Source organism: Martes martes, assembly GCF_963455335.1.
Source record: "Martes martes genome assembly, chromosome: 16".
Lineage (NCBI taxonomy): Eukaryota > Metazoa > Chordata > Mammalia > Carnivora > Mustelidae > Martes > Martes martes.
Window position 1 is genome coordinate 11019190 of NC_137904.1, and position 129736 is coordinate 11148925.

The 129736-nt window shown below is 46.9% G+C and overlaps 2 protein-coding genes across 2 annotated transcripts; both read left to right on the plus strand.

Annotated features, from left to right (window-relative positions):
* The first annotated feature begins 2012 nt into the window (after window positions 1-2012).
* On the plus strand, window positions 2013-55460 carry LOC308357369 (multidrug and toxin extrusion protein 1-like). Its single transcript, XM_080826892.1, has 17 exons — window positions 2013-2076; window positions 26008-26109; window positions 26753-26821; window positions 27718-27866; window positions 28733-28775; window positions 29855-29899; window positions 32996-33093; window positions 33418-33515; window positions 33624-33737; window positions 33822-33889; window positions 37893-38001; window positions 38125-38200; window positions 41355-41424; window positions 41905-42037; window positions 51009-51103; window positions 51809-51878; window positions 54222-55460. The coding sequence occupies exons 2-17, from the start codon at window positions 26023-26025 to the stop codon at window positions 54446-54448; spliced, it is 1551 nt and encodes a 516-aa protein (XP_080683018.1). The 5' UTR covers window positions 2013-2076; window positions 26008-26022; the 3' UTR covers window positions 54449-55460.
* Window positions 54676-113890, plus strand: LOC308357114 (multidrug and toxin extrusion protein 2-like; the record flags this gene model as incomplete). The annotated part of the gene is made up of 18 exons (XM_080826603.1): window positions 54676-54735; window positions 56723-57001; window positions 57138-57239; window positions 63890-63958; window positions 67146-67294; window positions 68019-68061; window positions 68843-68887; window positions 70219-70316; window positions 72679-72776; window positions 89484-89597; window positions 90725-90792; window positions 99050-99158; window positions 99699-99774; window positions 107976-108045; window positions 109342-109474; window positions 111441-111535; window positions 112942-112996; window positions 113290-113890. The coding sequence occupies 18 exons, from the start codon at window positions 54676-54678 to the stop codon at window positions 113526-113528; spliced, it is 1902 nt and encodes a 633-aa protein (XP_080682729.1). The 3' UTR covers window positions 113529-113890.
* Window positions 113891-129736: the final 15846 nt, after the last annotated feature.

Consider the following 129736-nt stretch of genomic DNA (forward strand, 5'->3'; position numbering starts at 1 on the left):
GGCAGGGTGTCGGGCAGGCATACAGAGGGACCCGGGACAGCTAAAAGGTCAGGCAGAGAGCAGGTGCCTAGAACAAAATCTCTGACCTCAACATCCAAGAGCTCTGGGATGGGATGCCCCTGGCGGTGGCTTATGTGGGGGTGGATGGAGTAAACAGGGGCTCCCTTGCAGGCCCCCTATGACCACATGAGTGAATTCTGTATGTCACCTGCGTGACCCACTTGTCCTAATGTGACTTCTCTCGTGGGTGCCCCAGTTTTTTGGGGTTTTTTTTTAAAGATTTTATTTATTTATTTGACAGACAGAGATCACAAGTAGGCAGAGAGGCAGGCAGAGAGAGAGAGGAGGAAGCAGGCTCCCCGCTGAGCAGAGAGCCCGATGCGGGGCTCGATCCCAGGACCCTGGGATCATGACCTGAGCCGAAGGCAGAGGCTTTAACCCTGGGATCATGACCTGAGCCGAAGGCAGAGGCTTTAACCCACTGAGCCACCCAGGCGCCCCCCGCCCTTTTTTTTTTCTTAAATAATCTCTGTGTCCAACATGAGGCTCGAACTCACAACCCTAAACTCAAGAGTTGCGTGCTCTACTGAATGAGCCAGCCAGGCGCCCTTGGAGTTCTACTTTGATATACAGCCTGGCATCGTCCATTCCTATATTCAGTCTCTCAAAGGCTGTTTATCCCGCAGCTGCTTCCCTACGGGGTCACTGCAACCTGTGACCTCAGTGGAGGTTCACAGATCCCATTAGGTGGCCTCTCTGCAGGGTCCCCTGGGTCCCCAAGTGCAGGTAAGCACCGCCTCCCCTCAGGTCCGTAGACCCCAGGCTCAGAGACCCTGGTGGGACTCTCCAAGGGACTCATGAGTACATCCTGTCGACCTTGGTTCCAGAGAGATGGAATATGCTTGGGCGTCAGAATCTGCTCCTTCAGGAGACAGAGCACAATCACAACCAAAGCTCTGAGAATTCAGCAATGAGCCTGGTTTCTGTTTCCTTCCCATGTCTCATTTGAACTTGGTGCTTCAGAGGAGGGCAGGGGTCCTCAGCCCAGGGGCACACAGCAACATATGGAGGGGTCCCTTCCACCACATTCCCCTGAGCTGCCCTTACAGGGGAAAATTCTAGAAGCTGAATGTCAGAAAGAAACAGAGCGACGTCTGCCACCTTTATCTTCAGGGGATGCGCAAAACAGACAGTGGCAAAGAATAGAGACACAAGTGACCGAGGGAAACCTGGATGTATTTTGAAGTGTCCTGAGCACATTCTAGAAATAGAAGGTCTCTCGTGTATCAAACAGAATGATAGACCCACACACTCACACACAGGACTGGAAAGGAACATGCTTTAAAACACTAGCCAGTGATTATCCCTGGGTGGTGAGATGACAGATTTTTATTTTGTCTTTGTGCCCATGTTTCTCATTTTTCCACAACGAATGGTAAAGAATGGTGGCCAAGTGTGCCAAATGGGGTGGGTCTGGGGAGCTGCTTGCCTCCACACCCTGGCTTTGTCTCTGATCAGTTGTGTGACGTGGGCGATTTATTTTATTTCTTTTTCACTGCTCAGTGCCCAAAACCCTCCTCTGGAGAATGGGAACAATAAAGGTTCCTACCTCATAGGGTTCAGTGAGTGAATTTATGGAGAGTGCTTCCAACAGCGACGGACAGGCACATAGTAAACACCATAGACTGTGGTGCTGGGTATTATTATCATTATTATTTCAACACTATTACTATTTCCAAGGCCAGAAACTTCTGGTTAAATCAGTCGGTAAGGGAAGGTCACGTCAGTCCGGCACTTGGACGTGAGAGCATTCCGCTGCCTGTCTGACCGCGTGATTCCGTGCTGGGAAGGGATCATGCAAATCCACATGGGTCTGGCCACAGTGGCAACCACAGGCAGCCCGACTCTGTTTAGGGCCTCCCCACCAACTGCGTGATCTTGACCCTAGCTGGGAATGCAGAGAACAGAAAGACGGCGCTGCCCTCTTAGAGACGCGGCTCACCAGCAGAGGGCGCAAGCGGCAAACCCAGGAAAAGTCCGGCCTTGGAACTTGGAAAATCTTTTTCCTCTGACACAGTGAGTACTTTCGAGATTGTCTGTTTGAGTACCTCTTAAAGACTTTCTGGAAATCGATGTAACCTTTGCATATTTTGTAGTAGGCACCTAACACTTTTTGTGAAAATTAAAAATCGTTGCAAGACCTGGCATGTTATAAATAGTAATATGTTAAAATCTGCAGTTACATCATTTTCTAAATATAGCCCGTGAAGTGTAAACACCGCCACGATCTGATACTTTGATGCATTTTAAAAAGACAAGAACAAACTCCTATGTACTGGTTAGAAATTTTGCATGGTTCCTTTTTCTCTTTGTACGTCCATGTTCCTCCCTCCACAAATTCAGGATAATATACACTTTCACGATGGGTGATTTTTTATTTTACCCCCCGTCATACTTCTCTCCACAAAAATGCAAATATAAGTTGAAAATTAAAATGCCTATTTCCTGAGACTTTAGAGGTGGAAGCGTTAACAACTTTTCTTTGGGATGGAATTATCACTGCTTCGTATTAGCGCAGTGCTCAGACAAACAGCACAAATGTATTATGAGTTTTGGTAACAGAGCTTGAAATGGTCAGATTGCAAGTTTTTACACCCTGGGGCAATGCACCCTAGGGAGAAGGTGGCTTTTCTGGTGACAAAGACCAAACAGAGAAAGGGCAAACCAAAGGGAACACTCAACCCGCAGTGTGCTTTTCTCAGGCAGGGTGCTTGTAACAAGGAAATGGAGAGTCTGGAAAATCAGTTCCTTAAAACTGAACTTGTCACAGATTCCCTCGGGAAGTCTTCCTGCGTCCTGGGGTGTGTTGTCCAAACCTATTATTTAGAAAATAGAAAAGCCAAATAAGTACATTGGCCACTGGACTGGGGGTGGGGGGTCTGTGTTCGCCCAGCTGAGTGGATAAAGTAAGAGAGAGATAAAGTAAGGGAGAGCACATTGCAACATGCTTTCATTATAATGAAATGTCTGTGGCCCACGGGGTGGCTGGATCAGAAATCGCTGATTGGGGGGCGGTGCCTGGGTGGCTCAGCCGGTAAAGGTGGCTCTGCCTTCAGCTCAGGTCATGATGCCAGGGTTCTGCGGTCGAGCCCCAAGTCAGGCTCCCTGCTGGGGCGGAGCGGGGCGGGGGAGGTTTGCTTCTCCCTCTCCCTCTGCTGCTCCCTCTGCTTCTGCTCTCCCTCTGTGTCAAATACATAAATAAATAAAATCTTAAAAAAAAAAAATCACTGATGAAAGTCAACCCAGAGGAAGCTTCAGGACCAACTCACAGACGGAATCTGTGCAAAGGGATGAAAAGAAAATTCTCCTAGTGACATCATTCTTTTACTACAGGGAATGGCAGCACAGCCAGCCGGAGCTATGTCTGTTTTAAATGTTTTACGTTATTTTTAAGAGTTTATACTACATACTATAAGCATCGCATGCGTCTATAGTCTATCTAATGGCCTTACTTTGCTCACTGAAATAGTTTACAGCTCTTCAAATTCCGTTTCTAGCAAGTCCTATAAATAGAATCTGAACGTGAGAAAATGAACATATTTGTAACTCACCTGTTTGTTTTAATTTGTAAAAATAGGGGTAGTTTGTGATTGAATGGAGCTTCAGTCCCTTGCTTTTTTGATCACACATGATGTCTGGTCTCTGAGATTTAAAAATAGATGAAATGCGTGTTTCTTAGTGGAAAGGATACATTTTGATGTTTGACATATTTACATTCGAATCCTAGTTAGGCCTGTAAGGGCCTATTTAGCCAGAGCGCTGGACACCCCCCTCCCCCCGCCCCCATCAGGGAACTTACTTCAAAGCAAGTCCGGGAAACCAGTCCCAGGTAACAAAGCCCAAATACAAGGGTGGGTCAGGCCAGGTGGAGGTTTCCAATCAGTGGGGGCGCATACTGTCTCCCTAGCTACCAAGGAGTGTGGGTCCCGCCTTTTGGGAGCCAATTCTCACCAAGGTGATAGACTAGTTGAAATATCTACTATAGGGTAAATTGTAATTCAATTGGCCACCCATGTGTGACCTAGCATGTAGCTTTCTCTGTGTGTTACAATCTCATTGGCCACCTGTGTGTGGCCAGGCCCAACCACATGGCCTTTGCTCTATAAGTTAGTCTGTAAGGCAGGGAGGGGTCGCCGCTTTGTAAGAGATGTCCCCGGTCAGTCGGTTTGATTCTCCATGCTTGGTGCGAAATAAAGCTTTGCTTGACCTTCACTTTGTATCAGTCTCGCTCCTTTGATTACGAAGCTAACAAGGCCAATTGCTTTTTTTTTTTTTAAGATTTTATTTATTTGACAGAGAGAGAGATCACAAGTAGGCAGAGAGGCAGGCAGAGAGAGAGGAGGAGGCTCCCCACTGAGCAGAGAGTCCAATGCAGGGCTCGATCCCAGGACCCTGAGATCATGACCTGAGCCGAGGCAGAGGCCCAACCCACTGAACCACCCAGGCACCTTGCCAACTACTTTTTTATGAGCTTTAGTTTTCTTTCTTTCTTTCTTTTTTAAAAAATTTTTAAAAGATTTTATTTATTTATTTGACAGAGTGATACCACAAGTAGGCAGAGCAGCAGGCAGAGAGAGAGGGGAAAGCAGGCTCCCTGCTGAGCAGAGAGCCCGATGCGGGGCTCGATCCCAGGACCCCGAGACCATGACCTGAGCCTAAGGCAGAGGCCCAACCCGCTGAGCCACCCAGGCTCCCCTCTTTCTTTCTTTTTAAGATTTTATGTATTTATTTGACAGAGAGTGAGTGAGAACACAAGCAGGGGAAGGTGTAGAGGGAGGGGGGACCTGCCCCACCCCCCCGATGTAGGGCTTGATCCCAGGACCCTGGGATCATGACCTGAGCCATAATCAAGACACTTAACAGACTGAGCCATCCTGGTGCCCCTGTCCTATGTGTTGAATTCGAGGATTTTACTGGCAACTAGTTACAACCCTTCCAGCATTAATACTCTCTACTCATGGGTCTCTCAAATTTCCCTGCTCTCGTGTGGTCCTCTGACCTAGATTAAATAGATTTGAGGCACTTTAGAGAACAAAACTGCTGGAATCAATATAAATGTAGAAATTTCATAGTCTCTTGGGTCGAGCCTGCTCCTGACAATATGGAGATGTTGGGTGTCTTTTCTGAACCCCCACATCTGAAAATATGGGATTTCTTCGTTTTTGTCACTGTGTGCCTGGGGACAGCAGGCTCACACAATGCATTTGCTGGGGATTCCTGTCTCTCAATGATCAGATATTAAATTATGACCTTTTATTTTCCCGCTGTCTCTGGAATCAGGCAGAAGTCATTTCCAGTCCCCTTTCTGCACTAGTCATCACTTACCCTGGGGCAAGTTACTTAGCCATTTGAACCTGAAAGGAGGCCATTTGAAGAAGCTAAGAACAGCTCCAGGATTGCTGTGAAGATTAGGAGATTATGGATGAAAGCACTGAGCATAGCCCCGGAATATGTGGCTAATGCTATTACAAAAAAAGAAAATGTCATTATGCCAAATTATGGGTAATGACATGACATTTTTATGGTTGTTGCATTAGTCAGCTTGGGCTGCCATAACAAAATACCATAGCCTGGGAGCCCTAAACAACAGAAATTTATTTTCTCTTGGTTCTGGATGCTGGAAGTCCTAGATCAAGGTGCCGGGTGGCTCACTTCCTGCTGGGGACCTGCCTTGCCACTCTTTGATGGCCACCATCTTGCTCCGTCTTCGCATGGCCTTTTCTCTAATGCATGCCGTCTTTTTATAAGGGCACGAGTCCTACCGGATTAGGACCCCACCTTTCAGACCTCATTTAACTTCAGTTACATCCTAAAAGCCCTACCTCCAAATATAGTCACCCTGGGGGTTAGAGCATCGACATGGGAATCAGGGAGAGGACACAATTCAGTCATTGTTATTAATATTCTTGGGGTCAGGGGTGCCTGGGTGGCTCAGTTGTTGAAGCATCTGCCTTTGACTCAGGTCATGATCCTAGGGTCCTGGGATGGAGCCCCATATCGGGCTTCCTGCTCTGCGGGAAGTCTGCTTCTCCCTCTGCCCACTGCTCCCCCTGCTTGTGCTCGTTCTCTCTAACAAGTAAATAAAATCTTTGAATCTTTTTTTTTTTTAAGATGCTCAAATGGCCAAAAAATATGTGAAAAGAGAACAGATCTCATTAGTCCTTAGGGGAATGGAATCAAAAGCAAAATGTTCTATACACACCCACACGTGCGTGCACGCACACACACACACACACACACACACAAGCACACCGGGATGACCAAAATGAGAAGATTGCACACCTTGGTGAGGAAGTACAGCAAATAGAAATGTCCTGCCCTGCCTCGGGCATTTTCTGACAGTGGATTAGCACAGAGTCATGAGAACGAGCCAACTTCCACCACGCACCTGAGCAGGGATAACCCTCAGCGCTGAGAGAGAACACTGGATGAGAGAAGTCACACACAAAACATGCGCCCTCGCTAACTTCTTTTTACGTCAGTAGAAAACAGAGCGAAGCTGAGCTTGTATTCATTTCCCAGGGTTGCCATAACCGGTCGATCTCTACACACTCGATGACTTTCAACAAGAGGAATTCATTCTCTCACAGCCAGGAACCCGGAAGTCCAAAGTCAAGATGTTGGCTTTGTTCCCTCCAGAGGCTCCAGGGGAGAACCCATGGTTACCCCTTCCGGCTCCTGGCGGCTGTAGGAACAGCTTGCCTGACCCCATCATGGTGGTCTCCCTCTCTGTCTTCTCCTTCTCTGTCTTCCCATGTCCTTCCCCATGCGGGTCTTTTCTCTTCTGCCTCTTGTAAGGACACTTGTCATAAGAGCCAGGGCCCATCCAGGTAATCCAGGATGATCTCTTCTCCAGATGGTTAATTTAATAACATGAGAGGATCTTTTTTCCAAATAAGGTCACATTTGTGGGTTCTAGGGATTATATTTTTGCAGAGTGAGGGGGAGGCACAGTACAATCCACTAGAACGCAGGATAGTGGGTTCATTTGGGGAGATTAGTGACTAGAAGGCCACAAGGGGGCTTTGGAAGGCTCGATAATGTTCTGTCTTTAATCCGGCTACTGGTTACGGAGGTGTATTCACTTTGTGAAAATTCACCAAGCCGGACACCCATGATCTGGGTGCATTTATTTATGTATGTTGAGATATGGTGATTCTTTCTTTTCCAAAGAATGCATCAAAGGGGTAGGTAAAGATTGTCTGCTCTTTGCCGATCTTCCCAGCTTCCTAATGAAGGGAGTTTGGGGTTCTCTGAACAGACCAACCTTTAGGATGACATCTCAACTTTTGTCGGATGTGGAGGCTTCAGTAGAAAGAGGGTCAATGACAGATCACACACCCCAGAAGAAACTACAGATTTTTTTTTTTTTTACCAAAAAAATACAGAAGAAACCACATCCTTGGCTCAGATCATTCCAGAACTATCATGTGGGAAGCAGAGAAGTCACACATCATGCAAGAGCAGAATTAGGACTGGCCGGTGGGAATTTTATATTATGTCTCGACGTAATGAAGAGCCTCCCCCTTCTGGGGTACGTTAAGCAGAAGAGAGGCTCCCAACCATGTCCATGCCTTAATCCCCAGACTCTGTGAGTATGTTAGATCCCACGGCAAAGGGGAATTAAGGATGGAGGTGGAGACGGATGTGATTTGACAAGGATTCCATCTGTGTTGCTAGCTTTGAAGATGGAGGAAGAAGCCAAGAGCCCAAGGAACACAGACAGCTCGCTTCCTGAAGCTAGGAAGGGCGAGGGAATGGACTCTCTCCTGGGGATTCCCAAGAGGAGTGGAGCCTGGCCAACACCTTGACTGTAGTCCAGCGAGACCTACTTTGGATCTCTGACCTCCAGAACTGTGAGATAATACATTGGTGTTGTTTAAACCACTAGGTTTGTGGCAACTGGTTCCAGCAGCCCCAGGAAACTGGTAGAAATCATGAGACCCATCACTGAAGGTGTTCAAAGAAAGACTAGACGATTTGCTGTGATGGTCATAGAGCACACACAGAGCTAGCTAGAGATTCTGTAAGACCCCTTGTATCTTGGAGAGGAGGAAGGCTCCTGTTTGCGTCATTCAGTAGAGTTCGTGGTGTGCTTTTATACACATTTTATCCTTTGAGCCTCTCAGTAAGTTTATGGAAATAGAGGGGCACCTGACTGGCTCAGTCGGTAGAGCCTACGGCGCTTGATCTTGGAGGTCGTGAGTTCGAGCCCCACATTGGGGAGTATAGATGACATTAAAAAAAAAAAAGTTCATGGGGATAGACCGAGTAGGAATTATTCTTATCATTTAGTGGCAAGAATGTTGAAATTCAAGGTGCGGTGGCTTGCCTGCAGTCATGCAGCCAGGAAATGGCAGAAGCAAGGCCAGAACCCTGGTCTCCTGATTTACCGGTGGGTGGCTCTTTCTTTTTTTTTTTCTTTTTTAAAAAGATTTTAAAATTTTATTTATTTGACAGACAGAGACCACAAGTAGGCAGAGAGAGAGAGAGAGAGAGAGAGAGGAGGAAGCAGGCTCCCTGCTGAGCAGAGAGCCCGATGCGGGGCTTGATCCCAGGACTCCGGGATCATGACCCGAGCTGAAGGCAGAGGCTTTAACCCACTGAGCCACCCAGGCACCCCTGGTGGCTCTTCCCACTCAATGATGCTGCTGCTTTCAGAAACTAAAGGTCTCCATTGGTGGGGAACCAAATGGGCTTATTTCACACTGTCCCAGAGAAAGAGCTAGGGTGTCTCCTTTTAGCCTCCAAATCCAACCTCCGTCCAGCTCTGCCCTGCACCCTTCCCCTGCCGTCCGCCCCGGGGGCAGTGCTGAGTCAGTGAGCTCCTGACTGGTTTGGGGTATTGAGCTCCCTCAGGGCAGAGCAAGGCCTGGCCTCCGAGCGGCCAGCATCCTGAGCTCACTGAGGCAGCAGCTGGTGCTGGTGTTAACCTCTGGCCTTGCCTGGAGTTTGTTTATCTTGATCGTAAGGAATGGCAGCCACACCTCTGTACACTGGCTGGCTGGGCCTAAAAATCTCAGGGTGCGACATCAGGTCACAGCAAGGTGTGAGCTGGGCGGGGCCAGCAGGCATTCCCTTGCCAGGTGTACGTGGGTGTACCTGCTTCGGGGGATGCAGAGCTCCAAGCCCAAGGGGAGTAGAGATCCGCCCTCTCCTCTCTCTGGGGCAGGAACACTGGCTTTCGCTGAGCACTTCCAACCAGAAGACACTCGCCTCTGGTTGTCTGCTCTGCACCTGTTCCTCCCCCATTCTATGCCAGAGGAACCACACAGTGCTTTTAAGGGATCATTTCCCACCCCTCTTTCTCGACCACGGCCTGAACTCCATCCCGTTTGAAGAGGTCGCCCCTTGGATGCATCATGAAGGCTTAAGACACAAAGCTCGGACACACAGAACAGCACCCAGATTCGCTAAAGAGTGTGTTAGCCTAAATCAGTCACCAAGTCTGGTTCTCCCAGCTTACCACAAAGGCCTTTCTGAGGACCCTGTTGGGGAGGGCGACAGTTTCCCACTCTAGGCAAGATCAGGTTCTACCACTTAAATTTTACTTTTCAGGTGATAGGGGCGACTGGGTGGCTCAGTCGGTTAAGCGTCTGCCTTCAGCTCAGGTCATGATCTCAGGGTCCTGGGATCAAGCCCCACAACAGGCTCCCTGCTCAGCGGGGACTCTGCTTGTCCCTCTCCCTCTGCCCCTCCCCTCCCACTCTCTTTCTCAAATAAATAAATAAAGTCTAAAAAAAAAAAAAAAGAAAAGATGACAGGGTGCCCTCAGCAGGTTGGACCATTTGGGGACATCCAAGTTGCTAGAGTTGCGTGTACACATGGACTGGAATTATCTTGATTCTGCCACTTTGCGGAGTTCACAGTTGTCCCTTCTGTAAGTGCTGATCCATATGAGCACCCCCGTGGGGTAAGATACCTTCAAAGCTATTTCGATGCATTATGGATCCTTAAGGCACAAAGCGCAGACACACAAAACAGCACCCCGATTTGCTAAAGAGTGTGTTTGCCTTTACAAAACCCACTGGGAAGCGGTGAGGGGACATTGGCAAAAACACAAGAGATCTGGATTCAGAGGCCTCAGAGTTTGTAAGAATTTGGGCCAAGCTACTCTGTCGGTGGTGTTTCCTAATCAGTGAGGACCATTTGGCACTGAGCTAAGGAAGCTTGTGAATGAAGGGCACGACAAAGTCAGGAGCAATTGAGGGAGGACCTGATCTCAGACAAATCCTAGTGAAATATCGAAATTCCAAAGATAAAGTCAAGATTGGCCATATAAGGAAGAAGAAGAAGAAAAAAGCCGTCTTTTATTTATCTATTTATTTATGAGAGAGAAAGAGCGGGGGGGTGGGTGGGCAGAAGGGGAGAGGGAGAAGCAGACTCCCTGATGAGCAGGGAGCCTGATGCGGAACTCGATCCCAGGACCCGGAGATCATGACCTGAGCTGAAGGCAGACACCCAACTGACTGAGCCACCTAGGCGCCCCAGAAAAATGCTTTCTGTATCAGTTAGGCTGTTTTCCTCAGTGTGATAGATACAGTTGTCCAAACTGGACCAGAGTTAGAGACACGGAGGAGCCCGAGGGAAGGAAGGCTCAGGCATACCGGTCAAAGCTTCTAGAGTTTATGTTCTTTGGGGAAGCAACTCTGAATGCTGAATTGCTGACACTTTGCTAACACGGTGAATGGGTGCTTATGTACGTGTCCCAGGCAGGAGCAAAACCAAAGCAAACACTTTTTACCATGAGCTAAGCCAAACCAAACCCCAAACCCACTCTGTCAAGTTCTGGTTTCCCAAATTAATGAGATCTGAGTCCTATAACTTGTTTCCTCCGACCTAAAACCCTTCTCCTCAACTTTTGCAATGCTGACATCTGATGACATGTGGCCAATTTTATGGATATGATTTTCATGTGAAAAAAAAATGTGTGTGTGTGTGTGTGTGTGTCATGGACAGACTTGGTAACCTTGGAGATCTTGACTTTTTCTCCTCTTCAGATGTTTTCTTATTTGGCAATCCATTCTCTCACGGCTGACCTTGGAACAGTTTTGCAGACAACGTTCTTCTCTTGGCTAAAACGCATCTGTTTCCAGGTCTCCCTGTCACCGAGGAAGGGTACACTGGGGCAGCCTGGAATGTTCACCCACTAGAGCTAAGGAAGCAGCACTTCCGAGTGTAGAGTATCCTGACTGGGTGGGGGCCGGTGGCGAAGGTGGCCTGGGTGGCTCAGTGAGTTAAGCCTCTGTCTTCGGCTCAGGTCATGATCCCAAGATCCTGGGATCAAGCCCCACATCGGGCTCTCTGCTCAGCGGGGAGCCTGCTTCCTCCTCTCTCTCTGCCTGCCTCTCTGCCTACTTGTGCTGTCACTGTCAAATAAATAAATAAAATCTTAAAAAGAAAAAAAAGAATTCACTCAAGGCAGAACAAAAGAGAAGTTTCTTGAACACACCGCAAGCGAGCTGTAGGCAGGACAGCAAAGGAGAGAGTGTCTACCCCAAGGCGGTGGTGACGGGTATATTTACAGGATGGAGTGACGGAGTATGGGAACGTAGGGAATTTTTCCTTTTTTGGTAATTTTAAGAACTGTGCCAGTTGTAATTGGTCCGTTAGGGTCTGTGACCAATTCGAGGTGGGTCTTTTAAGGAGCCTGTTTGCATTCAGCTCGGTGGTCACTGCGGCGCTATTGCCTTGTTCAAGTTCACTTTGCTCAAGCCTGTTGCCTAAATGCAGCCTCTCCGTGGCGGTTTGCCCTGGCCTGGCCCACCATGAATCTCATGAAACGATAAAGCTTGGGTCTCACTGACCCTGTGTTTTCTATGTGTCCTTTGGCTCTGTTTCTGTCCCAGGTTATATCTGCGTCTTGGCCAAGTCTGGTTTTGGTCTGGTTCTTACCCTCGTACAGTGACCCTATGGCGGGGGGTGGGGTCTGGGGGGTGGGATTTATGGTTGGACTGTTTGGTGAGCAGTGTCAGATGTCCGTATTTCTGGTCATTAGTTTATTTCTTCCTTTATCTTGGGGATTCTGGTATCTCGACTGGGAAGCCTAGTTTTATTTTTTTGTTCCTATGCCAGTATGAGCTCAAATCACTTAAATAGGAAATGTAGATTTTTCCTCCCTGGGACGGAGAGAAGCTTGACAGTAGCTGTAGTTCTGCCATCCAGTAATTGTTACAGTTCTGTGTTTTACTTACTGACCTGTGGGTTCTATCTCTCTGTGTGGTTACGCTTGTAAGAAGCATTCTGTACCGAATTCCAATGTGTGTGTGTGTGTGTGTGTGTGTGTGTGCATGCACGCGTGCGTGCGCAGGTGCCGTTTCCCTACACCACCGAACAATCCTTAGACACTAGCAGGGTATCCTACAAGTCAAGTCAATTTTTATACCATCTACCTGGACATAGGGTCAGATCCCACAAGTAAAGAGCTGTCCTATAAGGCCACCCTCACCCTCCAGTCTTCCCACTTTAGAAACACAAGTCCAGATTGGCCCCTATACTTTTGACCAACAGGCCAGAGACTGGAGGTACCCATGACCCCCACCTTAGATTCAATTAACTTTCTAGAGCAGCTCACAGAACTCAGAGAAACAGTTTACTTACTAGATGATGGGTTTGTTATAAGAGAATATAACTCAGGAACGGCCTGATGGAAGAGATGCGCAGGGCAAGGTATGTGGGAAGGGCCGGAAACTTCCATGTTCTCCAAGGGCCACTGTCCCCAAATAGCCACCTGCTCACCAACCCAGCAGCTCTCTGAACCCCATCCTTTTGGGTTTTTATGGAGGATTCATTAAGTAGGCATGATGAATTAAGTCATTACCATTGGTGATTGAACTCCACCTAGACCCAAGCCTTCTCCTCTTCCCGGAGGGTGGGGGTAAACCCAAAAGGCTCCAACCCTCTAATCACACAGTGGGCTCAACTAGCAAACCGTCCTCACCCTTGTGAGGCCCAGGAGTCAACCATGAACAGAACAAAAGGCATCTTGATTGCTCTTCTTACTTGAGAAATTCCAATGGTTTGGGAAGCTCTGTGCCAGAAATGGGATGAAGAACCCAATACAGTGTCCATTTTTTTTTAATTTTAAAAAGATTTTATTTATTTATTTGATAGACAGAGATCACAAGTAGGCAGCGAGGCAGGCAGAGAGAGAGGGGGGGAGGCAGGCTCCCCGCTGAGCAGAGAACCTGATGTGGGGCTTGATCCCAGGACCCTGGGATCATGACCTGAGCCGAAAGCAGAGGCTTAACCCACTGAGCCACAATTTTAAATTGTGATGTGGTTTATAATAAAACTTTCCCTTTCTTGCAAATGAGAGTAACTTACCTTTCACAATAATCTATTTACAATCTCTCTGGAGCTAGAGCCCTTTCTCTCTGAGTCTTTTGAATCTGTGACTCCCTTGACAGTACCCTTTTCTAGTTTTGGTTTCATCCTTGGGCTGGCAGCATGACGGGATGGCTGGACTTTTAGGGATCACGCCTAGATATAGCAACACCTGAAGGGGAAAATAAGGGCTTTTCCCTTCCAGGACTCTTTCTTAGAAACAAGGCTGTCTTTGCCAGAGATGTGCATCAGATTTGCTGTCGTGTTTCATGGCCATGATTGAGGCACATGTGTCCATTCCAACATGGAGCCCTGACGAGGAAAATGAGATTACCATGACTAGCCAAGACGAATCACTTGGAATGAAAAGAATATTGGAAAATTAGGGGCACCTGGGTGGCTCAGTGGGTTAAAGCCTCTGCCTTCGGCTCAGGTCATGATCCCAGGGTGCTGGGATCGAGCCCCGCATCGGGCTCTCTGCTCAGCGGGAAGCCTGCTTCTCCCTCTCTCTCTCTCTGCCTGCCTCTCTGCCTACTTGTGATCTCTGTCTGTCAAATGAATAAATAAAATCTTAAAAAAAAAAAGAATATTGGAAAATTAGCCACAGTGATCACCATGGTTCCTTACAATAAAAAGAATCTGAGCGGCTTTGGATTTTTCATCTGTAACACACAATGCTAGAAACAAAGTGATGAAGTTCTAGAACCTAGGAGAGGTTCGGTGGGGGTGAGGTCCGGAGCTGATGACCAAGAAAGAATTCTTGAGACATCTTTGGTGCAAAATGGTGGTTTATTAAAGCACGGGGACAGGACCCGTGGGCAGGAAGAGCTGCTGCCCCGGGGATGTGAGGAGTGGCTGGTTATATACACAGGAGTTGGGTAGGTGAGGACAAAGCGGGTGATGTTAGTCTCTAAGGAATTTTGGAAGCAAGGTCTCCAGGACCCTAAGGGACTAGCTATTGTTGGGAGAAAATTTATTTATTACTAGTAGTAAAAATCTTCTTGTGAGACCCTTTAGATGTGTATCAGTGGGCCATATGCTTGGAAATGATTCTCGACACTATCTTGGAGATCTAGAGAAAAAATTTCACATTTCTCCTATCAAATGTCCTTGTTAGTGAGATTTGGGTTTAGAAGAAATTTAACTTTATTTAGGGCTTGAGGAACTGAGTTACTTGCCTCTGGAAATTGTGCTATTGTTAAGATAGCTTCTTTGTTGTAAATCTCTAGGACATTGGTAAACCAAGGGAGACTCCTGTCTTGCAGGATTGTGATCTCTGCAAGTTAACTATTTGTTTCTTGTTTATGGCAGTCAGGGGTGCTGAGGAATGTCACACATAATACGGAGGGGAGTGGGTGGAGAGGGGGTGCAAGGTGCCAGCTTTTGCTTTGTCCTCAGCCAGCCTCCTGCTCCCTCATCAAAAGGATACCTTGCATATCCTTTCTAAAACGTGGCGACTTGAGAAAATACCCCCTATATAATGAAGAGTTCATCAGAATAAATAATCCAGGAAAACCAGAGACATGTTGAGAATACGGTGAGTGTGAGATGAAGAATAGTGTTCCCCAGAGACGGCCACACCCTAACCCCTGCGACCTCTGAGCGTTGCCTTTTGCCTGGCAAAGGGATTTTGTGAACGGGCTTAATTTAAGGGTCCTGCATGCAAAGATCATCCTGGATTATCAAATATAATATATAATATATAATATAATATATAATTATAAATAATGATTATAAATCAATAATTTATAATAAAATTATAATTATATATAAATTTATATATGACATATGATATAAATTTATAATAAAATTATAAATTTATATTATAATATTATATATTATATTATAATATTATATATATAATTATATAATATATAATATAATCTCAGAGGTCCTAACAAGAGGAGAGCAAAAGGGTCAAAATCAGGAAAAGGCAATGTAGTGCTGAAGCAGAGGTTGGAGCAATGAACTTCAAAGATGGAGGAAGGAGGGGTGCCTGGGTGGCTCAGTGGGCTAAAGCCTCTGCCTTCAGCTCGGGTCATGATCTCAGGGTCCTGGGATCGAGCCAGCATCGGGCTCTCTGCTCGGCGGGGAGCCTGCTTCCCCCCACCTCTCTCTCTGCCTACTTGTGATCGCCGTCTGTCGAGTAAATAAATAAAATCTTAAAAAAAAAAAAAAAAAGATGGAGGAAGGAGCCATGAGCCAAGAGGTGCGGGCAGCCTAGAAATGCTGGAAAAGGAAGGAAGATGGATTTCCCCCTAGAGCCTCCAGCAGCATCGCAGCCCTGCTCACATCTTGATCTTACCCCACGAAACCCATTTCAGACTTATGACCGCTGCAAAATGAAGTTTTTGAAAGAGGACTCCACCAATCTCCATGTTGACCTCAACATTCTAACTGATTAAGTTCTTCTTTCCAGCTTATCTCTTACCTCAGGCAAAAGACCCTGTGGGCAAGTCACCTGGGCTGGGGACAGAACTATCCACCCAGTCAAGCCATCAGCAACAGCCCGGAGCCAGCGGGACCCCTCCCGCAGGTGACTGACTCCAAGACAATGATGGACCAGGTCTTTACTGCCCACCTGTGGGGACCCACCGACCCTCGCCCCTTATGTAAACCTGGAAGTATTTCCAGGACTTTGGAGACAGTCTCTGAAACTGTTCACTGTCTTCCCCAGTACTGGCCTCACTGAAGTAAATTCCTGTCTGTTTCACCACCACTGTCTCTCCACCTTTGGATTTTGTCAGCAGTAAGTGGTTCAACCTGGTCTGGGAACCCCCGGAGCCTGGTGCTCTCGAACCCTCGGACCCCACCTGCATTCTCTTGTTTCAAGCCACTAAGTTTGCGGTCATCTGTTACAGCCGTAATCCACGAACATTTATCACTGGCCAAAACCGATTCAAGAAGAGGTAGAAAATCGGAATACACAAGCAACCTCGTAAGAAACAGCAACTTGTGGGGCGCCTGGGTCGCTCAGTGGGTTAAAGCCTCTGCCTTCGGCTCAGGTCATGATCCCAGGGTCCTGGGATCGAGCCCCACATTGGGTTCTCTGCTCAGCAGGGAGCCTGCTTCCCCCTCTCTCTCTGCCTGCCTCTCTGCCTGCTTGTGATCTCTGTCTGTCAAATAAATAAATAAAATCTTAAAAAAAAAATAGCAACTTGCTCCCTTTTCCTTTTTTTCTTATGTTCAAACAAAATATAGCCCCTAAAAGGATGAGCCAGTCGTCTAGACGAACGCCTTCAAAACTTCGAAGAACAGATAATTCTTTTAATTAATTAATCAATTTATTTGACAGAAAGAAAGCATGGGCACAGGCAGGGGGAGCGGCAGGCAGAGGGAGAGGGAGAAGCAGGCTCCCCGCTGAGCAGGGAGCCGGGCGCGGGGCTCGATCCTAGGACCCTGGGATCATGACCTGAGCTGAAAAGGCAGACACTTAATGACTGAGCCACCCAGGCGCCCCAAGAACAGATAATTCTTAAGATATTTTAATACAGAGCATAAAAACAGAACTGATTCTACAAGGTTATAGCCTACGTTGGACAAAGACGGGAATACAGATACAAAAAGAGTCTAACCTATGCACGCAGATAAAAAAAAATCCTGAATAAAACACTTGTAATGAATTTACCACCATGCACCAATGATACTACGTCATAATAAAAGGAAACTGATTCCAGGAACCAGTGATGGTTTATCATTAGGGAAGCTAGGATGAACTTACATTAAAATCCTAAAAGAAGAGGGATACCTGGGTGGCTCAGTCAGTAAAGCATTTGTCTTCTGCTTTAGGTCATGGTCTTGTGGACGTGGGATCGAATCCCGCATCCAGCTCTTTGCTCCACAGAGAGCCGGTTTCTTTCTCTCCCTCTGCCTGCTGCTCCCCCTGCTGTGTTCTCTCTCTCCTAAAAGAAGAGAACGTGATTTCTTTGGTGAATAAGGGGACAAAAAGGAGCAGGTGTCCCCCAAGCTCCCAATTTGCCTGCCTTTGAGAGTCAAATCTATTTATTCTGTCCGATTTTATCTAAACAATAACTTTCAGGAGCTGAACTGATAGGATATATTATTACTAACTGAAGCCCATACTTCACTCCAATTTCCTTGGTTCTTCCTGATTTTCTTTTTCTGTTCCATGATTCCACTCGGGATACTACCTGACATTTCGTTGTCCTGTCTCCTTAGGTTCCTCCTGGCTGTGACAGTTTTTCAGAGGGTCCTTGTTTTTTGTTGACCTTGACCATTTTGAAGAGTGTTAGGTGTTTCATAGCATATCTTTCAACTGGGATTTGTCTGATGTTTTTCTGATGTTTAGACTTGAAGTGGGGAGGTTGTGGGTTTTGGTGAGAAGACCAGAGATTAAGTTCCGTTTTCATCCCATCACATCAAAGGTACTATGCTTGGTTAAATAGCATCATCTGCCCCAAAGGCCTGTCTACTTGGACTTTCAGAATGCGACCTTAGGGACACCTGGGTGACTCAGTTAAGCGTCTGCTTTCAGCTCAGGTCATGATCCCAGGGTCCTGGGATCAAGTTCCGCACCAAGCTCCTTGATCAGCGGTGAGCCTGCTTCTCCCTCTGCCTGCTGCTCCCCCTGTTTTTGCTCTCTGACAAATAAATAAATAAAATAATAAATAAATAAAATCTTTAGAAAAAGAACATGACCTTATTTGAAAAGAGGGTCTTTGCAGATGTGATGAAGTTAAGATTGAGGTCGTGATTAGAATGAGTCCTGATCCCATGACTGGTGTCCTTACAAGAAAACAGAGACATAGAGGTAGACACACAGGGAATGCCATGTGGTGACAGAGAGAGAGATTGGAATTACGTTGTCACAAAACAAGGAATGCCAAAGATTGCAGGCAGCCCCCAGAAGCTAGGAGGGAAGCGTGGAAGAGATTCTCCCTTAAGCCCCCAGGAGGGAATCAACCCTGCCGAGTTGTTGATTTTATTTTATTTTAAAATTTATTTATTTATTTGAGAGAGAGAGGAAGCGGGGAGAGGGGCAGAAGGAGAGAGACTCTCAAGCGGACTCTGTGCTGAGCATGGAACCTGACATGGGACTCGATCCTCGGACCCTGAAGTCAAGAGTAGAATGTTTAACGGACTGAGCCACCCAGGCACCCCCTAAGTCCTTGAGTTTAGACATCCTTCCGCCATTAAGTTTGTGGTAACCTGTCACAGCAGCCAAAGGGTCCTAAGACAATTGCATCTATCAATATGATTTTTTTTTAAAGACTTTATTTATTTATTTGACAGAGATCACAAGTAGGCAGGCAGGCAGGCAGGCAGGCAGGCAGAGAGAGAGGAGGAAGCAGGCTCCCTGCTGAGCAGAGAGCCCGAGGCGGGACTCGATCCCAGGACCCTGGGATCATGACCTGAGCCGAAAGCAGAGGCTTTAACCCACTGAGCCACCCAGGTTCCCTATCAATACGATTTTGATAATGACCTTGATCATCTGGCTGAGACCGTATTTGGCAGTTTTCTCCACTCTGAAGTTACAATTTTTCCCCCTTTGCATACTGCGCTCCTTGGAAGGAAGTCACTGTACATAGCCCCTCTAAGGAGGGGATTCTGTTCTACATCACAAGGTACTACTACTTTGAGATTTCTTCTTCCAATATTTTCATATTTGATGTTACCAATTTTAAAAGACTGATATTATCTGTTAAGAACTTGCATGTAGCAACTTGTTAAACCTTGTTACTTACTCTGTTGGCTTTCTTTCCCATTTGGATTTTTTTATTTATTGGGATTGTGTGTAATTGTAATTGCAAGCTCTTTTCTCTCTTTCCTAATATTTATATATTACATTTGTTATATGTCTAATTGCATTGGCCAGAACTCCAGAAGGCTGTTCCAGTTAAGAATAGCAATGATTGGAGATCTAGCGCCCAGCCTAGGACTTTTGTCTGGTGGGGACTCACGCCTCCTCCTCCACTCCCTACATGAAATTCTGGTGGATCTACTAGCAGTCACAGTGGTGACATTTGGAAGCTTTTGGGTTTGTGAGTGAACAGCTAAGAGAGAATTCTTGAGATGTTTTTGATGCAAAAAGGTGATTGTATTATAGCATGGGGACAGGACCCGTGGACAGAAAGAGTGGCACTGGTTTTGTGAAGTGTTAAAAAATACTTTTTAATTAGTGGGGCTTAGGGATAGTATAAGTTTCTAATGAATTGGAAAGCAAGGCTGTCGGGACCTTGAAGGGCTAGCTGCTGTTAAGATAAAGTCACTTTTAGTTTTTAATAAAACAGAAACCTTAAGGCAGGAAGGCAGCCATGAATTCCTTGAGGAAGGTCACACTCTGTAAATTTCAGGTATTTATCGGTGGGATGTAAGCTGGAAGGAGATTTAATTTAAGCTACATTTGTCTTGCCTTTGCTTCCCTCATCAATAGCACCCAGCCCTTTTGGGACAGAGCTGAATGCAGGGTGCCCTCCAGCCAAACATTCCACCCTATTCCCCTGCCCAGGATGATTGTTTCAAAGTGCGCAAGAAACCTACATATGAAACCCACAAACATAAGTTTCTTCTCTGTTTTTTTTTTTTTTTTTGTCTGTTTGTTTCCATCTAGAAAAGGGAGGGTCTTATTACCTGGCGTAGGGGGTGGGAAAGAAAGGGGTGAGTGTTGCTGAAGGTCACCCTGCCCCCTCCAGGGAAAGAAAGGGTGCCTACAGAGAAAAATATGAAACCGGGGAGACAATCAAAAAAGGAGGGGAGGATGAGGAGAGCGGAAGGGGGGGGCGAGGGAGAACACTAAAGATCTTATTTTAAAATCCCCGAATCCAAGCTTTCTGGTTATGGGAGCCCCCAAAGTTGAATCACTTATTACAACCGAAGGCATTTCGACTATTAGGGAAGTCATCCTGTCCTGGGGACTAACGTCTGCTAGCCGATTACTGTTTAGCTGGCTGAAAGCCAAGGGGTCCACTTTCACAAGCTCACTGAGTCCTCACCCAAACCAGTGATGGAGAGGCCATTTCAGTTTTACAGAGGAGGGAACTGAGGCTCTGGGAGGCAAGCAAGTGGCTCTGCTCTCCAGGTGTCTCCCGAGTCCGAGTTTGTTAACGCTCACAAACTTTTGTTCCCCCACTTCAGGCTGATGGGTAAATAAACAAAGACGCCGGAGGTACCCGCATAGTTCTATTTGGAAAACGTGGGCTTGTTGCTCTATTTTAGTAGATACTAAGTTTTTCAATACAGTTGGTGGGCGAGGAGGAGTACGCATGTCCCGAACGCAGCCTCAAAAAGCGCGTGCTGAGCGCCCTGCGCGGAGCGAGTCCCGCCAAAGCTCAGGTGCCCGCGATGCAGGAGGGCGCCCAGCCCGCGCCCCTGGCCGACCGCCCGGGAGGAGTGAGAACTCCAGGCTCTTCTTTGCCACACGTTTCACAACCTGAAGCCCTCGGCGCAAGGCCCAAGACACGGGCAAGCCGTGGCGTCCGAGGCTCGGAGGCTCCAGGCGCCCAGAACGCTTTCCGTGTGGTCCCAGACCTTGTGCAACCTCTTGGCTTCCCAGTCCGGGAGTCCGTGGACCTCTGCGAGACGCGCGGGCGTCCACGCTCGTGCGGAGATGCAAGGGATGCGCCCAAGGTCGCGGCCGGACAGGCGGCACGCGCGGCTGGGCCCTGGGCTGCTGGCGGGCTCGCGACGCTAGGCAGGCGGCCCGGGGCGGGGACTGGGGCGGGGGCGGCCCTTCGTCCTCCCAGAGGCCGCCTCTGCGCTCCCCAAACGCAGAGCGCAGAGGTGGTCCTGTGCCCTTTCACAGGCCCCTTCTGCGCTCCCCAAACGCAGAACGCCAGGAGTATGGAGGCTGTAGAGGAGCCCCGGCCGGGAGGCCAGGGGGCCGGTCTGGGAGGTCAGGGGCCCGGGCCGGGAGGCCAGGGGCCCGGGCCGGGAGGTCAGGGGGCCGGCCTGGGAGGCCAGGGGGCCGGCCCCGAGAGCCCCGGGCCGGGAGGCCATGAGGCCGACCCCGAGAGCCCCGGGCCGCGCTGCCCGCTGCTGTCCGGCTTCAGAGAGGAGCTGCGAGCGCTCCTGCTTCTGGCGGGCCCCGCGGTGAGTAAGGCGGCGTCGGTGGGAGGTCGGCCCCGCGGGTGGGGGATCCGGGACGCGCGTGTGGCCCCGGGTGACCGGGGAGTGGGGGGGAGGGAGCGAGCGAGTTGGCGGCCGGCGGGCGGGCGCCGGGGGACGCGGTGCCCAGAGAGAGCCCGGCGGGCGCGCGTCCGGGTGCCGGGTGCCTCCGCGTGCGTCCCGGGCCGCGCTCTGCACCCTCGCCGGGGCGGACCGCCGGGCGCGGCTGGCACACCTGGCACAGCGCGCGCCGCTGGCATCCGCCCGGGCGTGGGGAGCCCCCAGGGAGCGGCCACCTGCTCGCCTCCAGGCTCTCCCGGGCGCATTCTCGGGGTGCGGACTCCATCAGGCAGACAAGTTCGCCGAACCGTTTGACGGTGTTTGAAAACTAGCTGTGGAGTTGGGACTTCGGGTAGCTAAATTACCCTAAGACAGGGTAATTAAGTTAGCCATTTAGTAATTAGTAATTAAACTACATTAGTAATTTAGTAATTAGGCTAAATTATCCTCCGCGAGGCAGGGAGGAAGGGGGTGAAATTGTCCCGGATCAAGATCTCCAAAACCTTCAGAGTTACTCGGACTCTGCAGGAGGAAACAAACCAGAGGCATCCTCTTCTGCCCCACACTCTCCTCCCGTTAGTGAGTTTATTTTTTAAAAATGTCTTTATGTGGTTCTCTTTGAAGTTGAGGTTTCTTCCAATCATTTGGTTAGGGTTTTTTCGACTTTATCTAGTTGAAAGTTATGTGGGTTTTAAAAACCACAAGAAATAGAATCCCGTCCCTGTTTTCCTGACAGTTGGGTGGTTTTGAGTCAGTGGAGTGAGTCATTTCATTGGACAAGAAGAATCCGTTGTGGTTTTAAGAGATAAGTTTTGGGCGTCTGCGTAGATATTCTGCACCTGAGAAGGTTAAGGTGGGCCGGTGCGTGTTCCTGGCGCGGTGGCGACGCTGTTGGTGGGATCGTGTGATACCTGCTGTGCTGTGCAGGGGCCAAGAGTAACGCCAGGGAGAAAGCCAGGAAACGAAAATCCATCCACCAAAAAGGTGTTTGTGAAGCTCTCTTGCAAAATGGAAAGAATGCGTGGTTTGGAATCTCCATTCTTCATATCTGGGGCCCAGTTCCCTGCTTTGATCTCAGAAGGAAGGTTAGGAAACAGCTGTGTGACCTTGAGTAATTCCCTGTCCCTACCCTCTTCTAGCCTCTGCTTTTCCATCCATAAACTGAGGCTCATAATCCGTGCCCAGATTTCCCTCACAGAGCCTCTGTGAGAAAGCTCTCTCCATAAGACTGTTACTGATGTCGTAATACAACAAACACCACAAGGCAGCTTCCTGAGATCCAGCCTCTCCGGGGACCAGTCCTTTGTCTCTGCAGGTCCCCGAAGTAACCCTTGATGCAGGAGACCTTCTAGGTCTCCAAGGACGAGAACCAGCCTGACATGCTTGGTCCTTTATGTTCGCGCGTATACAGCGTAAAGATGTATGGGGCTGTGTTGGTTATGAGTGTAATTAACATTTGTCCTTGCAGGAAAAAAAAACAACCAGAAAACCAAGGCAACCAAAGGAAAACACCACTGAGATAATTTGGGAATGCTTTTTCCTTCCAGTCCTTTGTGTGTGGGTTTGTATGTGATGGCTTTACCTAGTGATGTCTTAAGAGTTCTGGCACCTGGTCAGTTTATTGTGAATTATATATGGAGCCCCTCTTGGTCTTTCTACAGCTGTTTCCATCTGCTGTGAGCGTTCCATTTCCTGAGGGGCTTGGAGGGGGAGGAGATAGATGCCTCCTCCTCCTGTGCTCAGTGTCCCATACTCTGCTCTCCCAAGGATCTACCATCAATTAGGTGGGATGCCTGGTCTGAATTTCCTGTTTCTGATTTTGTCTCCGCCATTCACGATCTGCCTTCCAGGCCTCTCCTGTGAACGTGGACCCTTGAGGATCTGAGATAGGCTTTAGGCTCAGGTGCTTGGACTTCCCTTACCCCTCTCCCACCGCGCTTTCGGTGAGTCCTGTAGAGAGAATATTCCTAACACAAGGGAAAGTGGTGCATATCAGAACGCATGTCACTACGTGTTCTAATTGTCGTGCAGAAAATGTATTTGCGTGGGAGAGAGACATAGCTGGTAGTACCTAGTCTTGGGCATTTCAGTCATGCTTCCTTCTGGTCATTAGGATTGTAACTTTTTTTTTTTTAAGATTTTATTTATTTGACAGACAGAGATCACAAGCAGGCAGAGAGGCAGGCAGAGAAGGGGGGGAAGCAGGCTCCCTTCTGAGCAGAGAGCCTAATGTGGGGCTCCATCCCAGGACCCTGAGATCATGACCTGAGCCGAAGGCAGAGGCTTGAATCCACTGAGCCACCCAGGCACCCCCCTCCTTTTTTTTTTTTTTTTTTAAAGTATTTTACCTTTATGGCCAGGCTAGGTCAGAGTCCTGAAAATAATCCCAGAGAGGGATGGCACTCCGTCCAGGAGCACGGGTTGTGCGCTGCGTTGCCGAGGATAGAAACAGAGTGGAATAGCTTGGGTCCAAAGTGAGGGAGTTCGTTTCCATCCGTGTGCAGAAAGGACTGCCTGAGAGGGAGCCGGAGAGCCTTCCAGGGCTGCAGGGCAGGAGGACCAGAGCCGGCCCCGCAGGGTGAGGGGTGGCTGGATGGACGGGCCAGACTAAACACAAGGCATGCAGGCTAATGGCTTGATTTTTATCCTAGAGGCAGTGGGGAAAGTCCTTGGTGACATACGTAGGGCTCAGCAGAAGCAAGCTGCCTGCGTCAGGCACAAGATGATCTAGGCCAAAGTGGTAAAGGTCTCCAAGAAGCGAGGCATTTCAAAGGCTGATGGGTGCGGGGGCAGGTGGGCGGGGGAGGCCTGGGGGTCCTCACCTCCCCTCTGCCATCCATGCTCCGAGCCTGGACCACGGCAGCCTCCCTCCGGCCTCTCCCCTCTTTAGCTCGCCGCCCTAAATGCCCCACGTGGAGCCAGCCACCAAAGTCCTCTTCGGAGGGGATGTGCATGTGAGCTTGTCACCCCCTTTTGTTGGTCTCGTGAGGTCCTCTGGGGTTTGGCTTCTGCCAGGAGTTTCTCTGGTTCCCGGTGGTCCTTCCCCCTCAGCCTTGCCTCAGACCCCACATCCTCCTGCTGCTGTTTCCTCTGCCTGGAACGTTCTGCCCGGATGGTCAGCCCACCTTCACCTGCCTGTTCACCATTCAGGTGTCTGTGGAGCTTCATTTCTTCCAGAACCTTCTCTGACTCCCAGGTTGTGCTCTTAGAGCTCCTGTCATCTTTGCAGTGCCCATCTCCTGGGTAACTGGCTGTATTATCCCATGTCGAGCCCCTTTCCCTGCTCTAGGATGGGTCCCATGAAGATAGGAATGGAGCGACAGCATTCCTCGTGCTTCTGTCCATGTCCGCAGTGCTTGGCGTGTGGTTTGTGCTCCAAAGATGTTGACCCCACAAGTCGAGTGACTTGGGTCCCAGTTGTCCCTCCGTGATGAACCAGCTGTGTGACTTGGGGCTGCCTGGGTTTTCTCCTGTGTCAACGATGAGGCTGTACCCCATGACCTTGCGGCTCCTTCCAGTGTTAACCTTTCAATACCAGGAGTGAACTTTCAGGCATCCACGGGAGGGGGCGAGACCAGGGCTTCCGGCACGGTGCTCACATAGCGAGCACGCTGGGCAGGCTTCTAGCCATTGCCTCTGTGGCGTCCGGCCCTGGGGAGCTCCTTTCCAAAGCCTGCAGGTGGCAAGACTTTTGGTTCTACAGCCAGGGTAAAAACACGAGTGGGGCCTCAGTGGCAGGAAGAAACAGAGGCACGGTCTCAGTCTGATGATTTCGCTTGTGCATTTGACTACAACTAGCCCGTGCCAGTCAGGCTGTTGCTGAGACAGCCATCCATGAGGCACGCGGGGGGAACAGAATTGCCTAATTCCTCAGGCACGGCAGTGGGCCCCGTGCTGGGTCTCATCCTTGACTGGGTGTGTGGATGCAGTGGGCGTGGGGGTGTTGAAAGGCAGATCCCACCGCCCCAAAGACGTCTGGGATGTCTCTCTTTTTTTTTTTTTAAGATTTTATTTATTTATTTGACAGACAGAAATCACAAGTAGGCAGAGAGGCAGGCAGAGAGGGAGAGGAGGAAGCAGGCTCCCCGCCATGCGGGGCTCGATCCCAGGACCCTGAGATCATGACCTGAGCCAAAGGCAGAGGCTTTAACCCACTGAGCTACCCAGGAGCCCCTACTTTTTTTTTTTTTTAAGATTTATTTATTTACTTGAGAGAGAGCAAGCACTAGTGGGAGGGACAGAGGGAGAGTGAGAATCATGAGCAGACTCTGTACTAAGCACAGAGCCCGACTCGGGACTCAATCTCACGACCCTGAGATCACAACCTGAGCCGAAACCAAGAACCGGACGCTTAACCAGCTGCACCACCCAGGCACCCCCTGTTTCTTTACTTCTGACTAGAGTTGATTTTGGGGGGGCTCCTTGCATGCACCTCAAGCCCTTCTCCCACTGTGATGGTTGGGACTTGCCTGCAGCTCCTTTTCTGTCTCTTCCAAGTTCTTGGCACAGTTGATGGTGTTTCTGATCAGTTTCATAAGCTCCGTGTTCTGTGGCCACCTGGGGAAGCTGGAGCTGGACGCGGTCACCCTCGCCATCGCGGTATGTATGGGACTTACTAACACGCCTTTCTGAAAGCTGTCCTTACGGGTTTCCTCTTGCTGCTTCCCATCCTTTAATGGCTTAAACCAGCACAGTTCATTATCTTATGGTCCTGGAGGTCAGATGTCTCAAATGGGCTTGGCTGGGCTGTCCCCTTTTTTCCGTCTGCAACTCTAATTCTCCTTTGCCATGTAACCTCACGTTTTCCCAGGATCCGGGGGTTAAGACCGGACATCTCTGGAGGGCCGTTATTCATTCTCTCAGATCAGTGAATTTGTAATCCGTGGAGCTCTGGCTCCTGTCCCCACTTCCATCTCCATGATACAGAACTGGAAGGTGAAATCCTGGTGTCCAAACCTAAAACTGGGAGGAACCCCAAATTGGGGATCAAAATGCCCAGGACTTACAGAAGGAAAGGACTTGGTAATCACCTCTGGCTGAGACTTTTTCTTCTCTCTCCAAACTTGTGCCTATCCTTTAGTGGGCCCGGTGGATTTGTGCAAGGGCTCCAGGGGAGGGACAGGGCTGGCTCAGCTGACTTGGGAGGGTTGCTGGAGGCACACAGCAGCCTCTGATCCATGAGGACAGAGAAATCACCTTTCTGCCTCTTTCACTCTACATGGCCGTCTTCGTTTCTTTTCAGGTTATCAATGTTGCTGGTGTCTCCGTGGGTTTTGGCTTATCTTCTGCTTGTGACACCCTCATGTCCCAGGTAAACGGAAACTGCAGGTGACTCTCGCAAGTGACCCTGGACACATGGTGGGAGGGCCCCACTGGCAGGAAGGAAGGGTTTCGTGCACAGAGGGAGGGACTCCCGGACAGCAAGCCCTCCATTCCGCTTTCCACTGCCTGCTTTCTTGGAAATGTGGCCAGGTGCCTTGGGGGCTTGGGAAGCCATATTTATCCTTTTGACTGCAAAGGGGACACTTTGTAAAAGTCCCAGTACTTTCCATATCGCTGAGTTTGACACTGCCCCGCACTTCTCAAACTTAAGTGCCCACCTGAGCTACCTGGGAGTGGTGGTGGGGGCTTGTTAAAACAGGCCGGGGGCCTCCCACCAGTGGCCTGCTGGTAAATGTTGAATGTCCAGGTCTTGGGTGGGAGGAGGGAAATGTCCTGACCTGCATGGTTTGCTCGTTCCGGTGGCAGAAGGAGCTAGTTTGTCTGGAGCCGGTCTCAGGCTGCCACACAGACATCACTGAACATGGCCCTGGGAGAGACGTGCACAGTTTGGCTTCTGGAAGGCCACGGAAGCTCAGAGTTTCTGCTCTGAGCTTGGGGGATGGGCAGCAAGATACTGCATCTCTAAGAGGTTTCCAGCTGACCAATAGGTCATTGGGATCTCACAGGGAGCTTTCAAGAACGACTGCTCTCTGTGGCCCCACCTTGCAGCTATTAAATCCTGACTTGTCTTTGGTGGGACTGTGGCATCGGGGTTTTCAGAAGGCCCTCCAGGTGATTCCAATGGGCAGCCAAGTCTGAGAACCACGAAACCCTAAGGAGTGTGGCGAAGTCTTAGGACCATCTTTATGGATCCCAGTTGCAGGCCTTTGCGGGGCCAGGGGTGTGGCCCCTCTGCTAACGGGTTTGTTTTGACTGTGCCCCTAGACATACGGGAGCCAGAACCTGAAGCACGTGGGGGTCATCCTGCAAAGGGGGACCCTGGTGCTCCTTCTCTGCTGCTTCCCCTGCTGGGCCCTCTTCCTCAACACCGAGCAGATCCTGGTGCTCTTCCGGCAGGACCTGGCCGTGTCCAGGTCAGGCGGGCCCGCGCCGTGGTGGGGTTGGGTCCCTCTGGGCAGAAAAATGGACCCGTCCTAGTTTAGCCTCTGGGAATTACAAAGGCCACACACTTAGAGGGGGAGGTCCAAGGATTCCTCCAGCTGGCTTCTGCCAGGCCATGATGCTGTCCACACCTGGCACCCAAGGTCTACACTGGTCCTTATTGGAGTTGACTTCAGGGTGAAAAGTTCGGAGCAAAACAAGACTTGCAAACATTCTCCACTTGGCATAGTAGTTTGTGGCATTTGTTCATGGTTTTGTGGTTCTTGACCTTGGCTGATAATGCAAGTCACCTGGGTGTTTGAAAAACCCACCCATACCTGGTCCCCCTCCCCTTCTTAGCATTCTGTTTTAACCGGCCTGGGATGGGGGGCGCAGTGTGAGCATCAGTGTCTTTCAAAGTTCCCCTAGAGGATTCTAATCTGCTGCCAAGTTTGAGGTCTGCTGGTTTAGTTCAAATAAGTTCTTGTCCTCAACCAGTGGCTGTGAACCTGGGGACATTTGGCAATGTTGGGAGGTACTTCTGGTTGTCAGAACTGGTATGGGGAGAAGCCAGAGAGAATACAAAACCTCTTTCGAAGCACAGGGGAGAATTCTCTGGCCATCGTGCTGAGTTTGAAAAACCCTTTCCTAGGCTTAAAGATTTGGAAGAACCAAGAGAGGTCATCTGGGGTCTAAGTTGATAAGGTCTATGTGTCCATTACCCCATTCACACTAGCACGTTAAGCCCATTAATTCGGAAAGAGCCAAGAATGGGAAAGGCGGTGTTAGTTAGCTTAGCCTCCCTACCCTGGCCTTGAAACGGAGACCCCTGCCACCTTTTTCTCTTTTCATCATATAGGCTTACCCAGGACTACGTCATGACCTTCATTCCAGCTCTTCCTGTAAGTCTAAGGGTTACAAGGCCCCCTTCTTGAGGTTCACTGGTAGAAGGCAGCTGGGACACCTGGGAGCTCAGTGTGTTGGGTCAGTCTGGGTCAGTCCTAGGGGATTTGCACACGTGACTTTGGCTCCTTCAAGAAGCATGGCTTTAATTATGCCCCTGAAAGGCACGGACGTCTGTCCTTCAAGAAACACCTGGGTCAAAGCAAGTGCAAGGGGCCCTGTCCTGAACTCTTAAAGCCGGAAGGACCTTCTGGAATCTTCCACGGAAAGGAGTTCAGTTTTTTTTTTGTTTTTTTTTGGTGTGGTGGTAAATTCTTCCCCGTGTTGACCCCTCAGGGCCTCCTTCTAGACGTTGAGGCTTGTTTCCCTCACAGTGCATGATCACGCGGACCCCTCAGTGTGCGATCTTGTTGCACACAATAACGCATGGTCTGTGACAGTCAGAGTTCCTTTATTCAGCTGGGCGGTGTGGCTGTCTTTGGTTTGCCTGGGCGGTCATAAAACAGAACACAGGCTGGCTGGCTCCAACAGACATCGATTTTTCTCACGGGGGAGGGGGAGGCAGAAGCAGAGGGAGAAGCAGGCTTCCCACTGAGCAGGGAGCCCGATACGGGGCTCGATCCCAGGACTCTGGGATCATGACCTGAGCCAAAGGCAGAGGCTTTAATCCACTGAGCCACCCAGGCGCCCCTGTGGTCTTGAATTTATCCTGAAATCTTTAATGCTTAATATTCTTTAACTTCACCAAATAGGACTGTTGTCTCGTCTACATAAGAGGGGTACCTCCCCTAGAGTTTGCTCAGGGGTCTCCTTGACAGCCTACCACCCCCAGAAGAAGTGCCATGCACTCGAGGGAACCAGTCTCCCAGACCCTAGGGTCTCTTGGATTGTGTCCATCCATGAGAGATGTTTGGAACACCCTGGGCCCAGACACCCTGGCTGCCACCCCCATCCCCTCCTGTCATGGTGTGTCTCCGTGGCTCCATGTGGGAGCCGGGGGCAGCCAAGCCGTGGCTCCCAGCTCATGCCCTGCGTGGCAAGTCTAAAATGTTAACCTTCATTTCTTGTTCTCTCACAGGCAACCTTTCTTTATATGTTACAAGTGAAATATTTACTCAACCAGGTAATACAGACTCTCTTCTCTCTTTGGCGGGGGAGCTCATGAGAGTTCATGCCTTTGGGCAGTTGGGGAGGGGTGGCCCTAAAATATTCAGGAACCATCGAAGTCCATTTCCCTGTGTTGAAGGCGCAGGACTTTGGTGTGGAGAGGTTCATGAGGTGAAATCAAGGAAAGTACACGTTATTGTTGGCTCTGGAAAAAATCTTATCCGATTCCCCCGTGGAGATATTGCCATTGGCAGGATAGGGTTAGCACTGGAGCCGTCTTTGGCTCCCTAGAAGTGAGGGTGTGTGGCTGTGCGGCCTGCAGAGGGCACCTGTCGGGCTGCAGGGAGCCAACGTGGCAGCTCCGATCTGTCCAAAGGGCCCCACGCTCCTCTGTGGGGCGTGAAGGCCCACGTTGTAATTACACCTGACGTTGGTTAGACCTCCACATGTGACTAGCAGCAACAGCCAAAGACCCAGGACAGGAGGTACGGATTTGCGGTGCCTGGGTATGAGGGACCGTGGACTTGATTCCAGATAAATCCAGGTAAACGAAGGTACTGGCAGTGGGTCATGGCCACGGAAGCAGGCTCTCCAGGACGCATGGAGGGGCCAAGGCAGCGAAGAGAGTAGGGAGGTGGTTTTCCAACTGTTTAGTGTTCTTAAACGTAAGATCTCACCCTGTGAAGGAAACATTTCAAATCTTCATTAGTGTCTGTAAAGAGGCAGAAGACTCCATGTCTGGTGTCAGCCCGTAACCTTGTCCGAACCCACGTAGAGGCCTTGGCCTGCTCGGGACCTCCTCCCTGACCGACGGTCTCCCAGTAAATGCGGGGGCTTCTGACCACAGGCTCCAGCTTGGTCCAGTGAGCAGAGTGGGAGTGACGACCGCTCTCTCTGATCCTCGGAGGGACAGGGAAAGACCTAGAAGGAGGAGCCCGGAGCCGAGAAGGGCCAGGAGGCATTTACTGGGCTTTGGAGAACACGCGGGGCTCCCAAGGCATCCGAGTCACCGAGGGGTGGGAGTGCCGAGACCACGACCACGGTAGAGGGACACAGTGGAGGACAGAGCCAAGGAGGCGGGTCGGCCTGCGCTCAGCGTGTGGGGCTTTGTGTTTGTTCCCTGCTGAGGATATTTCAGTTGGTGGAAACCAGTGGATTGGGGGAGGAGGAGAGGGGAGTTACAGACAGGTCCAGACAAAAGATGCCGTGGGTCTCTGACAAGAAGGCATGTCCTGTGGAACCAACGGAAGTCCTATGTTGGGGTATTTCCTATAGAATGAAATGACTCTCGGCTGCAGGGACGGGCAGGAGAGCCAAGAGTTGGGTGTAACCCACCTTCCATCTTGGGGCAAAGCAGCTGGCCTGGGAACAACGTTAACACTGTTGGGGAGGCTGGGAAGAGCCCCAGATGAAACCAGGGGGCTGCTTAGACTTCCAGCACGGAGAGTTAGAGAAGGTGACCCCGCCGGCTTCTGCTGACCTTCTGTGGGAAGCTGTCTCTTGGATGTTCTCGGTTTCCATCTGTGTGTCCATAGGTCCCACATTTCCAGCTCAAACCACCAGTCTTGCCCGCTGCCCGTGGGAGGCCTGTGCACGTAGTGCCCTTGACTTTCTCATCCCCCAGGCCTGCCTCTCTGCTTACCTGCCTTCCCTCCCGGTTAGTGGCCTCCAGCATCTTTTCTTTGGGTAACCTGGCCTCACGTGGCACTCCATCCATCCTCTCCTTCATTCCCACAGCCCATCAGGGACGGTCCTGTAGGTCCTGCCTGTCCCCTCCTTACCCCCCCCCCCCACTTCAGTTCCTCTCTCGTTCTTCCTCTTCCTTCTGTGATCACTTCAGGAGCCTCTTACCAAGCCTCCCTGCTGCCACTCCTTCCCTGGGCCAACCCCATCCCATGCTACTTCCTTTACTTTCTACCTGAAAGGTAGGTGTGGTCACCTGCCTCCTTGGCTAAAAACTAAGCAGGTCACCTGATAAGTACGTGACCCATAGTCGTAGTTGGCCATGATCCTTGCCCTGGTCCCCGAGCCCAGGACTACTGAGACCACTAGAGACAAACACGCAGCAGGACAGAGTTGTGGCAGCCGCAGCGGAGGTCAGAGGAGTGTGGTTCTCACTCAACAGAGGGACAAGGGTGCTATGATTCCGTAGAGTGGAGTTCAGGAGCAATCCAAGGGAGGCCATGTTTTGGTGGGGTCCGAGCAAAGCAGGAAAGGGTCTGCCCTGCCAAGTGGACCCAAGTCCTCTCTTCCTCGGGGAGCTCAGCTGCAGATGGCCATGTCCAGAAACCCAGGAGAAGCCCACTCCCACTGAGATGGAAATCGAGGCTGCTCTTTGTGTGTGTGAGAGTGACTTCAGTCCCTCAGGCAGCTGAGGGATCTTTGAGGTCTACTGAGATGACTTCAAACAGCCAAATGTCCTGTGCTCTGGGATTTTTAGAGAGCCAGGTTTCTCAGAGAGAGAAAAAGCATTCCGAGAAGGGGCCTGGGTGACCTGTTTGCAGTCGGAGAAACAGCACCTCCTGTCATGGTCACCCCTGGCTTCCTGGTGTCTGTGGTTCTGTCCTGATGCTCGGCGGCCGGGTCTGTACGTCCCCAGCCTGTGTGTGTCGTTTTCCCCTTCTGCTGGAAGTCTTCAACTGAGATGCTGGACAGCCTGGAATTTTCTGCCCTGTACTTGCGGGCAGAGCAGGTGTGATGGAGTGCTTCCCACATTCTAGGTTTGGGAGGTCGTCCTAGGTTTTCTTACATCATCGAACTTCCATTTGGTCAAGAAAGCGCTGAGCTCTCACCCACCGTCCAGTGCGGAACGTGACTTGTTTATACTCCGTCCCTGTCAATCCTTGCGCTCTGGAAGGCCAACCAGTTTGTCTTCCTGCCTCGTTTTCACCCGCCTGCCTGCCAGTGGCCAGAGCTCCGTAACCCTCCGTAACCCTAACCCTGACCCTGGAAGGAAAAGGGTGTGGGAGGCAGGCAGGTAGGAGCAGCGAGGAAGGGCATCCAGTGAGGTCCTTGGGGCGTGCCTGGGGCAGCCCTCCGTGCCTGTGTGTTTGGGGACGAAGTGGCAGTCCCACTTCTTGGTCTCCAGCGTGGGGTGTGGTCTCTCTTTCAGGGAATCGTACTACCCCAGGTCCTAACCGGAGTAGCAGCCAACCTTGTCAATGCCCTCCTCAACTATCTTTTTCTTTATCAGCTGCATTTTGGGGTGATGTGAGTGCAACTGATTCTTGGGACGGGGGAAGGAATGACCTTGGGTTGGGGGGAGGGGTGACCTGGGGACTGGGGGAAGGAATGACCTTGGGATGGGAAAGGAATGACCATGTGGCTTTTCCAAGGCAGGATGGTGGGAGGGGTGGAAACCTAGACCTGGTCAACGTGTCTGTGTGTGGTCCCCTCCCTGGGCCACTCTGGAATACATTCTCCGGGATGGACAGTGAGGCTGCCCCCCAGAAAGAAGACGCATTCAGGGCTTACATAGGGGTCCCAGCAGCATGGAGGATGGGCACCTCCCCTCACTGGGAATGTTCTTTCCAGGGGGTCGGCACTGGCAAATACCATTTCCCAGTTCACCCTGGCACTCCTCCTTTTCTTCTATATCCTTGGGAGGAACCTGCACCAAGCTACCTGGGGAGGTAAAGACCGGCGTTTGTGTTCCAAGTTGGACGCGGGTTTTGCCTTGGGTTGAGGTCTGGCCCAGCCACCTGTGTGTCATTAATAGGTCTGTGTCCCTACTGTTACAGGGTGGTCCCGTGAGTGTCTGGAGGACTGGGCCTCCTTTTTCAGCCTGGCCATCCCCGGGATGCTCATGCTGTGCATGGAGTGGTGGGCCTATGAGATCGGGAGCTTACTGAGCGGTCAGTGTGGGGGCAGGTGGTAATGGCCGGTGTAAACGTGGGGCCCTGTCTGGAAGCGTGGTGTCAGCTGCCTCTCTCTGTCAGGTATCCTCGGCATGGTGGAGCTGGGAGCCCAGTCTGTCCTGTACGAACTGACCGTCATTTTGTACATGGTGAGTGTGTGGGAGCCGGTCATGGGGAGGTGCTAGATGTTTCCCTTGAACAAAGAGTCTGAAAAACAAGTATAGGCATTCCTCCCCTGAGTAATCTTTATTTATTTATTTATTTATTTATTCATTCATTCATTTGACAGAGAAAGATCTAGTGAGAGAGGGAACACAAGCAGGGGGAGTGGGAGAGGGAGAAGCAGGCTTCCTGCCGAGCAGGGAGCCTGATGGGGGCTCAATCCCAGGGCTCTGGGATCATGATCTGAGCCAAAGGCAGACGCGTAACGACTGAGCCACCCAGGCGCCCCACGGTAATTTATAGGCTGATTCAGGAAAGTAAAATTTCATCCCAGAGCCTGGGAGGGTCCATTTGCAACAATGGGGTCTTCCCTGGGAGCTCTGGGAAGTTGGGAAGAATGAGATGCTCAGGGCTGGTCAGGCATGTCCTTGATTGCCACACTTGCCAAACATGATGAATGTTTTCCAGTTGTCACTATTCAAATGCCCAGGGCGGGTACAGGTGGGAGACTGAAGGACAATGGCGCTAGGTGCATGGCAAGAAGGGCCTAGCTCCTGTGGGTCCCCGAGCTCCCCTGCTGCCTGGGTCTGAGGCTTCAGACCCCTCATGGGTTAGACCCTAAAGACATGAAAGCAGGGTCTCCAGCAGATAAGCCATGCCAAAGCCCCTAGCAGCATTGTTCACGATAGCCAAAATGTGGCACCAACCCAAGTGTCCATCAAGAGACGGACAGAGAAGCACACTGTGGTCGGTCCATACAATGGACTATTACTCAGCCTTGGAAAGGAAACATCTTCATGTGCTAGAGACGAATCCCAGTTATTAGAGGCTTTCCTTTGACTTTGTTTTAAAAAGGTTTTGTTTTAAAATTGAAAACAGCAACTGGAAATTCTGAAGGGCTTTCGTCTCTAGCCCAGTGTCCTTAGAAAGGGAAAATTATAATGTGGAAGGGACTGAAGACGGCCCACTAATGCTTAGCACCCCCACCCCGTGCCCCACCTTGGGTCTGGTTATGTTTAAAAATTATGTAAAGTATGTATTTACTATTTTTTTAAAGATCTATCTATTTGAGAGAGAGAGAGAGAGCGAGCACGTGCACTTGAGGGGGAGGGGCAGAGGGAGAGGAAGAGACTTTTTTTTTTAAAGATTTTATTTATTTATTTGACAGACAGAGATCACAAGTAGGCAGAGAGGCAGACAGAGAGAGAGGAGGAACTCCCTGCTGAGCAGAGAGCCCGATGTGGGGCTCGATTCCAGGACCCCGAGACCATGACCTGAGCCGAAAGCAGAGGCTTTAACCCACTGAGCCACCCAGGCACCCCAGGAAGAGACACTCTTAAGCAGACTCCGCATTGAGCACGGAGCAGGACGCGGGGCTTGATCTCACGACATTGGATCAGACCTGAGCCGAAACCAAGAGTCGGATGCCTCACTGACTGTGCCAGCCAGATGCCCCCGTATCTCCCATTTTTTTTTAAAGAATCAATCTCCCAAGGAACTCTGACTTTTGTTTCTGCTTTTATTCTATGTTTGGCGAAATTTCTAAACCTATATTCATCACTTCAACGCTTGATATTTTATATATATGTTTTTTAAATTCTAGTAAGTTCTGTAACTATATCCAAATCAAAATGCGTACCAGTGTCCCCTTATACATATAATTTTAAAATCCATCTCTTACTGCGAAATTAAATATTCCGTGCTTTAGGACAAAATATCTTTACGTCTTTCCTTAAAGTAAATTCCTAAAAGTGAAATTTAGTTACAGTTTTATGTCTTTTGCATATATTGCCATATGCTTTCCAAGGCTTATAAGAATTTACACTTGTATTTCTCTAAACGAAACAAGAGTTTGTATCCTTTACTCCTGTTCCCCAGCTGTTTACATTTTGGCCCATTTCCTCACTTTATCGATCGATCTACCTGTATTCAAATACCACCCATTGTTCTGATAATGTCCTTTAAAACTACTTTTCTTCTGGAGCTAAAGTGTTATGCTTTTCTGAAAAAATGAATTAACTTGAGAAAGAGTGTATGATCGGGGAGGTGAGGGGGAGAGGGAGAAGCAGACTCTCTGCTGAGCAGTGAGCCTGATGTGGGGCTCGATCCCAGCTTCCTGGGATCATGACCTGAGCCGAAGGCAGATGCTTAACCCACTGAGCCACCCAGTTGCTCCCTCTTTAAAAAAAAAAAAAAAAAAAAGATTTATTTATTTGAGAGTGTGCAGATGTGGGCTCAAAGACAAGCGAAAGTGGGGAGGTAGATACAGAGGGAGAGAACGTTGTAGACTCCTCGCTGAGTGTAAAGCCCAATGCTCCATCCCATGACCCAAGATGACGACCCTGAGACCATGATCTCACCCAAAACGAAGAGTCGGAGCTCAACTGACTGAGCCTCCCAGGTGCCCCTAAAGTGTTAGACTTCCTTAATCATCTTTAATCTAGAGCAGATCCTCAGCCTTCCTTTGTCTTTCTCGACCTTGACCTTTTGAAGAACAGAGGCACTTTATACAGACTTTCCCTCAATGCGTAGAGGTGACACTTCCTTGTGAGTGGTTTCCGAGTCTGCGTTTTTGGCAGGAATACAACAGAAGTGTCTCTGTGTGCTGCTTGCGTGTTCTGTCCAGTGACCTGGATTTGTTCCACGATGGGTGATACTAACTCATTTCATAGTTAAGGTGGTGTCTGCTCTTTCCCTTGGTAGTTAATACCTGATCAGTGTGTCCGCTTCCCACTAGTGAGTTTCCGGCGGGTACTCAGTCTCGCACGTGTCCTGTGTTCCTCACTCTGAGATTTCTGTCATCCTGCCCCTCGGTCAGCCTGCGCAGGAGGCAAAATTCATGTTCCAATGGCTGATGACTTTTTTTTTTTTTTTAACCTAATCCTACTTTCTCCAGGGGTAAATTTGTAGGTATTAGTAGTGACTAATTTTTATTGAAGAGCTCCTACACGTGAGGCCTTGTCCTAAGCAGCTAGTATATATGGACTCATCCCATCCCCACAGTAACCCTACAAGCCAGGCTCTGTTACAGGATCCCATTCACAGCAAACAACTGAGGGCAAGAGAGGGTGAGTAACTCGCTCAGGGTCGCCCAGCAGATAAATGGCTGCATCAGGACTTGAACCCAGGCAGCATGGCTTCAGAAATACCCATTCCTTGGGGCGCCTTGGTGGCTCAGTGGGTTAAAGCCTCTGCCTTCAGCTCAGGTCATGATCCCAGGGTCCTGGGATCGAGCCCCGCATCGGGCTCCCTGCTCAGCGGGGAGCCTGCTTCCCCCCTCTCTCTGCTTGCTTCTCTGCCTACTTGTGATCTCCGTCAAATAAATACATAAGATCTTAAAAAAAAAAAAAAAGGAAAAAAGAAATACCCATTCCTAACCACAGTGGCATCCCGGCCTTCCTGGGTGCTTTAACACCACTCTTAATCCTGCCCTTCCCCGACCCCCGCCCACAAGGGTAGCCTGTTCTCAGCTTGGTATGCGTCTTTCTGTTTTCTTAAGTTCCTTTTTACCCAAGATTTGGGGGAAGGGGGAAGGGCACCTGTTTAGGATTCTGTTTTCTAAACTTTCTTTTTTCAAGATTTTATTTATTTATTAGAGAGAGGGATCAAGATAGAGCACCAGCGGGGGTAGGAGCAGACTCCCTGCTGAGCAGGGAGCCCGATGCGGGACTCGATCCCAGGACTCCGGGATCACGACCTGAGCGGAAGGCAGGCGCTTAGCCCACTGAGCCACCCAGTTGCCCCTGTCTTCTAAACTTGACCCGTTGTTGGTGTCTCAGACCTAGCTTGGGCTCCTGGCAGTCCCCCCTCCCACACGAGGAAGGAGGAATGTAAGCCTCCATTGCATACTTTATAAGCCCCGTAAGTGACACCTCTGTCCTGGAGAAGGTTCACAGGTGGGCTCAGAATGGACTCTGGAGGCAGGGCTGCCTCCCTGCTCCCTGCTCGCTCTTTCCTTGTCATTACTGTACGTTTCCTTTTGTATTTCAGATACCTTCAGGCTTCAGTGTGGCTGCCAGCGTCCGGGTGGGGAACGCGCTGGGCGCGGGAAACATTCAGCAGGCCAAGAAGTCGTCAGCTGTCGCCCTGCTGGTCACAGGTGCTTAGAGTCTCCCGTCAGTGACTCACCCGAGCACGGGTCTTTGCACGGGAAGCCCAGCTGCCCGGTTCCCGACAGCCTTCCCTTCTCACTGTGCTGTCTCTCTGCCATTTTTATCTCCAGGACTCTTGGCTGTAACCTTCTGTGTCCTGATGTTAAGCTGTAAGGATCTCGTGGGGTATATTTTCACTACTGATGGGTGAGTGCAGAGATTTTCTTGAAATGTGAAATCTGCGGTAAGAAAATGGTTGGGTAGATGCCTTCCTGGGAGAGCTGCCTCCCAGAGGGTCCCTGAGCCCTTCGCAAGATCAGAAACGCGCTGCCGTTACCTGGGAAGAACGGGTCCCCTCTGGGAGCTAATTTATCATCCAGAATCTGCTGATAGATGCTGCTGATGTCGGGGATATGTGTGTATTTTAAAGATTTTATTTATTTATTTGAGAGAGAGAGAGAGAGATCACACAGGCAGAGGGAGAGGGAGAAGCAGACTCGCCGCGGAGCAGCGGCAGGTCATACACTCCTCAGTTCAAATTGAAGTTAAAATCCCCCTAATGAATCGTCTCAAAAAAAGTCACGCTATCAGACTGATCACTGAGAATTCTGGTAAGGGATGGATTGGCTCTGTGGTTCTCGGGTTCTGTTGGGTTGGTTGTGGTGTGTTTCGACTATGTGGTATATCGGAAGGATAACTCTGATTTAGGATTCTTTTTTTTTTTTTTAACATTTTATTTATTTATTTGAGAGAGAGAATGAGAGAGATCATGAGTGCGGGGTTGGGTAGGGGGTGGCGGGTGGAGGGGGAGGGAGAAGCAGGCTCCCAGCTGAGCAGAGAGCCCGATGCGGGGCTCGATCCCAGGACCCTGGGATCATGACCTGAGCTGAAGGCAGATGCTAAACTTACTGAGCCACCCAGGTGCCCCTGATTTGGGATTCTTTCATCAGCAATTACAAAATGCAAAATTGACTTTTCCTTCATGGATTTAAAAAGCAACTGATGGACAGGACTGCCCTTTCTAGTTCATTCTTTGGGTATTTGTCTTTTGACTTTTTTTTAAATTTTAAGATTGATTTATTTATTCGAGAGAGAGAGAGAATGAATGGGAGGGGCAGAGGGAGAGGGAGTGAGAATCTCAAGAAGACTCCACGCTGAGCACGGAGTCCCAACACGGGGCCCGACCTCACGACTCCGAGATCATGACCGGAGCCAAAACCAAGAATCTGACACTTAATTGACGGAGCCATCCAAGCGCCCCTGTCTTTTGCCTTCTGGTCTCAGCCATTTCGCTGTGGGGAAATACGGTGTTTAAGTATCCCTCACTTGAGAGTGAATGGAAAGGCAACCAAAAATCATTCTCGTGTTCTTGCAAGGGAATCGGAATTAACATCCTCAGATGTGTATCTGTGCTGATGGTTTCAGTAGGCACAGGGCAGACTTTGGATCCTGAGTCTGTCCACTTCCAGAAGCCGTGCAGGGCAGGCAAAAGCATGGAAAACAAAAGGCCCACAAACCATAGCCTTGATGATATTACGAGACAGAGAAAACTCAGAAAACCAAATTACTTACGAGCTGGCGGGGATCAGCGGGAACTGGCCGCATCGGTGACATAGATTTTTAACAACAACATGGACATTTAACCTAATCAAAGAGGAAAAAGGGGGAGAGCTCGATGCAAAGTAAGAAAGGAGGAAATTACTAAAAGAACTATAATTTTTTTAAACCATGAGAGACTAGTTTGCATGACTTTTGCAAGTAAATTAAAAAAAAAACTGGAAGGAATAAATAATGTTCTAGGAAAATAAGTTACCAAAACATACCTTGGAAAACATAGAAGGGCTAACTGGACCGATGTCCTTAGAAGAAATAAGAAAAGTTTATTTTAAAAATCTCGAAAAAGCACTAATCCCTGGAGGTTCCAAAGGAGAATTTTATAGAACCTTCAAAATGTAATTCCAATGCTGTTGAACTGTTGCAGAGACCAGAAAAAGGAACATTTCCACATTCTGTTTAGGACTAAGCAAAAATAGAACATCGGTACCAAAATCTGACAGAGTTTGTACAAGAAAAAAAGAAAGTTGCAGACAAATCTCACTTACTAATTTCTATTTTATAATCCAGAAGAATATATTGTGGACCGCATTCAGCAGCACATAAAAGATAATACATTTGGTAGACTATGAAAGTGAATATCTATCAGATAGACAAATCAAGTTGTGGAACACTGTGTAGAGAATGCTAGAACACGAAATGATGGAGGCTAGAAGGGGAAGATAAGAGTGTGCATCTGTATCTGGACAAGGACAAACAGTACCAAGGATTGTTGCCTCGTCTTGGGGGAGGTGGTGGTAATGGGTGGGCTGGGAACAGAGCAGAAGTAAGATTTTTCTCTATATCCTTTTTTTTTTTTAAAGATTTTATTTATTTGACGGACAGAGATCACAAGTAGGCAGGGAGACAGGCAGAGAAGGAGGAGGAAGCAGGCTCGCCGCTGAGCAGAGAGCCCGATGCAGGGCTTGATCCCAGAACCCTGAGATCATGACCTGAGCTGAAGGCAGAGGCTTTAACCCACTGAGCCACCCAGGCGCCCCTCAATATCCTTTTCGTATTGTTTGATTCCTCTTAACTGTTGCATGTGTTACCTATTCAGAAAATAAAACTCAATTTGAAGAAAAGAACTATGTTTCTGTCCTTTTTTTGGAGGGGGAGGGGAGCGATTGTCATGGTCCGTGCTGGATTTCTTGTTTGTTTGTTTAATTCATTCAACAAATATTTATTGCCAGACAATGTTCTAGGCTTATTTATTAATCACTGGAAAGTATTACAGATTTTTTTTTTTTTTGCCTCTGTGGGTCAGGGGCAGCATTTTCTAGTTTCTCCTTAAGTGTAGGTGTTAAAATCAAAGTCTCTAGCTGTAGAGGTTAGGGACGATTTCTAGGAACCGTGGAAAATTCCGTAAACTGTACCCATAGCCTTTATAGTTTGCCTACCTTGGTTTCACACAGAGAACCTTAACCACTCTGTTGTGGATACACATGGAATCATGTTAAAAGAAGGATAGCACTATAAACCAAATTTTATTTTTTTGTGGGGGCAGTGGAGTACCAAATCATTGAACTGTCTACCTCAGCTGATTGGACTAGATACTTCTTCTACAAGTCATGCGATGGATTGACTTGGGTTGGTTTCCGCTGTGAGCCAAGAAACAGAAGGATTGTCGCCGAATTGGGTGTTGGCTAGAATGCACGAGCCCGTCCAGTTGTATGTGAAAGCCAAGTGCGCACACCTGAATCACGTAGTCTGCTTTTTCCCACGTGTCTCTCTCCTCCGATCACCATGTGCTTTCTTTTCCTAACAGAGAAATCCTTGCTCTAGTGGCTAAGGTGATTCCGATCTCTGCTGTTTCCCATCTGTTTGAAGCTCTTGCTGTAAGTATTCTGCAATATTCCCTTTATTTTTTTAAAGATTTTACTTATTTATATTTGAGAGAGTGAGCTCACCAGTGGGGGGTGGGCAGTGGCAGAGAGAAAGAGAGCGGGAGAAGCAGACTCCCCGCTGAGCAGAGAGCCCGATGAGGGACTGGATCCCAGGACCCTGGGATCATGCCCTGAGCCAAAGGCAGACGCTTAACTGACTAAGCCACCCACATCCTGAGATACTCCCCTTAAGCAACTTTATGATCTAAATGTCCTTCTGTTGGTGGTAAATTTAAGCAGAAAAGAGCAGCTGGGGTAGGGGGCAGGTAGGTGATACTGAATATTTTTAGCGTATTCGCTTGACAAAGAAACTGGTCCGTGATGATGGATTTTTAAGTCCGAGTCTTGCGGGGACGGGACGTGCTCGGGGATGGCTAGTCTTTCCAAAGACTTTCGGGAACATTCTCACAGATGGATGGTTTCTGCCTACAGTGCACAGGTGGAGGCATTCTGCGGGGGAGCGGTAACCAGAAGGCTGGGGCCGTGGTCAACACCATTGGGTATTATATGATTGGTCTCCCCGTCGGGATTTCGTTGATGTTTGCAGCCAGAATGGGAGTGGTTGGTAAGCCTTCACCACGGGCAGGCGGGTCCCTCACTCACGGGCCCCGGAAATGACCGCTGGAACATGTAGGCTTTTTTGGGAGACTTGGCTTTGGAAGCTCATGCCCCTCTTCCAACCCTGGGCCCTTTTCCACACTGACATACTTGAGCGGAGCTGGGTGACCTTTCTGCCTCCTCTCCCTGTCCTGTGTCATCAAGTTCTCACTTCTCCCAAGCTGGTGATGGCAGGAGGGCTGAAAAAGCATTCAGAAGTGTACCTTGGGTGGCCCCAGTTCTGTCCTTTGGTGACAGCCCTTTTATGGTGGGACCCTGGGAGTGAGTTGAAGCCATTATAAACTGGCCCTATTGGAGTGTGTGGCGTGAGGCAGGAGAATCACCCTGCTGTGATTCTTAACAGAACTTCTGACAACATACGTGGTATGGTGGGTGTATACGTTCTAGATCGTGCCCGCTGTGGCTTAGCCCACGCAGGACCCGGAGCTGCGCTCTGGAGGTCACCTTCATGGCCATTCTGCACCTTCCACCTCCTGCCTTAAGCCATATGTCTTCCAGGCACCCCCCGAAGGGCATGGGTGTGATGTGTGTGAACATCACAGAAGGCAGGGGACTCTATCACCTTACCACCTGTGGAGGAAAGAACTTAGTCCACAGGGTCCGGAATGACCAGAGCTGACCTTTTGAAGAGTAGGGAAACAGAAAACTGGTCAGCTTTGATTTCTAAAATAATAATTTGGAATACATTGGCAGTTTATAGAAGATTTTGTTAAAACCCGGACACGTTATCTTTGGGTGAAGTAGAGAGAGACTTATTTTCCCATCAGTACTTGGCAGGCCCCGAGTGGTGAGAAGTCATCCCGATATCTCGAGTGACCTCCCCATCCCATTACGCTGCCCATTGTTCTCAAGGTCAATAATATTTTAATAAAAAATAGGGGAGATCTTCCAAGATTGGAGTTGCCAACGCAAAGTTCACTGGACTTTCATCGGGGTGCAGCAAATGACTTAGCTGAGTTTCTGGCATTACTCGTATTTTGGATTTGCCGGTGGCAAAGCTAAGGGAAACATTGGAAAAATCTACTTAAAAAATACGAATCTAAAAAAATAAAAATAAGAAAATAAATTTAAAAAAGAAATAAAAACACAGATCTACCTGTGTTCCCAGTGCTGGACGAGGCCCATTGCTCATTTGACAAAATCTTACCTAGTATGTGCAGAGTCGAGAGAGTTAGGACTCGCTTAAGGGAAGTGCTGTGGTAGAAAATTCCAGGTACAAAGTACATTGCTGGAATGTGTAGCATGGAGGCTATAGTTAGTAATACTGTATTGCACGTTTGAAGGTTACAGAGGGAGGTTTCAAAAGTTCTCATCCTCAGAAAGAGAACTTTGTAACTATGTGTGGGGAAAGGTACTGAGATTTGGGACGCCTGGGTGGCTCAGTTGGTTGAGCGACTGCCGTCGGCTTGGGTCATCATCCTGGAGTCCCAGGATCGAGTCCCACATTGGGCTCCCTGCTTGGCAGTGAGTCTGCTCTCCCTCTGAGCTCTCCACTCTCACACTCTGTCTCTCAAATAAATAAATAAACTTAAAAAAAAAAAGGTACTGAGATTTATTGTGATGGTTCTGTGATATATACGAATATTGAATCATGATGTCGCATGCTCGAAACTAATTGATATGTCCATTATATCTCAGTTTAAGAAATGCTGGGAGCTCTGGGCGGGTGAGCGCTCTGCGAGGAGACTGTAGTCCGTCCCTGCCACTCACCTCCTCTTCCAGAAAATAAAAAAAGTATAAAACTAACTCAGATTTCAAATACCGTGTCACCATTGGTAGGATATGCAAGGGTGAGCATCATATCAGTTACCCTTAATACCCTCACGGGCAGCTCCCGCAAATCAGGAAGTCCCCATCATGATCCCCTGGGGAGGCTTTTCAAATACACACATTCCTGGGGGATTCTGACACGAACTCTATTTTGGGATTCCTACGTTGAATCCAATAAATTTTTTAAATGGTATATAATGAATTTCCTGGAAATGTAACTCATCACTTTCAAATTATAGGTAGAGATATCTGGTTATTTTCTGTTTGGGGTGATTAGGGTAAGCTGGTAGTTTTTATGGATTGGGAACACTGGATTTGAACGAGAAAGCATGTGTGTGTGTATGTGTGTGTGTGTGTGTGTGTGTGTGTGTGTATGTACATATGCATATATATATATATGTATTTGCTTTTTTTTTAAAGATTTTGTTTATTTATTTGACAGAGATCACAAGTAAGCAGAGAGGCAGGCAGAGAGAGAGGGGGAAGCAGGCTCCCCTCCGAGCAGAGAGCCCGAATGCGGGGCTCGATCCCAGGACCCTGGGATCATGACCTGAGCCAAAGGCAGAGGCTTTAACCCACTGAGCCACCCAGGCGCCCCTATATTTGCTTTTATTAGTCCATTATAGGAATGGCAGGTGGCTATCAACTTTAGTCTTCTAAATATTGGGCTGATCACTCCTGAAACATGTGACACAGGTGTGACTGCTAGTATCAAGGAGCAGATCCGTAAACTATGCACCGAGTCTGGCCACCCAAACCTGTAAACCCTGTCTAGCCACCTCACCCTTATCGAGATCTCAAAGGCTGTGGAGATAAACCGAGATCAGCCAAATGGGAAAAGCAAAGGCTGTTTATTCTGAGCTTGCCCCAGCAGGGGACTTGACCACCATCACTAGAGTTTTGGCAGAGACCCAAAGGCAGGTGGAGGAGTGGGAGAGCTTCATGGTGGAGAACAGGAAAGCATCAGGTGGACCCTGATGGACGCCGGTGGCCTGGGAAAGAGGTGGGCTAACCGAAGTGGGGGGTTCCTAACTGGAGACTCAGGGAATTCAGGGAAGGCTGGAGAGCCAGATCTTTATCACTTGGGATTATAAAGTCATCTCACGGTCAACTATTGCAAGATCTTCTCGAGCCCCTTGATGGTGTCCATCACGGAGGTCATTCCCTAGGAGAACGGCTGCACAGAAACATTCCAGACTTGGGAGAAAATGCAGCCAGCCAGACTTACAAGCCCTGATAGGGTCCCTTCCAACAAGGTTCAGGAGCAGTTTCCCTCTGCTGTTTCTTCCAGTAGTTGAAATCTCCTGGCTAAAGATGATGAAGAAGTTATTTAGGAAGATGTGGGAAAGGCAGGCTTAAGTCGTCGGCGGTAGGACCCTGGTGAGACTTGGCAGGTAGCCGGTCAGTCTGGTCAGTCTGGTGTTGGCTGAAATCCCTAGAGACAGGCCTTCCCATTCCAAATTCATAGGGGCAGCTGATGTGTCCCCGTGGGTGGTGACTGTCTGTTGTATATGGTGTGCAAAGACTATAGGGAGTACCTTTGGCCAAGGGAGCTCAAGGGTTGCTCAAAGTTTTGCTAATTTCAGTTCAAGGAGGACATCATTGGTCCTTTCTCCTTTTCCAGGACTTTTCCCACCCATGGCGGGTGAGGAGGACAGGATCGTTTTTGAGTGAGGGGCAGTATCTTACAGTGTTTTTTTTATATGGTTCCCATAGCAGGTGTGTCTCAGTCACTTGATAAAAAACTTGGAATGTTTCAGGTTGGAAACAAAAAATCAAGCATCTTTTTAGTGATGGTGAGGGTTGGAGCTTTTCAGCAAGGACATGCTTCCCTCTGTCTATCCTGAAAAGAGACACCCTTTTAGTAATTTATTATTTTTTTTAAAGATTTTTATTTACCTATTCGACAGAGAAAGAGAGGTTAGCATAAGCAGAGGGAGCAGCAGACAAAGGGAGAGGGAGAAGCAGGCTCCCCACTGAGCAGGGAGTCCGATGTGGGACTCGATCCCGGGACCCTGGGATCATGACTGAGCCGAAGGCAGCTGCTTAACCAACTGAGCCACCTAGGCGTCCCCCATTTTAGTGATTTAGTAATAAAATACATTTTATTACTAAACTTATTTATTTAAGGTTTTGTTTGTTTATGACAGAGAAAGCAAGAGAGGGAACACAAGCACAGGGGAAGCTGGAAAGGGAGAAGCAGGCTCTGTGCTGAGCAGGGAACCTGATGTGAGACTCGATCCCAGGACCACAGGATCATGACCTGAGCCGAAGGCAGACATCTAACTGACTGAGCCACCTAGGCACCTCGTAAAGTTGATGTTTTATGATGGCCTCTTTGAACCCTCCAGAGACTGATCTTTTGGGGCCTCAGATAGGACCAGAACCTGGTTAAAGCCACTTTTCTGGCATCAATGATATGGGAGCGTCTCCTTCAGCGCCCCCATTTTCTTGTCTGACCAGGGCCACAGCCTTTAGAACAGCCTCCCGTCTGGGAAATAGGAGTGTATTTAAAAGCTCGTCGGGGCGCCTCGGTGGTACAGTTGCTTAAGCTCCCAACTCTTGGTCTTGGTTCCTGTTCTCAGGGTTGTGAGATCGAGCCCCACGTCTGGCTCTGCGCTCAACGCGGAGTCTGCTTGGGCTTCTCTCTCCCTCTCCCTCGGTCCCCTCCTGCTCATGTTTCTCTCTCTCTCAAATAAATAAATCAATCTGAAAAAAAAGTTCCTAATTTGCTGTCCATCTGTGATGGGGGTTCCAGCAGAAGAGAGCAACCCGCTCTGTTTCCCAAGCACCCCCAAACCAGGGGCTGCTTTTCCAAAGCGTGAATCTGCCGTCTGCACAGATGTTCCCTCTCTGGTCTCTGGTGGCTGACGTGGTTTAGGAAGCACAGCAGGGTCTGCCGTCTGGGCTGATTGCAGGGGGAAGACTGTGGTCCGAAGGAGAGCTCACACTAGGGCTAGCACATCCTGGCCGATCATCTCCAGCTCCCGAGCTAAGGCACGATTCACCAGCAAATAACATTAGGTCAGAGTCGTCAAGAGGGCTCTTGGATAAAGCTGAGTGAGGTACGGAGAGTTCCCTGGCACAGGTAAGACAGCCACCAGGCTCTCCTTCTGGGAGTTTCGGAGACTGACAGGGCTCTCAGGCTGTTGTGGGGGTGAACGGTAGTGGGAGAGCAGCAACAGAATTGTCCAAGCGGTTAATCCGCTGGCTGAAGAATGCTGTGTGTTCCCAGCAGTGGGATCTGTGCTGCGTGAGGAACTGTGAGGTCTGGGGTGGGGTGGGGGGAAGCCTAGAACTCGCTCATCAGAAGTTTTTGATGCATAGAGAACCTGTTGCCTGACCTGAGAGGTTGAGTTAAAACCCCAGGGGCTCATCCAGATGGCTCAGGTGCAAACCGACAAAATGGGGTTTTGGGTAGTTAGGGATGCCTGGGCTTGAAGGAGGCGGTTGAGGAGCCGTTGTCAGATTCCAGAAACCTGGGGCCTCCTGAGCAGAGGGTCTGTCCCTATGGACTTCGTCAGTTCAAAGAGACGGATTGTGATCTCAAGGAAATTTGATGCCCGTTGTCTACAACATCCAGCTAAACCTAGAAATCCCAGACTGAGGTCAGACCCTAAATGAGCTGTGTTCTGGCAAAATCGTGATTTTGTTTTTGAAATGAGGTCCCTTTTCTGCCAAGGCTACGAACCAGAGAACAGGATTTGTAAGGTGGGCTTCCTCATTTTCTGCACAAAGCAGGAGTTCTGGTGCTTAATGTAGGAGATCAGAATCACAAGGGACATTTAGGTGTTTACAGCCCTTGATGGAGGAACTGAGAAAAATAGGAGGGGCCTGACTTTACAGACCCACTGTCGTCCTCCGCAGCGAAAGCAGAGAGTCATTGGCTGACCCGGTGCAGAGGCAGCTGCACAAGGCAGACCAAAGATCCGCCTTGTCGCAAGTGGCTTCAGGCAGAATTGATGTCAGGATGGTGTTGGGTTAAGTATTAGCGGCAAGTAAGGGATCACAATTTTGTTGATGACCCTGAGGTCTTGCATAAATCGATAGCCTCATTCATTTGATTTTTTTTTTAATTTTATTTATCTATTTATTTGACAGAGAGATCACAAGTAGGCAGAGCTGCAGGCAGAGGGAGAGGGGGAAGCAGACTCCCCACTGAGCAGGGAGCCCGATGTGTGACTCGATCCCAGGACCCCGAGATCATGACCTGAGCCGAAGGCAGTTGCTTAACCAACAGAGCCACTCAGGCGCCCAATTTCCCAATTTTTTTTTTTTTTTTTAGTGGCAGCTACAAGGGCCCATCCAGGGAATGAGAAGACCTCTGGCTAAGACTTTCGGCTCTGGGTTTGATTCCCTTTGTTGGCCTTGAAGGGATGCTGAGGAAGGTTAGGGAGCATTTGGTAGGAGCGATCTGAACTTTATGCATCTTGCTGCAAATACTTGGCTCTGTCAGTAGAATATCAAGGCCATGAAGTATCGGGTACAGGGTCAAGTTCCTTACCTGGAACCCACCATCCAACGCGATAGAGAAGGCGAGATCTATCCGGAGCGGCCCCGACTTGATTATGAATACAAGAGTCATCTGATGGGGCGCCTGGGTGGCTCAGTGGGTTAAAGCCTTTGCTTTCGGGTCGGGTCGTGATCCCAGGGTCCTGGGATCGAGCCCCACATCAGGCTCTCTGCTCAGCGGGGCGCCTGCTCCCCCCGCCCCCTGCCTGCCTCTCTGTCTACTTGTGAGTTCTCTCTGTCAAATAAATAAATAAAATCTTAAAAAAAAAAAAAAAGAGTCGTCTGGGACCTCTAGACCTAGTTCCCTCCACTGTGCCTTTGATACCATAATTCTGTCTGCGAAGTCCGTCTCTGCCTGTGACATTCCGCAGGGCTGGTAATCACAGCGCAGGAAAGCGTGTTTCTTAGTCGAGGGCTCAAGGGTCCCAGTTAAAGACTGGGAGATTGGGGAAACCTGTGGCGTATTTGGAATACCAGCCACCTGTGTGGTACGTGGAGGCTGAAGCCAAAGGTGAGCAAGGGTGGCAGGCGTCCACCGGGCGTCGATGACCAAGACCGCCTGTATTTAGAGTTAATTCCCCTGGAGTGTTTAATGAGTGCTTTCGGCTCCCTTGAGGACTCTCGCTGATCCGAAATGAGAGACTCTGCCTTGTCTTGGTTTATCTTTCTTAGCATCCTTCTCTTTGCGGTATCTACCAGTGTCCTTGTAGTAGGTGGCTGGCCGGGGGGTGGGGAGGGTAGGGGATGGGCCCCTCCAAGCGGTCTCTCTGCGGGACCCCTCGTTTACTTTGGGTCTCGTCTCCTTTTTGTCCCAAACTCCTTTCCAAATGTTCTGCCAGGTGTTGTCGTTTGGCCAAAGGCTATTTTTCGTATCAGGTTCTGTTTTCATATGAGGGCTCCGATTTCAGTTTTCATTTTCTCACGGACGTAAGGAGACGAAAGGACGGCGGTGGGGACACATCAACACTTTCTCGGACTCCGGAACAGCAGGTGGCACGGGCGGGCGGAAAACCAGAGAAGAATGCTCTCTGGATCAAAGCCAAGGTCTCAGGACCCGAAACTGCAACAGGAGAACCTCATCTGGTTCTTGGGGTAACCTGTAGCAAGAGTTGGTCCAAGTGGGCAGCCATTGGGTGAGAACCACAAACTCACGGGTCTAGGAGATGGGCGCATGTAACAGGCCATGTCCTGGCCTCTAATTCTTCTGTGACAACACTTGACCCAGCACCGCAAAAAGAGAGCACAAAGCACAGCAAAAGGGATGAAAAGGAACCCTGATTCCACCAAGGATGTCAAACACATGGGAAGCAATGGTACCCGGGCCCCAAACCAAAGAAGATACGGCCAAGGCAGTCACCGTAGAGAGACTGGGGTGTGGACCTGGCCCCAACTTACCATGTCCCCTTGGACTGTACGCACCACGAGCAGAAAGGCACAAGGGGCCTCTGCAGGTCCCACATCTGGTTGGATGCTGGCGTCCATGATGTTTGGTAGCGTAGGCCAGGTCTCGGGGGGGCCTCCATGATGGGCTGCGGAAATAAAGACCAACCTGATGCGAAAAACAAAGGCCATTTATTCTTTGGCAGAGACCCAGAGGCAGGTAGAACGATGGGAGAGCTTTGCAGTGGAACAAAGGGAGGGCTCAGGAGTGTCCTGTGGCCAGGGGAAGTTGGAAGCAAGCTGGGTAGAACTGGGGTGTCCAGTGGGATTGGTCCCAGGTGCACGTTTGCTTCTTTATGGTTGGTCCTAAGTTGGAAGCAGGGACAAAAATTAGGGAAGGTGTCAATTATCAAGTTGTGGCCATTTTGGGTCAGTTGTTGCAGAAGTTATGATTTAACTCCCTGGATTTTCCCCAGGGTCTGATGTGACCCCAGCTGGCTTCGTGGATGGTTTATTATACATCTGGGGTTGGCTTTCTGGACGGGTTGCTGTAGGCTATGGATCAGTGTTCTGTTTTTGCCTACGGTCTGCCAGTTGCCCGTTTGTATATTCACTTCCTCACTGTTGACCAAAGAAACCCTCCTTGCTTGGGGCCTCCCTCTGTGTCCGGTGTGGGTTTTCTAGGTGGAGTGTGATGGGACCTTGGGATCCACGTGGCCCTTCCCGTTTTCCATTCCCACTCAGCCTCTCCTTTGGTGTGGTCCTCTCTCTCTGCGGACAACCCTGTCCTGGGAGTTCTGGAAGTCTGTGCCCAGAGCCAGTGAGGGCCTGCAGGAAGTGCCAAAGGAGGGAACGTACAAGGCGGATGTTGTCTTCTGCATTTTGAACATGTTAGCTGAGGAAAATAGAACATAGCAGTTTGGAAGTACCGTGCTCTTAGAAGTAGGAAATAGTTTGTCCTGGGAACCTCTTCTCCTTATAACTAGTGCTTCTCTTAATAGTTAGGCTCCCAAAGACCAAAAAAGGCTCTGAATGTCAGTTCTGAGATCCAGAAGGCCTGGGCAGTGACTTGCCCTGGGCCTCCCAGAACCTTCTGGAAACCAAAGGAGAGAGCCTGTGCGAGGTCTGTGGCTCACTGTGGGTTCCACCCTGGGGTCATGAAAGCGGATTCTCAGAAGTGACAGGGGACCAGCTTACTCCCCAGGGATGCCTGGTTTTCCACAGAATTAACCTCTATTACATATTTTCACTTCTAGGTCTGTGGCTGGGGATCATCATTTGTTCCATCACACAATCTCTGTGTTTTCTCGGCTTTATTGGTCGGCTAAATTGGAAAAATGCTTGTGAAGAGGTAACTGTGCTCGTTGCTGGCCGGGTAAAAATTCCTGTCGTAGAAAACAAAATCAGCTCAGGCCCTCTCTCTCTCTCTCTCATTTCGGAAGGGCCTTTCCCCTTTTATCACCAATGCTACTTTATTGTTTTAGCTGCATTTAATTTGGATGTGAAGGGCCCGATGACCCTGGATATTACCTGTTTATCCATTCCCCTTTGTTTTATTCAGTGAATTAAAAAATACAGGGGTTCCTTTCTTTCTTGTGTCCCATAGTAAGCTACCAGCCTTCTGCCTGGAAAACCAATTTCAGGACAAGATCTGGACTGGAGAAACAGTGGGATGCCAGCAAATTCATCCTGATACTGTTTTTATGATCCCCAAATATTTCACGAGGATGCCTGCATGTATCTGTCTCTCCAACTTGCTAGGGTCACTGAGGCTCTGAAATAGATAAGAGATAAAGGGAAGGGAAAGAAAGGAATTCTATGATTCTGGGCCGCGACTTCCCCTTAAAGTTGTGCTTTTCCATCCGTCCTTCCCTCACCCAGAGACCCCATGTCAATCATTTGGAAAGATGATTCCGTACTTGTAAACTACAGAAGTTCCAATCACATGTCAGTTAAAGAAAATGGCTTGGTTTTTCCTAAGCCGAGTGGTCAAGTCAATTTCCTAACACGATGGTAAATAAAGCCTCGTGAATTTACTTCGGGTTTCATCTTCTAGGCTCAGATCCATGCCAATTTGAGACTAAACACGGTCCAGGATGAGCCTGCAGCTGCCTGCCAGGACCCAGGTAAGGAAAACTGCCTCTGTTCTGGAAACAGGTCCTTTTCCGGGTGGTCCTGGAAGGGGCCGTCGGTGGGACACAAACAGATTGGCTGCTGTGAGCGCCCCCTGCACTCGGGCAGTAAAGTTTCAGAAACAAATGATAAAGTCACACCAAGTTGAGGTCAACAGACTTGGAAGTCTGTTTGCTTTGCATTCCGGGTATTAATACACTGCTCTAGATGGTTCGAGGCTGCTGGTCATCCATGCCTTGGATGTAAGCATCTCACAGGCATTTCTAATGCTTGATCCTGCGTTGGGACCCTTATCTTGGAGACTGACATGAGTAAGTTTATGTTCGTGGGGTTCCCCCATTCCCTAGGCCAACACATAGGTGGGCTTTAAACAGATTATTGTTGTTGTTTTAAGATTTATTTATTTATTTATTCATTTGGCAGAGAGAGAACAAGTAGGCAGAGAGGCAGGCAGAGAGAGAGGGAGGGAAACAGGCTCCCCGCTGAGCAGAGAGCCTGATGCGGGGCTCGATCTCAGGACCCCGAGATCATGACCCAAGCCGAAGGCAGAGGCTTAACCCACTGAGCCACCCGGGCACCCCCAGATTATTGTTTTTAACTATCGTTTCTGGGGAGCAGGGTGCAACTGTGGGTATCGTTTTCCTTCTGTCCCATTAGTAACCCCTTCCCCCATTCCCAGTTCCTCGGGCAGTGAGTCATAGACTCAGACTTGTTCCTTGCTGCTTTCTGACCAAACCCCTTTGAGCCCACCCGCTGGCTGAATTACAGCTCCCGCTAGTTTTCATTCATTTCGTCGGGTCCCCTGTGTGCCTGGTTCCAGATCTCGTATTTGAACACTGTGGGTAGAAGTAATTGGAGGCCGACGATGATATCAGTCTTCAGAGAGGATTTTCCTTTGGTTCTGTCAAACTCTTAGGGTTACCAGCAGCATAGGGTGATTTCAACAACCCAGACTCCTGATCCATCTAGCTGACTTGGCGGCAACTGGGGTGAGGGCTGGTTGGCTTCTGGTCCGTCCTTAATTCTTGGATGCAGCCCTTGAGGTCCAGCCTGAAGTCAGAGGGGTTTATCTGGGTAGGGACTGAACTCCGAAAAGCATTGGTCCATCCCAATGGAGAACTCTCAGGTCCAAAGAGGCTCCAAAGGCTGGCTCCCAACTCTGGGTCTCCAGCTTCCCCTCGATCTTGCCCTGATGACTTTCCATTACCTTGGTAAGCACTCTTGACACCTTCGAGATGATACTTTTCACTTATCTTGTCCAGCTTTTGTAACTGTCTTCAGAGGATGGTTGGTCCAAGTTTTCTCCTGTCTGCCATTTGCCATTTATAAAAGCAGGGTGCTAATACTCCCTAGTACCTCATGCTGCTGTCTTGAGAGGCAAGTGAGCTTCGTATATGTGAAGGGCTGAGAACGATGCCTGATGTGGAGAAAGCACATTTTTAAAAAAAGATTATTTATTTGAGAGAGAACATGAGGAGGGGGGAGGGGCCAAGGGAGAGGGAGAAGCCCACTTCCCCCACCCCAGGAGAAAGCATTTTGTGAGAGTGAGAGCTGGTGTTACTCTGAAATTCCTTTCTCTCACAACTGATACCCACTGTGCTTACAAAGAGGTCTGATGCCTATCTTATTCTCGTTCCCTTAGGTTAACTGCCCTTATTTTTCCCTCGGGAAGTGTGGGAAGACGACATACGTCTGTCACTATCCTGGGGGATGCTCAGTAGGGCTTCTGACTCGATCCACATCTCTCTTCAGTTCTGGGGATGCCCTTGGATTCTTTCTTTGGTTATTTTCTACTCTGTTGGTCTTGCTCTCCTTCGGGACTGCTCATTAGACGAGTGTTGGCCCCCTGAAAACTTCCCCTATGAACCTTCACTTCGAGAGGCCCCGTATTTCTCTAGTTCCTGTGGGGTGGGGGGCGAGCTCCCTAGAAGACCCAGGCCGACAACAGTAGGATCCAGTCAGAGTTTGTGAGTGAGTGAGCGGAGGGGAACTCTGAAATGGAATTTCTTTTATGTATCCAAGGTTGCAACTGCTTTCTGAATAAACTTTCCTCTGACGAGTAACATGTATATATGGCAACTTTTTTTTTTTAAGATTTTATTTATTTATTTGGCAGAGAGAGATCACAAGTAGGCAGAGAGAGAGAGGAGGAAGCAGGCTCCCTGCTGAGCAGAGAGCCCCATGTGGGGCTCGATCCCAGGATCCTGGGATCAAGACCTGAGCCAAAGGCAGAGGCTTAACCCATTGAGCCACCCAGGCGCCCCTATATGGCATCTTTTATACCTAGGGGAAAAAAATCCTTTTGGACTGCTAACTAAGTTCCTTTTTCCCTTCAGGGGGCCCCAGGAACCGTGGAGGAATTTCAGTGAAAGATGTGAGGAGAAAACACGAGACCCAGTTGGACCAGCAGAGGCACCAAGAAGAAGATGTTCAGGCCCAGCCAAGGGACACGACTGACTGGACTGGGAAGCATTTGGTGCTGTGGCGGGGGTTTCTGCTCCTGGGGGTCATTTTGGTCTTGATTGTAGGGATTTTAGTGAGAGTGTATGTCAGAGTTGAGTGATAGGCAAAAGAGAGAGAGAGAGAGAGTGTCAGGACAAGTGATACTTCTGAGCTGACAAATAATTCATAGGCCCCACGGTGGGAATTTGTTTTCAGTTAAGTTAGTTTCAACTGGGCTCGTGGGTTTCAAGAATTATGAGTTCCAAGTCATGTTTTCTCATGAAGAAAAGGAACTAAGGTACAAATTATGTTCCCGTCCAAGGCAATGTCGGAAAGTTCAGAGTGACGATGATTGAGCTCATGTGCCATTGTCTTAACCAAGGACCACTGCGTACTGACTGCATTCAGGTACGACTTTGCCGGTTACTTGTTACGCTGAGTGTTTCTTTAGTTAAAACCCATGTACTGAGAGCTTCAGGTTTCCTACTGTCTTGAGTTATTTAAAAAATATTTTGCACCATATCTTTCCTCGTGCCTTCAGCGATGATTCAATGGGCCAATGGCATTCGTTAATATCCAGATCACAGGAGCTGTGAGCCCTGGCGTCGCTTGAGAAACCGGAAAGGGAGAAGACCTAGGGTTAAGCAGAAAGGAGTCAGAGGGCATTGATGAGCACGCTTCCTGTCTTAAAATCTGTTTCAATTTTGAATTTGTTTTAAATTTGTTAAACTTGTTAAATTAAAATTTAAAATTCGAATACAGGGTTTGAAGAGCTCATTCAGGCAAAGGAAGAAGTCAGACCGTTTCTCATGTTGATAGAAGGGGGGCGGGGGGATTGTTAAATTGGAAGGTAGAAGAAATGAAGAGAGGGGTCTAGGAGAGGGGAGGCTGGGTCCTGGGCGGGCCCCTTTCATCTTCTGTTTGGGTCTTTGTCTTTAAGAAGGTGCCCCAGCCGCCTGGGTGGCTTAGTGGGTTAAAGCCTCTGCCTTCAGCTCTGGTCATGATCCCAGGGTCCTGGGATCGAGTCCCACATCGGGCTCTCTGCTCAGCGGCGAGCCTGCTTCCCTTCCTCTCTCTCTGCCTGCCTCTCTGCCTACCTGTGATCTCTGTCTGTCAAATTAAATAAAATCTTTAAAAAAAAAAAAAAAAGAAGGTGCCCCAGCTGGGCACCAGGGTGGCTCAGTTGGTTAAGCATCTGCCTTTGGCTCAGGTCATGATCCCAGGGTCCTGGGAGCAAACCCTACATCCACATCCAGCTAAGCAGGGAGCCTGCTTCTCTCACTCCCTCTGCCAGCCACTCCCCCTACTTGGGCTCTCTGTCAAATAAAATCTTAAAAGAAGAAAAAAGGCACTTCAGCTTTGGTGGCAAGCATGGTGTATCCAGGAAGTTTTGTGGGGTTCTGTCTCAACAGGGTGAGGTTTCAGTGAATGCTCCCTTGTCTCTCCCCACCCCTCAACCTGGGGCCTTGGAGAATAGTTAGGGAAGTCTCTGGAGCTCTGACAGTCAAACCATTGCTAATCTCTCCCAGGGGAATCAGAGCAGGAGACCTCAGTAGTGGCCTTGGATTAAGTAGTGGACACGTAGAACTTGGACTCAGCCTTCCTGGAGTGGGGCCCACCCCTTAGCACAGCAAGCCTCAGTATGAAGTACACTGGGTGCTTGGATGGATACAAAGAGCTAGGCCTGGTCTTTGCCCTGGAAGAACAGATAGTGGACCAGATCTGAAGTTTGCTACCACGAGTAAAAAAGTACCCAGCGCCACCTTAAGGCATCTCCACCTAAAATGCTTTCTTCTTCCTAGAGGATCATTTTTTTGCGGGGACCAAGATAAAGGCGGCCCTGAAGGTTGGGCCCCCGGCAACATCCCCTCTCCCCGCTCGTTAGCAAGTTCATACACACCCAATTCATATGGTCCCCGGACACCTACTCCCTAGCCTTCTAGGGACTTCTCACGGTGTCTGCTTTTCTTCCTCCGGTAGGAGCCCCCGGGATGGGGGGGTGGAGAGGCTTATCTCCTGGTCCCAACCAGCCTGCGAGGAGCGCACCCCCGGGGGATACTTGAATACACCCGTAACCCGAGGCAGAGGGAGGGGTCACCTGAAAGGGCAGCCGCGGGCTCCAGAGGTGCGCAGGGTGGAATTACGAATTCGCCCTCTCCAACCCCCGCCTCCGCACATTTCACTGTAACGATCCACAGTCTCCTTTGTCCTCGCGAGGCCCCCAGCCCCCCACTCCACGCGGCCTCCAGCTCCCCGCACCGTGTGCGGCCCCTCGGGGCCCCCGCCCCCAGCCCCCGGGGGTCTCTGGGCCGCGACGGTTGGCTGGGGCGTCCCTGGTGTCCCGGGCGCGGCCCGCCCCCTCCCTCCCCCGCCTCCCCTCCGACCGCTTGTGCAGGTGGGACGGTCCCAGGGCGCGCGGGGCGGGGCCGGGCCGCCCCCAGCCCACCGCCGCCTCCCGCGCACCACTGCCAGCGCCAGCATGGAGCCCCCCGCCACCGCTGTCGCTGCCACCGCTGTCGCCGCCGCCACTGTCGCCGCCGCCATCGCCCCCCGGGACAGCGCCCAGCCGCCCGACGCCCCCGGCTGGCGCGGCTGCCTGCGGGGCCTGCGGGGCGCGCTGCCGCCCGACGTGCGACGCGAGGCGGCCGCGCTGGTGGCGCTCGCGGGCCCCGTGGTGAGTGCGCGGCCCCGCGGCCCCGCGACGGCGGCCCGGCCCGGGCGCAGCGCAGCGCCTGCGGCCGGCGCTCCCGGAGCCTCCCCCGCGCGGGCTCGGCGTCACGCTCGCGCTCCCCTTCCTTTTCCCTCGGCAGTTCCTGGCGCAGCTGATGATCTTCCTCATTAGCGTCGTCAGCTCCATCTTCTGCGGGCATCTGGGCAGAGTCGAGCTGGACGCCGTCACGCTCGCGGTGTCGGTAGGTGTCCGCCCCTCGCCTCTGTCCTTCGGGGTCGACCCCGTGGTGGAGCCTCGGAACCGGCGTTGTCTGACGGCGGAGGTCTTCCCTCGCCCGCTCGGACTTGACCCAGGGGTTCCTGTCTTCGCCTTGTCTGAGGATTGAAAGAAGGTTGTGTCCAGGCGTGTGCGCGTCTTGGTAACCCTCCCGCCAGGGATCGCAGGGAATTGGTGGCAATGATAGAAATCGTGCCGGGGAAACGGACAGAAATGCCTTCCCCCCCCCCCCCCCCGTTACAAAATCAAACCAAAGAACCTAGAGGTAATGAAGGTTGTCGGCCACTGGTTCGAATTACACAGCTCGCGATGGGCGCAGTATTTCACACTCGTCCTAAAGTGGCTCCCCGTGGGCCGTGGGTTGAAATGGCACCTCCTTCCAGGTCTTTTGTCCCTGGGTTTTTGTGAGTGATGTAACGGAAAGGGGCCTCGCTCTTCCCTTTCATCCAGGCTTTCAGGGAAAGTGAAAAACCCTTCCAAGGGGTGACGGCAAGGTGGATCTCCCAGTCTTAGAAAATGTCCCCTCCGCCCCCACTGGAGGTGGGTCTGTGCCCTGAGATGGGGGCCGGACCGCCGAAGTTTCTGGTCGGCTTTATGGCTGGGATGACCTCACTATGTGGAATAAGTCGTTTTATTTACAGGTCTGTCATTGAGTGCACTAATTCAGGTGAAGAGATATTTCTGCTTCCTTTCAAAGTTTACATGGGGCCTCTAGAAAGAGCCAAGAAAGCAAGAGAAGCTTTATAGACCCACTGTTAACTGTGGATGAACTTGACCCCCCCATAGGTCCCTGTGACCCCCAAGACACCTTGAACTCCTGGTCATTATGTTGGCTGTGAACAGTTATTAATACTGGGTTATTATTGGAAACTTGAAGGGACACTTTCTCCCTGTTTCTCCATAGGGCCCACAGTGGGGGGTAGGGGTCTACCTTCAGGTTTCCAAGCCTTTCTTTCCCAGTGTCTTTTCTTAAAAACTTCTTTTAATTAATTTTTTTTTACTGAGCTATAATAATCGACATACAGGTGTCTAATATAACAATTTGATATGTGTATATATTGTGAAATAATCACCATTATACGTTTAGTTAACATCTGTCACTAAACACAAGACTTTTTTCCACGTGATGACATCTTCCAAGATTTAGTAACTTACAAATGTGCAATACAGTATTATTAACCATAGTCACTGTGCTGTGCTTTGTATTCCCACATTTACATATTTTGTCGCTGGAACCTTATGCCCTTTGACTGCCTTTACCCGGCTCCTCGGCCCCCAGCCCACCCCCCAGTCTCTCATAATCCCCAGTCTGCCCTCTGTATCTATGTGTTTAGTTTTCTTTTGTTCAGATTTCACATATAAGTGAGATGCTATAGCATTTGTCTTTGACTGGCTTATTTCACTTGGCATAATGCCCTCAGGGTTCATCCGTGTCGTTACAAAAGGCAAGATTTCCTTCTTTTTTATGGCTGAGTCATACTGTGCGTGCTCGCACGAGCTTGCACACGTGGGTGTGGACCACATTTTCTTTATTCGTGTATCCATCAGTGGACATTTGAGTTGTTTCCCTATCTTGGCTTAGGAATAATGCTGCAGTGAACACGGTGTGGGGTTAAAGCTTCTGCCTTCGTCTCGGGTCATGATCTCAGGGTCCTGGGATTGAGCCCCGCATCGGTCTCTCTCTCTGCTCGGCAGGGAGCCTGCTTCCTCCTCTCTCTCTCTGCCTGCCTCTCTGCCTACTTGTGATCTCTGTCAAATAAATAAAATCTAAAAAAAAAAAAAAAGGAGACTGGAGATGAGCTCTTTACCAGATACACGATTTGTAGATATTTTCTCCCATTCTGTAGGTTGGCTTTGCATTTTGTTGGTGGTTTCCTTTACGGGGTAGAAGCTTTTGAGCGTGGTGTAGTCCCACTGGCTTGTTTTGGCTTTTATTGCCTTTGTTTTTGGTGTCAAATCCAAAAAATCATTACCAACGCCAGTGTCATAGAGCTTACCGCCTATGTTTTCATCTAGCAGTCTGACGGCTTCAGGTCTTGCGTTCAGGCCCCTAATCCATTTGGAGTTATTTTTTGTGTATGGTGTAAGAAAGTGGCCCAGTCCCGTTCTTTGGCCTGTGGCTGTCCAGCTTTCCCAACACCCTTTATCGAATAGACTGTCTTTTTGCAGTGCCTATGTCTGACCATTCCCTCCAAGTACAACATCCTCTACTTTTCCCTGCCAGGATGTCCAGTGGCCAGTACGGGGCCTCCTCAGTGTTCAGCAAACACCCCAGCACCTGGGTGCTCATCTCCTTGGACGTGGGGTGGGCCCCGTGTCCCTCCATCTCACTGGCTTCCAGGGCCCCCCAGATCTACTCTAGGGCTCACACACTGCACATTTTGTCCCACAGCATGGACCTCCTGTAGATGTTTTAAACTTTACTCTCCCGCTGGCAACGTTTTATCCTTGTCCCGTCAACTCTCCACACCTACCTGCCTTTGACCTTGTGGGCTCGTCCCGTGCTATGGTCCCTCGGTCTTCTCTCCCTCCCAGGATCGTGGGTCGGTCAGTCCTTGCCTGACACCCCCTCGTCTGCCCGTCAACGCCAGACCTCCTTTACTCCCCTGTTCGAGACCAGCCTTCCGCCTGTGTTCCAGAACCATCCTTCTTCTTCCATTTCTTCTCTTTACTTGGTCCCTCTGCACTAAGGGAAACATATCCGAGTTTCTCCTTTTCTGTAAAACACCTCCAGCCCCCATCCCCCTGCCCAACCCCCTGTCTGGCCTCTAGCCGCTTATGCTCTTGGCCAGAAAGTCTTAGGTCTTCATTTCCTTTTCTCCCCTTTGCAGGCTGGCCTGTGTTTCTCCACCACTCCGTTTCACGTGCCCTAATGTTGCCCGTGACACCCCGCTCTGCCTTCTTTCGCGGCCTCCCCCTCACCGGGCCTCCCTGCCACCCCTGGCGTCCTCTCTGCTTCCTCTGCTGATCCTCCTCGGTTCTCCTGCCACCCTCTGACAGGTGTGCCTGTGTCTCTTCCCCTCCTTCCTCCTCTCCGTGGGTGCCTCTCAGATTTGTGTCTCCCTCCCTGACCAAGGTGCCCCCTCCCGTGTCTAACCGGCTCAGGAGCTGTTGGCTTGAGTAGGCCAGGACCCCCTCACACTCAGAAAATGTGTGAAGCTCGAGTGACCATCTTCCCTGGGAGTACCTAAACCCTCCCCTCTGGTTTTTGTTTTTGTTTTTGTTTTTTAAGATTTTATTTATTTATTTGACAGAGAGAGAGATCACAAGTAGGCAGAGAGGCAGGCAGAGAGAGAGGGAGAAGCAGGCTCCCTGCTGAGCAGAGAGCCCGATGGGGGGCTCGATCCCAGGACCCTGAGATCGTGACCTGAGCCGAAGGCAGAGTCTTAACCCACTGAGCCACCCAGGTGCCCCTGTCCCAAATTTCTTAAAATGACTCTTCCTCTTCTGTTTCCTGCTATCACTGTCCTGGCCTGGCCTTCACACTTCCTGCCAGCCCTGGGCCGCCCCTCCTCTGGCTCTGACTCCCATCTCATCCTCCTCCAGTCCCAGCCGTTAGAAAAAAGAAAAAGGGGGGGGGGCGGTGCCTGGGTGGCTCAGTGGGTTGGAGCCTCTGCCTTCGGCTCAGGTCATGATCTCAGGGTCCTGGGATCGAGCCCCGCATCGGGCTCTCTGCTCAGTGGGGAGCCTGTTTCCCTTCCTCTCTCCGCCTGCTTGTGATCTCTGTCTGTCAAATAAATAAATAAAATCTTAAAAAAAAAAAAAATCAAGGCACCTCCTGGCTTAACCCCCTTCATTGCTCCCGTCACCAGACAGAGAAATCCAGGCACGGGGTGTCCTGCCTGTGGGTGCCCACTGCATTCTGTGACTTGCATGGGAAGCTGGGGCGTATGCTTCTAGACGTGGCTTTGGGGCGTCTGCAGAAAGCTTTCTTGGAAGCCCCGGGCACGGCCTGTCCTTCTGGGGCTCTGCCACGTTCTATGTCCCAGCGTGCCCTCCTGTCGACTGGGCGGCTCATGTTAAGCTTTGCCGAGCCTGGTTCCTGGCCCAGATCTGGCCCAAGTGGACATTTCAGAGAAGGACATAGCTTCGGGGAACTGTGAGCTGGGCATGTCCTGGGCATGTCCTGGGCATGACCTTCCCAGCGCTGTTCTTTCACGCTTTTCCATCCCAAAGCACCTGATGATAAGAGCGTAAGAAGAGTTCTATGTTTTGAAGAAAAAATTCATAGGTACAGAGTGAATAGAAACCTAAAATTCAGGTAATAGGCCTGAAAAGGGAACGTGGGAAGGTTGGTGTATTCCAAAAAGAGGAATTTCTGTAGCTAAGGTTCGACGTCAAGGGGTCTGTGCTTGTCCTTCCTTAAGCAATGGGTGGTTAGACTATGTTTTTAACCAGCTGTTAAGCTATAACTAATTGCTAAGAAGACAGCAGGCCCAGTATCAAGAAAATTATTCATGAGGGGCGCCTGGGTGGGTCAGTCGCTAAGCATTTGCCTTTGGCTCAGGTCTTCATCCCGGGTTCCTGGGATCGAGCCCCACCTTGGGCTCCCTGCTTGGTGGGAGACCTGCTTCTCCCTCTCCCACTTTCTCTGCTTATGTTCCCTCTCTCTGTCAAATAAATAAAATCTTAAAAAAAAAAAACTATTCTTGAAAGCTGGATACATTTAAAAATGTTCTGCCTTATGAAAAATTTTCGGTGGAATGAGAGGATTTATCAAAGTGTGTTTTTTAAAAAAATATATTTTTAAAAGATTTTATTTATTTATTTGAGAACAAGAGAGAGAGAGAGAGAGAAAGCACAACCAGGAGGAAGGGCAAGGAAGAAGCAGGCTCCCAGCTGAGCAGAGACCCTAATGTAGGGCTCTATCCTAGGATCCTGGGGTTATGACCTGGGCCGAAGGCAGATGCTTAAATGACCGAGCCACCCAGGCGCCCCAAAGTGTTTGTTTTTTTAAATAAAAGAACATTAAAAATATTTTTTTAAAGTAATCTCTCCCCCTTACCGGGCTCAAACTCACGACTCCAAGACCAAGAGTCCCATACTCTACCAGCTGAGCCAGCCAGGCGCCCCCTGGGAACATTTACTTATAGCCCACCTTGCTTCCTGAAAAGTTTGAGTTGGTTTATAAAAATACTTCCAAGACAGAAGGATAAATAAATAGCTGGTAGTTTAGGGTCAAAGAAACGTGGGTAGAAAAAGACTCAGCTGGGAGTGGTTAGCACCTGAGAAGGTGCAAATTGTACTCTGGACTCCCCACCCTGGTAGTTTCCAGAAATTCCCAACATGCCCAAGATATTATGGAGCCCTGTACTTGGGGGGGAAGGATGGCCTTTCTTTTTTTTTTTTAAAGATTTTATTTATTTGTCAGAGAGAGTGAGCACAGGCAGACAGAGAGGCAGGCAGAGGCAGAGGGAGAAGCAGGCTCCCTGCTGAGCAAGGAGCCTGATGTGGGACTTGATCCCAGGACTCTGGGATCATGACCTGAGCCAAAGGCAGCCGCTTAACCAACTGAGCCACCCAGGCGTCCCAAGGACGACCTTTCTGATACCGAGTCAGAGGAATGTCTCTCGCCTCCTTTGGTGAAGTTGGAAGACGGTGTCCTGGACAGCTTGCCACGGAGGTACAGGGGCAAGTCTGGAACCGGCTGAGCATACAGGCTGTCACTGTATGGGGAGGGGGTGACGTCAGAGCTCGGGGTTAGCAGCCCTTGACGGGAATCAGGGCAGACACTGACAAGGGCCCTCACCTGGGGAGAGACTCGGAGCCCTCCAGGAAGAGGAATAGGGGGGTTTCCCTGTCTTTTCCTGGAAGGCCGAGGAGTGTTTGGAGTTTTAAACCTTGACACTGCCCGGGCTGGCAGGCAGAGCACGGTGTGTCTTGGCGTGGGTGCCTCCTGCTGTGCCCTGGACCGGGCAGGGCCTGGGGACTTGCTCTGCAAGTGGCCTGTTGCCGACTCCCCAGGGGGCTGGAGTCCATGATCTTGTTCAGCCAAGAAATTAACTCACCGGGGGTCGATCTCCCTGCTAAAGGTGAGACGGGGGATGAAAACGAGGGCCTCCAGCTCCCCCCTAGCCCCCACTGGCCACTGCAAAAGAGCACGTTGGGCTGTGCCCTCCATCGTCAGGGGCCCAGGCTGAGGCCGAAGCCAGTAGGTGACCCAGAACGAGTCCCCGTGTCTCGCTAAAGGATTAAAGCCCGGGGCCAGCCTTCCCGGCCTCAGGCCACCACCTGGATGGCCGCAGCTTTCTGGAACTTGTGGCAAGCTTGTGGCACCTGCTCAGGACGGGTTTGCCGTTGCTATTACGAAATGCACATCGAGGACCAGGGTCCTTGCTGTCAGCTGCCGGTCACAACCTCATTTCTTTACAGAGACATCGCAACGAGTGCTGTGCAGAGAAAACTTAGGTGGTAAGACACCCTAGTCAACACGAAGGGACTGTGATCCTCTCGTCAGAGGCTGCATTTCTGTTTAGAGTTGACAGTCAGCCGTTCGACCCGAAGGAGAAAGCCTTCCGCTTGCTTCTAGGAGATGTTCACTCCTTGGTGTGGGGGGAGCCGCTGTCCCCGTCGGTCCCCGGGGTGCTGGCGGAAGCTCTGTGTCGTTCCTTGCAGGTGGTGAACGTCATCGGGATTTCCGTGGGAACTGGCTTGGCCTCCGCTTGCGACACTCTGATGTCTCAGGTGAGGACCCGTTTCGGTCAGTTACCTTTCCTGTGGGAGACCACGTAGGGGACTGTCCCCTCTGTGGTTTTTGTTGCCTTTTATTTGTCAAATACCATGCTGCTGGTGACTGGATATAAGGAGAGTCGGCTTCCCTAACTGTGTCCTCGGGGCCTGTGTGCTCAGGTGGGGCTTCCCTTTTTCTTTCCTGTTACGATCTCTCCCACCCTAAAACCGCCCTCCCTCGCCCGGTGTTGAAGACTCACATGTCCATCTCCCGCCCCTGCCTCTCTCCTGAGGGCCAGGCTTGAATGTTGGTCACGTTCCAAACATCTTAAACTCAGCTCGACCAGAACTAAACTCATCAGGCTTTCCCACCTGAACTGTTTCTCTCACAAGAATACACCGTCCTCAAGTCAGAATCCTTTAAATCTCCCAGCTCCATATGTTAGCAGAGAATCTGCTCATTTCTCCCCGTCCTCACTGGCTGTCATGGGGTTGGGAATTCTGGCTGGGTGTGCTAGCATAATCAGAGGAGACTCAGATTCTGGTCCAGGCCTTTCACTCCTGGGTCTGTCTTCCATCTCATCCACCTACTTCTTTTTTTCTTTTTTTTTTTTTTAGGATTTTATTTATTTATTTGACAGAGAGAGCACAAATAGGCAGAGAGGCAGGCAGAGAGAGAGAGAGAGGGAAGCAGACTTCCTGCTGAGTGGAGAGCCCAATTCGGGACTCGATCCCAGGGCCCTGAGGTCATGACCTGAGCTGAAGGCAGAGGCTTAACCCACTGAGCCACCCAGGCACCCTCACCCGCCTACTTTAGAAGCATAGTGGTTTCCCCTATAGGATCCGAGATGCTTGGGGAGAAAGGCTTTATCCCATTCAGTCTTTGAATCCCTAAGTTCAGCCTTGTGCTTTCTATACCCTGGAAGTTTGTTGAATGAGTGACAGGAAGGCAGGGAAGCAGGCAGAGATGGGTAGATGCTGTGGGCAGATGGTTGGGTAGATGGATGATGGATGGACAGGTGGATAGATGTTTGGGTGGATGGTGGATGGATGCTTGGATAGCTGGTTGTGTGGATGGTGGATGGATGGTTGGGTAGATGGATGATGGATGGGTGGTGGATAGATGGGTGGGTGGATGTATGACGAATGGGTCCTACCTTCAAACCCAATGCTTGGAAGAGTGAGGACAGGGTTGTGTCCCAAGGAGGGAGCAGCCCTGGGCATATGTGGTGTCTCCTGAGCTGTTGTGCAGCTCCGTGGCAATTTGTGCATGAAGGTGTCCGAGATGGTTTCTATGGGCTAAGCCAAACATGGCTCTAAAGGAATTAATGCAATTTAAGCTCAAGTTAGCTCTGGATTGGCATGGTGTAGGATGTGAATTTTTATTTTGAACTAGTTTTTTGTCCTTTTTTTTTGCACCATTTATTTTTATTCATATTTTAAAAAAACAAAGACTATATCTATGACTTATTTCACCATCTATCAATATATAATGGGCATTCTTCTGTATTAGTAAATGTATTCCATGATAGCACGTTGTTTCCTGGATTTTTATTTTTTAAAAAGATTTTATTTATTTATTTGACAGAGAGAGAGAGAAAGATCACAAGTAGGCAGAGAGGCAGGCAGAGAGAGGCAGAAGCAAGCTCCCTGCTGAGCAGAGAGCCCGATGTGGGGCTCGATCCCAGGACCCTGAGATCATGACCTGAGCTGAAGGCAGAGGCTTAACCCACTGAGCCACCCAGGCGCCCCTTTCCTGTATTTTAATAACCTCTTATTTTTATTTTATTTTATTTTTTAAAATGCTTATTTATTTGAGAGAGAGAATGCATACAAGCAGGGGGGAGGGCAGAGGGAGAAGCAGGCTCCCCAATGAGCAGAGAGCCTGTTTCAGGGCTCGATCCCAGGAGTCTGAGATCATGATCCGAGCCTAAGGCAGACGCTTAACCACTGAGCCACCCAGGCGTCCCTTTATTCTTAGTTTTAAAAGATTTTATTTATTTGACACAGAGAGAGAGCACAAGCTTGGCGGGGGGGCAGCAGACGGAGAAGCAGGCTCTCCAAGCCTGATGTGGGATTCAATCCCAGGACCCCTGGATCATGACCTGAGCCCAAGGCAGCTGCTCAACCGACTAACCACCCAGACGCCCCTTAAATAGCCTTTTAAAAAGATTGTAAAAAAAAAATTAATAAAAAATAAAATAAAATAAAAAGATAGTTAAAGGTCAAGTACATATAGAAACTTCTGGTTACCTAGAAAAATATTTGAACAAGATGGGGGAAAAATCACTAAAATTTAACCTTCTGAGTTATCTCTATTAACTTTTTGGTGACTGTCCTACAAACACTTCCATCTGTGTACACTGACACATCCACACCATTCTAAAACCTGCATGGTTTTAAACCACGTGTTTTGGAGAACGTGGAATGAGGTAGGTGCACACGTACCCTTTAATATCTGCATAATATTATATGTCATGTATATTGCTTTTTTAAAAAATTTGTTTCTATTGCTTCTTGTACTGTACTTTTAGGTAGACCCCTTTTGGGTGTGGAAGGAGACAATCATTCTGGTTACTTGAAGGAAAGGGAACGTGGGAAAAGCTCCACAAGACCCAGACTCAGCCAGGCCACTGTGAGGTCGCAGCCCCTCGGCCTGGGTCGGGTCTGCTTCTGTCTGGGGCCTGCCCTGTCCTCCCCTGGCCGGCTCTCTGCTCCGTGCTCTGGCCACCCGGCGGCTGCTCAGCTCTGGCTTCTGTACTCTCGTCCTTCCTAGGCTTCAGCAGGTTATATCATCGACCCCGTCTCACTGTGGAGGCCACGGGGGCAGCTGCCATGCCCCTCCCTGGTCCCAGACACGCAGCCTGCCCTGTGCCTCTCCCAGATGGCTCTCAGCACACCGTGGCATTCTTTTTTTTTTTTTTTTTTTAATAAGTCAGTTTCAAGTTTTTTTTTTTTTTCTTTAAGATTTTATTTATTTATTTGCCAGAGAGAGAGAGAGCACAAGCAGGCAGAGCGGCAGGCAGAGAGAGGGGGAAGCAGGCTCCCCGCTGAGCAGAGAGCCCGATGCGGGGCTCGATCCCAGGACCCTGATCGTGGCCTCAGATCATGACCTGAGCTGAAGGCAGAGGCTTAACCCACTGAGCCACCCACGCGCCCCACACCGTGGCGTTCTTTACCATTATGTGTTTCTTCTCTCGAGTCCTTTGGAGGCAAGAACCTAAAACGCGTGGGGATCATCCTTCAGAGAGGAATCCTTATCTTGCTGCTGTGCTGTTTTCCGTGCTGGGCCGTCTTCGTCAACACGGAGCGCATCCTCCTGCTTTTAAAGCAAGACCCCGAGGTCTCCAGGTCAGCAGTGTCACTCATGTCAGAACCCCAGGTTCAGAGTGAGGGGCTGTCCGGTCCTCTTCCCCGCGTCCACATTTGAACCCCATGGCAAACAGAAGCTGTGACGTGCGGACCCCAGGAGAGAGGGCTGGCGGGGACCACCGGACGCAGGGTGACATGGGGTGACACAGCGACCTGATGCCGTGCCCTGGGTGGAAAGACGCAGGACAAGAACGTGTGTTTTGCAAACCCGCAGAGTACTTCTCTCCTCCCAGAAGCAGAACAGCAACACAGTCTCCTTCCCCTTTGTTTTACGAGTTGGGGTGTTGTTTTTTTTTTAAGCTATAATTCCAGCAAGCTCTGTGGGATTGTCTTCAGGGTACGTGGGATGCGGGGAGGCATCTCTGCTCTTCTAGAAGACCGTTTGGCTGGCTTCAGTGTGAGATACACCTACAGTCCCGACTCAGTTTCTAAGTCTTGCCCAGTTTCCAGCTCATGTTGCTGTGTGTTCCTTCTACCTTTCTGGCGAAGAACTAGCTGGAAGGTGTGAAGTCCGACTTTCCAGAAGCCCGCCTACTGTAGGGTTAATTTGGGTTGTAGGAAAAGTCTCATAAGAGCGTTAAATTTCCCCATGTAAATTATGTTCAGTTTTAATTTTTAGAAAGTACTGCATGGATTCAGTTTGAGGAAGTATGATCAGCAATTGTTTGAACATTAACCAGTGGCTGCTTGTTGTATATTTCAGGATAGCCCAGATTTATGTGATGATTTTTATTCCTGCTCTACCTGTAAGTGTCAAGGGTATTCTTTTTTTATCTTTTATTTTTTAAACATTGATTGATTGATTGGAGTGAGAAAGAGAGAGAGTGAGAGGATGAGTGGGGGGAGGGGCAGAGAGAGAAGCAGACTCTCCGCTGAGCAGGGAGCCCAACTCCGGACTGGATCCCAGGATGCTGGGATCAGGACTGGAGCTGAAGGCAGACACCCAACCGACTGAGCCACCCAGGCGCCCTTCATTGCATCGTGTGAAGCAGTTCATGAATGTGGTCGTGTATGTGCCTCCGTCCTTTCATTTATATAATGCTGTTCCCGTGTCCGTTCCGCAAGTATCTCTTGGACCTGCCATCCCTCCCTTTCTGATTCTCAGAGCTCGTACCGCTTTGAGGTCCAGCAGCTTACAGGAAATACACACACTGATCACGGGAAGAACTTCCCTTCCTTATGCCGTGATTACTCTTGATTGCAAGCTAATCAGGATGTTTCCGGGTCTCCCCTGGGATTTGGGGATGTACCTCCCCCCCCCACCATTGGTACCCTCAGAGCTGTTCAGATGTCAAGGCAGTGAGCTATTTTTTGCTTCAGCCAGTTAGAGGTTGACTTGTCTGTTCTGTCAGGCACTCCTTTCTGGAAGATTCCAAACAGAATGCTTGCATTGACTGGTGTGGCTCTGGTTCTCCGATTTTGAGGTCTCTCATCAAGAGGAAGTATCTTCTTGAAAAACGGAACTCAGAGGGACTGTTGGAATGACACGTTGATATTAACGAGGGCGTTTCTGGTTTCCTCTTACAGGCAGCCTTCCTCTTCCAGCTGCAGACGAGGTATTTGCAAAGCCAGGTACAGGTTCTTTGTCTTTTCTAACTCCACGGTACTGGAAATGTAGAGTAAATAATCTTAGGGCATTTTCTATGAAACTAATTCACAGGTTTTTGGTTTTTTTTTCCCCTGGAATTCTACCCATGGCTCCTTGTTGGGGAGACCTGCCGTCTCGTGGATGGATTTTGTCCAGCTCAGGGGAGACGGCCAAGGGCAGAGGTGAGGGGTGACCTCTGCCTCACCACACCACCCTCCCAAGTCCCTCTTTCCTGAGCTGCCTGCTTGTGTTCGTGTGACTTCTGTGCACCGAAGCCACTCTTTGTTGTTTTTTTTTAAGATTTTATTTGTCAGAGGGCGGGAACGTGAGCATGAGCCGGAGGAGAGGCAGGCCGGCGACGGTCCTGTGCTGTCGTTTAAAACCCCTGCCCCGTAACTTGGATTGCCCCCCTGTTCAGGAAGACTCCCTCTTCCTCCTGCCGGTCTCATCGCTCTCACCCGACTCCTTCCCCGGGAGGCGTTGCGGCTGAAGCCACACAGTCCCGCTAGAGCAGCTGCCTGGCCTACCTCTTAATTCGATTCTATCCCTCTCTGCCTGCATGGACAGGGACCGCCCGCAGATGGAGGGCTCGTCCCACCTTCTAGCCTCCCCACCTCCACATGCCGATGGCAAGTCCAGGCCGCCACCCGGGTGACCGATCGGCCGCAGACGGGAAGCTTCCACGACCCCCTGCTCAGGTGCCACTAATTTAATTAGAGCGACTCATGGAACCGAGGACAAGTTTGCTTACGATCTACCAGTTCATTATCAGAGGAAATGACAAAAAATGGCCACAGCACCCACCCCGCCGGCGAGATCTGTGGGAAAGGGGTGCCATCTTCCCAGCACGTCCTTAACGTTCACCAACCTGGAAGTTTCCCGAATCATGTGCTTTTGGGGGAGGCAGGATTGATCATTATGAGAGAGGGGCTGAAACAGTTGAGCTTCTAACCCTGGCTTGGTGTTTCTGGTGACCAGTTCCCATCCAGGAGCCCACTGAGAGTCCCCTCATTGCGACAGAGGGCACCCTTGTCACCCAAGACATTCCAAAGGATTTAGGAACTCCGTGTCATCACCCAAGACATTCCAAAGGATTTAGGAACTCCGTGTCAAGAAGCCAGGTTGAAGACCATGTATTAGAACAAAGGACTCCCCCTGGTGCTCTTATCGCTGGGGAAATCACAGGGGATTTAGGAGCTCTGTGCTGGGAACTGGGGAGAGAGCGGGGCAGAGACCAGTATATGTGTCTTCCCTTATTTCATGCCACCTGATTAGCTCTTGAAAATGCTTTTTGTTTTCTTCTTGGGGATTTTAGGGCATCATCATGCCGCAAGTGATCACTGGGATTGCAGCGAATGTGATCAACGTGGGCATGAACGGCCTCCTGCTCTACGCCCTGGACCTCGGCGTCGTGTAAGTAGCGACACTCTCATCCCCCAAATCCCAAGTGCGTGCCGGGTGCCGGCCCCAGTCCCAGGGGCTGGGATATGGGGGAGTGAGGCCGCCCGGGAGGGAGCCCTGACAGGTGTCCCTTAAGACGGGGCAAGGGCTGGTGCTCAGGAGGGGCAGCCAGCCCAGGCTTTGGGGAGGGAGTGAGGGGCTTAGTTGGGGGAGATGAGGGAGAATGTTCTGGAAGAAGTGCTGTGTGAGCCGGCACCTGCATGTCGGACTGGAGTTAGCCCGAGGAGCCCGTGCAGACGGAGATGGGCACCTAAGCAGAAGCAGGAGCGGGGGCAGAGCACGATGGGGGATTCTCCCGCTCTCTCTGAGTTGTAAGAAATCGAGCCAATTCCATCTTTATGAAGCTCGAGAACATGAGGGTCCCATGGAGGCACCATGCTGTCGGTCTGTCCCTCAGCTGAACCTCGGTGTGCGCTGGCCCAGAGCCAGCCTCCCCCGCAGGTGGCAGGTGGAGGGCGTGGTCCCACCAGTGTCTGGAGACGCAGCCCTGAGCCCTGGATGCCTTAGGGCAGCGAGTTTCTTCCTAAATGAAAACTGGTTTAGCGGGTCCTGATCGACACTTTACAAAATGAGGTATATTATGAATGACGTAGAATAAAATGCAATAGAATAGGAAACACGAGAAGGTACGGGGGTATTTTCAGGGGACGTTTGTTCCTGCGTGTGTGTGCACGTGTGTACACATTTTTGTGGGTACCAGGTAGCGATAGAAAATTTCTTTCCTACTGTTATTTGCAGTACGAAATATATATATAAGCCGTTAAATAAAGGATAGTGGAGAGATGGAGTATAAGAATAATCAGGGGAAAAAGTTTTGTAACATTTTTATGCTGAAAGAGGCTTTGGCCGGGGGTGGGGGTGGGGGTTAAGAGTCGACAGTCAGGGGGCACCTGGGTGGCTCAGTGGGTTAAAGCCTCTGTCTTCAGCTCAGGTCATGATCCCAGGGTCCTGGGATCGAGCCCCACATCAGGCTCTCTGCTCAGTGGGGAGCCTGCTTCCCTTCCTCTTCCTCTGCCTGCCCCTCTGCCTACCTGTGATCTCTGTCTCTCAAATAAATAAATAAAATAAAAAAAAAAAAAGAGTCGACAGGTTTGCGAGCTGGTGACGTCAGTCCACGTAAACACCTGAATGGGGGGGGTCTGGGTTTCCCCTGCAGGTGCACCTTACAGACCCTCTCTTAGGGGTTTCTTGAACAAAATAAATAAAAAAAAACTTAAAAACAAAAAAGGAAGTTTCTCGAACAAATCTACAAAGGACAGTTTTGGGGGGGTAGTTGGGTAAGAGGAGAAGAACCCACGGGAATGGATTAATCGGTGATAAAATTCAAGGATCGGTCAGAAGAGTGAAGTGAAAAAATAGAAAGCAAGCTGCCCCGGGCTCTCCGCGCCAGGATGTGGCATCGTTGTATTCGTGGGATAAAATACCTGTGGAGGACGTCCTAAGGTTATCTTGTAGTAGCAAACAAGTTTATTACAATTCTGAGAAATAAAACAGCTACGAACCTTAGACCAGTATTTTGAACATAGTAGCTGTGTTTTGAGACTCCATGTAGCTATGCGCAAGAAGTTATCTGATGGGTTATTTGAGGCTGTGAGGACAAAAAATGGTGACAACTGTTTATATGTTCTTTTGTTTTCGGATGATGATTGGTCACCTTTGGCTCTTCCAAAATTTAGCGTTGCTGGAAAGAAAACAAGTCTATCTTAAGTGGGTACTATATTTAGACCATTAAAAGGTAGTCCACAGGTTCTAGGCTTTTCTTTTTTTTTCTTTTTTAGTTTTTTTTTTTTAATTTTTTTATTTGATAGAGATCACAAGTAGGCAGAGAGGCAGGCAGAGAGAGAGGAAGGGAAGCAGGCTCCCTGCCCAGCAGAGAGCCCGATGCGGGGCTCTCGATCCCAGGACCCCGAGATCATGACCTGAGCTGAAGACAGAGGCTTTAACCCACTGAGCCACCCAGGCATCCCCGGGTTCTAGGCTTTTCTTTCTTTCTTTTTTTTTTTTTTAAAGATTTTATTTATTTATTTGATAAACAGAGATTCCAACTAGTCAGAGAGGCAGGCAGGGAGAGAGAGGAGGAAGCAGGCTCCCTGCTTAGCAGAGAGCCCGACATGGGGCTCGATCCTAGGACTCTGGGATCATGACCTGAGCCAAAGGCAGAGGCTTTAACCCACTGAGCCACCCAGGCGTCCCCGGGTTCTAGGCTTTTCTAAAGACTGTGATTCTCCGGAGCCAAAGCTCGTCAGGGGTAGCCTGTTTCTTTGTACTTGGCGCAGAAGACACTCACAGGGAATGATCACGTTCTCTCCCTCAGGGGATCTGCCTGGGCAAACACCACTTCCCAGTTCCTCCTGTCTGCTCTTCTTTTCCTGTATGTGTGGTGGAAAAAAATTCACGTCGACACCTGGGGAGGTACGAGGACTTTGATTTCTTACATTTTGTTATTTGTTATTCAGAAGGATGTAATTCTGGTTTGGGGAATTGTCCCCCCGACCCCGGGAGTTTTTTGTGGGGTTTGTTTGTTTTTTTTTAGTCTTAGAAAATTTAAAAATTATAGAAAATATTTAAATTGGTCAAAATATAAAAGTTACAGGTCCATATGAGATCTTTTAAATTTTATTTTATGTCCGCGAAGGCAGCTTTTGGTCATAGAAAACCATTGGCAGCTGTCGGTTGTAAGAATTGATACTTAATGAATTAAAATTGTGGATATAAAAGTCCTGACTGTTCTTTGCAGCTCATCCTGGTGTAGTAAAGCAGAGCTGGGCTAATGTCTTATCAACGCAAATGAACAGACTGGACTCAAAAAACCGGTTTAACTTACAGGGTAGCTCAATTCCCTTAGATAGTGTAACATGCGTTCGTAAATTTAGTATAATTGTGGTAAAGCATCTATCACAGAAAACTTGCCGTCTTAACCATTTTAACTGTTCTTCAGTACGTTCACGATGTTGGGTAAACATCACCACCATCTCTTTCGGAAACATTCCTATCACCCCAAATAGAAACCTGTACCTGTTAAGCAGTAATGCTCCATTCCCCTCCCTCCAGCCCCCGGTAACGCTCAGTCTACTCTCCGTTGATCTTGTGCCTTGAAACCTGGCTGGACTCGTTCATTACCTCTAGCAGCTTTCTTGTAGATTCTTCCAGTGTTTCTACATGCAGGATCACGCCACGTGTGAACAGAGAACATTTTACTTCTTCCTCCCCAGTTTTGATGCCTTTTATTTCTTTTCTTCATTAATCAGTCTGATAGAACTTCCAGGGCAATGCTGAGTAACAAAAGTGAGAATCTTCGTCTTGTTTCTGATTTCAGGTGGAAAGTTTTAAAGTTTTCAGTCTTTGGCCATTGATACGATACGTGTGCGATTTTCACAGAAGCCCTTCTCAGGTTGGGGAAATTTCCTCTGTTGCTAGTTTGTTGAGTGTTTTTGTGCATAAAAGGGTGTTGGATTTTTTTTTCTCTGTTAACTGAGATGAGCAGTATTTGTTCCCCCCCCCCTTTGTCTTATTAATGTGATGTGTTGCACTGATTGGTGTTAATCATCACTTGTGTTTCGCGGGTAAATCCCATTGGGTCACAGCATATGATCCTTTAATATGCTGCTGGGTGCAGTTTGCTAGCATTTTGTCAAGGATTTTTACATCCGTATTCACCAGGGATGTTGCTCTGTGGTTTTCTTTTCTTGTGTTGTCTTTTTTTTTTTTTAAAGATTTTATTTATTTATTTGACAGACAGAGATCACAAGTAGGCAGAGAGACAGGCAGAGAGAGAGAAGGGGAAGCAGGCTCCCTGCTGAGCAGAGAGCCCGATGAGGGGCTGGATCCCAGGACCCTGAGATCATGACCTGAGCTGAAGGCAGAGGCTTAACCTACTGAGCCACCCAGGAGCCCCAACCTGTGTTGTCTTAATCTGGCCGTGGTATCAAGGTGATGCTGGCCTCATAGAATGAGTCCATGAGTTCCGTCATGTTACTTACTCTTTTATTTTTTGGAAGAGTTTGAGAAAGATTGGTGTCAGTTCTACTTCAGATGTTGCTTTAATTCACCAGTGAAGCCCTAAGAGTTGGACTTTTCTCTGTTGGGAAATTTTGATCACCTATTCAGTCTTTTATTAAAGGTTTGTTGAAGTTTTTTTTTTTTTCTTTAAAGATTTTATTTATTTGACAGAGAGAGACACAGTGAGAGAGGGAACACAAGCAGGGGGAGTGGGAGAGGGAGAAACAGTCTTCCTGCTGAGCAGGGAGCCCGATGCGGGGCTCGATCCCAAGACCCTGGAACCATGACCTGAGCTGAAGGCAGACACCCAACTGTCTGAGCCACCCAGGTGCCCTGTTGAGGTTTTCTATTTCTTTTGGGTCAGTTTAGGTGATTCTCGTGTTCTAGGAATTTTGTCATGTGATCTAGTTATCTCATTAGTTTTCATATAGTAGTTCTAGTACTCTCTTATAATCCTTTTTATTAGTGTGAGGTTGATAGTAATATCCCCACTATTATATCTGATTTTAGTTATTTAAGTCTTCACCCTTTTTCTCTTGGTCAGTTTAGCTAAAGTATTGTCAGTTTCATGGATCTGGTTTTTTTCCCCCCCGAAGAATCAATTTTATGTTTCTTCTGTATTTTTCTGTTCTGTATTTCTTTTATCTCTGCTTTAATCTTCAGTATTATGTTGTCTTAGCTTTGAGTTCATTTGCTCTTTTCCTGTTTTGAAACTCAATGTGTAAAATTAGTTTTATCAATTTGAGAGCTTCTCCCTTTCTTTTTTTCTTTTTTTTTTTCTCTCCCTTTCTTAATGTAGGCATTTACAGCTATAAATTTCCCCTGGAGTGCTCCTTCCCTGCATCTCATCTGACATGTTACATACTTGTTTTCTTTCGTTTCAGAGTATTTGCTGATTTCCTCTGATTTTTTTTTTAATAATTATTTATTTGACAGAGATAGCAAGAGAGAGAGCACAAGCAGGGGGAGCAGCAGGCAGAGGGAGGGGGAGAAGCAGGCTCCCTGCTGAGCAGGGAGCCCAATGTAAGACCCTGGGATCGTGACTTGAGCGGAAGGCAGAAGCTTAACTGACTGAGCCACCAGGGGCCCTTCCCCTGTGCTTTGTTTAAGAAGGTGTTTAATTGGGCGCCTGGGTGGCTCAGAGGGTTCTTCTTAGATAAGTAAACTGACATTGTGGCATGCTCCTTTTCCATCAGCTGGGTCCCAGTATATTCGTACAAATGCTGCAGACTCGAGATCGGAGTTTGCCCACAGTAAGAAAAATACTATATGCACATTTGAAAACAAAACTCATCTGTTAGGGGCCCCTGGGTGGCTCAGTGGGTTAAAGCCTCTGCCTTCTGCTCGGGTCATGATCCCAGGGTCCTGGGATCGAGCCCCACATCGGGCTCTCTGCTCCGTGGGGAGCCTGCTTCCTCCCCTCTCTCTCTCTCTCTGCCTACTTGTGATCTCTGTCTGTCAAATAAATAAATAAAAATATTAGAAAAAAAAAAAACAAAAAAAACTCATCTGTTAGAAGTGATAAAAAGAGCGAGCTTGGGCCCTTACACCTTAACTCTTTATTATAATCAGCCTCCTTTCATTTTTCTTTTCACATTTATTTACTTATTTATAAAACATTTTATTTATTTATTTGAGAGGGAGAAAATGAGAGAGAGAGAGAGAGCACAAGAGGGGAAAAGTCAGAGAGAGAAGCAGACTCCCTGCGAGCAGGGAGCCCGATGCAGGACTCGATCCCAGGACTCCAGGATCATGACCTGAGCCAGAGGAAGTCTCTTAACCAACTGAGCCACTCAGGTGCAGCTTTCTTTTCACTTTCCAAAGCAGAAATGAATGGCATCTTAGAGAACATCTTAGCATCGTTCTGGCCAGTCTCCACATCCAAACGCTGATGACGTTCAGTCATTTCCTCTTGTCAGATCACAGTTCTTAATCATTTCAGATTCTTTCTGTTTCAAAGTCAAATTATTTTACTGGTTCTGTAACAGCATTGTTGAGTTATATGATACAGATACCTGTATGATATATGATATATATAACACATATATGATATATATTATGATAACTAATATATATAATCTATAATATACCACATATTATATATATTTAACATATAAAATGGTGTATAGGGGCGCCTGGGTGGCTCAGTGGGTTAAAGCCTCTGCCTTTGGCTCAGGTCATGGTCTCAGGGTCCTGGGATCGAGCCCTGCATTGGGCTCTCTGCTGGGCAGGGAGCCTGCTTCCCTTCCTCTCTCTGCCTGCCTCTCTGCCTACCTGTGATCTCTTGTCTGTCAGGTTCCTGGGACTGAGCCCCGCATCTTAAAAAAAAAAAGTCCCTGTCCTCATCGTGAGCCCCCAGCAACCACTAATCTGCTCTCAGTCTCCGTAGATTTGCCTTTTACGGACTATCATGAATATTTTATGCGGTACGTAAACCGTCAGGTTATGAGGCAAACTAAGGGCCTCTGCAGAGGTGGCTAATTACCAATGATTAATAAGCAAGGTAAGGAAGGTGATCTCACATATCCCATGTAAAGTGATTTTTAGCTCCTTGCTCAATTTTTGTCTGTTTTTATCCCACCCCCCACCGCTTAGTTTAGTTTTTTTTTTTTTTTTAAGATTTTATTTATTTATTTGACAGAGAAATCACAAGTAGGCAGAGGGGCAGGTAGAGAGAGAGGGGGAAGCAGGCTCCCCGCTGAGCAGAGAGCCCGATGTGGGGCTCGATCCGAGATCACTACTGGAGCAGAAGGCAGAGGCTTTAACCCTCTGAGCCACCCAGACGCCCCCCCCACCCCCGCCACCGCTTAGTTTTAATGGTGTAGGGAAAGGGCCATATCTAAATGGGTTTTTATAAACATAAATGCGTATTTGGGACCCTCTGCAGATCCAGCTCATTGTACAAGGTTGGAGGGGTAGGATTTTGGTATGGACTGATTTACCTGTTGTGAAATTATTAACTGTTTAACATCCTTTTATTAATCAACATTTGTCTAAATATTCCTTCAGTGTTTACATAAGACCCCAAAGCTTAGAATTGACAATTTAGACTTCCCAGACATTTAAACATTGGTTGTAAATTTATCACTTTCACACTTTTAATTAAAATCTTAGGTTTAATATGTCAATTCCATAAATGCTTCAAACCACCTTAAAAACTGTTTTGAGATTATATACGAAATGTTTGGGGCAGCTGGGTGGCTCAGTCGCTTAAGCAGCTGCCTTTGGCTCAGGTCATGATCCCGGGGACCTGGCGCTCCCTGCTCAGCGGGGAGTCTTCTTCTCCCTTCCCCCACCCCCACTTGTGTTCTCTCTCTTTCTGTCAAATAAATAAAATCTTTTAAAAAATTATATACAAAATGTTTAATGATTATAAAACTAATAGGTTTCTCACACTAAACTCATTTACGGAAGTCTTAATATGAAAAATGTGAATTTGTTTTTTTCATTTTCTTTTTTTCTTATTCTTACTTTTGCTCTTATTCCTCCTCCAGGAATGATTTTGGTCCACCGGCCTACAGGGCAAGGTGACCTTCTCCGACGGCCTGGGTTTAAGGATGCTGGTGGCAGGCAGTGGTTCGGAGGGTTGACTTGGACTTGACTTTCCGGATAGCGCCCTGTGTCTGTGACCTGGCATGAGAGGCCCTCCCCTCCCTGTGGGTAGACTTTTCCATTACATCAAGTATTTCCAAAGTACTGTTTATGACCACTCAGATGCAGTTTTTTCCAACTCTTTTTCCTGCCCCCCCAAGTACTTAGTATGTACTTTTTCCTGCCCCCCCAAGTACTTAGTATGTACTAAGTGTTTTTTTTTTCTCCTCTTTGTCGTCCAGCCTGATACTTACGCAGCTTCAAAGCCTTGTTCTGACTGTGTTGTCCCCATAGCACAGCCCGAAGCCTCTTTTGCAACTTCTTGCTCCGTATGGGGCCTGTGTGGGTCTGGTGGCCCCAAGTCCAAGGCCTTTGGTCAGTCCGACTCACTGAAACTGAAATTGCTTTCTTTTCTGATCGATTGCCATGGACCAGCACCCCAACAACTTGTGTCCAGAATGTATGAAACAACTTGTCCCGCCTCTTGAGCCAGCCTTTTCTCTTCTACCATTGAGTCATTCTGTTTCAGATGTTTCTTTCATAAATAGCACATTACCCTCTTTGCTCCAAGGATCTCTAATTTCAAATCCATGCCTTAACCCATTTGCATTTATCATAGCGAAAACATGGTAGGACTCACTTACTAGGAATGACTTATTTCATGTTTTCTCTTTTTGCGTGGTTTCGGTTTGCTCCCTCCCCACACCTTTTCTGTATTTGTCAGTTGTCTGTCTGTCTTCGCTGTATTCTTACTGTAACCCCTCTTCATTTGGGATGCGGGGGGCACGCCGTTCGCCGCATCATTCAGCACGTTGACTCTGGATCCAGACCACCTCTGTTCGGGTCCCGCCTCTTTGCAGTGGAAACTGGGACCATTGCCCAACTTCCGTTGTCTCTGTTTCCCCATCTGTGAAATAGCAGTCGTAAAAACAGGACCTACGTCCTCTCATTGTTGCGAGCGTTCATGGGGTTACCCACATGAAGGGTTTAGAACAAAGACTGTGACGAAGGGCATTCAGCGAAGGGTACTGGCCACTTGTGTCTTGCCCTTACCTGGTTTCAGTGGTTTTCCAGTTCCAAACACTTTCTCATTGTGCCCTCCAACGTCTTATTTGCAAAATGCTCACACCCACTAAAAAGTACGAAGAATGGTTTAGTGGTCATTCAGCCTCACGTTCTCTGAATTTCCCAAGCCATATTTGTTGTTGTTCTTCTCTGTCCTTAGCCCCTTTTTATCTAAAACAACCTCCCCACCTTCTTTTGTTTTCCTGACGCTCGTCTTCCCAAGAGCCTCTGCCGGTTGTCTTGGAGAATGTCTTGGATCTGTTTGTTTCCTCATGAGCAGATGCAGAAGAAAGCATTTGGGTAGGAATGCTACGTACAAGACTGTACATACTCAGCCCCTTTGGAGATCTGTGGTGTCAGGTGGTGTGGGTTTGGTCATTTGGCTGAAGCAGCGACTACCAGATTTCCCCCCTGGAAATACACATTCTCTCCTTCGTGACTAGAAAGCAACCTGTAACGTGATGGAGAGCGTTTGACTCTCCGGTGCGGCAGTAAATTTTCATCCAATGGCTCTAACATCCACTGCCGATTCTCACTTGAATAATTACTACGTTGGCAGTTTCAAATATTCTTAGATTGTTAGGATGCATAGTTGCGTCAGTTAGGATGCCTTCAGCTGTAAGTTAAAAAAACCAAACGACCAGCTCAATCTAGCGTAACCATAACAACTTCACATAACTGACCCGTGTAATTGGCAGTCTGAGGATAGGTGTTTTGGTGTTCCCATGCAAGGGGCTCTGGATACTTGCATGAAAATTACGTTTCGGGGTGCCTGGGTGGCTCAGTGGGTTGGGCCTCTGCCTTCAGCTCAGGTCATGGTCCCGGGATCCTGGGATCAAGCCCCGCATCGGGCTCCCTGCTCAGCAGGGAGCCTGCTTCCCCCTCTCTCTCTGCCTGCCTCTCTGCCTACTTGTGATCTGTCTGTCAAATAAATAAATAAAATCTTTTAAAAAAAAATTACATTTCCAGGAGAAGCAGGGATGGTGGTGGTCCGGGCAACTTTCCCGCTCACAGTAATATTTGAAAATAAGTGTTTTTTCTTCTCTTTGTTCTCTTTGTTTGCAACCCTTCCCTCCCCCGCCTTCTCTTTTGCATTATCGTTCATTATAAGTTGAGTTGCAGATTTTAAAAAATTCTCATAAAACATTATTTTGTCGTATTTCGATTTATCAACATTGTTTGCAATGCTAATATTTTCACTGTTGCTGCGTGAATCTTGTCCGTCCCTTCCAGATTCTTTTTATTTTTGCTGACCTGTATCTTTCAGTGGTCCTTTCAGGAAGGGCCGGTAAGGAATAAACCCTTAGTGTGCAGATGTGTTTAAAAAAAAAATGCCTTTATCAGGCACCTGGGTAACTCCGTCGGTTAAGCGTCTGCCTTTGGCTCAGGTCATGAGTCCAGGGAGCTGAGATCGAGGCCCACATCAGGCTCCCTGCTCAACAGGCAGTCTGCTTCTCCTTCTGCCCCTCGCCCTGCTTGTGCCCCACCCCCAAGAAATAAATTTCTTGAATATGGAATATTCAATATTCTTGAATATTGCTGGGTTTAAAAATCTAAGTTGATAGTAGCTCTGCATGACTGATAAGACACTATGTTCTTCTTGTTCTTGGTGACAAGTCTACCATCAACTGGGTTGTCTTCGCTTTGTAGATAATCGGGCATTTTCTCCTGTAGCTTTAAAGATTTTATCTTCCTTTTTGTACTATAACATGGGCACCTGAGGATTTTTTTTAAAAAGTATCTTGTAGGGGCGCCTGGGTGGCTCAGTGGGTTAAAGCCTCTGCCTTCGGCTCAGGTCATGATCTCAGGGTCCTGGGATCGAGCTCCACATCGGGCTCTCTGCTCGGCGGGGAGCCTGCTTCCCCCTCTCTCTGTCTCTGCCTGCCTCTCTGCCTACTTGTGATCTCTGTCTGTCAAATAAATAAATAAATAAAATCTTTTTAAAAAATGTATTTTGTAGCCATTCAGTAAGCTGTGCAAAAGGTTTTTATCTGGATGAAGTCCCAACAGTTCATTTTTGTCTTTGTTTCCCTTGCCTTTGGAGACTGTCTGGCAAGAAGTTGCTGCGGCCAGGGTCACGGAGGTTGCTGTCTATGTTCTCCTATAGGATTTTGATGGATTCCTCTCTTCTATTGGGGTCTTTCATTCATTTTGAGTCTATTTTTATGTATGATATAAGGAAACGGTCTAGTTCCATTCTTCTGCATGTGGCTGTCCAATTTGCCCAACAACATTTATTTAAGAGACTGTCTTCTTTCCACTGGATATTTTTTCCTGCTTTGTTGAAGATTAGTTGACCATAGAGTTGGGGGTCCATTTCTGGACTTTCTGTTCTGTTCCACTGATCTATGTGTCTGTTTTGTGCAAGTACCATACTGCCTTGATGATTACAGCTTTCTAATAGAGCTTGAAGTCCAGAATTGTGATGCCAACAGCTTTGGTTTTCTTTTTCAACATTATTTTGGCTATTTGGGGTCTTTTCTGGTTCCATACAAATTTTAAGATTTTTTTGTTCCAGCTCTGTGAAAAAAGTTGATGATATTTTGTTAGGATTGCATTGAATGTGTAGATTACTCTAGAGAGCATAGACGTTTTAACAATATTTGTTCTTCCAATCCATAAGCATGGAACGTTTTTCTATTTCTTTGTGTCTTCCTCAATTTCTTTCATGAGTACTTTATAGTTTTCTGAGTACAGATTCTTTGCCTCTTTGGTTAGGTTCATTCCTAGGTATCTTATGATTTTGGGTACAATTGTAAATGGGAGGGACTCCTTAATTTCTCTTTCTTCTGTCTCATTGTTAGTGTATAGAAATGCAACTAATTCCTGTGCATTGATTAGATATATACTGCCACTTTGCTGAATTCCTGTATGAGTGCCAGCAATTTTGAGATGGAGTCTTCCGGGTTTTCCACACAGAGTATCATGTCATCTGCAAAGAATGAGAGTTTGACTTCTTCTTTGCCAATTTGGATGCCATTTATTTCTTTTTATTGTCTGATTGCTGAGGCTAGGACTTGTAGCACTATGTTGAATGGCAGTGGTGATAGTGGACAGCCCTGCCATGTTCCTGACCTTAGGGGAAAAGCTCTCAGTTTTTCCCCATTGAGAATGATATTTGCTGTGGGGTTTTTGTATATGGTTTTTATGATATTGAGATATGTACCCTCTATCCCTACACTTTGAAGAGTTTTGATCAAGATGCTGTACTTTGTGAAATGCTTTTTCAGCATCTACTGAGAGTATCATATGGTTCTTGTTCTTTTTTTTATTAATGTATTGCATCACATTGATTGATTTGTGGGTGTTAAACCAACCTTGCAGCCCAGGAATAAATCCCACTTGGTTGTGGAGAATAATCCTTTTAATGTACTGTTAGATCCTATTGACTAGTATTGTGGTGAAAATTTTTGCATCCATGTTCATCAGAGATATTGGTCAGTAATTCTCCTTTTTGATGGGGTCTTTGGTTTGGGGATCAAGGTAATGCTGGCTTCATAAAAAGAGTTTGGAAGTTTTCCTTCCATTTTGATTTTTTGAAACAGCTTCAGAAGAATAGGTATTAATTCCTTAAACATTTGGTAGAATTCCCCTGGGAAGCCGTCTGGCTCTGGGCTCTTGTTTTTTGGGGAGATTTTTGATGACTGCTTCAATTTCCTTGCTGGTTATGGGTCTGTTCAGGTTTTCTATTTCTTCCTGGTTCAGTTTTGGTGTTTATCATGGATCCATTTCTTCCAGATTATCTCCTTTGTTGGTATTTCTTCAGTGTTAGTTGTGATCTCCCCTCTTAAATTCATGATTTTATTTATTTGGCTCCTTTCTCTTTTATTTTTGATAAGTCTGGCCAGGAGCTTATCAATCTTACTAATTCTTTCAAAGAACCAGCTCTTAGTTTCATTGATCTGACCTACTCTCCTTTCGGTTTCTGTTTCATTGATTTCTGCTCTAATATTAATTGTTTCTCTTCTCCTGCTGGGTTTAGGCTTTATTTGTTTTTCTTTCTTCAGCTCCTTTAGGTGTAAGGTTAGGTTGTGTATGTGAGACCTTTCTTGTTTTTTGGGAAAGGCTTGTAGTGCTATATACTTCCCTCTTAAAAGATCACCTTTGTTGCATACCAAAGGTTTTGAACAGTTGTGTTTTCATTTTCATTTTTTTTCCATGAATTTTTAAAATTCTTAAATATCCTGGTTGACCCATTCATTCTTTAGTAGGATGCTCTTTAGCCTCCATGTATTTGAGTTCATTCCAACTTTCCTCATGTGATTGAGTTTCAGTTTCAAAGCATTGTGGTCCAAAAATATGCAGGGAATGAACCCAGTCTTTTGGTACCAGTTGAGACCTGATTTGTGTCCCAGGATGTGATCTATTCTGGAGAATGCTCCATGTATACTAGAGATTAATGTGTATTCTGTTGCTTTGGGATGGCACGTTCTTAATATATCTGTGATGTCCATCTGGTCCAGTGTGTTATTCAAAGCCCTTATTTCCTTGTGGATTTTCTGCTTAGATGATCTATCCATTGCAGAGAAGGGGGTGTTGAAAATCCCCTACTATTATTGTATTATTATTGATTCATTTCTTTAATTTTGTTATTAATCAGCTTATATAATTGGCTGCTCCCATGTTAGGGGCATAAATATTTACAATGTTAGATCTCCTTGGTTGGACCTCATAATTATGACATAGTGTCCTTCCTCATCTCTTATTACAGTATTTGGTTTAAAATTTATTTTGTTTGGGGGCGCCTGGGTGGCTCAGTGGTTTAAGCTGCTGCCTTCGGCTCAGGTCATGATCTCAGGGTCCTGGAATCGAGTCCCGCATCGGGCTCTCTGCTCGGCAGGGAGCCTGCTTCTCTCTCACTCTCTCTGCCTGCCTCTCTGCCTACTTGTGATCTCTCTCTGTCAAATAAATAAATAAAATCTTAAAAAAAATAAAAAAAATTATTTTGTTTGATATAAGGATTGCCACCCCAGCTGTCTTCTGATGTCCATTAGCATGATAAAGGGTTTTCTACCTCCTCACCTTCAATCTGGAGGTATCTCTGGGTCTAAAATGAGTCTCTTGCAGACAGCATATAAATGAGTCTTGCCTTTTTTATCCAGTCTGATACCCTGTGTCTTCTGATTGGGGGCATTTAGCCCATTTACATTCAGGATAAATATTGGAAGATATGAATTTAGTGCCATTGTATTGCCTATAAGGTGACTGTCAATGTATATTGTCTCTGTTCTTTTCTGGTCTGTGTTACTTTTGTGCTCTCTTTTTGCTTAAAGGATCCCTTTTAATATTTCTTGTAGGGCTGGTTTGGTACACGAATTCTTTTAGTTTGTCCTGAAATGTTTTTTTATCACTCCTTCTATTTTGAATGACATTCTAGCTGGGTAAAGTATTCTTGGCTGCATATTTTTCTCAGCACCCTGAATATATCCTATCCATTGTTTCTGGCCTGCCAGGTCTCTGTGGGTAGGTCTGCTGCCAATCTAATATTTCTACCATTGTAGGATACAGATCTTTTGTCCTGAGCTGCTTTCAGGATTTTCTCTTTGTCTCTTGAGATTTGTTAAGTTTCATTATCATATGTTGGGGTGTTGACCTATTTTTATTGATTTTGAGGGAGGTTCTCTGTGCCTCCTGGATTTTGATGCCTGTTTTCTTCCCCACATTAGGGAAGTCTCCACTATAATTTGATACTATACTCCAGTATACCTTGTGCCCCTCTCTCTCTCTTTCCTCTTCTGGGATCCTAATTATTCTAATATTGTTTCACTTTATGGTATCACTTACCTCTCAAATTCTCCCCTTGTTGTTTATTGCTCTTTTTTTCATCTTCTTTATTCTCCATCGTTTGGTCTTTTATATCACTAATTCTCTCTTCTGCCTCATCTATCCTAGCAAGAGCTTCCATTTTTTTATTGCACCTCATTGACAGCCTTTTTCACTTTTTAAAAAATTTTTATTTCTTTTTTAAATTTCTTTTCAGTGTTCCAGAATTCACTGTTTATGCACCATACCCAGTGCTCCATGCAATACGTGCCCTCCATAATACCCACCACCAGTTAGATTTTAGTTCTTTTACTTCTCCAGAAAGGGATTCTCTAGTGTCTTCTATGCTTTTTTCAAGCCCAGCTAATATCTTTATAATCATTATTCCTAACTCTAGTTCCAACATCTTAACTTATGTCCATATTGATTAGGTCCAATGCAGTCAATACTGATTCTTGTTCTCTTTTTTGATAGTCACCTTTTGATACTTCTCCGTCTTGTCGTTCTATCCAGAGAGGAATAGATGAACAATAGAACAAAATACAAAATGGCAACAATGACCCCAGAGAAGTACATGCTAAACAAATCAGAAGATACCTGAAACTGGGGGTGAGGGGAGAAAGAAAAAAGAGAATATAATTAGACAGATGAGCAGAATAGAGCAATACATTGGATGTTGTGTGTATTTTGGTTTGTTTTTTAGAAAACTAGATCCCAAAATTGTAAAGAAATCATTGTAAAAAATAAAATTAAATACACTGAAAAGATAGAACATAACTGCAAAGATGAAAATTTTTAAAGCCTTTAACAAAACAAAACAAGACAAAAAACCAAGAAGAAACAACAACATAAAAGAGAATATGATCCGACAAGTGAATAGAACAAAGCCATACATTAGATTTTGACTCTATTTTAGTCTGTTAGAAGAAGCTGCATCCCAAAATTGTAAAGAAAGAAAAACTTACATAATGAAGGGATAGAATGTAACTGTAAAAATGAAAATCAAAAAATATTTTTAAAAGTTGATAAAATAAGAAATGGGTTGAAAAGGAAAGAAAAAAATTAAAGTTGAAAGACTAAGTAATCGTGGGGGAAAACCATGAGTTCTATGTGCTGTATTCCCTTAGTGCTGGAGTTTTGCAATTCTCATCGATCCGTAAATTTGATGGCCAGATGTTCTTGCTGATCTTCTGGCGGAGGGACCTGTTGGGTGGCTTTTCCAGTGTATTTGCCCGAGGAGGTCTTGCACCGCCCTTGCCAGGCGCTGGGCTAAGCAATCTGCTTGGGTTTGCTCTTGGAGCTTTTGTTCCCAGAACGCTTTCCGTACCGCTTTGGAGGACGGGAATGAAAATGGCGGCCGCCCAATCTCCAGCCCCGGAGGAGCTGAGTGCTTGGAGCCCCACTCCTCAGTGCGCCCTTGGAAAAAAGCGCTCAATCACTCCCGTCTCCCTGGTCTCCGGCTGCCGCTGTGTGCTCACCTGGCCTGTGACCGAGCATTTCTGTCTCTGACACTCGGCCCCATTTGGTGTCTCCAAACCCAGCCGTTTCCTGCTGTGCGCTCTCACGCTGGGGGTCTCCCCAGATCTGCCACTTGTGGGGTCCCTGCTGGAAGAGCAGTGGTCCGACTCTGCCGTGGATCATGGTTTAAGGTAACCCCGAGCTGAGGGCCCCCACCTTGGCTCTGTCTCTGCAGCCGGCTTCCCTGCTCCGATACCTGGGGCTCTGCCGCACTCAGACACCCCCGATCCTTCTGTGACCCGGCGGGTCCTGAGACCACACTGTCCCCACGAGGGCTCCACCCCCTACTTAGCCTCTGGAGTGACGTCACTCAGTGAAGCAGACTTCTACAAGTTCCCATTTTGTGCTCTCCTGCTCTACTGCTTGCTGGGAGGCGCCCCCCCCATCTATCTTCCTATATGTCACTTCAGATTCACTTCTCCCCATGTCCTACCTTCCAGAAGGTGGTCGATTTTCTGTTCCTAGAATTGCTGCTCTTCTTGTCTTCGATCTCCCGTTGAGTTCGCAGGTGTTAAGAATGCTTTGATAGCAATCTAGCGGAAATCCTGGGACCAGACGAAATTAAGGTCTGTTCCTGCACCATCTTCCTCCATTCGTTCTCGATGTTGTTTTCCCCTCAAGCCTTCACCTCCATATTTGAGGGTGGGGTGGGGTCCTAGGCCCTCTCTTCTCTTGGGACCCAATAAGGTGAGTGGCAAGCTGGCCCTTGGTGCCTTTCTTTTTTCTTATGGTACAAAAATTCCTCAGTGTTTTTCAATGCCTTCTTCCCCTCCCCCTTCTCTCCCTCTCCTATCCCGGACCTTAGATCCGAAGCACTGAGTTTCTCACACTCAGATTCATGGCACACAGATGTCGTGTCTTACAGGGCTCCTCTCCGTTTTAGACTGTTTCTCCCTCCATTTCGTAATTCGCATCCTCCTCCCTCAGGGCTCCCTCTCTGTGCTTTGTATATGTCTTCATTTGCATCTTTGAAAACTGCAAGTTGATTTTATTGTTTTTGGCCCACTTATGTGTTTATATTTGCCTAATAGTATTATAATTCAGATTTCTTCCCCGCTCCCCGTACTTTTTTTTCACTTGCTACGGAGATTGGCAAACAGCCCCATGGACCCGATCCCGCCGCGGCTTGTTTCTGTAACCAAAGTTTGATTGGAACACAGCCACGCCTAATCACTTGCACGATGCCCGTGGCTGTTCCCTTGCTGCTACAGTGGCACAGAACATCTGGCCAGCAATGTTGAAGACATTTACTATTTGGCCCGTTACAGAAGAAGTTTATTGACCTCTCTGATGCAGCATGATATTTTGTGGTGTTGTTTTAAGTCGTACTGAAACATACATAACCTAAAATTTACCATCTTCTTTGAAGGGTGTAGGTAGGTAGTGTGAAAGCACATTCACACTATACGGCCCCCATCACCAGCATCCATCTCCAGACCTTTTTCATCCCACAAAACTGGAACTCTGTCCCCATGAAAGAGAAACTCCTGTTCCCCCTCCTTCGGTCCCAGAGCAACCACCGTTCCATCGTTCTGCTTTCTGTGTCCGGTTTGACTCTAGATATCTCACAGAGGTGCAATCGTATACAGTATTCGTCTTTTTGTGTCTTAGCATAGCGTCCTCAGGGTTCATCCCTGTTGCAGCACCTGTCAGACCCTCCTTCCTTTTTAAGGCGGAATCATACTCTATTGTATGTCTGTGTTGCATTCTGCATATCCACTCGTCTGTCCGTGGACATCTGGGTCACATCCACCTCTTGGCTCTTGGGAATAATGCTGCTGTGACCAGGGGTGTGCAGACAGTTCCTGGAGGTCATGCTTTCAGTTCTTTCTATGTATATTCAGAGGTGATATTCTAAATTGTATGATACTTTTATTTTTAAATTTTTGAGGAACCGCCATACTACCTTTCCACAGTAGCTGCCCCCTTTTAGATTCCCCCCAACAGCGCACAAGGGTTATAATTGATCCTCACCAAGACATGTTATTTTCTGTTTCTTTTTTAAAGAAGCCATTCTAATGGGTGTGAGATACCATCTTACTGCGATTTTGATCTGCATTTCCCAAATGATTCTTCCATGTGCTTGTTGGCTGTTTGCATATCTTCTTTGGAGAAATGTCTGTTCAAGTCCTTTGCTCATTTTTTAGTTGGATTGTTTTGTCTTTTTTTGTATATTCTGGTTATCTTGATATCTGCATATCCTTACCAGATACATGATTTGCAAATATCTTTTCCTGTTCCACAGGCTGCCAGATTCTGTTTTGGTGACTGTGCCCTTGGATATAAAGAAGTTTTAAATTTTGATGTGGTTGTGTGGATGGAACTAGAGGGTATTACGCTTAGCGAAATAAGTCAATCGGAGAAAGACAACTATCATATGATCTCCCTGAGATGAGGAAGTGGAGATGCAATGTGGGGGGGTTGGGGGTAGGAAAAGAAAAAATGAAAGAAGATGGGATTGGGAGGGAGACAAACCATAAAAGACTCAATCTCAAAAAACAGACTGAGGGTTGCTGGGGGGAGGGGGGACGGGAGAGGGAGGTGGGGATATGGACATTGGGGAGGGTATGTGCTGTGATGAGTGCTGTGAAATGTGTAAACCTGGCGATTCACAGACCTGTACCCCTGGGGATAAAAATACATTATATGTTTATTAAAATAAATTAATTAATTTAAAAAAATTTTTGATGTGGTTGGGAGGTTCTGTTTTTACATTAGTTGCCCGTGAGCAGTCTATTTTCAGATCTAACCATATTGCTGCATACAGATCTGGTTCTACTTTTAACTGTAACATGCAGGGATCAGAGTCTGCTTCTCTAGCTTCCTAGTGATGATTTCCTCGGTGCCCTCGGTAGCCCACACCCACACCCTGCCTCAGTGAACAGCCTACATGTGTTCTTACAGAGCACTATCAAAGGGTCTCTACCATTTACACCCAGGCGTGAAATGTGTGGATGGGAGGGCAGATACATGGTTCAGTTTCACTAAGTATTGTCAGCCCTGTTCCCACCATCTCAAACTCTGGTCTTGTTTGACATCTTTAAAATGTATTATTTTTCTGGACCATTGTGGTTACCCCCAGTCTCTGGCCATGTGGAGGAGGAGGAGGTGTGTGAAACAGAATTGTTGGCATCAGAGACTGCTGCAAAGTCAAAGCTGTTTCCTTTCTTCCCTGTTCTCCAGGTTGGACTTGGGACTGTTTCCAAGAATGGGGCTCTTACATCCAGCTGGCTATTCCCAGTATGTTCATGGTGTGCATTGAGTGGTGGACCTTTGAGATTGGAACCTTCCTCGCAGGTTTGTCAATGGTCCAGTAGAAATCCAAGAACATCCTGGCCGCCCTTGTCTCCGGGGCTTCTCAAGAGACATGGGCCTTACTCCTCCTTCCTTCCCATTGTGTCAGATGCTCTCAGAAGTTTCAGCATGGGTTTAAATCCTTGTCCAACTGTAACCATATTCAAGTTGAGAGGGGCTTTTAGCGCTGCCTCACTGCCCTTTACTTTATGGATTCGGAAAGGGAGGCCCCAGGTAAAAGCTTTGGCAAGGTCATGGAGAGGGGGAGCAGAAACCCCAGTCTGGGTCTCCTGACTCTCTCAGACCCTCCGCTTCCGCTGACTTTTGCTAGGGATCATGCAAGTTTTTAAGCCATTTACAAACACAGAGTCCCTCATTTGGCTGTGTTTTCAATGTGATCTTTATTTCTATCAGAGATCTGATCACTTCATTCATAAGTTTTCACCTTAGCCATCTTACGGCTAGTAAGGCAATAGAGGAAATAATAGAGACAGAGGATGATGATGATTGATGGTCCAGTCTCTGGGCACAGTTGAATACTCCTGTCATCCCGCCATGCTCTGTACAGAGTTCCGCTGCCTTCCGTCCTTCCCCTCCCACACTGTGACCCTGCGGCTCCCAGGAATGACCTGCAACCCCAAGAGCCTCGTTGTTTTCTACCATAAACCTGATGTTTTGTTTCTCAGTGGAGCAGGGGCCTGCATCAGGTCTTAGCTGCCCCAGATCTTGGAAGTGTCCTGGGGGCAGACATCTGGGGCTCTCCTCAGCATGCTTAGTGAATTGTGCCACTGGGTTATGCCTCTGGGGCCAATCCTGGCTTCTTTTTAAATTCTTTTTTTTTTTTTTTTAAGATTCATGTATTTATTTGAGCGAGAGAAAGAGCACGCACATGAGTTGGGGGGAAGGGCCAAGGGAGAGAACCTTCCAGCAGACTCCCGCAACGCTCAGTGTCACAACCCATGAGATCATGACCTGAGCTGAAACCAAGAGACAGACCCTTAACTGACTGAGCCACCCAGGTGCCCCCTCGATTCTTCTAAATTAAGATCTATTCTAGTTTCCTAAGGAAAATGTTTGTTTTAACCCACCTTCTAAGTTGTGTTTTGTGTGTGTCTGTGCCAATATTTCAGGACTGATTAGTGTGACGGAGCTGGGGGCCCAGGCCGTCATTTACGAACTGGCTTCTGCAGCCTACATGGTAAGACCTTCAGGGTGAGACCCGGCACTTTCTCTGCATAAACTCTGCTGGGCCATTGTCATTGCCTTCATTCAGCCCTCCATGCCAGGCTCCGGGGAGAGAGGAGACGCAGACAGCAGGGGAGGGGGCACAGCATACTGGGGGGAACATGGAGTTCGGAGCCAGACATTGGGTTTGAGTCCTGCTGTGCTGTTCCCTAACCGTGCAACTGTGGACTCATTACTTAACCTTTCCAAGCTTCACTTTTCTCATCTACAAAAGGGGAAAAATAGTATGTATGTAGCAGGTGAAGACTGAGTAGGATAGAAAATGTGTTAAAGCACTTAGCGCAATGCCTGGCATGTCTATTCAACAAATAGGGAGTTGGTGCTAGGACCTGAAGGAGAGCGAGACGAAGACAGTCCCTGCCCTCTCGTGGCCTGTGGTCTGGCAGGGAGACGGAGACAAACAAGTAAACAGATACACGAGAGCTTTACGAAGCATAGATGACACGTCCCATAGAAGAAGCAAAAAAAAAAAGTCTGAGATGCGTAAAAATAGAGATGGGTATCTTTTTAAGGACGGCAGTCAGAAACAGTTCTTCTGAGTTACCTGGTAAGCTGAGACTGGAAAGGGGAGAGGGAGGCAGCCCGGGAAGCCAGAGGCTGAGAGCTGACTGCACGGCTCCCCGGTGGAAGAGAGCATGTGGCATGTACCGGGACTCAAAACGGGAACCTGGGCTAATGAGGAAGGAAGGGTGTGACACGTAGAAGCTGGCTTAGGGGAGCACAGGTGTTTGGGTGGGTCTGGAACGAAGCTACTGGAATCATCTAGGTGAGCACATAGGAGGCTGCTGGTGGACGGGGAGAAAAGCGGGTGAGTTAGTTGTGTTGTAGGGCAGAGGACATGGCCAGGGTTTGGACGTGGAAGTCAAGGCAGTGAGTAGGAAGAATCACAAACCACCCCCGAGTTTCTGGCTTGAATAACTGTGTCTTGTACTTCTTGATTCTTTTGGAATATTCCAAACCTGTACAGATACTCCTCTTTTTTTGTTTGTTTGATTCTTTTTTTTTTTTTTTTTTAAAGTTTAACAGACACCATCTGGGCAGTGGGATTATGGGCCATTTTTGTTTCCATGTATTTGTTTTTAAAGATTTTATTTATTTATTTGATAGACAGAGATCACAGGTAGGCAGAGAGGCAGGCAGAGAGGGGGAAGCACACTCCCTGCTGAGCAGAGAGCCCAATGCGGGGCTCAATCCCAGGACCCTGAGATCATGACCTGAGCCGAAGGTAGAGGCTTTAACCCACTGAGCCACCCAGGTGCCCCACCATGTATTTTTTCTTTTTATTCTTAAAAATGAAAACGGGTTTTTTTAGTGGGGATTGATGACATTGTTTACGAATACAAATGGAGAGTGTCTAGGAGAAAACCGCAAGATGTAGAAGTCAGGAATAGGACAACCCAGCCAAAAGGGAGGGCAGGCCAGTGTGGAATGAAGGAAATCAGGAGAACATGTGGTGCAGGAGGCCAGTGATGAAGAACCATTCACGGAAGGAATGACAGTTGGGTGGGGGCTCCTGGGGGGTGCTCCGCATTAGGTGAGGATGGAAAGTGTCCGTTAGAGTTCGGGTCATCGGAGATCTTAGAGGGGAAGCGAGAGCCATGGCGAAGGAGCAGAGGCTGCTGAGGTACAGTTCTGTCTGGAGGTTCGGTAGTTGATGGTGGGAAATGATCCCGTCAAAGGAGGGTTTTGGTGTTGCTTCTGTATTTTCATGGGGCTGCTAGAGCTTATGATAGGTAAGTGGTCAACCGTAACTACCTTCTACATCTGTTCTCTTCAGATCTTCTATTTTTCTACCTGCTCTGTTGTAGCCTTCCTTTTGTTTTATTTTTATTTTTAATTGTGCTAAAAACCACATACCTTAAAATTTACCATCTTTTAAAAATTAACTTATCTGAAAAAAAAATTAATTTATTTGAGGAAGGGCACACAAGAGAGAGCACAAGCAGGGGTAGGGGGAGTGGGGTAGAGGCAGAGGGGGAAGCAGACTCCCCGCTGAGCAGGGAGCCCAATGCCTGAGCTCAGTCCCAGGACCCGGATCATGAGCTGAGGTGAAGGCAGATGCTTAACGACTGAGCCACCCAGGCACCCCCAAATTTACAATCTTAACCAGTTTTAACTGTGCGATTTAGTTGTGCTAACATTGTTGAACTGCCAAGCTCCAGAACCTTTTTGTCCCATAAGACTCTAAATTCTACTCATTCCACAGTTACCCGCTCCCCCTACCTTCAGCCTTTGGCAACCACTCTTCTGCTTTCTGTTTCTTGTCACAGGCTTTCCTTTGTTAGAGGCAGTAAGGCAATAATTCTTCATTATTTCCTATGGGAAAAAAACAAGTCCTCACAGGGGTGAGCGTCCAGTCACAATCACAAAATACAAAGAAATAATCCACCACGAGCAAGAGTTTGGACAGATACAACAAACAGAAAAATTAGAGTTCAGAGCTTGAGATGATGGAGTAATAATTGGGGAATAGAAAAGTATTGTGTTTAAAATCGTTCAACATAAAAGAAGGAGCTGAAATGAACAATATTTGGGAAAGAACCAGGTAGGATTTTTAAAATTACAAATTATAGCCACACAAATGTAATACTTGATGGGATGAACAGATGAGTTAAAGCTGGAAAATCAAATAATGAACTTGACCAGTCGGTGGAAATTCCAGAAAAAACCAAAGACAAGTAAATAGATGGAATTAGATACAAAGACCAACTCTTGCATATGTAATCAGATGATTTTTTAACAAAGATGCCATGACCATTCAGTGGAGAAAGGACAGTCCTTTTAGTAACGGGTACTGGGAAACTGGATATCCATCCACATGAGAAAGAAGGAAGTTGCAGTCTTGTTACCTCACACCATATACACGGATTAACTCAAAGCGAATCACAGACCTAAATGTAAGCCCTAAACGGTAAAACTTTTAGAAGAAGATACAAGGCAGAAGCTTCACGACATTGGATTTGGCAATGATTTCTTGCACATGACACCAAAGGCACAGGAAACAAAAGAAAAAACAGACAAGCTGGACTTCATGAAAATTGAAAAATGATCTGCATCCAAAGACAATATCCACAGAAGAGAGAGGCAGCCCACAGAATGGGACAAAATATTCACAAATCCTATGGGATAAGAGATTCCTATCCAGAATATAGGCAGAACTCCTAAACCCCAGTAGCAAAAAAACAGACAACCAATTAAAAAGTGGGCCAAGGACTTGAATAGATATTTCTGGAAGGAAGATGTACAATAAACACATGAAAAAATGCCCAACATCAATAATCATTAGGAAATACTTACAAAAAAACTACATTGGGATACTGTCTCATACCCATTAGGGCTACTATTTACAAAAAAACAAAAAAAACAAAAAACAAAGAAACTAACAGGGCTTGCTGAGGGTACAGAAGAATTGGGACCCTTGTGTGCCATTGGTGGGAACGTAAAATGGTGTGCACCCACCGGGGGAAGAAAATGTGGTGGTTCCCCAAAAAATTAAAAATGAAAGTGATCCTGCAATGTCACTTTGGGGTATACAGAAAAAGAAAAAAAGATCTCCAGGAGCTGTCTGCGCACCCATGGTCACAGCAGCATTATTCCCATGAGCCAAGGGTCGAAGCGACCCAGATGTCCACCATCAGATGAGTGGATACGCAGAACGTGATATAGACCTACAATGGAGTAGGATTCCGCCTTAAAAAGGAAGGAGGGTCTGACACCTGCTACAATGTGGATGAATCCTGAGGACACTATGCTAAGGGAAAAAAGCCCGTCCCCAAAAGACAAAAGTCAGACAAATACGGAGAAGTGCAGGTTTGGTTCCAAACCCCACCACAAAGTGAAGATCGCAATAAAGTGAATGAATAGTTTTTGTTTTACAGTACATGTAAAAGTCATGTTTATACTGTAGTCTGTGTGTAATGGGATACGTCTGAAAAAATGTACATACCCTAGAGTTCATTAAAAAAAATAATTAAAAAAAAAAAAAAAAGAGTTCATCGCTGAGGGATACTAACCATCATCCGAGCTTCCAGCAAGTTGTAATCTTTTTGCGAGTGGAGGGTCCTGTCTTGACGTTGACGGCTGCTGACTGATCGGGCTGGTGGCTGCTGGAGGTTGGGGTGGCCGTGGCAACGTTTAAATACGAGGCCGTGACGTTTGCTGCACTGACGGACTCTTCCTTTCGCGGACGATTTCTCCGTGGCCCCGGATGCTGTTCGATAGCATTTTATCCACCATGGAACTTCCTTCCAGACTGGAGTCCGTCCTCTCAACCCGGCTGCGGCTTTACCAGCTAAGTTCACGTCATATTCTAAATCCTTTGTTGTCGTTTCGAGAGTCTTCACAGCGTCGTCACCAGGAGTAGATTCGATCTCAGGAAACCACATTCTCGGCTCGTCCAGGAGAAGCAGCTCCTCTGTTCAAGGTCGATCATGAGCTCGCGGCCGCTCAGGCCCATCTTCAGGCTCCGCTTCCGCTTCCGCTTCCGGTTCTCTTGCTGTTGCCACCACACCTGCGGTGACTGCCCCCACTGAAGTCTCGAAGCCTCACAGTCACAGGTTTTCTTTCTTTTCTTTCTTTTTTAGATTTTTGTTTTATTTATTTACTTTTTTGAGAGAGAGAGAGAGGAGGCATGAGCAGGGAGGAGGGTCAGAGGGAGAAGCAGACTCTCCACTGAGCAGGGAGCCTGATGTGGGGCTCGATCCCAGGACCCTCGGATCATGACCTGAGCTGAAGGCAGACACTTAACTGACTGAGCCACCCAGGCACCCCTTTCCAAAAGATTTTCTATTTACTTTGCCCACATCCATCAGAAGGATAACCGTCTATAGCAGCAATAGCCTTAAGAAATGTATTTCTTAAATAGTAAGACTTAAAAGTTAAAGTGACTCCCTGATCCATGGCTTGCAGAGCAGATGCTGTGTTAGCCTGCCCCAAAAGAACATAAGTTTCACTGTCCGTCTCCATCAGAGCTCTTCCATGACCAGATGCATCGTCAACGGGCGCAGATTTTAAAAAGAACCTTTTTTTCTTAGCAGTAGGTCTCAACAGTGGGCTTAAAACACTCAGTACACTGTGCTGTAAACAGACGTGGTGTCATCCAGGCTTTGTTGTGCCTCTGACAGAGCACGAGCAGACTAGACTTAGCATATTTCTTAAGGGCCCTAGGATTTCCAAAGTCATAAATGAACATTGGTTTCCAGTTAGTCACCAGCTGCATTAGCCTCAGGATGCCTGGTGGCTCAGTCGGTTGGGCAGCTGCCTTCGGCTCAGATCAGGTCCTTGGATCGAGCCCCATGTCGGGCTCTCTGCTCCTCGGTGAACCTGTTTCTCCCTCTCCCTCTGCCTACCTCTCTGCCTACTTGTGTTCTGTCAAATAAATGGGTACAATCGTAAAAAAAAAAAAAAATTGGATTATCAGGACACCTGAGTGGCTCAGTTGGTTAAACTTGTCTGACTCTTCATTTCAGCTGAGGTCATAATCTCAGGGTGATGACATCAGACCCCACATGGGGCTGTACCCTGAGCGTGGTCCTACTCAGGATTCTCTCTCTCCCTCTCCCACTGCTTCACCCCGCCCTCTTAAAAATTTTTAGATTTTTTTTTAGATTTTTATTTATTTATTGGACAGACAGAGACCACAAGTAGGCAGAGAGGCAGGCAGAGAGAGGGGGGGAAGCAGGCTCCCTGCTGAGCAGAGAACCCCACATGGGGCTCGATCCCAGGACCCTGAGATCATGACCTGAGCCGAAAGCAGAGGCTTTAACTCACTGAGCCACTCAGGTGCCCCCAAAATTTAGATGATTTAGTCAAAAACTTTTCCCTAAGAGTATATGGAAGGTAAGCTGTGAGCCATGCATGTTTGAGAGAGGCTGTATTTTCCATGTATATGTGTTCAGTAACTTGGCTGAGTATAGAATTGTAGGTTCAAAACAAGCTTCCCTCAGAATTTTTAAGGCATTACTGTGTGTTCGTCTGCCATTGAGTTCCTAGTGTGAAGTCTGATCTCATTTTGGTTCTTACTCCTTTGTGACGACATGGTTTTTCTCTTTGAAAGTTATCACATTTATTTCTCTGTCCATGTAGTTTGTGAACTTTCTCAAGTGTGCTTTTCTGTGAAGTTACTACTTTGCTTATCCTGCTTCTGGGCGCTTGGTATACCCTTTCCGACTGAAGACTTCTGTTTTCCCCTTACTCTGAGAAGTTTTGAAAATATTACTCTTTCTCCCTTTTCTGTACCTTTTTTCTATTCTTGTTAATTTCCACTTAGATGGAGGTTGACGTCCAGTATCGAATTTGGGTTTTTTTTTTTTCATCCATTAAAAAGAAAAACTTTTGTTTTTAATTTCTGAGATCCCTTTCTTTTTCTCTTATGGTCCCTTCTCTCTGGGAACCTGTTCTTGTTTTATGCTGCATTATCTGTTAGAAATCTTAAGGTACTAAGTTGAACCTTCAAACATTCTCTTCCATGCTTTCAGTCACCTCATTGTTTCCTCTGAGATCACTTGGTCTTTTATTTATCTTTTTTTGGTGGGGGGGGGGATATGTTCTTCGGTTTTTCTCAAAGATCCCGTGATCTTTATTAGTCCCTCTGTACTGATGAAAGAATGAACACATTGATTTATAAAATAAATGGCTGGCATGGCTTTTCTGACCTTGTCGTTTGGGGATTTTTCTCCAGCAGACCTTTCCCCTGAGTGGGAAGCACCCGGAGGGAGCCGAGCACAAAGCTGGTAATCTGTCAAGCGACACCTTCATTTTAGGGTTTGTGGGCGAGGAACAGGGAACAGGCAGTCTGTCCTCCTCATCCGCGGCTCCTCCGCACCGTCCCCAAGACAGAATCCAAGAAGGGCTTGGTTCTGAGGTGCTCACACCACACAGGGAGCTAACCCCCCTGCCACTTGGGTTTTCTATGTTAGGCTAGTCTGTGTGCGGCAAGTCCGAGGGAAGATGAGGCAGGCAGTGGGGTCTGGCTGTGCTGTTTGCAGTGAGTCCCCTTGAGCAGTGCTCACTGCTGCCTTGCGGACGGACTTGAAGTTTTGAGCCTCCTTGGGCTGCACGGGGAAGAGCGGGCGGGATCTGGCCTCTGCCTGTTCGTCTTCTGGACTGTAGCTTCCTGTGGTTCTACCCCAGGGTTATGACATCTGCCTTCTGTCTTCCAGAAGCCGGTCTGCTCTCTTGTTCTCAGTGATGTGAATGAAAGTCTTTTTTTTTTTTTTTTGGAAAGTCTTTTCTGTTAAGCGTCTTTACGGGTGTTTTAATGGTACTGGGGAGGGAAGAGAGTTGAGGATGCGAAACAGTCACTCATCTTGAACCGGAGGACGTTAGGCATCCTCTGACATGCAAGTCTTACAATGTTTGTGTTTTTTGTTTTGTTTTGTTTTGTTTTTTTACCAACTCAAGCTGGCTTCTCAAAACAGTGACAAGAAGTTACAGGCTGCTGGGAGGATACTGTTTCTAGTTGGAATGAGAGGTTAAATCTGATGCCTAAATTTTCTGCACACATGACAGCTAAAACCCGTTTTCTATACAACCAACAATACCGGAACATCTCCTGAGGGCAACACTGTATTACAGAGTAATAATAGGAGGGCAAAAGGATGACCCTGAAGGTTGAAAAATGGTCTGTTCAAGAAGCAAGGAAGCTTATAGCTTCAGATTTCCATAATGAGTGATGGAAAATAAAAATTGTGGTATTTTGAAGGGACATCGGTCAGTGTCCCGGATAATTAGCTGTTTGGGCTGTTGGACATGATGGAGTCACAGAGTCTGAGTCTGTCCGCGTTGATCAGTTCCTACAGTGTGCCAGGCCTTGTTCTAAGTGCTTTTTCCCAGGGCTCATTCGATTTTTACAGATTATTTATCTATTTGTAATACATTAAATCTTCTCTTGTCGAATGTAGCTAAATCGAATTGAGTCTCAATGGTATGCGTTCAGCCCTCAAATCCTGCTTCATTAAGGGATTCTGCCCTGGTGGACTTGACCCAGGGGGCAGTTGGGGGAGCAACTAGATTGTTCCAGCAACGAAGAGGTTGGGTGTGAGGGGGACTGGGCAGTTCGGTTATGCTCCCACGGCTTGGATGTAATAGAACCAGTTCTAGAACACAGATTACTCTCTTTCTTGGGTTCCCGTGCAGTTGGACTCCGGGGCCCTAATATTCTAAGTGTCAAGCCCTCTGACGTCTTGTGATTTGTGATTGTTCCTTCTTAGCTGCCCCTTGGCTTCGGTGTGGCGGCCAGCGTCCGCGTGGGCAATGCCCTGGGCGCGGGGAATGCTGAGCAGGCCCGACACTCCAGTGTCACCGTTGTCCTCTGCGCCGGTGAGTCCAAGCACCGCCTCCCTCCGGCGCCCTCCTGGGTGTTGTCGGTTAACATACACACATCAGAACTTCTCTTGGGGATCGATTTACCTGTATAAACTCAACGGAAATATTCCTCAAGCTCTTTCAAGTTTACCCAGTTAAATAAAAGTTCTCCTTATGATTTCCTGTCGTTTGCTACCAATGACATAATGTTACGCTTGGTACCACTGAAGAATTTTCCAGTTGTTATCACCAGCAGGCTTGTTTTCTGACCAAAGTCTGGGTGAACGCTTCTCCGTGTTCCTGGATCCCAGCCTCCTCTAGCGGCTTTAACGTCGTGGGATCTGACCAGTTAGAGAAGATTCTAGTTGGCCTGCCCTCCTACTGACGTCTTTCCTGTGAATCTGCCTTTGAAAAAGCCGTCAGAGTCGTCTGACCACCTTGGCTCTTTTCACAGACAGGAAGAAGAAACTCTTCAAACTATCACATTTCCTAAATCCTTGACACAACCATCTCCTGAGAATTTTCACTTCTGGTTGCTTCTTCTGTATCTCCCAGGCATTTGCGCACTCGTGGTGGGCGTTTTACTCGCGGCTTTGAAGGATGTGGTTGCCTACATATTTACCAGTGACAGGTGTGTACTCGTCTTCTCGAGAAATATTTTCTGTTTTATGCTTGCTTGCTTTTTTTTTTCCCCCCAGTGTACTTTCCTGGTTCTAAGAGGTGAGTACTGTTCTCCCTCAACAGGAAAATCCACAGTGCAGCCCGGAATGAGAACCACGGTTACTAAATTTGGATGAATCTGGGTGAAGGAAGCCCATGGTAACCACTCCCCATTCCTCCAAGACCCAGTTTCTTCAGTTATCAAGACTGAGTGGGGTTTCTCTTGTGTTCAGTGCTGGTTTGGCTCAGGGACACCCAGAAAAAGCACATGGGGTGTCTTCATCCCCAGAAGCGCACCCCCCCCCTCAGGGCAGAGCACACGGACACCATGCACACCTGAATCTAAAAGGCAGAATTTGTATAGATCACTAATTCAATCTTAGGCTGAATTTTACTGTATTTTCTTTTAAGATTTTATTTATTTATTTGACAGACAGAGATCACAAGTAGGCAGAGAGGCAGGCAGAGAGAGAGAAGGGGAAGCAGGCTCCCCCCTGAGCAGAGAGCCCGATGCGGGGCTCGATCCCAGGACCCTGAGATCATGACCTGAGCCGAAGGCAGAGGCTTAACCCTCGGAGCCACCCAGGCGCCCCTGTATTTTCTGTAATGACGTGTTTGCACAATTATCTTGATATAATGAAGGGTTGTTTGAATCAGCTAGATCCTCTGTGTGAAAAAGCTTCAGTAATTTGCACTGGTTGCCTCAGATTAGCCCTCTGAAGAAATTCAGTTTTACATCTTCCAAGTGCGCTCTCCTATTTTCATCTGACCTTAGAGGTTTGTTTGTTTTATTTAATTTTTAAAGATTTTATTTCTTTATTTGAGAGAGAGCATGAGAGAGCGCACAGGCAGAGGGGAGGGCAGGGGCAGAGGGAGAAGCTGAGCAGGGAGCCCAATGCGGAACTCGATCCCAGGACCCTGGGATCATGACCTGAGCAGAAAGGAGATGTTTAACCGACTGAGCCACCCCGGCGCCCTGAAATATTCTTATAAAACCTTGGGACTGAGGAGACGGTCAGATGGAATAGTACGGACTGGGGTTACTCTCCTGCTTTAAATAACTAAAAAACTGGGCAAAGTCTATATATTTTCAAAAGGTTTTCAGACATTGGGCAACAGGCAGCGCAGAATAGAAATTCCTGAGAGAAGCAACAAAGAGAACCCTGTGACTGCTCCAGCTTACCCCGAGGGAGTTTCCAGGCCACAGCCCCGATGGGGAGGGGACCTGGCAAAGCCCCTCCATCTCCCGGGCTGAAGGAACGGAGTACGAGTTTGGGGAGGCCACGTGACTAGAGTTCACAGAGCAGAGCGCCAGAGGGGTGAGAGCTCCCAGAGAGAGCTGTGGAGATCTACAGCGGGTCTCCCTTGTGTTTTCAGCTAATCGCTGAGCTGCGCACGCACGTGAGGTTGTGACTGAGGCTAAGAGAAAAATCTGAACGTCGAAGGCAAAACAACCCCTGAGCCTCACGAAGGGCCAAGAAGAATTTGTGCTCCCACCAGCCAGAGCAAACAAACTTCATTACGCATGGGACAGCTGGTGGGGTTCTCATACGGATCTTGCCTTGACAGTGGAGGAGAATTAGCCCTGAGGAAGGCTGGTCTGGTGCCACCCAACTAAACTTAAAGGCAAACCTGACAGAATCAAACTATCTCCAAGAAATTTAACCTCGTCCCAGAGCTTAACTGCATCACACCTCAGGAGTATCTAAACTAATACAAGACTAGGTTGTACCCAAGAAACTCAAACGTACAAAGCGTCTGTATCCAGTCAAAAGTGATGAGGCGTACAAAAAAAGCAAGAAACCGAAATCGTTAATGAGAAGACACACCAATCAAGGAAGCTGACCCAGGAATGAAATGGGTGATAGATACAGTTAGTGCCCAGGGATACTCAAAGTTTTTATAACACTGTTTTGTATTTTCAAGAAGTTGGAGGAAAACGTGAGCATGTTAAGTTAAGCCATCAAAGATTTTTAAAACAAGTTGAATTTACAGAGCTGGTTAAAAAAATGAGACAAAAATATATTGGATGAGATTAATAGCAGAGTGGGACACTGTAGAAGAGAAGTGAACTTGAAGATAGAGGAATAGCACATATCCTCCATGAAATGGGGAGAGGAGAAAGACTAGAAAAACACAAAAGGTGCATCAGTGAGCCATAATTGACCTAAATATAACTAGAGTTCTCAAAGCAGAAGAGAGACAACTGGGGACTGAAAAAAACACTGGAAGAAATAATGGCAAAAAAACTTTCCAAATTTAGTAAATTTTAGGATTAAAAGCATCTAAAAGACTATTTGATACGATCACCCAACTGACATTGGGATTCCAACAAAAGATCCTCACCAAGTGGTCCAGCTTACATTTTTATAACCTCAGCAACGAGGAACTTGCTGTCTCCCAAGGCAGCTTTGGTTCTCAGGACACCCTTCTTATTTTGAGCTGAAACCTACCCTTCCCCACCGTTAACCGTCACCCAGTTATTCCAGTTCCCTGCTTGTGAGAATCTAAGTCCATTTCTGAGTTAACATCCCTACAGCTGTTTGAAGGGGGCTTTCATGATCTGCAGTCTTCTCCATGGTAGACATGGGTAATTCCTTCAGCCACTTCTTATGGAATATTATTTTGAGTCCTGTCATCTTGAATTCACACACACCTAAAGACAGTGCTCTTGGTCACCACCAGTTTAGAACAGAACTTTTCCCATTCTATCTCATTCTACCTCATTCTACCTGATGGACTGCTAGAGAATTTTTAAGTTTTTGGTGGCTACATTATACTGTGTTGAGCTGAATGCCATCATGCCCCTGATCAGCCCCAACATTCCCACTCACCGTTCATGTGGTTGTCTTCTTGGGCCCAAGTGTGGCATCCTGCATTTGTCCCTGTTGGTTGTTATTATTTTTTGACTCATTGTGGCATTTTTGGTTCCCAGTTCTGTCAGTGACAGTATTTCCCATCTTTTTCAGCTTCTGGCCTTGAACATGTGATACATACTTTTATATTTCCATTTTCTCCTCTTTTACCTAAAACTCTGGCGTCTTCATTATAGTCTTCCTCTTTAGCCCGAAGTCCTGCCAGCATCGTGGGTGAACTTAGCATCCACATGGATGAGCCATCATTGTCCGACCCTCACTCCAATGCCCTAGTCCTCACCTCAGTAACCTTCTCTGCCCTACTCCAGTCATACTCTCCCATGGGCATACTTTGGACTTTGTCATTACATAGAACTGTCCCATCTCCAGTCCTGCAATTGGTTACAACCCCAGTCCTTCCAACCTGCTTTTAAGGGGATTCGTCAAACGTGTGGGCTCTCCAGTGTGTTGACACCTTTGACCTTGAATTTATTCTCAATCCATCACGACCTTCCTACCTTAACTTCTCTACTTAGATAACTTAGATGCCATTATTTTAGTAACTCTCTTGCTAGTAATCTAAATTCCTTTGACCCTCCTATATGGCAGAACCCCCACCCTGGAAGGATCCAGTTGCACATTTTCTATGGCAATAATTGATCATTTTGGAAAAGTCACACAAGAGGGCGCATTGGTTCCACTGGAAACTTTAAGACCACCAACCACAAGTAGACCTTCAGCACCGTCTATCCTGCATCTCCTTGATCATCTCACTGTCCATCCCTACAGTCCATCGTAGACCTTGTCTACACTCCTCAAACAATTGATCCCTCCTTACCACCCTTGGCTGTCACTCAGCAAATGACCTTGCCTTTACTTGGAGTTTATCCTGTTTGGTTTTTTGCTGAGTTTCTTGATGTGTAGATTCATATCTTTCATCAACGTTTTTAGCTATTCTGTTTTCAAAAAAATTTTTTCTGCTCCTTTTTCTCTCCTCACCTTCTGGAACTACCATCATGTGTGTGTGTTGGTACACTTGGTGTTCCAATGGGTCTCTGCGTCTCTGTTCATTTTTCTTCATTTATTTGTCTTTTCTATTCCTCAGACAGAATAATCTCGATGATCCTATCTTCAGTTCACTGATTCTTCCTTCTGCCAGCTCAGATCTACTGTTGAGGCTCTCTACTGAATTTTTCATTTAAGTTTTTGTACTTTCCAACTCCATGGTTTTTAATGGTTCTCTTTAATGTCTATCTCTTCATTGATGGTATCTACTAAATGAGATAGCATTCTCATGCTTTCCTTTAGTTCTTTAAATACAGTTGTTTAAAACTCTATGAAAATATTTAAAATTTGCTGATTTAAGGGTTTTTTTTTTAAGATTTTATTTACTTATTTGACAGACAGAGATCGCAAGTAGGCAGAGAGGAAGGCGGGAGGGGGGGGAAGCAGGCTCCCTGCTGAGCAGAGAGACCCGTGCGGGACTCGATCCCAGGACCCTGGGATCATGACCTGAGCTGACGGCAGAGGCTTTAACCCACTGAGCCACCCAGGTGCCCCTGATTTAAGGGTTTTTTTAAAGTGAATTCAAAGCCTGGGCTTCCTCAGAGACAAGTTTTATTAATTGCTTTCCCACCCCCACTTTGTATATTGGCCATACTTTCTTATTTCTTTACATTGCTCATGTTTCCATTGAAAACTGGACACTTTTTTAAAAATAAAGTTTATTTATTTTTTTAAAGATTTTTTTATTTGACACAGAGAGAGATCACAAGTAGGCAGAGAGGCAGGTAGAGAGGAGGAAGCAGGCTCCCTGCTGAGCAGAGAGCCCGATGGGGGGCTCGATCCCAGGACCTGAGATCATGACCTGAGCTGAAGGCAGAGGCCTAACCCACTGAGCCACCCAGGTGCCCCCAAAACTGGACACTTTTTATATTATAATGTGGCAGTTCTGGAAACCAGACCTCCCCTTCCCCAAGGTTTTTTGTTTTTGCTATTTGCTGTTGTTTACTTAGTGACTTATGAACTAGTTTGGTAAAGTCTGTATTTTTGGTCAAGCAAGTGTGGCCGCTAAAGTCTGTTGCCTTATGATCAGCTACGTATTGGACAAAGATCTCCTTAGATACTTACAGCCCAGACATGGCCTACTCTTTGCTGAGGGGCCCTCTGTGCATGGGTCAGGGCATATCTTCAACACTCAGGCCAATACAACTTGGCCTTAACCCCTCATTTCCTGCTTGTGCAGAGCCTCAAGCTCAGCCAGAGGCGAGAGCCTTGGCCTTATCTGGTCTTTCTTGAGCATGTGCACAGTCATATGCATGCTTCTGAGCTTCTAGATTCCCAGGAATATATCAGAGCTTTCAAAGCCACTGTTGCTATCTCATTGCCCAGACTTTCCTACCATGCTTGTTGGTTAATCTATTGTTTGTGCCAACTCCTAACCCTTGCTTCAGACAGCAGCAGCTAAAACTTTTACCTGGAGAGACTTTTGACAAACATCTCTCAGAGATCAACATTAGCACTGGGCGAGTTTGAGTCAACTGAAAGGAAGACAGCCTTTCAAGTAGGGTCTTCTAAAGAACAACTAGACAGGTTAGTCTATCTGCAAAACAACTGTTCTTCGGGGATGAAGCTTTGAAAAAGTTCAACTCATTCTTCCTCCTCCAGTCTTGGAAATATGGGCTGTTATTTTTCAAGCTTACAGCTGAGCTGGGAGCAGGGGATGGTACTAAGGTCGGTTAAAACATCACAAAGCTCACCGTTCTTGCCAAGATTCGTCAGCTCTTTTTGAAGAAGCACTTCCCAGGTCACTGAAAGCCTTTGGTTAATTTGCAAAGTTCTAGAAAACTTGATTCTGACAATATTTGCCAGTTTTTGACAATTTATCTTTTACCTGCGAATGGGCCATATGCCCCTCTTTTGTATGTTTGTGATACTATCGTTGACATTGCATTTTGAATATTATAATGAGATAACGCTGGAAATCAGGTTCTCCTCTTTCCTTAGGCATTGCTGTCCTTGCTTGTTCTTGTTGTTCCACAGTTGTCTGTTTGTATAGTGATTTTCCAAACCACATTTTTTTAAAGATTTTGTTTATTTATTTGACAGACAGAGATCACAAGTAGGCAGAGAGGCAGGCAGAGAGAGAGGAGGAAGCAGGTTCCCTGCTGAGCAGAGAGCCCGATGTGGGACTCGATCTCAGGACTCTGGGATCATGACATGAGCTGAAGACAGAGGCTCAACCCACTGAGCCACCGAGGCGCCCCTCCAAACCACTTTTTACAAAGACTGTTTTCCCTGTCGTGTGTGGTGTCTCTTATCGCCTCAGTCAGCCAATGGCCTGACTGATTTCCTTAAATGTCTTGATCCAATAAGAGAAGAAATATGTTTTAAAAGTTCTGTCTCTCTAAATGATTTGACAGGCACTGTGTGGGAAGCGACTTCAGCCCAGAGGGGCTGAGACAGTGACCAGGCTCTCTGCCAGTTCCGCAGCGGACTGCCAAGGAGTGCAAAACATACAACTCTGATTTTTTGAGGAAAAGATCCTTATTGTCCAACATGCCACCAATTATCCCCATCAGGAATGCAGGGAGCCATCCCTGCAGCTGCCTGTTATGGGACCGGGGGCTGGGAAATGGTAGCTACTAGCAAAATCCGAAAATTCATGGACACTAACTAGGCTCTTTGTTCATGGGGCATTCTTGCTTCAAGTTTTCAGCTAGATTCCAGAGTTCTGAAAATGGTTGGTTTTGGTATTTCTTGCCAGTTCAAGAATTGTTCTGGTAAAAGGAATGATTCTTGGAGCTTCCTACTCCACCATCTACCATGATGTCATCTGGATATAGACTTTTCGTACTAATCTGACTCTTACTCTTTTGAAGGAGGATTTTTTTTTTTTTTCTGGAAATCTCTCCAATAGTCTTTTTCTCCTTGGATGTGCTTAGGTATAGGTGAATCTTTTTTCTTTTATTCAGCATGGACTTTATAGACTTTCAATCTGAAGTACTAGATTTTTCTTTGGTTCTGGGAAATTTCTATAAATGGTAGAACTTATGGATTAATCGGAATCGCCTCTTTTCTCTTGTTTTCTATCACTGTGTTTTGGCATGTTTCCTCAGCTTTATCTTTGAAATTGAAATTTAGGGTTTATTCATGTCTATTTCATTATCTGGTCCTTAAACAGAATGTTTTCTTTTAGTGTTCATCTTTCTCATTGCATTCCCCTCCCCCCACATTTGCTCCTTTTTTCCATACGTTCTGTGTTTGCTTAAAGAAATGTCAGCTCTTGGGGCACCTGGGTGGCTCAGTGGGTTAAAGCCTCTGCCTTCAGCTCAGGTCATGATCTCAGCGTCCTGGGATCGAGCCCCGCATCAGCTCTCTGCTCAGCGGGGAGCCTGCTTCCCCTACTCTCTCTGCCTGCCTCTCTGCCTACTTGTGATCTCTCTATCAAATAAATAAATAAAATTAAAAAAAAAAAGAAATGTCAACTCTTCGTATCAGCTATTCTGAACCCTCATTTTGGTCTTTCCTTTTTTTGTGTGCTGTGGATTTTCTTCAGTGTCTGGTGAACACTGGGTTAATGCCTGTGTTTGAATGAAAGACCACATTGTCATTTTGATTAGTAGAGATAGTGTACACAGGAGGTCACTCTGTAGTCCTTTGGATCTGTTCCGAAGAGGTCACTCCTGGTGAGAGGGCCGACCACAAGCCATAGTGATGGTACCTGTTGACCTCCAGTTTTCCCATTTAGCGTGAATGGTAGGGAAGCAGGAGAGCGTGATAGCCTGTCTCATGTATCGCAACCACATTGGTCCCATTGTGCATGATCTTAGTCACCTCCAACTCTGCTATGTCTCTCTTCAAAATCCCAGCACCGCCCCCCCCCGCCGTAGTCCCTCCCCAAGCCGATCTCCCACCATAATCAGACTTCAGAGGACCCATGAGGAGGCACATGTTTCCTATATGAACACTGACTTTCCACTCCACAGTTTTGAGGAGGACTCCCATTCACAGAGGAAGATTACCATACACAGGCTGAAACCTTTTTTTCCAACCTGCACGTTTTTACACTCATAAACAAAACTTTAACAATTATCCTCTGTAGCAGCAGCCTAGACGTTGTCCCTTTTACCCTAAATTCTAACTCACAAAACTTACGTTAATGAGGCTTTATTGTGTACTCGTTGTGTCCAATAGAAAAGTAGTGTTTTCACTGAATTACCTGATTAATTTGTTAGGTTCGTCAGCTCCGTAGTTAATTAGTACTCTGCTTATGTGTGATCTTTGGGTCACTGACTACTTTCTTTTCTTCCAACAGAGATATTATTTACCTTGTGAGCCAAGTGATGCCGATTTTCGCTCCCTTTCATCTATTTGATGCACTCGCAGTGAGTACTTAGAGTGATTTAACTCTAATGCACAAGGCAAATGTGTTTTGTGTTTCTAACTTCTGAATTAAACATCTGTGATGTCATCTTTGAGAAGAGAGACCTCTTGCTTCAGGCATTCTTAGTCATTTGCAGGAAAGATAGGGTACCCTAGCATAGCATCCCAAGGTAGAAGAAACCAGAGTTACCCAACCTCTTCTTTAGCTGGGGGCTAAATGCCCTGTTCGACATCGGAGTCATCTTGATCACATGATTCTGCTGTATCGGCCAAGGCAGGCCGGGCCACCTTTGGGTTCATCCTGACCACTAAAAAGTCCTTCCCTAGGCTGATTTGCTAAAGATATGTAGGTATTTGAAGACCCTGCTTCTGTACCCCAGAATGATGCCTTGAGGCTTACTTCCAGTTTCGGCAATTAGCCCTCATGAGATGATTTCTAGGTACGTTTGCCATCTTCTTTTCCCCCCAGGGAATTTCCTCTGTTTGTTAACGTCCCTCTGAAGATGTGGTACTCACATTGAGCACCGGCTGTGTTAAGAATAATGTGGAAGAGAACAGGACGATGGTCACCACTTTGGTTCTGGGCATTTTTGAAGCGCATGATCGCATTAGTATGTTTCAGCCAGTTTCTGCTGAGGTTTCCATCAATGAAGCTCTACATTTTTTAACATATGCTTTTTTTTTTTAAAGATTTATTCATGGAGTGCCTGGGTGTCTCAGCTGGTTAACCGTCTGCCTTTGACTCAGGTCATGATCCCAGGGTCCTGGGATGGAGCCCCGCCTCGGGCTCCCTGCTCAGTGGGGAGTCTGCTTCTCCCTCTCCCTCGGCCTGTCTCCCCTGCTTGCGCCCTCTCTCTCTCTGAAATGAATTAAAATCTTTTAAAAAAATTATTTGTTTATTTGGGGGGTAGGGGCAGAGGGAGAGAGAAACTTAAGCAGACTCCATGCCGAGGGTGGAGCCTGATGCAGGGCTCGATCCCGCAACCCTGCGATCATGACCTGAGCCTAAATGAGAGTCCAGTGTCTAACCGAATGAGCCACCCAGGTGTGCCACAGAATATTTTTAGAGATTTAAATAACGTTACCTGTTTCTAATGAAAGTTGCTGTAGTATATTGTTGTTAACATAACCTCAGAAGCGTAACCTTTTTCTCTATCTCTTACATAATGTTCAGTTCCCGTTTTGAGATGGAGCTGTTTGACCATATCCAAACTTGTGATATATTAACGTAGTATTCCAAACTTGATGTGAAGACAGGTAAATGATTGCTGTGTTGGTTTTGGTATTCCTCTCTTTAGGGCACCTGTGGGGGAGTCCTTCGAGGTACAGGGAAACAAAAGATCGGTGCTGTCTTGAATGCCGTTGGTTACTATGTTTTCGGTTTTCCCATTGGAGTATCTCTGATGTTTGCCGCTAAACTTGGGATAATAGGTATGTTTTTGATTGTTCAGTGATCAACCTCAAGTCTCATCTGTCTTATTAAAAGAAACTGCTTGAGATACAAAGCAGCATTATTTTCCTGTGTACAACAATACTGGAAATGCAGTCTTGAACAAAATAGACATGATCTGTGCCCTCAGGTTGAGGCCAGGATTAATTATTTACCCAGTAATTCCATTTGGGTTCAGTATGGCAAGAGAGAAGACCTTGGCCCTGTGAGCACCTATCACGGGTTGGAGGACAGAGTTGCCAGAACGGGCTTGCCTAAGGTAGTCCTGCATTAGCCTCAGACCTGAAACATGATGAATTACCTAGGTGAAGTGAACACCATTTATTGAAAAACTATTCTTTCCCCACTGAATGGTCTTGGCACACTTGTTGAAAATTAGTTGGCCATAGATGTAATAGCTTATTTCTGGACTCTCTTCTACTCTATTAGTGTCTATGTCTGGCTCGTACCAGGACCACTCTGTTTTGATTACTGTAGCTGTGAAATAATTTTTGAGATCAGGGAGTGTAAGCCTTCCAGCTTTATTCTTCTTAAATTTTGTTTTGGCTATTTGAGGATCCTTGGAATTCCATACGAATTTGAGGGTCAGGTTTTCCATTTTTGCACAAAAAAATTAGAATTTTTATCTGGATTGAATCTGTACATTGCTTTGGAGAAAATAGTGGAATCTTAACAACAATAAATCTTCCAATCCATGAACACAGAATGTCTTTCCATTTATTTAGGTCTTTAATTTATTACACTCAATGTTTTGTAATTTTCCATATTTTCTACTTCCTTGGTTAGATTTATTCCTAGATATTTTATTCTCTTGGATACAATTGCGAAGAGAATTATTTTCTTAATTTCCTTTTCAGGTCGTTATGGTATATTAAAACACAACCAATTTTTGTGTGTTGATTTAAGTTTATGGAATTTATTTGCTGTAGTTTTTTTTTAAAGTGTGGATTTTTAAAAAAGATTTTCTATATATAGGATCATGTCATATGTAATTAGAAATAATTTTTCTCCATTTCTAATTTTTTACATTTTATTTTATTTTATCAAGATAAGTGTCCTCTTTAATCCCCATCAGCTAGTTCCCTGTTTCCCCCCAATTTCCCCCATCTTAGTTCTTTATAGTTAAGGCTCTCTTTCTTAGTTTGTCTCTCTCTTTTTTCCTTTGCTCCTTTGTTTTGTTTCTTAAGTTCCACATTTGAGTGAAACCATATGGTATTTGTCTTTGACTGACTTATCTTGCTTTGCATTAATTTACTCTAGCTCTATCTGTACTGTTGCAAATGGCAAGATTTCATTCTTTTCAATGCCTGAATAATTTTCCATTGCATATATGGACCACATTTTCCTTATCCATCCATCTATTGATGGATACTGGGTTGCTTCCATATCTTGGTTATTATCAACAGTGCTGTAATGAATATAGGGATGTATATGTATGTGTATGTATGTGTGTGTGTGTGTATGTATGTATATGCATATATATGTATGTATGTATGTATGTATGTATATATACACACACACACACCCACACACACACACCTTTTTGAAATAGTGTTTTCATTTTCTTTGGGTAAATACCCAGAAGCAGGATTGTTGGATCATGTGGTAGTTCTACTTTTATTTCTTTTTTTTTTTTTAAGATTTTTTTTATTTATTCGACACAGAGAGAGAGATCACGAGTAGGCAGAGCAGCAGGCAGAGAGAGAGGGGGAAGCAGGCTCACCGGTGAGCAGAGAGCCCAATGCGGGGCTCGATCCCACGACCCTGAGATCATGACCTGAGCTGAAGGCAGAGGCTTTAACCCACTGAGCCACCCAGGTGCCCCAGGAAATTATTTTAGCTGAAGTTGTATTAACTCTATGGACACAGTAATCTTGGAAGAATGTGAACGATGATGGAACATAACGGAAGAACACCTAAGCCGTGATTCTCATCCTGTATCCATAGGTCTCTGGTCTGGATTGATCATCTGTGTTTTCTTTCAAGCCCTTTTCTATCTGGTGCTCATCTGCAGGACGAACTGGAAGAGAGCTGCCGAGCAGGTAACAGAGCATCTTCTAGAAGGGTGGCTCTTTCTCGGTCCTGTGGCTCTGTGAGGAACGCCTGAGGGTCAAATGCTAAGGATGCCATTGGCAGCATGACTCGCCCGGCTTCATGGCAAGTGTCTTATGTGAAAGTTCGGGGCAGAAGGACAGCACGTTTCAGCACGTTTTCTTCTTTGTTCCGTGAGTTCAGTATCTACTCACTAGGGTTCAACAACTAATGAGGAGTTAGTTTAGAAAATATTTTGCCGTTTTAGTATAAAAATAGTAGTTTTTTACCCTGATTATACAGACCTATCTGTGTTTAGGCCTCTTTTTTTTTTTTTTTAATTTTTTTTTTTTAATTTGACAGAGAGGAGGAAGCAGGCTCTCCGCCAAGCAGAGAGCCCAATGCGGGACTCGATCCCAGGACCCTGGGATCATGACCTGAGCCGAAGGCAGAGGCTTTAACCCACTGAGCCACCCAGACGCCCCTAGGCCTCTTTTTAGAAACATTTTGGTCCATGTTTTCCTAAAAGGCAGCGTGCTAAGGATCTGTGATCCGTGAGGAGTGCTTGGGGGAAGAGCCATAACCTCCGGGTAGAGGAACAGGTTCTCGACTCTATGGGCCTCTCTGGGTGTGACTTGTGAGCTGTGTTTATTCTGTCAAGATGAGGTGGATGACAGGTTGGGGTAGGGGATGTGTTACTGATAGGGAGACAGGGGCTGAATTTAGTGCACAAAGTGCCCCTGCTTCAATTTTGTGTCTTGCCCCCCGGGTTCACATGCCTGTGGTTTTCCTAATTGTCATGTATGGTGTCTTTCCTACTTTAGTGTGGTGTATGGAGGGAGGAAGTAGTACCAGACATTCAGCTGGGCCATAAACCGTCCTTTATATGATAACACCATTCATCTTTAGATTTTATTTCTTATAGCAGGGCTTAGGAACACTGAAATGTGCAGTGCAAGAAAATATGAAATTTGCAACTACAGGCACAAGTTGCCTTTTACATTATGATTGTGAGCTGAGCACTGGGGAGAATAGCGGTTGTCCAGGGTCATGTTCTATGGCCATTGGTGTTTTCAGGACCAGAAAGAACAGTGCTAGATGTTAGAGCTCTTTTTTTTTTTTTAAGGTTATTTATTTATTTGAGAGAGAGAGCAGGAGAGGAGCATGAGCAAGGGGAGAGGCAGAGGGAGAAGCAGACTCCCCACTGAGCAGGGAGTCCGATACGGGACTTGATCCCAGGACTCCAGGATCATGCCCTGAGCCGTGGGCAGATGCTTAACCAACTGAGCCACCTGGGTGGCCCGATGTTAGAGCTCATTAGGAATGGTTTCATCAGTAGCTCAGGTGAAATTTTAACAAGAGAATACTTGCCCAACTTGACGTACACATCATTGGCTTCTGTGACGCTCGTTCTCAGGCACAGGTCCGAGCTGGGCTGAAGGGGATCAAAGAGACCACTCCGTCACCAGCAGGTAACAGAGCACAGTCTAGGGGCCTTGATCTGCCTCATGAGGCCAAAACTTAGTGTAGCCACAATTAATTAGTTATGAGATCCTGCTCTCTTGCCTAATAATCTTGTCCCTGCCCTTCTAATTGGGAGATCAACACTGGGTTCTCCTGTGAAATGTTCTCAATGTAATTTCACATAATATCAGCCAATAATTGATGGTCATTGCTGACAACGTGTCCTTAGGGAACTTCCCATAATATCCCTTTACTGAACCCTGTACATAAGGGTATATACGCCACTGTCCTCTGCCATCAGATCTACCCGTCTTGGAGAAAGAAGTAACTGAAGGAGTGGTTCTGCCTGATGTCCTCACACCCGAGAGCCAGACCTTCCAACTAATGGTCCCAGAGGAAAGCAGCCAGTATGCTGTGTCGACCATCGGGGATGTCCTGACAGGGAGCCAGTTGATTTTCTATCGTGGAATAGCTCTAGCTGTCGCCGTCGCTGTTCTTTTAGCAGGCATTTTAGTAAGGGTCTTCAATGACCGTGGCTAAAATAGAAGCATTAGCACCAGCCCACAGACTAGACGTGATCGTTCCATGTCGTCTTAGTTGTCCCAAGAATCTTCACTGTCCTCATCGAGATCAAGACCGGAGGTGGAATTCTAAGTTTCTCCCAGACATTAACTCTATCATGGTTTGTAAATCTGTAAATTTGATTGTCCCTGCTGGAAGTGTTCTGTGCTCTTATGTTGAATGTCTTCCTTCTTCCAGGAGAGTTCATTGCCCTGTAAAACCAATTGCTGAACCAACTTTGTTTGTATTTCTCTGTTAGTGTATTTAATCTTACCAGTGGGTATTTATTAAGTTCCTGTTCAAGTCCTATCTTAGGTATGGCCATACAAGCTTTTATAAAATTAAACACGTTAAAACTGAAAATGTGTGCTAATGATATTTGAGGCTATAAAAGCTGTCGACGTGCCAACTTTTAGTTTGGGGCCTTCAAACACATTTTTGTGGCAACTTTCATATTAAAGAATCAATTTGGGGGCGCCTGGGTGGCTCAGTGGGTTAAAGCCTCTGCCTTCGGCTCAGGTCATGATCCCAGAGACCTGAATCGGGCTCTCTGCTCAGCAGGGAGCCTGCTTCCTCCTCTCTCTCTGCCTGCCTCTCTGCCTACTTGTGATCTCCATCTGTCAAATAAATAAATAAATCTTAAAAAAAAAAAAAGAATCAATTTGTGTTGTCTTCTGCTGCTCAGCTCCCCACATGCAGCCCTCTCCCAGCAGAGTTTTAAAGCCTTTGTGGAGAGTTTGAGCAATCCAAATAGAAAATACTAAAAAAAAAAACCACCCCAAAAAAACCCCTAATATTGGGGATCCCCTCCACAAAGCCTGCCAAGTGACCAGTGTCCCCATTGGCTTTTCATCTCTTTCTCTGAAATGAGAACAAGCCTATGATGACCAGACAGCTGTGAAAAAACAGTAATACAAGAAGGCAACTGAAAAGAAACCGAGACTTTATAGGGAAAAGAAGACTTTCACATCCTCAAAGGGATAACCCCAAGTACTGCAACCATGATCTAGAACAGGAAGCTCTAGAATGAAACATTCAGGAAAACTCTGGAGCTAAAATTCACATAACATGAAATTAACCAGTTAAAGTGTATAATTCAATGGCATTTTGTACACTTAGTACATTTGTGATTTTCTGTTGTTTGTTTTTAAACTATTGTTTTTTTTTAAAAGGTTTTATTTGGGGCGCCTGGGTGGCTCAGTGGGTTGAGTATCTGCCTTCAGCTCAGGTCATGATCGCAGGGTCTTGGGATCGAGCCCCACATCAGGCTCCTCCTGCCCCTCCCCCTGCTTGTGTGCTGTCTCTCTTTGTCAAATAAATAAGTAAAATCTTAAAAAAAAAAAAAAGATTTTATTTAATTATTTATTTGAGAGAGAGAGAGAGCGAGTGCACAAGCAGGGGAGGGGCAGAAGGAGAGGGAAAAGCAGACTCCCTACCGAGCAGGGGGCCTGATGTGGGGCTCGATCCCAGGACCCTGAGATCATGACCTGAACCAAAGGTAGATGCTTACCTGACTGAGCCACCCAGGCGCCCAGAAAGTTTCTAATTTTGATGAAGCCCAGTTCGTCTATTTTTTTTCGGTTTTTGCTTCGGTTTTTGTCATCATATCTTAAAAATCCATTGCCAGGAGATAAGAAAAAAAAATGTTGAGTACTCTGGGAATCTAAAAACATTATAGAAGAATTTAAAAACAAAAATAGAAGACTTTGTTTCCGGTGTGACATGTCAGAAGGTTGGAGGTCATCAAGAATTCTCAGTCAAGAGTTCTAGAACTTCTTTCTTCTCATCACCTGTGACACCAAATATGTGTGGTTCTTCTAGGCCAACAACCGGTTCTCCAAATCTCCCAACACCAGCTGGAGGTCTGATGATTCCACTGAATTCTGACGCTACGTACCCAGAGTCTGTGTCACACCCCAGCTTGAGGCTTAGGGGCTCAGACCCACAAGACTGACCCCAATGCGAGAAGCCCAGTTGCAAGTCCAGGCCCACCAAACATTTTCTGACTAATCAGCTGTCAGCTGGGGGTTTTCAGGGCCCCGTTCTTGGATTCGACAATTTGCTAGAACAGCTCACAGGACTCGGGAAGATGCTTGACATATGGCTACTGTTTCATTATAGTGGATACAGCTCAAGAAGAGCTAAATGGAAGAGATACACAGGGGAAGGGACAGGGGTGATGGTGCCCAGAGGTCCCATGCCCCTTCTGGGCATGTCACCCTCTTGGCTCCTCCGTGTGCTCACCAGACCAGAAGCTCTACAAATCCTGTTGCTTAGATGCTTTTATGAAGGTTCCGTTAGAGAGAGTGATTGATTTGAACCACTGGCGATTGGTGACTGGACTCCTCTCCAGCCCCTCTCCCCTTGCTGGAGGTTGGGGGGCCGGGGCAGCAGAACCCAACCCTCTAATCCCATGTTGGTCTTTCAGCGGACCATTCCCCATCCTGAAGTTATCCGGGGGCCCACCAAGAATGACTTTCTTAGCATAAGCTTGGGCAAGGTTAAAAGGCCTCATCATGAATTAGAAAAGACGCTCCTCTCATCTGCTACCACTCGGGAAATCCCAAGGGCTTTAGAAGCTCTTGATCGGAAACCTTGGGCACTTGGATGTCACAATAACAAAAGGAGAACAGCTGACCGAACCATCAGCTCCTCTTGCTAGATCCCTCAGAGAACTGAAGTCACAAGGATAACTTCTTCCCCAGAAACCGAAGAGACGGACGGATACAGCTTATCAGAGCAGAGGCGGCTGGAGCCAGGGACAGGAAAACTGGAACTGGAACCGACTAGTCGCTGGAGGCTTAATGCAGACAAGCCGAAGAGTTAAAAATTTCAAGGGGGTTTTGTCTTAGGTGAGCCCCATAAAATCCCATGAATTTCATCTTCAGGGCCGCGTCAGGTTCTTAGAGTGTAGATCAGAGACAAATTCTCCCATGCTTCTGTAGGAGGTGAGGGAAATGGAACCATTTAAAAATATGCCCAGGGCATTCTGTGCCATTTAACCGAAGCCTACCTTCAAGGGAAACTGTTTTTACCAGAGGCCAACTACCTTGGGTTTTATCAGAACCTAAGCTGGTGGGAGGGAAAGAAGTAAACTCTAGCCCCACCAGCCTTCCACAAGGAGAAATGAAATACCCAGGTAGACCCCCTGTATCCTTCCGTCATCCTAGGGGATAGAGGGAAACAGAATCATTCAGGAAGAGTATGAAGTGAACAGTCCAGAGACACACGGGCCCTTTAAAAGACTTGAGTGAGGGGCGCCTGGGTGGCTCAGTGGATTAAAGCCTCTGCCTTCGGCTCGGGTCATGATCCCAGAGTCCTGGGATCGAGCCCCGCATCGGGCTCTCTGCTCAGTGGGGAGCCTGCTTCCTCCCTTCTCTCTCTCTGCCTGCCTCTCTGCCTACTTGTGATCTGTCTGTCAAATAAATAAATAAAATCTTTAAAAAAAAAATAAAAGACTTGAGTGAGACCTTATCACTGAACTACAGAACACTTCCCTGCCCCACACCTTACCTTCACATCAGTTGAGCTCCCGTATAATACCAAGAAATTACAATGGAAAGAATGATATACCTCAAACCTTACTTAACTCTAGCAAAGCCGAAAGATAATATGGAGAGACAAAAATCAGCAGACACCAGGCGAAATTTTAGCCCCTGGCAGCAGCTACAGTCACAAAAACTATAGACCTAGCTTATGCCCCAGGCAGATAAACATAAATCCTCACATCAGAAACCTGTTGACCTCGGTTCCTTTTATCCAGTTCATCAAGCCTAGCTTCCAACAGGTAGTTCATTACAAGGCCTGCTTAAAGGCAAAACAGTTTGGAGAGAGAAAGCAAGCATCAGACCAGACTCAGATATGGGAGAGATTTGGGGATGATTAGACTGGAAATTTTAAATAACTAGGATTGATATGGGTCTAATGGGAAAAGTGGACAATGTGCAAAAACAGATGGGTAATGTAAACCAGAGAGAGGGAGAGATTCTAAGAAAGTATCCAGGGATGCCTGGGTGGCTCAGTGGGTTGAGCCTCTGACTTTGGCTAAGGTCATGATCCCAGGGTCCTGGGATCGAGTCCCGCATCGGGCTCTCTATTGAGCAGGGATCCTGCCTCCCCCTCGCTCTCTGCCTGCCTCTCTGCCTACTTGTGATCTCTGTCTGTCAAATATATAAAGAAATAAAATCTTAAAAAAAAAAGTATCCAAAGGAAAAGTTAGAAATAAGAAACACTGTAACAGAAAAAAAAAAAAAAAGAAAGAAAGAAAGAAAAAAGAAATGCCTTTTGTGGACTTTTTAATACACTAGACATGACTAGTGAAAGAATCAGTGAGTTTTTAGAAACTTCTTGTCTTAGTCTGTTCAGGGGGCGATAGTAAAATACCACAGACGAGTAGTTTATAAGCAACAGAGATTTTCTGCTCCCGGTCCTGGTGGCTGGGTAGTCCAAGGTCAAGATTCAAGCGTGGTCTCATCCTGCTGAGGGCCTTCTTCCTGGTTCCTAGCCAGTGCCTTCTCACTGAGTCCTCACAAGGTAGAGGGACAAAGGATCCCTCTGGGGCCTCTTTTAGAACACTGATCCCATCCATTCACTTCCCAAAGGCCCTACTTCCTAATCCTGTCACCTTTGGGAATTAGGACTTAAATGTGAATTTGGGATCAAACATGAATTTGGGGGGACTTAAACATTCAGATATAGCCATTCCCAAATGAAATGCAAAGAGAAGAAGAATGGGAGAAAAAAAAGAACATCTAAGAACTGTGGGACAATGAGAAAAGGTGTACCATGAAAAAGAAAGAAAGAAAGAAATTAAAGAAGGAAGGAAGGAAGAAAGAAAGAAAAAGTAAGAAAGAAAGAAAAAGAAGGGCGCCTGGGTGGCTCGGTGGGTTGAGACTCTGCCTTCAGTTCGTGTAGTGGTCTCAGGGTCCTGGGATCGAGTCCCGAGTCAGGCTCTCTGCTCAGCAGGGATCCTGCTTCTCCCTCTCCCTCTGCCTCTTCTCCCTGCTTGTGTCCTCTCTCTGTCTAATGAATAAATAAAATCTTTTTAAAAAACCCCAAAAGATAAAGTATTTATGAGTAAATTAACCAAGGAGGTAGAAAATCTACACTGAAGACTATAAAACATTGCTGAAAGATATTAAGACAAATAAATAGAAAAGACATCCTTTGTTCACAGAATGGAAAACTTAATACTGTTATGATGATGATAGTACTGAAAGTGATCTACAGATACAATGTAGCAAAATCCCAAAGATATTTTGCAGGAATAGAAAGACCCATAATAAAATTCACATGAAATCTCAAGGGACCCAAACAGCCAAAGCGTCTTGAAAAAGAACAAAGTTGGAAGTCTCACACTTCCTGATTTCAAAACTTACTACAAAAATGTAGGAAGCAAAACCATGCAACACTGGCATAAAGACAGACATAAAGACCAATGGATAGAACTGAGACCCCAATAAACTTTTGCATGTATACATATATGGTCAAATGATTTTCAGCATGATGGCCAAGACCATTCAATGGGGGAAAAGACAGTCCTTTGAATAAATGATGCTGGAAAGATCAGAAATCTGCATGAAAAAGAATGAAGTTGGGCTTTTACCTAATGCCATAAACAAAATTAATTCAAAATGGGCAAAAATAAAAGCCTAATTATAAGAGCTAAAACTGTAAACAAACAAACATGGAAAATCTTTGTGACAGTGGATTAGGCAATGATTTCTTGGACGTGATACCAAAAGAATAAGCAACAAAAGAAAAGATAGATGGACTGGGTCTCATCAAAGTTAAATACTCTTGCACATCAAAAAATACTTTCAAGAGAATGAAAAGGCAACCCACTGAGTGGAAGAAAGTAATTGTAAATCCTATATACGAAGGGGATTAATGTCCAGAATATGTGAAGAATTTCTACAGGTCAACAGCAGCAGAAAACAAATAGCCCAATTAGTAAATGGTCAAAGGACTTAAATAGACATGTTTCTGTAAAAGATAAATGGCCAATCAACACGAGATATTCTTTACATTATTTTTTGTCATTAGGAAAAGGCAAATTAAAACCACAAGACTTCACATCAATTACAATGGCCGTTATAAAAGTAACAGAAAAAAACAAGTGTTGGCAAGGTCGTAGACAGAATGGAAATCTTGTGCGTTGCTGAAAGGAATGTAAAATAACGTGGCTACTGTGGCAGATAGAATGTGTGGTCTTTATCAATGAAATGTAAATTACCATATGATGCAGGAATTCCACTCTGGTTACAGACCCAAAAATAATTGAAAGCAGGGAATCAAACAGGTAACTTTTACACCAGTGTTCATGGCAGCATTATTTCCAATAGCCAAGGTAGAAGCGACCGAAATGTCCATCAACAGGTAAACAGATAAACAAAATGTTGTATATGTGGAATATTATTCAGTCTTAATAAGGAATGAAATTCTGATATATGCTCTGAGTTGGATGAACCTTGATAACATGATTCTAAACCATACATAAAAAGGACCACTTTCTTAGACCACAAACAAAAAATAAACTCAAAATGAATTTAAGACCTAAATGTGAAACCCAAAATCATAAAAATCCCAGAAGAAAAGACAGACAGTAATCTCTTGGACATCAACCTTAACATATTTGAGGATATGTCTCCTTGCGCGAGGGAAACAAAAGCAAAAATAAACTAATGGAACTACACCAAAATAAAAAGCTGCACAGCAAAGGAAATGATCAATAAAACAAAAAGGCAGCCTACTGGATGGGAGAAGATATTTGCAAATGATATGTCCAATAAGGGGTTAACATATAAAAAGAATTTATACAACATCTTCAAAAAACCAAAAATGGACAAAGGACTTGAATACACATTTTTCCAAGGAAGATATACAGATGGCCAACGAACATGTGAAAAGATGCCCAACATTGGGCGCCTGGGTGGCTCAGTTAGTTAAGCGACTGCCTTTGGCTCGGGTCATGATCCTGGAGTCCCCGGATCGAGGCCCACATCGGATTCCCTGCTCAGCAGGCAGTCTGTTTCTCCCTCTGACTCTCCCCCTTCTCATGTTTGCTTTCTCATTCTCTGTCTCTCAAATAAATAGATAAAATCTTAAAAACAAAAAAAACAAAAAACAAAAAACAAAAACAAAACAAAAAAAGATGCCCAACATCATTGATTATCAGGGAAATGTAAATCACAACCACAATGAGGATCTCACATGACACCGGTCATAATGGCTAGAATAAAAAAGACTAGAGATAACAAGTGTTGGTGAGGATGTGAAGAAAAAGGAACACTCAGGCACGGTGGTGGGATTGCAAACTGGTGCATCCATTGTGGAAAATAGTATGGAGGTTTCCCAGAAGAATAAAAATAGAAATACCATATGATCGAGTGATACCGCTGCTAGATATTTACTCAGAGCAAAACACTAATTTGGAAAGATACACATATATCTCACATAGGGTTAAAATTTATGGTACAAATAAGCCTCCAACTTTTCTTTAAATAATTTTTTTTAGAGATTTTATTTATATATTTGACAGAGAGACAGCAAGAGCAGGAACCATATGCAGGAGGGAGTAGGAAAAGGAGAAGCAGGCTTCCTGCTAAGCAGTGAGCCTGATGCAGGGCTCGATCCCAGGACCCTGGGATCATGACCTGAGCCGAAGGCAGATACCCCATGACTGAGCCACCCAGGCACCCCTCTTAGATAAATTTTTTTTAAAATGTTTTACCTTAAGGGATATTTCAATTCAATAATATCTTTTGTGATGAAAATCCACGAAAGTCACCAATTCAGTTTCACTATGGTCTTTCTTTTTCACTGAATTTTGGTAAAATTAAATTTGCTTTTTAAAAAATAGTGCTATGCAAGATGGCGGAGGAGTAGGAGACCTTAATTTTGTGGTCCCAAGAGTTCTGCTAGATTGCTATCAAACCATTTTGAACACCTGCAAACTCAACTGGAGATCGAAGAGAGGAAGAGTTGCAACTCTACAAATAGAAAAGCAACTACTTTCTGGAGGGTAGGATGTGCGGAGAAGTGAATCTGAGGTGATACATGGAAAGAAAGACCCCGGGGGGAGGGCTGACTCCCGGCAAGTGATAGAGCAGCGGGGCACAAAATTGGAACATTTAGAAGTCTGCTCCGTGGAGGGACATCACTCCACAGTCTAAGTGGGGGGGTGGAGCCCTTGTAGGGACAGTGTGGTCTCAGGACCCACAGGGCCACAGAAAGACCAGAGGTGTCTGAGTGCGGCAGAGCTGCCAGGTATCGGAACCAGGAAGCCGGCGGCAGAGACGGAGCTGATGTGTGGGGCTCTCAGCTTGGGGTTACCTTAAACCGTGATCCGAGGCACAGTTGGGCCACTGCTCATTGAGCAGGGATCCCACAAGTGGCAGATCCAGGGAGACCCCCTTCTTTCCTCCCTGGGGAGGAGTGGTGTGGGAGCACGCTGCAGGAATCTGCTGGGTTTGGAGACTCCAAAAGGGGCCTAGTGCCAGAGATAAAAACGCTCCGTCACAGGCCGGGTGAGCTTGGGAGCGCAGCCGGAGGCCAGGGAGACGGGAGGGACTGACTGCTTTTCTCTGAGGGCGCACTGAGGAGTGGGGCCCTGAGCTCTTGGCTACTCTGGGCTGGACACCGGAAGGCCACCATCTTCATACCCGTCCTCCAGAGCTCTATGGAAGGTGTTCAGGGAATAAAAGTGCCTGAGAGAAAACTGGAGATGACTTAGCCTGGCCCTGGTAAGGGCAAAGACATTTGAGAATCATGGCAACAGGCCCCTCCCACAGAAGATCAGCAGGAACATCCAGCCAAGACCAAGTTTACCCATCGATGAGAACTGTGAAAGAGATATCACCTCAAAAAGAATAAGAGGCAGTACTGACTGCCAGGGACCTAATCAATGCGGACATAAGTAAGGAGGTGGAACTAGAGTCAGGAATAATGATTATAAAGGTATTGGCTGGGGAATGCCTGGGTGGTTCAGTTCATTGATCATCTGCCTTCAGCAAGGGTCGTGATCCCAGGCTCCTGGGATTGAGTCCAGCATTGGGCTCTCTGCTTGGCAGGGAGCCTGCTTCTCCCTCTGCCCGCTGTGCCCCCTGCTTGTGCTCTCTCTCTCCCCCAAATGAATAAATAAAATCTTAAAAAAAAATAAAGATACTACCTGGGTTTGAAAAAAGCATAGAAGACACTAGAGAATCCCTCTCTGGAGAAATAAAAGAACAAAAATCTAACCAAGTCAAAATAAAAAAAAGCTGTTAATGAGATGCAGTAAAAAAAAAAAAAAATGGAAGCTCTAACTAACTACAAGGATAAATGAATCAGAAGAGAGAATTAGTGGTATGGAAGACCAAATGATGGGGAATAAAGAAACTGAGAAAAAAAGAGACAAATAACTACTAGATCACATGGGGAGAAGTGGAGAGATAAGTGATAACATAAAGTGAAACAATATTAGAATAATTAGGATCTCAGAAGAGGAAAGAGAGAGCAGGGCAGAAGGTATATTGGAGCAAATTATAGCAGAGAACTTTCCTAATCTGGGGAAGGAGACAGGTATCAAAATTCAGGAGGTAGAGAGAAACTCCCCCCCTCAAAATCAATAAAAATTGGTCAATACCCCAATATCTTATAGTGAAACTTACAAATCTCAGAGACAGGGGCACCTGGGTGGCTCAGTGGGTTAAGTCACTGCCTTCGGCTCAAGTCATGGTCTCAGGGTCCTGGGATCAAGCCCCGCATTGGGCTCTCTGCTCGGCAGGGAGCCTTCTTCCCCCTCAGTCTCTGCCTGGCTGTCTGCCTATTTGTGATCTCTCTTGTCAAATAAATAAATAAAATCTTTTTCAAAAAATCTCAGACAAAGAAAACCCTGTAAGCGGCTCAGGACATGAGGTTTGTAACCTATAGGGGTAGAAAGATTAGATGGCAGCAGACCTGTTCACAGAGACCTGGCTGGCCAGAAAGGATGGGCATGATATATACAGGGTGCTAAATGAGAAAAATATGCAGCCAAGAATATGTTATCCAGCTAGGATGTCATTCAAAATAGAAGAAGTGAAGAAGTCTTCCAGAAACTAAAAGAATTTGTGATCACCAAACCAGCCCTACAAGAAATATTGAAAGAGGTCCTCTAAGCAGAGAGAATCCAAAAGTAACAGACCAGAAAGAAACAGAGACAATATACAGTAACAGGCACCTTACAGGCAATAAAATGGCACTAAATTCATATCTTTCAATAGTTACCCTGAATGTAAATGGGCTAAATGCCCCAATCAAAAGACACAAGGTATCAGAATGGATTACAAAGCAAGACCCATCAATATGCCGTCTGCAGGACACTCATTTTAGACCAAAAGCCACCTCCAGATTTAAGGTGAGGGGGTGGAAAACACTTTTATCATGCTAATATACATCAAAAGACATCTGGGGTGGCAATCCTTATATCAGACAAAATAGATTTTAAGCCTAAGACTGTAATAAGAGATGAGGAAGGACACTGTATCATAATTAAAAGGTCTGTCCAACAAGATCTGACAATTGTAAATATTTATGCCCCTAACATGGGAGCAGCCAATTATAAAAGTCAATTAATAACAAAATCAAAGAAACACTCAACAATAATACCATAATAGTAGGGGACTTTAACATCCTGCTCACTGCAATGGAAGAACATCTAAGCAGAAGATCAACAAAGAAATGAAGGCTTTAAATGACACACTGGACCAGATGGACATCACAGATATATTCAGAACATTCCATCCCAGAACAACAGAATATACATTCTTCTCTAGTGCACATGGAACATTCTCCAGAATAGATCACACACTGGGTCACATATCAGGTCTCAACTGGTACCAAAAGATTGGGTCATTCCCTGCATATATTTGGACCACAATGCTTTGAAACTAGAATTCAATCACAAGAAGAAATTTGAACTCAAATACATGGAGGCTAAAGAGTGTCCTACTAAAAAATGAATTGGTCAACCAGGAAATAAAACAAGAATTTTAAAAACTCTTGGAAACAAATGAAAATGAAAACACAACTGTTCGAAATCTTTGGGATGCAGCAAAAGCGGTCCTAAGAGGGAAGTATGTAGCACTACAAGCCCTCCTCAAGAAACATGAAAGGTCTCAAACACACAACCTAACCCTACACCCAAGGGAGCTAGAGAAAGAACAGCAAATAAGCTCAGCAGGAGAAGAGAAATAGTCAAGATTAGAGCAGAAATCAATGAAATAAAAACCAAAAGAACAGTAGAACAGATCAACGAAATTAGGAGCTGGTTCTTTGAAAGAATTAATAGAACTGATAAGCCTTAGGCCAGCCTTATCAAAAGGAAAAGAGAAAGGACCCAAGTAAATAAAATCATGAATGAAAGAGGGAAGATCACAACCAACACTGAAGAAATAAAAGCAGTTATAAGAATGTACTATGAGCAACTATATGTCAGAAATTAGACAATCTGGAAGAAACAGATGCATTCCTAGAGACGTATAAACTACCAAAACTGAGCCAGGAAGAAAGAGAAAACCTGACTAGACCCATAACCAGCAAGGAGATTGAAGTAGTCATCAAAAAATCTCCCAAAAAACAAGAGCCCAGGGCCAGACGGCTTCCCAGGGGAATTCCATTAAATATTTAAAGAAGAATTAATACCTATTCTTCCAAAGCTGTTCCAAAAAATCAAAATGGAAGGGAAACTTTCAAATGCTTTTTATGAGACCAGCATTACCTGGATCCCAAAACCAAAGACCCCACCAAAAAGGAAAATTATAGAACAATATCCCTGATGAACATGATGCAAAATCCTCACCATGATATTGTTAAAATACTTGTGCTACCTAGAGAAATCTACACATTTAATGCAATCCCTAACAAAATATCATCAACTTTTTTCACAGAGCTGGAACAAAAAATCTTAAAATTTGTATGGAACCAGAAAAGACCCCAAAGAGCCAAAAGAATGTTGAAAAAGAAAACCAAAGCTGTTGGCACCACAATTCTGGACTTCAAGCTCTATTAGAAAGCTGTAATCATCAAGACAGTATGGTACTTGCACAAAACAGACACATAGATCAGTGGAACAGAACAGAAAGTCCAGAAATGGACCTCAACTCTATGGTCAACTAATCTTCAACAAAGCAGGAAAAGATATCCAATGGAAAGAAGACAGTCTTTTAAATAAATGCTGTTGGGAAAATTGGACAGCCACATGTGGAAGAATGGAACTAGATCATTTCCTTACATCATACATAAAAATAGACTCAAAATGAATGAAAGACCCAAATAGAAGAGAGGAAGCCATCAAAATCCTATAGGAGAACATAGACAGCAACCTCTGTGACCTCGGCCACACACAACTTCTTGCCAGACAGTCTCCAAAGGCAAGGGAAACAAAGGCAAAAATGAACTGTTGGGACTTCATCCAGATAAATACCTTTTGCACAGCAAAGGAAACAGTCGACAAAAACAAAAGAAAACTGACAGAATGGGAGAAGATATTTGCAAATGACAGATCAGATTAAGGGCTAGTGTTTAAAATCTATAAAGAACTTCTCAAACTCAACACCCAAAGAGCAAATAATCCAATCAAGAAATGGGCAAAAGACATGAACAGACATTTCTGCAAAGAAGACATCCAAATGGCCAACAGACATGTGAAAAAGTGCTCAACATCACACAGCATCAGGGAACTACAAATCAAAACCACAGTGAGATACCACCTCACGCCAGTCAGAAGGGCTAAAATTAACCAGTCAGGAAATGACAGGTGTTGGTGAGGATGCGGAGAAAGGGGAACCCTCCTACGTTGTTGGTGGGAATGCAAGCTGGTGCAACCGCTCTGGGAAAACAGTATGGCGGTTCCTCCTCACATTGAATATAGAGCTACCTATGACCTAGCAATTGCATTACTAGGTATTTTCCCCATAGATACAAATGTAGTGATCTGAAGGGGCACCTGACACCAGTGTTTATAGCAGCAATGTCCACAATAGCCAAACTATGGAAAGAGCCTAAACGTCCATTGACAGACGAATAGATAGAGAAGATGTGGAGATATATATATATATATATACACACACATACATACACACACACACATATACATTCAATGGAATATTACACAGCCATCAAAAATGAAATCTTGCCATTTGCAATGATGTGGATGGAACTAGAGGGTGTTATGCTAAGGGAAATAAGTCAATCAGAGAAAGACAATTATCATATGATTTCGCTCATAGGTGGAATTTTAGAAACAAAACAGGATCATAGGGGAGGAAAGGGAAAAATCAAACGACGAAATCAGAGAGGGAGACAAACTATAAGAGACTCTTAACCATAGGAACCAAACTGAGGGTTGCTGGAGTAGAGGCGGATGGGGGTTGCCGTAACTGGGTAATGGACATTACAGAGGGCATGGGAGGTAATGAGCACTGGGTGTTACATAAATCTGATGAGTCACTGAAGCTAATAATAACACTGTGTGTTAATTGAATTTAAAAAAGCAACCAAATGGGATAATAAGCTTTATAGTCATAAATTTCATATTCATAATAAAGTTCATAGTGGAGTTACAGAAGAGAAAATGATATCAATAAAATAATAAACAAGCAGCCCTACATGAACAGTTGAACACTGCTGAAGCAGGCCTCCACGCCTCCCCTGAGGAAGTACCCTTGTCCCCGACTGCACTTGGCCAGAGAAAACAGTCACTAGTTTCTTCTGAAGCCTTCCAGTTGTTTGTTGTTGTTTTTTTTTTAAGATTTTTATTTATTTATTTGACAGAGATCACAAGTAGGCAGAGAGGCAGGCAGAGAGAGAGGAGGAAGCAGGCTCCCTGCTGAGCAGAGAGCCCTATGCAGGGCTGGATCCCAGGACTCTGGGATCATGACCTGAGCAGAAGGCAGAGGCTTTAACCCACTGAGCCACCCAGGCACCCCCCAGTTGTTTATTTAAGCAAAAGTAAGGGAATATGAATATATGTTTATTCTCACAATTTCTTTCTTCCTTTTTTTTTTTTTAATTTTATTTATTTGACAGAGAGAGACCACCAGAGAGGGGTAACACAAGCGAGGGGAGTGGGAGAGGGAGAAGCAGCCTCCCCTGCCGAGCAGGGACACCAATGCGGGGCTCGATCCCAGGACCCTGGGATCATGACCTGAGCCGAAGGCAGACACTTAACTGACTGAGCCACCCAGGCGCCCTATTCCCACAATTTCTTAAACAAATGGCAGCATACACCGTGCATCATCTTGCTTTTTTCAAAACAATGTATTCTAGAGATATTTCCATATTTGTGCAATGAAAGCTTTCTTCTTTTTCCTTTTTTGTCTCTTTCCTTCCCCCACCCCCCCTTAATTTTTAGAAGCTCTTACTCCACTAATAAATACAGCTTGGGGCCCCGGGAACTGACCTACTTAGACTAACGACGATTCCTCTTGGTGAGGAACTAGAAGAAACATGGAAGGGGAATGGGAGCTTTGGCTTCTCCTCTCTCAGACATGGCTCAAAAAACAATTACATGCTGTTTCCAAGAAACAATGGAAATGAAGAAACATCAAAAATTATCGTTAGGGGAGATTAGGCGTCAGTACAGACTGAACACTTAACATCACTCTTCCTCCTGCTCCAAGTCCCCTTGACATGGTAAAAATACCATTACTGAGCTTGGAGGCAATTCCAAGGTGATCAAAAGCTAACGGGATCAGATTGACAGAAAATTAGGAGGAAACGCAGCCCAGATTCTGAGTAGAAGGCTGCTATAATAGCAGTTCCAACAAAATGCCAGATAATCACGGAGCTTAGAGTTAAATGCAGAGAACAGCGGGGGGTGCTGGGACATCACCAGGATAATTCAAGCAGGCTCTCGGGAAGATTTGGGACAAACAGACCTATCCCTCCTCAGTAGCCTGAGTTGCTGGTGACAGCTGCATTAGTGTGAGGACGAAGTCCTGAATACTCGTTTCTAAATAAACACTCTACCAGAGCAGAGCTCACAGAATGAAGGGCCAGGAGTGGACATAGCAGCAGGGCAAACCTCACAGTTAACTCTGGTGATGATGAGGAAGCCTGCTGGCTCCCCTCCTCTTCAACCCAACCAGGCAGTAAGTCGAGTAAAGCTTACCACTGAGGCGCAAATGCAGGAAAGAAATAGACAAGAATGCAATTATTTGCGTGTGATCAGCTCACCCGCCCAGAAACTACAGAGAAGCTGAAAAATGATTTGAATAAAGAGGATTTAGGAAACTTGTAAGATGCAAAGTCAGCCTTCAAAACCCCATCGTGAATTACCAATTAGAAATTTTAATTAAAAAAAAAAAAAGATCGTATTCACAACAGTGAAAACAAATACACCAAGAGAAAATCCCAGGGAAAGATGGGCACGTTGATGCCGGTCTGCAGTGGCACGTGCCCTCTCTTACCTTGGTGGTTCCTCCGTTTCTCTGACTCAAGGGCCAGATGGGTGCGCTTAGCTCCCCAATGGCGGCCAGCTTCAGCGGTATGCCTCTGTCCCTGATCTTAAAGGCCACAGGAACTGATGGGAGTTTCAGTCTCTCCTCATGGGGTCCCAGCCTCTTGGGGCTCCCAGTCTGCCTTAGATCTCCTCTGCTTTATATTCCTGATGGCCTCCCCGACTAACTCCCAACTTCCAGCCCCAGAGGCCCTGACAACATCATGGAGGTTGCTTAAGCAGCATTGTGCAAACCAGTTTGCTGTAACAAACGGATATAAACCCAGATGTGCATATCTACTGCTGGTTCTGCTTCTCTGGTGAACCCTGGCTTGGTAGAGGACCTTTCAAAGATCAAGCACCAAGTAAAACACCATCAATTCTTTTTTTTTTTTTTTTTTTTTTTAAAGATTTTATTTATTTATCTGACAGGGAGAGATCACAAGCAGGCAGAGAGGCAGGCAGAGAGAGAGAGAGGAGGAAGCAGGCTCCCCGCTGAGCGGAGAGCCCGATGCGGGGCTCGATCCCAGGACCCTGAGATCATGACCTGAGCCGAAGGCAGAGGCTTTAACCCACTGAGCCACCCAGGCGCCCCAACACCATCAATTCTATGGCATGGGCAGAAGCGGGCTCTCAGGAAATAGGTCAGCGTTGGTTAGAGATGGAATCTGGCATAGACTGAGAATTAGTCCATTCATTCATTCATTCCACATCCGGGAACCCAAAC

Bases quoted from the DNA above. Each gene is read 5' to 3' on its own strand.
- LOC308357369 (XM_080826892.1), top strand. From the start codon at position 26,023: ATGGTGTTTCTGATCAGTTTCATAAGCTCCGTGTTCTGTGGCCACCTG. The intron at 33,516-33,623 runs GTAAAGACCGGC...CTACTGTTACAG, and splicing joins GCACCAAGCTACCTGGGGAG to GGTGGTCCCGTGAGTGTCTG. The intron at 41,425-41,904 runs GTAAGTATTCTG...TTCTGCCTACAG, and splicing joins ATCTGTTTGAAGCTCTTGCT to TGCACAGGTGGAGGCATTCT.